This window comes from Mercenaria mercenaria, chromosome 5 (assembly GCF_021730395.1).
Source record: "Mercenaria mercenaria strain notata chromosome 5, MADL_Memer_1, whole genome shotgun sequence".
NCBI lineage: Eukaryota > Metazoa > Mollusca > Bivalvia > Venerida > Veneridae > Mercenaria > Mercenaria mercenaria.
The window spans coordinates 35,389,897-35,512,570 of record NC_069365.1 but is presented as its reverse complement, the minus strand read 5'-3'; the positions used below and the strand labels follow the sequence as shown (position 1 = coordinate 35,512,570).

At 34.7% G+C, this 122,674-nt stretch overlaps 3 protein-coding genes across 9 annotated transcripts; 2 read left to right on the top strand and 1 right to left on the bottom strand.

Annotated features, from left to right (window-relative positions):
• The first annotated feature begins 18,129 nt into the window (after window positions 1-18,129).
• On the top strand, window positions 18,130-57,050 carry LOC123556780 (trichohyalin-like). 7 transcript variants are annotated; one of them, XM_053543173.1, is made up of 27 exons: window positions 18,130-18,239; window positions 19,418-19,646; window positions 20,300-20,460; window positions 21,210-21,293; window positions 21,576-21,653; window positions 25,720-25,794; window positions 28,011-28,121; window positions 28,487-28,561; window positions 29,956-30,030; window positions 35,292-35,402; window positions 37,929-38,003; window positions 38,745-38,819; window positions 39,812-39,922; window positions 40,271-40,354; window positions 41,078-41,152; window positions 41,967-42,077; window positions 42,433-42,507; window positions 43,875-43,949; window positions 46,718-46,825; window positions 47,146-47,232; window positions 49,052-49,126; window positions 49,291-49,407; window positions 50,316-50,399; window positions 50,932-51,127; window positions 51,885-51,965; window positions 52,787-52,894; window positions 53,093-57,050. In XM_053543173.1, the coding sequence occupies exons 1-27, from the start codon at window positions 18,184-18,186 to the stop codon at window positions 53,372-53,374; spliced, it is 2,874 nt and encodes a 957-aa protein (XP_053399148.1). In that variant the 5' UTR covers window positions 18,130-18,183; the 3' UTR covers window positions 53,375-57,050. The 7 variants fall into 7 exon arrangements, with proteins under 7 accessions (XP_053399148.1, XP_053399147.1, XP_053399149.1 ...); XM_053543172.1 differs by having other exon boundaries at window positions 46,718-46,828; window positions 47,149-47,232; XM_053543174.1 differs by lacking the exon at window positions 37,929-38,003 and having other exon boundaries at window positions 46,718-46,828; window positions 47,149-47,232.
• Window positions 57,051-59,940: 2,890 nt separating this feature from the next.
• LOC123556781 (protein PF3D7_1417600-like) lies at window positions 59,941-64,946 on the top strand. The gene is made up of 2 exons (XM_045347756.2): window positions 59,941-61,073; window positions 61,307-64,946. The coding sequence occupies exons 1-2, from the start codon at window positions 60,667-60,669 to the stop codon at window positions 63,681-63,683; spliced, it is 2,784 nt and encodes a 927-aa protein (XP_045203691.2). The 5' UTR covers window positions 59,941-60,666; the 3' UTR covers window positions 63,684-64,946.
• Window positions 64,947-67,959: 3,013 nt separating this feature from the next.
• On the bottom strand, window positions 67,960-103,620 carry LOC123556782 (ran GTPase-activating protein 1-like). The gene is made up of 16 exons (XM_045347757.2): window positions 103,433-103,620; window positions 94,879-95,006; window positions 94,332-94,391; window positions 93,476-93,655; window positions 88,270-88,404; window positions 87,636-87,794; window positions 87,161-87,274; window positions 86,312-86,411; window positions 84,772-84,856; window positions 83,711-83,852; window positions 77,688-77,783; window positions 76,380-76,424; window positions 75,990-76,050; window positions 73,211-73,299; window positions 72,841-72,965; window positions 67,960-69,139 (listed from the first exon to the last, which is right to left on the bottom strand). Exons 1-16 carry the CDS (start codon window positions 103,545-103,547, stop codon window positions 69,073-69,075), a joined length of 1,701 nt encoding a protein of 566 aa, XP_045203692.2. The 5' UTR covers window positions 103,548-103,620; the 3' UTR covers window positions 67,960-69,072.
• Window positions 103,621-122,674: the final 19,054 nt, after the last annotated feature.

Below are 122,674 nucleotides of genomic sequence, written 5' to 3'. Positions count from 1 at the left end.
ACAATATGGACCAGTTAGTATAAGACTTTTAAGATGTAAGATAAGTTCTGTACACAAAAAGGCTAAATATCAAACTTTTAAGAACTATACATGCGTTCTCCTTTTCCTCAGATGTTTGTTCAAGTATGCATTTTTGACAAGTATGTCTTGAAATCTGTCACTACTCTGCGTTTAACTTATTTTTATGCCCCCGAATGGAGGCATATAGTTTTTGAACCGTCTGTCAGTCTGTCGGTCTGTCAGTCTGTCCGCAATTTTCGTGTCCGGTCCATATCTTTGTCATCCATGGATGGATTTTGAAATAACTTGGCATGAATGTGTACCACAGTAAGACGACGTGTCGCGCGCAAGACCCAGGTCCGTAGGTCAAAGGTCAAGGTCACACTTAGACGTTAAAGGTCATTTTTCATGAAAGTGCATTCGTGTCCGGTCCATATCTTTGTCATCCATGGATGGATTTTCAAATAACTTGGCATGAATGTGTACCACAGTAAGATGACGTGTCGCGCGCAAGACCCAGGTCCGTAGCTTAAGGTCAAGGTCACACTTAGACGTTAAAGGTCATTTTTTATGAAAGTGCATTCGTGTCCGGTCCATATCTTTGTCATCCATGGATGGATTTTCAAATAACTTGGCATGAATGTGTACCACAGTAAGACGACGTGTCGCGCGCAAGACCCAGGTCCGTAGCTGAAAGGTCAAGGTCACAGTTAGACGTTAAAGGTCATTTTTCATGAAAGTGCATTCGTGTCCGGTCCATATCTTTGTCATCCATGGATGGATTTTCAAATAACTTGGCATGAATGTGTACCACAGTAAGACGACGTGTCGCGCGCAAGACCCAGGTCCGTAGCTGAAAGGTCAAGGTCACAGTTAGACGTTAAAGGTCATTTTTCATGAAAGTGCATTCGTGTCCGGTCCATATCTTTGTCATCCATGGATGGATTTTCAAATAACTTGGCATGAATGTGTACCACCGTAAGACGACGTGTCGCGCGCAAGACCCAGGTCCGTAGCTCAAGGTCAAGGTCACACTTAGACGTTAAAGGTCATATTTCATGAAAGTGCATTCGTGTCCGGTCCATATCTTTGTCATCCATGGATGGATTTTCAAATAACTTGGCATGAATGTGTACCACAGTAAGAAGACGTGTCGCGCGCAAGACCCAGGTCCGTAGCTCAAAGGTCAAGGTCACACTTAGACGTTAAAGGTCATATTTCATGATAGTGCAATGATGGGCATGTCCGGTCCATATCTTTGTCATTCATGCATGAATTTTAAAATAACTACGCATGAATGTGTGGCACAGTAAGACGACGTGTCGCGCGCAAGACCCAGGTCCGTAGGTCAAAGGTCCTAAACTCTAACATCGGCCATAACTATTCATTCAAAGTGTCATCTGGGGCATGTGTCATCCTATGGAGACAGCTCTTGTTTATTCCTGTACCGTTATGATTATACATATAACTTTTTATCACCTGCTACTTATTCGGAATTATATGATATTCTATGTATTGTTTATTGGAGGGATTTATTTAAAAATAAAACTTCTTAATAACCATATATATAAGTTAGTCATTGATTTCTTCACTTTTTTTGACAATATGACAACATGTAAGTAATGTTATTGGTACTACGGCCGCATTAATTTGAAGCTCGATTTTACACAACCTACAGTAAGCGTTTCCGAAACACGTCGGCCTCAGTCTAACAAAGGTGACACACATCTCCTTTACTGTTTGCATCTTGTTGTCAAAATACATGTACCATCTTTATAGAAGTCTTACGTTGTTACTCTGCCATTTTTGCGACAATACTCCATCCATCTAAAATAAATAAAAATGATAATTGAGCCGCACCATGAGAAAACCAACCTAGTGCATTTGCGACCAGCATGGGTCCAAACCAGCCTGCGCATCCGCTAACGGTTTCTCTAATTGCAATAACCTTTGAAAGTGAACAGCATGGATCCTGACCAGACTGTTCAGGCTGGACTGGATCCATGCTGGTCGCAAATGCACTATGTTAGTTTTCTCATGGTGCAGCTCAGTTATTACAGGTGTGTCCTGATTTGTAATTTTAAAGATATGACAATACGATAACTGGATATTCTATATCGCTGCAGCACGATATTCCAGGTCAAATATCGACTGTCTAGTCCATTATAAATATAATACCTTTACGTTAGAAGGGATAAGGTATCTTTGAACAATATCGGCCTCCACATTATCATCCATCTGGACTGAGTTGCTCAAAACTATCCAATGGATTGGCTGTCCCCCACACAAGTTTGTTTTTCCTCTGTGCACCATATGCTGATGGCAGTACACTAGAACATATATTTAAAAAGTAGATATTATGTTTTATTAACATATTTGCCAAGATGCAGTTATATATTTTGGAGAACAGTTGAAGATTTACTCAGTGGACTTTACAATGTAGTGGAACTCGATCCTGATGTTCGTCATAGTCCCAAATAGAACTTCTGATTTAGTCCTTTTCTTTTATTTGATGAGAATGCGCACAGGAGTAATTTCAGCCAATCAAGTAGAGCAATATTTAAGTGAAAAACTAATTTCACGCACCATTTATGGGGAATATCTTTTCTTGTTCACTAACCTAAAATAGAAATAAGAATGTGTCATTTACCTTATTACAACAATTAAAAATCAGTGTTCACAATTTCAGAGCGGAACCGGAATTTGTCTGGCTATTTGACCACAGGGCCCGTTCGTAAAAGAACCTCGAATTACATGATTACTTAAAAAAAGACCAATAGAATTTCAAGACTGTAGTCACATGACTAAACGTAATATTAATATATTAATATAAAAAAACAATGAAATTGCTTATAATAAACTTAGAATTCATGCCTGGGGACCATGCAGCCACCGTCCGAGGCCGAAAGTAGTGCTAAAGACATTGTCATTTAATACCCGATAGGCGATTATAATATCCAATTTTAACACTGGCTTATGCGTTTGAAACCTAGTAATTAATCATAAAGCTAAGATAAGAATCTTTGATAGACATGAACCCTATTAGTTTGCTGGCTTTCAGCTAACATCCAAGGAAGATGACAGTTAGTGAAGATGCAAAAATGACAGGATAATAAAATGCCATCTAGCTACATTTTTGATCTTTATCTTTTGACATCACCAATTTGAACATAATTTCCCAACTGTAAAAACAGTAACTTTCTGTGTACGGTACTATGCAATATTTGCTGTGTATATTGTTTATGATACAGTAACTTTCTGTGTACGGTATTATGCAATATTTGCTGTGTATATTGTTGATAATATAGTAACTTTCTGTGTACGGTATTATGCAATCAAAAGGCAATCGGCGGTGACTTGACCCCTTATAATGATGGACCCCCCACCCTGTTCTCTACAACCCAGACCCACATAATAACAAAAAAACACATTTCCAAAAAAAAAAATGCTATATATAAAAAAAATAAATTGTATGGTCACCATACTGCAACATTAAGCAAAAATGGTATGGCCTCAGTAACGATCTCACTGCGTCAAAATTTTTTTCGGCCGATTTTTGAAATCTGGTCTTAATCAACGCATAAAGCATAAACTTAACGGTAAACATTGGCACTTTGGTCTCAAGGCTGCATCTTTTGATGCAGCGAGACGCTATTCTTTGACAAATATCATCTCGTACACGATGTTGACCTAACCCGTATATTTCTGGTCAATAGAAAAGTCAATGGCAGCCACCATTCCCTTCGTTTTTTTCCAAGCACAATCGTGGCCAGCCTTTAGAAACATAAATAATTAGTCGCTTACCTATAATTACTTCGCTCCGTTTCCGTCAATAACGAGGCATCGAGTCAATTTCCCAACGCGGTATTCTCTCAAAACATCGGGCTGCCATGTTTATACGGTGACCCGGAACTGGTTTACTGCGAAAACCTTTTGCGTTTGGGTCAAATTCTGGGGTGTGTTCTCCACGTGAGCTGGTACCCTACTTCTTCGTTACTACCGTACGTAACCTGTAATCAACTTCCCGCAAAAGTGTAAACATGGCTTCGTTCAACATGATCTCGTTAAACGCACACACAAAAAAGAGCGTTAGAATTCGTTTTGGGGGTCACAAACTAGTACTGTTGGGGTCCGGCAGGCACCGGTAAACCCTTTCCCTTGGTGAATAGAGTTGTAGAAAATGTTCTACCATGGGGAAACAATGTGCAGTTCTGCCACAACGGGGATTGCATGTTCTGTGTATCCTGCCCAAACTCAACCAATGACCATACATCGTTGGTCAGGGATAGGTGAGGCGTTATGCTCATCTGAAATGAAAGAATTGTGAAAAATAACGTCCTTTATAAAGACGTGATGGACAGAATTTTCAACACAGACGTTCTGATCATTGACGAATGCTCAATGTTTAGTAAAAGACTACTTGAAACTTTGCATGAAGTATGTTCTTTAAAAAATCCACAACTTTATTTTGGTGGGATCCAAGTAATACTTGTTGGTGACTTCGTGCAACTTCCACCTGTCCCTTTGTGCTAGATACAACGAGGATGGTTCATATTGCTTGAAAGTGATATTTACAGAGCAGCTTTCCCTCACCATATTATTCTTAAAGATGTTATTAGACAGAAAGACAAATTAATGGTTGAGGCTATCCGTGAAATTCTTTAGGTGAAGTTTCAAACGACACTATCTCTTTAATCAGCAATTAACACGCCCGTTAAATGAGAAAGCATAAAACTTTTTGCAACTAATGACTTGGTTGATGATTATAATCGAGACCAAATACTGTTTTTCCTGGACACTTGTTGAATTTAAATCAAGTGACACAGGAGATAAAAAGTACCTCATGACATGCTGGCTGCAAAAAATTTGTGGTTAAAATTGGAATTCCAGTTGTGTTAATTAAGAATTTATCCGATGTGTTAGTGAATGGACTTATGGGAGAAGTTTATGATATCTGTGATGGAGGGGAGATTCTGGTGGAGTTCCCAAAAATGAATGAGAAAATTTATGTTGACAGGGTCAAATTTGAAGGTAAAAAATTTGTTTTTTCAGCAATTTGATTTGAAAGTAAATAGCTAAAAACCCATCTGAAACACTGAAAAATATGTATGTAGAAAGAAAATGGTAAAAACTCATTTTTGAAGGAAGTAATGACATGGCATATATATTTATTATATATAGTCTAAAAATTATCGAACAAGTAATCACAAATCTATTTATTCTCAGCTACAATGCATTCATACTTTAAATGATGCAAATATACTTTAAGAATATCTGTCAATAATTCAAGAAGTGAGCTATATATTTTTGCTTGCAATAAAACAAAGTCAAGTAAGTTAAGATGGTGAACCAAATTAGCTGTGTTTTAAAATCATTCTTGTATTTAACAATCCTCAAACATCAAGATTTTATAATGAAATTGTTTCTTCATTTTTTTTCTAGTTTTTGATCCCGGAAGAACAAAGTTGTTGCTACCCGAGAGCAGTTGCCCCTAAAGCCAGCATATGTTTTGACATACATAAAAGTCAAGGAATGACGCTTGAAGGTAAGTTAACTTTCGGTTTTTTCTGATGTACAAGTATTATTTTTCAGATTCTCTTTTGATAACTTGATAGATGTTTTAGCTTCCATAACATAAGCCATCTAGTAAGTAAGTGTTCTCTTTGAAATTTACTTGAACAATTTTTTTGTAATGGAGGAGAAAATCACAGAAAATCATCAAGCCCGATACAGGATTCGAACCCCTGACCAGAGAGAGACAGTCCCCCACCTCGACCAAGTCGCTAAAGAGCTACCCCAACCGTGAGACTTTTGGAAGTGTCTTATACATTTTTTCACAAAATAAACACACTGTAACGTAGTTTCCAAGAGGTTTTGTCATTATAACAAAATTTACAAAATTTTATATTATTGCATGCTGAAAATATTATGTGTCATTTACAGAGTGGAAGTCGACTGCAGGGATATTTTCAAACCGGGACAGCTTGGTGTAGCCATTGGTAAGCTCGTTCCTTAGATGGACTTAGAGTTATAAAATTTCAACAAGAATGCCTTATCAAACAGCCAGAGAAAATCCAGGGGTTTCTCACTTTAGAAGATTCTATTGAGAAAAAGGATGATAGAACGTTGTAACAATTATGCCGGGTTAGACAGTCTAGTTTAAAAAATAATATATATACTTTTAAGATGTTTACACACTTGATAGAGAGATACAGATAACCTCTCTTTGAGCAAAACACCTCTTTACAAAGACATAATTATGTCAACTTTTTTTTTTTGGTTGATTATCCTCTCAAGGGCAATAATTCACATATTGAATTAGTGTCATAATTAGATTTGCACTTTACCTTTTATTAAAAACACTAAAATAAGCAAAATTGTTTTGGTCAACCTTATGTACAGCTCAGAAAAAATTTTATTTTTATCTTAAAGTTTATTACTACGGTACATTTGTACTAGTTTTTTATATCTTGACATGCATTTACCTAATAGTTACTAATTTAAGTCTCAGATCAGAAAACCCAAAGTGAAAGAAGTAATGAATGACAAAATCATTATGAGATGTATAGTTATTGCTTAGTGTTAAAATTAACTTTACCTGCCCAATTTTCTTCTTTTGTTGGGGTAATTCTTGACAGAAAAGTTGTATGGCATAGCAGCGTCACGTCCTTTACCAGCATTTGCCTTTCTTGATAAAAGGGTTTTTGCCCCAAGATGACACTATTTAGGGTTCTTTTATACTGTAACGCATTTGGATTGGTGTTTGAAACCATTGTAGGTGGACCTTTGCTGATTAAACGATTCTCTACTAACTTGAGTTTATTAAAGCTGGCGTCACAAATATTTCTTTTGAGGACTCAATCACCATTTTATTTAGTTCAATAAATCCATAAAACATGACTGTATGTCTTCATGACACTGATATGACATTAGACTGGATGCTTTTTTTTTTGTGAAAGATTACTACTGGCATTAATGTCATCTGCCAGGTCTTGAACCCAAGTACCTTTTTCCTGATAATTCCTGAATCCTTGAGTCTTCAAGTGTGAAATAGGCCTCATGTCCTTAAATATGTCTATCAGTTTTGAAGTTTGTTTCAAAAACTCAATGACTCCATTCAGAATTTCACCGTTTGATCCCAGGGATAACTGATAATTTATCATGGTTTTTTTAACATTTCTGAATTTAGAATATCTTCTGCTAAGTGGTTGCGCATTTTTGAATGACCCCGTTAAAAAAATATGTTCTTTTGTAAGTTTCCTGTGAAGTTGTAGGCATTGTTTTTGTCCCATTTTGAAGCAATCAACAAACATTTTCCACTGAATAGTAATGAAGATGGTAGAGTCAAAAGTCTTGTTTGTTTTTTAGATTTACCTTCAGTGCCACTACAAAAAATATTATTCCGTATTTTCTTTTCACATGGGAAATATCCATGATAAAGACAACATCATTAAAGTTACATGGAAAAGGTGTTTTAAATGATGTATTATTATTATCAAGGTTATATTTCATGAAGTTTCTATTACTCTGGGGCACCATCAAAAACTATGTAATATACTTTAAAGCCGAACATCTGAAGCTTATCAACTGCTTCCCAAAACAGAACGTATAGCTAAAGGCGCCTTGGACCCCATTTGTAATGAAATGTGCAAAGGAAATCTGAAGCCGGTTAAACCTAAAAATACAAATTGCAATGCATATGTTCCTAGTGTTTTTTCATTTTTACCAGTTCTTAATATAGTGCTTGCATTTTTCCCTCATCTCCAACATTAGAAAAGCCCCACAGTTTCCACAACATCTCCATTTTTTTGATATCTGAATATCTGACTGTAAAAGCCCCTTTCATCTATAACGATTCCACCTACCCATCCACTTGGTGAAATTTTTTTCCTTAACACCTCATTGTGCATCATTCAAGAACATTATCATCAAACCCGACTTCATGCTTTACTTTATTTTTATAGAGCACTAGTGTAGAGGGGCTAGGTAGTATGAGCATTTTTGTTGCACGAAAAGACTCGTAAGACTGAGGGCTTCTGCAGTACCATTGTAGGGAAACAGAAATAATTTTTTTTTGACCATCGTCTTTCCCCGTGGATCTCGGCTGATAAATTTTCTGCCTGACTTAAAATGAGTTCTGCAATAAACTTCTGTTCATCTGGGATCAAATGTTTAATGTCATCTAAAGTTTTTTTTCCCTTTTTGGCATTTTTGGGCTTGATTTTTAAAAATTTTTAAATATTAATTTGTGACTCAGGATTAACTTTTCCTTTTTTACAGTAGCTCATTTAATGTCATTTTTTGGCATTTTCTGCAAGTCATTTTGACACTATTTAAGGGAACAACTCTGTCACACACAATAGTTCTAACAATTCTATGTTGAATGCCCTTGTCATTTTTAAGATGTTCAACAGTTGAAATCTTGTAACTATAAGGGATTTATTTACTGCTACACCTTCACACAATTTCAATCTTTTGACAATTTCACACACTACTAAGATGCTTTGTTTAGTGTTTCTGATATATATTTGACACATATAAACTGTCAAGGTTGACTTGCTTTCTTTCCCCAGATGCTAGACCCATGAATTATCTTTTTGAAATATCACAATTTTGTAAATTGGTTGGTCAGTAATGAATATCCACAATTATTTGGTGATATTGACAGTTCCTTTTCTTTCAATATAATAAAGTCTGATGGCAAGTGATTCTTAATGTCTGACAGTTTTTGTAAAAGTAATGTGCTGTTCTTCGTGTGGTAGCCTAACCTTAATGCCTTTGTAAATTGTCCTTGTTTCATGTGCATTTGTTTTTCCTTTCCTTTTTCACATTAGGGTACACCTTCTGTATGTGTTCCGAGAAGGCACGTTTCTTTAATATCGAATGTAATCAGCTTCCTTGGTCTCAAATTCAAATATTTCAAATACTTATTTTTGTCAACTCAGAAAATTACCATCTTCTTCCACCCTAGTCAATAGCCTGAAAAAAAAAATGCAAGTAAATGTACGAAATAGCTTTTTTTTTAAAGAATTTTTTTTTCAGATGTATTAAATGTATAAGTTTGATAATGAAAAAAAAGTCCCTTATAGCAGAAAAGATGGGAACATTTAGCTTGTTGAAATATTTTTGCTGTCATCAACAAGTTTTCTTAACAAATTTGCATTTTTTTTTTTGCTCATTTGAAACAATTTGGGTCAGAAGCCAACATTTGTTCCATTTACTTGACACAATGGACCCAAATCTTGTCCAGTGCATTTCTGTTTCAGAGTGTTGTAAGCTCTTCTGTAAAAATTAGTGTTTGGGAATGCTGTTGTCGAATTTTAAATAAAAGGGACTGTACGCATATAAAAATGGTCAAAAATTATTTTCCAAAACATGTAGAGGTGGAGACAATTACAATTTAAGTCTTTAAGTTGTTTCTGATTTTTGTGTTAATAGTCACAGCTGGCTAGTGTCAAAAAGATGATATGGCTGTCCCAGTATTTTTCCTGTAAGTTAAACATGTTAAACAGATATAAATGGTGTCAATATTCAGTAATTTGTTGTAATTGTGAGAACCACTGTATGTGTTGTAATCCAATTATGTACTGTTTTTTTTTGTTGGAATGCTATTACCCGGATGAATTTTAAAAAAAAAATGGGAAAAAAAAAAAATTATGCCAACGCAGTAAGAAGTGGTTACTATACAACGCACTGAGATGTTTCTGTTTCTTTTCAGTTAGTGAGGCAGAAGGGTGTCAAAAGGATAAAATAACTATTCCAAATCTATAAACCTGTGAATGGGGCAATTTAATCAAGTCAAAAATGCTAAGATACATAAACCGATGAGATATACAGTAATGCGTTGTAATTGGAACCAACATCCTTATACGTTTCATTTAACTGATTTTTTTTTTTTTTTTTTTTTTTTTTTTTATGCATTCCGTGCCATTCAATCTGACCATGAAGATAATGATTTTTTTGATAGCATCATACTAAAAAGTGTTAGCAAAAACAATCCAGAAATTTTTTATTACATTCTTACATCTTTTTATAAATTTTACACATACTGCACACAGTGTGTAAATAACTGGTGCATTTTAACAGTGTTTGTTGCTAGAAAGGATCATATGCAGGCTTCTTTGTAACATGTTAAAGCAAAATCAAAAAAAAAATAACTGTTGACAGCAAAAATACCATTATCAAGCATATTTATACTGTTTAACCCTGAAACCACTTTTCTGTGAAGGTTTAAACTTTGGCCTGTATAAAATTTTTGTAACCTTTTCCATTGACATCAAAATTTCAATTTTGATTGTTTCATTAATCTTACCCCAAGCTTTTTTTCATCTGATTTTCTTGATTATACCATTAGACTAACATTTTATGTCAAAATTTTGTTGTATTTCTGCATCATCTGTGGGACAAAATTTCTTTACAAAAAAATTCAAGCTAAGTTTTCTAATATGACTGTCTTAAATATCAAATATATTTTTCCAGGGACATTGCAGTAGACAGGGGAAAAGTAACAGTTGATGATCTTCAGGAATTGAATACTTGTTTGATGCAGATGATGATCTTTCCCAAATGCAGAAGATCTTTTAAGATGACTTTATGAAGTAATTGCAAAATTTTGATAATGGGACTATCAACAAAGAAAACTTCCTGAAGAAACCCAGATTTAAATGCTATCATTGACAGATTAACAGTGAAAAAAGTATTGACTCCAATGCGTTTGAAACAAACCCAAATTTTTTTCATCAGTGGATAAATCAAAATTGGAGTATTTTGCCAGAAATGAGTTCTATAAGCTTAGTTCTATAATGGATGAGTGCAATTCAACCGAAACAGGGCAAATTGTTTCAAAAGATCTTGGTTCCTTTTTTTCAAAAATTCACCAACATGCAAACAGTTTAGAGTTAGATGAACTGCTTAAAATTGTTTCAAAATGAACAAAGTTATACTGTCAGTCACCCGCATATTTGTTTCAACATTTCTGTGGAGCTCAGAAAAAACATTTTAAGTAAACAAGCCGAAAAAGTGACACCATCATCTAAGGGAAATTTCAAAAAGGACCATAACCCAAGCTTCTCGTGCTCGAGTGAGGTATGTAGGGGATATTGCATAGCAAAAGTTCGACACAAGTTGTAAAAAAAAAATCTCATAGATATTCTGATAAACAGACCGATAAAGAAGAATATGAAGAAGGGAAAAGTGCAGTGAAAATTTTAAATGATCTTTGAATTGAAGAGCAGAATGTTTTAGCCAGCACAGCAGAGCCAGATTCTCTTTTGGGGTATATCAAGGCGGCAGAACTTCAACAGAGGACTTACAAACATCCCAGACAGCTTTTTTAAAATTTTTTTTGAAGTAACTGAAAATGCTTAACCTTGTTCATAAATGAAAATTTGAATAAGATGGGGAGTCAAAAGTTACAGGAATGTCAGAGTGAAATTTTATCTTCTGTTCCGCTGTATGAAGAGTTTGTGAGGATTTGTTCTCAGCAAAATGAAGCGTGTGAAGAATTTCTTCAATCACAAGAGTCTGTTGATGATTTACTGAAAGTATGACCTTACAAGTGTCTCAAATTGAAAAAATTTACAGATGTATTTTTAAAATACTATTGATGGTAATGCTAAACCAATTTAGAAAGGATGTTCTCGACAGTTTTAAGGTTGAAGAAAAGATGGCTCATAGAAACAGGTCAGAGTGTCAAATAAAGGGATATCTACAGTGACCAGTAAAGGAAAGAGCACTGCTCTGAAGCAATCTAAAAACAACAGGAACAACAGCCATCATTTCAAAAAGAGTTACCCCATTCATCTGAAACAGTAGCAGTTGCATCTGCTGCTAGTACTTCAGTAATTCCTCAAGATATAGTTTTCAGAGCTGACCCATTATCTGATAATGAAGATAATGTAAAGTGCAAATCTGTGATTTGCCATGAATCAGGGAATAGAATGGATTCAGTGTGATAGCTGTGATTCATGGCTACATAGAAACTGTGCTGGACTAAAACACCACATGAAGTGGGAAGAAATATCAGCGGAAAGGTGCACGCTTCTACTGTTTCAGAGTGTGCATAACTATTTGAAAAAACTGTACTAAAGTTAGAAAAATTATGAAATGTCTGATGTACATACCCAAAACATTGCAAACTAGGTAACAGTATTGTTAATAAGTTTGTTTAAATGGTTACTTCAACTTTTGATGTCACTTTTTCAAAAATAACATATATACTTACATAATACTTATAAATGAGAACATTCTAAAATTCCATAATTTGAAATACACAAAGGTGGAACTCCTAAAATCGCTCAAACCAACAAATATGAAAAAAAATCAGAAGCAGTTTGATCGAGTCTGTTCATGGACGGTAGTGGGAAATGCAAGCTACCATTAAAGCCCTGTAGCTCTGGTGGAGCAGAACACAACATTTAAACATGCAAAAAGTACAAACGGAATTTAGATTCATTTGCAGATATTATTCGTATATTAACTGTTACCTTCATTGTTCTAAGTGGGTGTTCAAGGAAAGTTCCAACAGACTGAGAATCAAACAGGCAGTTGTAGCATAACCTGTTCACCACTAGGCCTACCTGATATGAAATTCTAAAAACAGTGAAAATGTCTTTAACAGCAAAACTGAAATTTTATAATTGTGCATGTAATCATTGGCATTATTAGACAAACAAAAGTATTGTTATATGTTACGTAACTGCATATTACATCGCTGGAGAAAAAGGGAAAAGATACTTTACCATGTAAGTAATGACATTTTTGTACAAATAACTGTTTGATTGCGTCGAAAACTGTATAGTTCGGAAAAAAAACACGCTACTTTTAAAAAGTCCGCCAATGTTTACTGTTTATGGTTTACCGATGTGTACACGGTAGATAATGTAGAAGTAGGGTACCAGCTCACGTGGAGAACACACCTCCAGAATCGACCAATCGCAAAAAGGTTGCGCAGTAAACCAGTTCCGGGTCACCGTATAAACATGGCAGCTGATGTTTTGAGAGAATACCGCGTTGGGAAATTGACTCGATGCATCGTTATTGACGGAAACGGGACGAAGTAATTATAGGTAAGCGACTAATTATTTATGTTTCTAAAGGCTGGCCACGATTGTGCTTGGAAATAACGAAGGGAATAGGTGGCTGCCATTGACTTGTCTATTGACCCGAGAAATATACGGGTTAGGTCACATCGTGTACGAGATGATATTTGTCAAAGAATAGCGTCTCGCTGCATCAAAATGATGCAGCCTTGAGACCAAAGTGCATGTTTACCGTTAAGATTTATGCTTTATGCGTTGATTAAGACCAGATTTTCAAAACTCGGCCGAAAATTGTGTACGCAGTGAGATCGTTACTGAGGCCATACCATTTTTTGCTTAATGTTTGGCAGTGAAGTACCATACATTTATTTTTTTATATATAGCATTTTTTTTTTTTTTTTGGAAATGTGTTTTTTGTTATTATGTTGGGGATCTGGGTTGTAGAGAACAGGGTGGGGGGTCCATCATTCATAAGGGGTCAAAGTCACACGCCGATTGCCTGTGTTATTCAATATTTGCTGTGCATATTGCATAATACCGTACACAGAAATTTACTGTATCATAAACAATATATAAACAAATTTACTACATAATACCATACAGATGTAATGTATCATAAACAATTATACACAAAATCAACTTTAATAAGATCCAACACTCCTAAATATTATTCCCTATATATTCAATACAATATGGACAATATTCACAGAGTTGACAAACACAGCTAGACCCATTTCAAAGTACAAATCCTTTCCTGATTTCGAATAATTATCTAAAACTGACATAAAATCAAATAGTGTATATTCTAAGAGATGTTTGCTTTCTGCAAAATCATGTCACAGTCACACTGCTGTAACCTGGTATTACTATTCGCATGAAAACCGAGTTTTTCGTCATCAAATGCAACCTTCTGTTCTACCAAAATATCAAAAATACCTTCATAATGAAATTTAAACAGAAATTAGCCTTAATCAAAGAGCTATAAAAATAAATAGATTGGCAACTTGAAAGGCATATAGAGCAAATCTCGCCAACCTCCCGTGACAAAAAAACGAGATCTCGTTTACCGAAAGTGGCGCTTTCTCCACGCGCCATTTTGTATGCGAAAGCAATTATTCATCGGTAAAATAATTATCACCGTATGACCACGCTTCTTTCGATGGCAAAAATAAACGTGTACTTCGTGTCTTAAGACCATTTTACATTAAACTAATTTTGTTTTAGAAGCTAACATGTATTTTAGATGTAGTTTTAAAGGTACAAATTGTAACTCCATGCTCGCCGATGTTTGTTTTTAGTAAGATAACGCCGAATCACGCTCTGACACGAGCTCACGCGAGATTACAGCCAGTTGCCATTCTGTGTATTTTATACTTCTTTGCCTTAATTTAGACCTGCCCGCCATTATGCGACTAGACTAGATGGCTCCCGCGCTGGTTCCTGTAGTACGGTCAGACCATAATAATTATACAAAATGATTGCGATACACATGTTCTCTTATCAAAGCAGAATAGAAACAAACACTAGTCTAGGTGATATTGAAAAAACAAGGCTACAAAGAATGTGCCGGGAGAAGGTTAACGCACGGAGAGAAGAAACTACTATTATCTGATTTTTATTATAAAAAAATCACACAGCAACAAGCAGACAGTTTATTCGGTCAGCCGTTGATGTAGACCTACCTTGTACAACTGAAAGCAGAGCAAATCTGTCGTCCGGTCTCTCCTCTTAATATCTGATGCACGCGAACGAATCTAGTAAAGCGACCTGAGGTTTAAACTTTAGGCTATCAAAAGTATGTCCTCATCAGATTTTACGGATGATAAGGCACCGGGTGCGCCGTTTGCATGTGACGACGACGAAGTGTGCATGGTATTCAACATATATTTTCTTTTATGAAGCAAAGAAAAATTGTTTTATAGGTATGGAAAGCCATAACTGTCTTCCGAAGTTGATAAAGCACTTTATGTTGTACTAATAATCAGTATATGAAATGCCTCTGCTTATATCTGCAGTACTTACACGTGTATATGATGCACTTAATCTCAGAATATTGTTTAACGATAATGAAATTTGCACCGCATATACACTTGAAATCACCTCAAATACAGTTGAAAGTTCGAACCAATACACATACTGAAAATAGGATCAATGAAAAGCGGAAACAACCACATATACTAAAACTCTGCATATATACAATGTAAATCACCAGATATAAAACTGAAATCACCGCATCAGCAATTGAAAACACCTCATGAAAATGTAAACGTGTATACAGTAGCTAGCATATCATGGAAAGTTAAAAGCACATAATATGTAGTTTGAATCATCGTATAAAACATTACAAGCACAACATATAAAATTAAAAGCACCGTATATAGAGATAAGTGCATCCCGTACACAGTTAAAACCGCATAGAGTACAAAGTTAAAAGCACATCATCAACAGTTCAATGCGACGCATTTAAAATAAGGTGAAACTTCCTCATCTACATCTGAAACGGCCGCACATAAAGTTATATATACGGTATACGTTCTATCAAATAAGACCAAAAATATATGTGTGTTTCCAGTCTCCTTGAAAAATTAATTGAGGTAGGTAGGGATTTTTTTTGTTAGGTATCGGAGGACAGAACACCGAACAAAATTCTCAGTTTTTTAACTAACGCAATATGATGTAGACACCAAGGAAGACTTCCTTAAAGAAAAAGTAAACATTCTGTCTGTTTCTGCTTGCATAATCCTATAGAATCATCTGGAAATAAAGACAATTTGAAACTTGGAACATGTTGTTATCTAATTTCCGGGTCCTCTGGGACCTTTGCTGAATTCCTTTACAAATACAATATCCTGATATCAAGAGGTGTTTTATAGAGGAAATGGCATTCTTGTTGATGTGGCACTATTAAAACTGAACTTGACTCTTGACAGCCAGAAAACATTGATCACTAGGTAGCGTTTGACATTTGCAAGTACCATGGTGTCAGATGAACAGTCTGAATAAAACCTGGTCCGCAATATTTTAATGTGACTACATATGGTTCCAGACGATTGTCTTTGTGCCCTGACGATATTTAAGCAACTATTAATACCTAAGAGCCAAAATACTATAAAATAAACCAGATTTCAAAATATAATGCCAGAAAACTATAATTTCAAATGTTATACATGTGTATTAAGAATGCATGCACTATAAAGCCAATGCTTTATAAAAGAACAATTGTTGCATATTATCTAACATTTTCATTAATTTAAAAATGGTTATGTCTATATCTGTACGCTAGGTGGGTGAAAAATAAATACCAGACAGTTAAAATTAAAATCTGTTATATTCCAAATCTGTTTTATAGAAGAACTTGAATTGAAACATTTTAACCCATGCATCTATATAGTGTTTGTATAATTTCCAGCTTGATAAACCAGAATTTTGCTATATATATGGAATAAATTGACAATTGGTCTTTAATATAAAAATGGTCATTCATTTTAAAAGTTCTAAACCGTTTAAGGTTTTTACCCATCTAGAAGAAGAGATATAGGCATAGCCACTAATAAAACGAAGTAAAAATGCATACATGTATAATTTTTTTTATACAGTGACATACACTTGTATAATATTATTACAGAGCAGATAAATCATGGTGTCTTATTTAAAGTGGCATTATCCGCATCTTAGAGTTTTTGATGACTGTTTTAGTGACTTAGTGTTTTGAAAAATTTTCATAATTTTAAATAGATCTATATATTGCAAAAAATAAAAAAGCAGAACTGACAAGCCATTCCGTCCACCCCCCCCCCCCCCACCCACAATCCTATTAAAGCAGAGAACCCAAAATTACAATAAAGCTGCTGTGTTTCATTCTGTTTTTGGAAAGTGCTGATGTCTAACCAGTCCTTATACAAATATCATTTGAGTGAATCAAAGGCAAAGCAAAATCTTTCTCAGGTGGAATTTGATCCAGTGATCCCCTGATCTTAAGAGTCTGCTGCTCTGCCATTACTACATGAGACCAGGGAGTCCAACACGTGGGTGACTTCATACAAATCATGTGCGAAAAATGTTCACCCAACAATAATTTGATGGCACATTATATGGGTACATATAGTGTTAGAAAACAATGCAAATCTTTGTGACGAGACAGACTTCGGAAAGTCATTGGTCCTGATCGGAATTTTTGCACTAGGTCCGAGTTTCTGTGCAACTGCCGGACCGTATGTCCGAAACGTTGTGAAAGAAATATTTAATTTAAAGACGGAATACAAATCCAGGCATACCATGTCAATCATTCAGGATACAATGCCAACTGTATCTGACAAATGCCTCACTACTGACACATTTCTTCTCACATAATTTTAGTGTTTACATTTATTAGAAGTAGCTTTTCTTAGGAAACCAAAAAAGAGGCGACTTTCTGACTTTGGGCCGACAATTTTTTTTGCTTTGTCGGTCCGAATGACTGGTAGATTTTTTCAGCTTTTCAGAAGTCTGCAGGATCAATTTTCACATGCCTTAGGCTTTTGGGGTGCCGTGATATACAAATCCTCTGGTGTATTATTAAAGACAAAAATATTTTACATCAAGATTCACAACGAAAATCTACAGCCAAGACATGACCATGCAGGGGCGCTGCCATTTTGATCCCTGTATAATTATCGTTACAGTATCGTAACATACATGATCCGTGTATAATAACCGTTATCGTACCGTACCTTTCTGTACGACTGCTGTAGCGCCTCTCGGCGTGTGCGACCATAAAAACAAATTTTGATTTTTTTTCTCAAAACCAATAAAAAAAGTTTGAGTCGGGGGAAAATTGTTCAAGTCAGTCGGGAGACTGAAAACACACCTATTTTTTTTGGCCTAAAAGCATCATGTATACATATGAAAGCATTGCATATACATCTGAAAGAACTGCATACAACAAATACTAATGAATACATCCATAGAGCACCAGATACATGTATAAACACTGCACATATGTAGAGGATATAAGTACTGCATAAAGTGTTATATCAACATCAGAAGACAGATATGACCTTCCATATATTGGTAAATTAAACCTGTAACGATTGTCCCCCTTAGTATAATTGAATACCTTCCTGGTTTAAGATCTATGTGTTGTCTTTAGACGGAAAGAAAGGAAATGGCGACAGCATCACCTTCTCACGACATCAGTCAAGAGATTCCCGAATCAGATAGGTTTGTTTGTTTATTAATTTGATTATTTTGTTAGTTAGATAGATATATTGAAGAAAAACAATTATAATTGTTATTAATTCTGAATTGTAAGCTGAAGTTTTAAATAGAAAAAGATATTTTGAAGTTAAACATAGATGTAATCTTGAACTATTTAAACTTCATTGTATGCAAAACACATTACATTTAAAATCTTGATAGAAAACGAAAGTACAGAATTTATGAAATTTTAAAACGAAAGTAGGTGCTAACTGATAGTGAACACATACATGTCAACATACATGCATTGCGCGTGTGTTACACGCAGGTTGGCACTAGATCACACTCATACTATTCTAAGTCACAGGCATTTAAAAAATGAAACAATCAGATTTTTTTTCGTAGAAAATCACTGAATCGAACTTGCCCGCGACATTGACACGGTGTTTTCATTCTGTTTCATATCGTATATAATACAGCTTTTACATTCACCAGTGCGACGTGTAATTTCTACCCATAAAAAAGTAAACATTGAGGTAGACGATTTAAAACCAGGTCTATTTTGTATTGACCTCCCCCCCCCCCTTCCCCCACTGAATTTTCCATGTTTGGGCGTCTCCGGCTTCCAGGGGGCTTCAGCACCCAGACCCCCAACCTTCCCTTCGAACCCCAGTCACACTCATGACCTTTGTAGTGCCTTGACAGCTATGTGAACATACACATTAATGAAAGGTTACATGTCAGGTATAATTCAAAAATGTAATACAGTACAACTTCTCCAGAGCGGCCCTCTCTTAAGCAAAACCCTCTCTATAACAACATCATTAAAATTTTCAAAACTGAGCTCCAGAGCGGTATGCAGCATGTTCTGTTCGAGTACCTTAGAAATTCGTACTTGTTATGCTTTATTTTATATCCTATTATATACAGTTACCTAAATCGTAAATATACTATCGAATTTACCTCTCCAGAACAACAACCTTTACATAACAATCAATATTTGTATCTTCCGAAGGGTGTTGCTCCACGTAGGCTGCACTGTATACATACTTTCGACACTTGATAACGCATATGGAGAATATATACAGATCCGTACTTGCATGCATACACTTTAAATACTGTTCAGGCATTCATGTTCATGAGAGTCGGCGATGGACGTTTTTTTTCTCTGTATTTACAAATATATTGGGCTTAAATTTTAGGGATATAACATTATGGACAAGAAATCATATTGAATATTTCCGACACGACATTGATACCCTAAAACTGCAAACACTAGCCGCTTCGAAGGCATATAAAGATTTATCGAAAGAACAAGTAAATATAGAAAGGAAATCACACAGAGACAAAAGTAAAGAGCTTCACGGATGTATTGACAAGTATCAAAACTGTATATCGGTTTTGCAGAAAGCATGTGACAAGATTTCTGGGGTATGTAGTCAAGTACAATGGTTATTTTATATATATGCCTAATCAAATGACAGCATAATACATATATAAATAAAGTGCAAATCCTTTTCTAAGAAGAAGTAACAACATACTCATCTAATGCTAAGAAAAACTATCGATTATTACTATCAATATTATGTGAAGTGTTATCTTCTCTAACTAATAAAAAGTCATATTACACTTGATTCATGCATATGTAACTTTAATTCTTAAATAATCGAGGCATTTGCTTAGTTGACTGATTGACAACGGTTTAGAGCTCAGAAGAGGATCTAAATCTATTTTTTTTAAGATTTCAATATAGTACCGGTAATTTGTTTTAATAAAAATAATGTAACAGATATTTAGAAAGTGTTCTGCACTGAAATTAATTAGATAGTTTCATGAAGAGTAAAGAAGGTTAGCTTAAAAGTTGTGTTTATGCCATAAAACACCAGAAATTGCAGCTTTCGGTGTGCATTTTCTTATCCTTGAAAACGTATTTTAGTATTTCATTATACGATTTTTTTATCGCTAAAGCGTGAACATGTTTCGTTTAAAGTACATCATCAGCAGTCAGCCCTTTTTGTCAGGGGAACTTCTTTTACCATCGAACGAAAATATGTTTCACTTAATTGTTTGATATCTTTTTATAGGTTGTGAATAACATAAATACTAACGTACCTCTGGTTGAAAAAAGATCAACATTTGATGGCAGAGGCAAGAAAAAGAACAAATATTATTTCCATCAGCCGGAATGCGACCGCTGTAACAGAAAAGATGATGAAATCATGAAGCTTGAATCAGATTTGGCAAGGTAAACGTTACCCTTAATTATTAAATGCGTTCTCTTCTGTAAGGTACTTCCATTCATCTAATAAAGAAAGAAAACAAGAACGTTAAAACCTAAATAAAAAGTGTTATTTGTGCCAAATCTCGCGTTGGACTTTTGTCCTTGATTTTTGTCTTCATTTTTATTGTAAAACTGAACAAAACAAAAGCGAAAAATATGCTTGCTATCACCTTGGAAACAAATCATTTACCAGACTGAATAAAACTTGTGTAAAAGACTTCTAATGTTAATTGCAGAACAAAAATCCAAATAAGAGCTTTAGTTGTAATAGCAGTGTACAGTGTTTGCATATGCATTTCGTAAACCAATCGCTAAATAACTGATTACATTTCATGATTTTAGTGTATATTGTTATGTCAGAAATGGTCCATTTGGAAATAACCTCTATTCTCTTATACGATACGGGTACGACACAGGAAGTAGGAAGAGTCTATATAGGTTGAACACCACTTAACCTGTCTGTTCATTATTTCAAAAAATGATACATTTACTGAATGACAGTATTGCTACATTTCCTGAAATATTCACACATGTTTCAGAAATTTAAGACATTGCCTGAAATTGATACAAATGTTCTGAGATCATTAGCAATGGATTATTCAAGTATAACTGTCATGCATTTTGTTAATTCAATTCGAACTAATTACTTGAAACAGAAATAGGGTTTGCTACTTAATTTGTGACAATCAACATCCTATTTTCTACTTTTAAAGCCAAAGAAGAATGAATGATGAAAAAGAAGAACTTCTTGGACGATTGCAAATGGAGACTGAAGAGAAGGAGAATGTTCTAATAAGGTTTTATAGTTATTCTTAATCTCCGTTCTTATAGCAGTTTGCTTTAAATATTTTAATTCGGTGTTTTTTTTATTATTATTCTAGACCTTTGAGATCATATAGTTTATTGAATAAGTCTGCCAAAGCTTATGCTGGATGGTGTGAGATTTGTTTCATTTTTCATTTCCTCTGGATAGCCGAGATATAATCTGCTTGACTGCATTCTACCTATATATCTCCAAAGGACCATCGTATAACGGAAAGAATGCATGTAAAATTTGAAGCTTCTTTCCTTTATTGCAGAACAAACCAAGAAATGGAACGAAAAATTAAAAAGCATGAAGTAGAAACCAAACTAAAAGAAGAGGAATGTCAAGAAAAGTAAATTTTCACTATAATAGTTTTGCACGTACATGTATAAAATGAAGATGGAATGGTATAAATGTCGGTAAGCCTAGTTGTTGCAAGCTTAAGACCAAAAGTAAATTATTATAGCAGAACGAAAAGTATTGGTTAATCTAAACAATCTAATCTAATCTCCTTTTTGTTTCATACATCCAATAAATTAAGAATGAATGTTTGCGAAGGCATGAATTTCTTCCTCACCGTAACGGGGCCAAAGTATCATTATGATTTCACACAGTAGGAGATTACTGCAATACATTTATGAATTGAGTTTTTTCACTCAACTAAAATGTATACTCTGTCATTAATGAAACAGTGAAAAGTGATCTGCAAACTAACTGTAATAATAATAGAAGTGTTAATTAACATACTGACCTGTTTTCCTTTTATAGTACCTTATTGGGGCTAGATTTTGCGAAACCTAAGCATTTATTTAAATTTCCGTAATGTTTTCTTCCTGGACAAAAACCATATACATTTGGGGCTCGAACCGACGACGTCTGGGTTACGCGACCGACACCTTAAGCATTAGGCCACTATTTCCCTCTTATTTTCCTGAAGCCAGAGTCATAAATTGTTACGAGTCCTTGAAACTTAATGTTGGTTTCCTTTCTGTTTATTACGTGTCAGGTATCATCCTAGGTTATAAAGGGAGACATATTTTAAACTGCTATCCGCGTGACAAATTGCTTTCGATTATATTTTAGCTCACCTGAGCAATACTCAGGTGAGTTTTTCTGATCGCTCGATGTCCGGCGTCTGTCGTCTGTCTGTCTGTCTGTCTGTCAACATTTAGCTTGTGTATGCGATAGAGGCTGTATTTTTCAACTGATCTTCATGAAATTTGGTCAGAATGATTACCTTGTTAAAATCTAGGCCGAGTTCGAAAATGGGTCATCTGGGGTCAAAAACTAGGTCACTAGGTCAAATCAAATAAAACCCTTGTGTATGCGATAGAGGCTGTATTTTTCAGTTGATCTTGATGAATTTTGGCCAGAATGATTACCTTGATGAAATCTAGGCCGAGATTGAAAATGGTTAATCTGGGATCAAAAAATAGGTCACTAGGTCAAATCAAAGAAAAACCTTGTGTATGCAGTAGAGGCTGTAATTTTTTAATTAAACTTCATGAATTTTGGTCAGAATGATTGCCTTGATGAAATCTAGGTCAATTTTGAAAATTGGTCATCTGGGATCAAAAACTAGGTCTCTAGGTCAAATCAAAGAAAAACCTTGTGTATGCGATAGAGGCTGTATTTTTCAATTAATCTTCAAACATTTTGGTCAGAATGATTACCTTGATGAAATCTAGATCAAGTTCGAATATAGGTCATCTGGATCAAAAACTAAGTCACTAGGTCAAACCAAAGAAAAACCTTGTGTATGCGATTAAAGGCTGTATTTTTCAATTAATCTTCATGAATTATGGTCAGAATGATTGCCTTGATGAAATCTGGTTCAATTTTGAATATGGGTCATCTGGGGTCAAAAAGTAGGCCACTAGGTCAAATCAAAGAAAAAGCTTGTATATGCGGTAGAGGCTGTATTTTTCAATTAATCTTCATGAATTTTGGTCAGAATAATTGCTTTGGTAAATTCTAGGCCGATTTCGAAAATGGGTCATCTGGGGTCAAAAACTAGGTCACTAGGTCAAATCAAAGAAAACCCTTGTATATGCGATAGAGGCTGTATTTTTCAGTTGATCTTGATGAATTTTGGCCAGAATGATTACCTTGATGAAATCTAGGCCGAGATTGAAAATGGGTAATCTGGGATCAAAAAATAGATCACTAGGTTAAATTAAAGAAAAACCTTGTGTATGCAGTAGAGGCTGTATTTGTGAATTAATCTCTATGAATTTTGGTCAGAATGATAACCTTGATGAAATCTAGGCCGAGTTTGAAAATTGGTCATCTGGGGTCAAAAACTAGGTCACTAGGTCAAATCAAAGAAAAACCTTGTGTATGCAATAGAGGCTGTATTTTTCAATTAATCTTCATGAAATTTGGTCAGAATGATAGCCTTGATGAAATCTAGATCAAGTTCGAATATAGGTCATCTGGAGTCAAAAACTAGATCACTAGGTCAAACCAAAGAAAAACCTTGTGTATGCGATTAAAGGCTGTATTTTTCAATTAATCTTCATGAATTATGGTCAGAATGATTGCCTTGATGAAATCTAGGTCAATTTTGAATATGGGTCATCTGGGGTCAAAAGGTAGGCCACTAGGTTAAATAAAAGAAAAGCTTGTATATGCGATAGAGGCTGTATTTTTCAATTAATCTTCATGAATTTTGGTCAGAATTATTGCCTTGGTGAATTCTAGGCCGATTTCGAAAATGGGTCATCTGGGGTCAAAAACTAGGCCACTAGGTCAAATCAAAGAAAAATCTTGTGAATGTGATAGTGGCTGTATTTTTCAATTAATCTTCATGAATTTTGGTTAGAATGATTGCCTTGATGAAATCTAGTTAAAGTTCGAATATGGGTTATCTGGGGTCAGATAGTAGGTCACTAGGTCAAATCAAAGAAAAAGCTTGTATATGCGATATAGGCTGTATTTTTCAATTGATCTTCATGAAATATGGTCAGAATAATTGCATTGTTTAAATCTAGGTCAAGTTTGAATATGGGTCATCTGGGATCAAAATTTAGGTCACTAGGTCAAATCAAAGAAAAACTTCGTGTATGCAATAGAGGCTATATTTTTCAACTGATCTTCCTGAAATTAAGTCAGAATGATTGCCTTGATGAAATCTAGGTCAGATTTGAATATGGGTTATCTTGGGTTGAAAAGTAGGTCACTAGGTCAAATCAAAGAAAAATCTTGTGTATGCGATAGAGGTTGTATTTTTCAATTGATCTTCATGAAATTTGGTCAGAATGATAGCCTTGATGAAATCTAGGTCAAGTTCGAATATAGGTCATCTGGGATCAAAACCTAGGTCACTAGGTCAAATCACAGAAAATACTTACTTATACTCAAGATTTTTGCTTCAATTTTAATGATAATTGGTCAGAATATTTTTTTTCCATGAAATCACTAGGTCAAACATGTTTACACTGTTATGTTATGTTATGTTATGGTGTGTTTTTCAGGTGAGCGACCTAGGGCCATCTTGACCCTCTTGTTTGTTTATCTGTCGCAGTATGAATTGAAGAAAAGAAATTCCTTCTATAGTTATTATAATAATGAACACAAATTTAAAAACAATATCAAACTTATTTCGTTTGACAAAGACTTTTTATATATAACATTTTGAAAGAACATGTTGCAGCACGATGACCTAATTATATATATCCCTAAAATTTTTAAATGTACTAGAACTTACTTTACAATGGTGGAAAGTTGAAAATGCAAGGTTTTATATCCAGCTACATCCGCGTGATGGATGCCAAATGTCACAGATAACCTTTCTAACTCTATAAAGGATTCGCAAGTTATGCCGCCGTGAATGCGCTTATGGTGCATTTTGGCATTGTCCATTTTTGAACTGAGCAATCATCTACAACTAGGTAATCGGCAATGAACTGTTACGGTACGGACTTGGTCACGTAAGGGTAGAATATGTGTCAGGCAGCCGGTTAGCTCAGTCGGTAGAGCACTCGCCCTGTAAGCGAGGAGTCCCAGATTCGAGCCCCGGACTGACTGCACATTTTTCTCGCCCTGTGACATTGGGCGCCCAACGTGGGGCCTTGGCATGCTTGCTAGGTCAGTCTTACGACGCTTGCAATATTATGTTCCTCCGGAATTCGAGGACGAATTTCTAATTTGTGGGGGTGTATGTCACGGTTCGGACTTGGTCACGTAAGGGTAGAATATGTGTCATGCAGCCGGTTAGCTCAGTCGGTAGAGCACTCGCCCTGTAAGCGAGGAGTCCCGGGTTCGAGCCCCGGACTGACTGCACATTTTTCTCGCCCTGTGACAGAACAATTCTAACTATGTGCTATCACACTGGAAATAAAATTTGGTTATTCAAACTATTTCAAACGACGGAAAGAAAAAATGCATAAAATTAATATGTTCTTTTTTTATTACAGAACAAAACAAACGGAAATACAAATTGCCAAGTATGAAGTAGAACTCAAGAGGAAAGAAGCGGAATGTCAAGAAAAGTAAATTGTCACAATATGATTTTCCTGTTCAACATATGATATGAAGAACAAAAGACTTAAAGTTTACGTACTTATTTCAAGCTGAAAACCAACTTATACTATAAAAACTAATACGAAAGGAATTTATCAGTCTTAATATTTTAACATTTTGTTTTATGCATCAAATTCCGAACGTATTCATTTGCCTAATCGTATCATGATGATTATTGTACAAACACAGAACGAATTCAATATCTGTATGCATCGGGTTATTTAACGTAAATCTTAAAATTCATATGGTATCATTATGCAACAGAGAAAGGTAAAATTTGTCTTCATTTGTTGAATAGGAAGTGGTTTTTAACATACTAATTCCGTTAGTTCTGTGGTGGTGAAAGCTTAAAGCCATTTGATTCTCTGGATTGCTGGAAAAGAAGTGATCAGTGTTGTAATATAAGATGATATTTTGATCAAAGTGGGATCGAACCAACGACCTCTAAAATGAGCGATCGACACTTAACCTCTAGACCCCCACTGTTATTTTCAGAAGCCAAAGAAAAATGCACGACGAAAAGATAAGAAGTTGCCTCAGTTGATTAGGCAGATTTTTACATCAATGATTTCTTCGTTAAATGTTATTATTGTTTTTGATATCAATGAGTTGTTTTTAGCCCACCATCATCAGATGGTGGGCTATTCAAATCGCTCGTCGTCCGTCGTCCTTCCGTCCGTCCGATAACAATTTCTCGTTATCGCATCTGTTCAGAAACTACTGGGGAGTGGGGTGACCAAACTTTGTCAGAAACATGTATTGGTACCCTAGTTGTTTCCCCCTGAAAATCAGACTGGTTCAACAATTTTTGAGTTAGTTATGGCCCTTTATTTATTTTTATAATTTATATAGATTTATATAGGGAAAAACTTTGAAAATCTTCTTGTCCAAAACCACAGGACCTAGGGCTTTGATATTTGGTATGAAGCATCATCTGGTGGTCCTCTACCAAGATTGTTATTATTATTTTTTCCCTGGGGTCAAATATGGCCCCGCCCTGGGGGTCACAGGGTTTATAAAGACTTATATTGGGAAAAACTTTGAAAAACCTTTTGTCCAAAACCACAGGGCTTAAGGGCTTTGATATTTTGTATGTGACATCATCTAGTGGTTCTCTACTTATATTTTTCAAATTATTCCCCTAGGGTCAAATGTGGCCCCGCCCTGGGGGCACATGGTTTACATAGACTTATATAGGGAAAAACTTTGAAAATCTCCTTGCTCAAACCACAAAGCCTAGGGCTTTGATATTTGTAATGTAGCATTATCTAGTGGTTCTCAACCAACTTTGTTCAAATTATCCTCTAGGGTTAAATATGGCCCCGTTCATATAGACTTATATAGGGAAAAACTTTTAAAATCTTGTCCATAACCTACAACATTCGAATTTGGACCACATGTATAGTTTTGAGTGGCAAGATGAACCTTGACATGAGTTGACCTTGATTTTGACCTAGTGACCTACTTTCACATTTTGTAGCTACAGCCTTCAGAATTTGGACCACATGCATAGGTTCATGTACCGAAACAAACTTTGATCTTGTTATTGACCTACTTTCACATTTTTTAGTTTTGTTTACCCAAAGGAACTTTGAACTTGACATTGACTTACTGACCTTCTTTCACATTTATGAAGCTACATGCTTCAAATTTGGACCACATGCATAGTGTTGTGCTCTGAAATGAAACTTGACTTGATTTTTATCTATTACCTACTTTCACATTTCTCAAGCTACAGCCTTCAAATTTGAAGCACATGCATTGTTTTGTGTACCAATATGAACTTCGACCTTGAAATTGATCTTGTGACCTACTTTCACAACAGCCTTCAAATTTGGACCACATGCATTGACCACATGCACAGTGTTGTGTACCGAAATGAAATTTTACCTTGATTATGACCTTGAGCTAGTCTTGAAATTTGGAACATTTAAAAATGGCTAAATGGTGGGCGCCAAGATCACTCTGTGATCCCTTGTTCTTTTTTTTTTTTTGCTGGTTAATCTTTTGTAAGTTCATCGTCATACACGTCTGTTTTTATATCTAAATAAGATTTTAAAGAAGCGTAAGTATTGAATTATGATCAGTATCAGATTCAAACATCGATACTATCACTTCTATACAAGTTAATAGCAATATCAAGAGTAATATGTGTGCAAAAATGTACCTTTCTTTCTCGATGCAGAATAAACAATGATGTGAAAAGAAAAATAGAAGAAAATGAAGAACAGACAAAGAGAAAAATAAGGAGACACGAAGAAGAAAGTAAAAGAAAAGAAGCTGAGTACCAAGAAAGGTAAATTACTGTGTAGCAACATATACTTGTTGACAAAGTATTTACAATCATACTAATTACTTTAAGCGAAATACTCAATCATCAATCAAATATCAATACTCAAGTTCATTTTTTTCATCACCTACCCACGAAATAAGAATGAAATATGTTTTGCCACTGATTCACACGGAATGGTAAAATAACATACTTCAGAAATAAATTTGGGTAAATCCATGAGATCACAAACAGAGAATTATTTCAGTTTGTCTTTTATACATTGTTGTAGTTCACTTCAGACTTACATATTTAAGGAAATAACTGAAACAGAGCTATGTCCGTTAGTTACTTAGTTAGGGAACCAATAAACATCTTTACTTCTGTTGCAGAATGCAAGACGTAATAGAAAGACTTCGTGGTCAATTACAGATAGAGATTGAAGCGAAAGAGAATGCTCTGCAAAGGTTTTATAGTTATTTTAAATTAGTTTTCTTTGGTGTTACTCCTTTTGAAAGTTATTGTTTTTCTAGTCCTTTGGGGTCAATTAGATAAATGTTTTGAATACATGATATAGACATTTGAAATGCTGTTTAACAATTTTACAAAGGAAGACAAATTCAAGATAGCAATTTGAAAATATTAAAGTTGGATTTTCGTGGAACATTACCCATTCGGTTTATAAAAATAATGTCAAAGTGGTCTCAAATTAATTGTAATATTACTTTTGACATAATGTTTTAACATGTAATCCATTCTGTTACTGTAACTCTTTCTTTCTGCACCAAATTCTTATTGAATAGTATAGTCAATAAATATTTGAAATAGATTCTTTCTATACGACTATATATGAAATCAAAAGAGGCATGACTGTAGAAATAGGATGGTAATCAGATGGTTATCAGTAGGAAATGATAAGTCAAATTCAATAATTAAATATATATTATTTAGGCACTATATTAAAATATCCCGTTGATATTAATGATATTTTTTTATGTTCAGAAGTGTCCAGTTATATCCTAAAGAGAGACATATTTTAAAGGCGCTTTTCATATGAAAATTTACTTTCAATAAGATTTTCGAAAATTAGGTATAGATACATTTCTGGCTATCTGTCATCTTTTACAACTCAAAAATGAAATTCATTTTAAAAATATTATTTTTATAGAAGAAATGTTTTTAAAAAAAGCACAAATTGGAAAACATCGCTTATTTATTTTATCTATAAGTATATAGTTTAGCACGAGAAACTAATTATATTTTATCATAAAAGAGCTTCAGTATAATACACCCCACTTACCGGCCTATGTTGACCTTACTTTGGTTATCTCGATTTTTCGATATCTCGACTTTTTTACTTGGTTCCGACGAAGTTGAGATATCGAGATTTGGCTGTATGTTAATTGATGGCAATGGCTAAGAACTGTACGTATCCAGTTGCATCCACGTGATTGCAGGCAAATATAATATTATGGTATCGCTGCCCGCTTAGCTCAGTAGGTAGAGCGTCGGTCTACGGATCGCGGGGTCGTGAGTTCGATCCTCGGGCTGGGCGTATCTTCTCCGTGACTATTTGATAAACGACATTGTGTCTGAAATCATTAGTCCTCCACCTCTGATTCTTGTGGGAAAGTTGGCAGTTACTTGCGGAGAACAGGTTTGTACTGGTACAGAATCCAGGAACACTGGGTAGGTTAACTGTCTGCCGTTACAAGACTGAAATACTGTTGAAAAACGGCGTTAAACCCAAAACAAACAAACAAACTGTTCTACCTTTCCAACATGTATGATTTTTTTGCCAGACAATAGTCATCGGTAAAGATTTGAGCGATCATTCTTAGAAATCTTTTCCTTATTACAGAATAAAAGAAACAGAAAGACAAATTTTAACGTATGAAGTAGAGCTCAAAAAAAAGGAAGCGGAATGTCAAGAAAAGTAAGTTGGCTCTTATGATTTAAACTTTGCCTACTTATTCAAATTGAAAACAAAATTTTGCTATGAAATAAGTTACGAAAGGCATTTTATAATGCATACAGTTTCGCATTTTTTTCATACATCTACTATCTAGCCTCGAATATATTAATAATTCAGACTCAAGTGTCGGTTTAATTGACCGATATCAACTTATGGAAACATTTTCCTGTAAATTATTCGCAATGTGTGTAGTTAACCATAAATGTTTTAAAGAATAGTACAAGGTATGTTTAAATTGTAATTATACAGAGTCATTGGTTGATCCTTTTTTGAAATACCAGTAAAATGAATTTGTCGCATATTATTAGTTTTTCGGTACCTGAGTCTGTCGTAAAATATATGCACGATACAATCGGTTTATTACATTATGTATGAATGATGATAGTACGTCGTCTGTCCGTCGTCCGTCATCAACAGCTTGACTGTTACACTCTAGAGGTCACAGTTTTGGCCCAATCTTAATGAAACTTGGTCAGAATGTTACCCTCAATAAAATCTTGGACGAGTTCGATACTGGGTCATCTGGGGTCAAAAACTAGGTAACCTGGTCAAATCGATGGAAGAGCGTTTTAACACTCTAGAGGTCACAATTTTTATTAAACTTGGTCAGAATTACTCTCAATTAAATCTTGGGCGAATTTGATATTTGGTCATCTGTCAAAATGTCAGATCTAACGAAAATCTTATTGACACTCTAGAGGCCACATTTATAAATGTATCTTCATGAAACTTGGCCAGATGTTAATCTTGATTATATGTAGATCAAATTTGAATCTTGGTCATGTGGGGTCAAAAACTAGGTCACCAAGTCAAATCAAAGGAAAAGCTTGTTGACACACTAGAGGCAAAATTTGTTACCGTATCTTTATGAAACTGTTAACCTTGATAATTTTAAGATCAAATTTTAATCTTGGATATGTGGTGTCAAATACTAGGTCACCCAGTCAAATTAAAGGAAAAGCTATTTCACATTCTAGAGGCCATATTTATGACCATATCTTCATGAAACTTGGCTAGAATGTTTATCTTGATAATCTTAAGGTCAAGTTTAAATATTTGTCAGGTGGGGTCAAAAACTATGTCAACAGGTTTAATCAAATGTAAAGCTTGCTAACACATTTATGACAATATCTTAATGAAACTTGATCAGAATGTTGATCTTGATGATTTTTATGTCAAGTTTAAATCTGGGTTAGTAGAGGTCAAAAACCTAGGTCACCAGGTCAAATCAAAGGAAAAGCTACTTAACACTCTAGAGGCCACATTCATGGCCACAACGTAATGAAACTTGATCAGAATGTTAATCTTGACGATTTTTAATTCAAGTTAAAATCTAGGTCAAGTGAAGTCAGAAACTAGGCCACCAAGTCAGATCAGAGGTAAAGCTTGTTAACCCTGTGAAGGCTACATTTGTCTATATATCTTCATGACACTTGCTCAGAATGTTGACCTTGATGATTTGTAAGTTCAAATCTGGGTCAGGTGGGGTCAAAAACTAGGTCACCCGATCAAATCAAAGGAAACGCTATTCAACACTCTAGAGGCCACGTTTATGACCAAATGTTGATGAAACTTGGCCAGAATGTTCATTTTGATGTTCTGTAGGGCAATAGGTCAGGTAAGAGACACAGGGCATTCGTGGGGCCTTTTCTTGTTTAATATCGGGATTTAGATTTGGCGCTGTCATTCCGTCGTCTGTCCGTCCGGAGCCATATCTAGGAAGTTGTTTGGAATAATTAAATAAAACTTCATATATACGTTTATCACTTTAGGAAACTGCTGCACGTAAAGTTTCAGTCAGATTGCCCAAGTTGCACTAAAATTATATAGTTTTTAATCTTAATGATATAGGTTACTAAAATCTGGCAATACATGTATCTGCTTTGTAACTTATGACATATTTGACTAGACATATGGAACTTAAATAAACTTTATATCACGATGATGTGGTAGTGCACACACAGAATCTCATCAGTCACCACAGTTGTTGCCCTCTAATTGTTTAAAATTCACATATTTGTACATAACAAACTAACCAATTAGTAGAACTCATTAAACTTCTTTGATTTTTATCCATAAACATTTATTATCAACACGTGAAGTTTTGTAAACACACCCAGTTACCTCTACCGCTCTGTTCAAACCCCAATCACATCCCACATTTTTTTTTTAATTTTTAAAACTTTTAACATTTCATAAATATTTAGCAACATGCAAACTTGCACCTTTCCTTAAACATGACCCCAATTTTGTTTTTCATTTCATTCTCCATCAATGTTATCAACATGTGAAGTTTTGCAAAAAATATTTATGACGTGTTTGGCGACCTGTGGTTTATATTTTTATACTCTGAACTGGTCACCCCCGTCCACCTGTGATGGGACCACGCTATGATTATGTTTATTCATGCATCGCTGTGATAGAATAATGCTATGATATGTATTCGTTCATGCGTAGCTGTGATGGGAATGCGCTATGATTAACATTTAACAAAACAAAAAGTAGTTGATAATCAATGCATCGTTTTTGTTCCTTCCGGAGCCATATCTAGGAATTGGTTGGGAATATTTAAATAAAACTTCAGGTACATGTTCACCACTATGAGTTATGCGGTCCGTCAAGTTTCAGTAAGATTGCCCAAGATACACTAGAGTTATGGCCTTTACAAGTTTCTTGCGTTAACTATATAGGGTACCATAAATATGGCAATTTCTGCTTCATAACTTGTGATATATTTGACCTAGAACTATGAAACTTAAAATGAATTCACATCACCATAATGTGGTTAAGCACAATTTCGTCCGTATCTCTTCACTACCTTCGGAGTTATTGCCCCTAATTGTTAATCCACAAGTTTGTACATAACAAAACAACCAAATTTTAGAATGTCATTAAACTTCTTTCATTATTTATCGTGAACTTTTATTATAATCGTGTGGAATTGTTTATCCACACCTGGTCACATCGTTGCCTTGGTCACACTCCCCTTCCCCGATTTTTTTTCATTTCTTATTTTTTTTAATTGTTTTTCAAACCTTCCATGACTTTTCAACATGCAAAGGTGTACCGTTCCCCCACCTCGCTTCTCCCACCAGCCCTAATCTTGCATTGCCCCGCCCCCCCCCCCCTTTTTGTTTTTATTTTTTATCTATCAGTATTTATCATCAACATGTGAAGTTTTGTACCCTCACCCGGTCACCCTCGCACCCAGCCCCACTCCCCGAAAATATTTTTTCCATTTCTTTTTTTATTTTTCTTTTAAATGTTCAAACCACACCCACCCCGCCGTCAGCTATGTTGAAAATATCTAACTTGTTTGTGCTCTCTTAAGGACATTTGTTTTTTAAGTTCAACTATTTTGTTAAATAGCAATTATAACTTGGTGCCAAACTACTCGAAGACAATTGTTTCGTTCTAGTTACACTTCAAGCTCATATTACTCCATTTAATTCTAAAATCTAAGCTTATTACAGTAAACATAATTGCATTCAAAATAATTTCATTAATCAGGATCAATATATCATACATTTATTATGTACACTTAAAACATTCATTTTCAGTTAAATTGATTTTGACTAAATTGAATGAAATTATTTTCAACTTAGTAACATCTTTAACATTTTGTCGGATATATTTTTTGCCATTACTCACAACAAATCCTTTCGGTGGGGGATACCAGTTCATCGAATTTGCTTGTTTTAATTGATATGGTATCATGATGAAACAGAAAGGTTATTAGCATACCGATTTGTTCATTTGTGATGAAAACTTACAGTTATTTAATTTACTGACAGCAATGATGTCATATGAGCAATTAAGACCAACGTCGATATCGAGACTGTGGTAGAACAAATAGCAGACAAATTGCTTCAAAAATCTATCAACAAGTTTGTTTCAATTATAAGCAAGCTGCAGAAATGGTGATGGAGTGTAGTGATTTTTGAGGTGATAAAAAGCTAACAAGAATATTCAAAAGCACTCCCGGACTGAGTGGTCGACTCCTAAAAATAGATCACCGCTCCCCTCTTATATGTTGGAGGCCAACAAAGAATGCACGAACAAAAGACAAGTGTCTTAGTCGATAAGGCAAACTTTAAAATTCATTTTTTCCGTTCGTAATTTTATAGGCTGGATGTTTTATATTCCTGTTTATCATCACATTTCTGCTTTTATAAAAATTAGATAAGTATCTGTAAAATAGGAGAGATATTGATGTACTTGAAAATATGAGTGTACTTATTTACATGCTTTATTCATCAGAATCAATTTGATAGGTAAAATTAAAATTTATGTACTATCCCGTTTAAGGATGAGAATCAGACCTTGAGAAACAAAACTCAAACAACACTAAATCATAGAAAGAAAGAGTTGTTTGACATGAAAATTGAACAGCATGTAAAGCATGTATATTACTTAACGAAACTAGTGTCAGTAGACTGATAAAAACATTGAATTCCGGAAAAAGACCGCCTAAAGGGGCTCCACTTCCGGACAGTTAAACGCCTTTAAAAACTCACCATTTTTAAAGAACTGTTACACATGTTCGTTTTGATGCATTTGCAATAGCATGCGAGTGATGAAATTTCGCATAACAAGGTGGAACACAGTTTTCGGTAATTGTTTATCTTTATTTCTTTACAAATGGCATTCATTGTCAAAGGGAGACAAATTTTCCGGAATACTTTAGGTACAAATGGCATTCATTTTCAAAGGGAGACAACGTTTTCGGAATACTTTAGGTACAAATGGCATTCATTTTCAAAGGGAGACAACTTTTTCCGACTATTTTAAGTAATCGTCGAGTAAAAGGTGTTTCCCTTTGAAAATGAATGCCATTTGTAAAGAAATAAAGATAAACAATTGCTGAAAACTGTGTTCCATCTTGTTATGTGAAATTTCACCACTCGCACGCTATTGCAAATGCATCAAAACGAACATGTGTAACATTTCTTTGAAAATGGTGAGTTTTTAAAGTGGTTTGACTGTCCGGAAGTGGGGCCCCTATAGGCAGTCATTTTCTGGAATTCAATGTTTATATCAGTATACTGACACTTGTTTCGTAAAGTAATATACATCTTTTACATGCTGTTTAATTTTCATGTCAAACAAATCATTCTTTCTATGATTTGGTGTTGTTTGATTTTTATTTCTCAAGGCCTTCTTCGTAACCTTAAATAAAATAATAGATCAAAAGATATGCATAAGTTTCATTGTCGTTGCAGAATAAATCAATGTTTGAAAAGTAAAATAGCAGATTATGAAGCAGAAACAGAAAGAAAAATACGTAGATACGAAGAGGAACTTAAAAGGAAAGACGCTGGGTACCAAGAAAGGTAAACTATACCAATATAGGATTCAATTTTTGCCCAAATTTTGGACAACGTATTTAAATTTATCTCCAATATATCAAACAAAGTAATAAAACAATTCATTTCATAAAATCAATTTTATTTATCCACCTAATAGTTAATCAATTAGAAACTTTGACTATAAAGCTATGAATATTAAAATAAACAAATGACTTTAACTTCTAAATATATATGTGACAGAATGTAACTTGATATCGACACGATATCATTCGTAATTATATTAGCCTTCCGTCCGTAAGTTTCTGGTGGCTTCTATGCAATCGAAATCGGCTATTTCTGTGGTTTGGGCCGGGTCCGGTTTTATTACTACAACCGTAACTGCAAAAAGCCTTTTCACTCCTGCTTTCCGAGTAGATACTGACATTTTATTACTGTTTCTACTGAATTAAATGCGCCAAATGGGAAAAAAACAAACAATTCGGTTATGTCCATGACTTTTCATTCAATAACAAATCGATGAATTTCTTAAAGAAATCTTTAAGTTAAGTAGTAGTCTACATAATGACTGACATTAAAGCCATTTCCTTATATTCCTGTAAATACTGTCAGGATTTGACGAATATACGTGTTATCGCTTTGTGTGAATTAAAACCTGCGCCGAGTTAAGTGACAGGGGCCTGTTTCGTATTATGGTCTAGTACGGTTCTTTTTACTACAACAAGCATTTATATTCAGATGGTTACTAATAATAATCATAGAATGAAGGACTCCTGCATACGAGTAATTACTTTGTTAAATAAACTAATGCTTGAAGCTCCGTGTAGATGGTCGGGTCTAAACCCTTACCTGAGATACCGGAACTCAGATAAAATGGAAATGGTCATCCATCCATCCAGATTTAGCTAAAAAAGTGCATGGTTACAAATATGGTCGCACGCTTTATAAATATACATATGTTTCAGGCCAGTCATTTGCAGATAATTAGGTAAAGGTCGCACAAGGATTGTATTTTGGACCATTTTTATCTCAAAATTTATAGTCCTGGAACTGGTGTTTCACTCTTTTTATCATAGAAACAACAGAATCCGTTCGGCAGGCTAAAAATGTCACATGTTGAAGCGCAACAACAAAATTTATTTCTTTATACGGTATGATAAACAATTGTAGCGCTATAGCATTAAACGGAAGAAAGTTATATTTAGTCTCTACCTTGGAATAATTATTGGTTATAAGATTTGTATACGAATTGAGAAAATACGCTGGAAATATGCTTCGGATATTCGGCGACGTAATGGGTGGAATATTATTCCGAGAAATATGGAGCGCCCATTTCTAGATGCAATACAAATATTTTATTACATTCACAAAAGAATATTATTTCTATATGAATGGCACAAATTCCTGTTGATAAAAACTTTTAAACGCAATGGCGTACATGAAACTGGTGTGACAAATAACATTGCAGGCCCTATATGTTATTTATTTTGACGTCAACATATATAAGAAAAATATTGACGTTTCAGACTTCATTAGAACTCATAATAATTTATAGATAGGTATCAAATAACAGACCGTATTTTATGGCTCAACCGTCAGTAAATTTATATAAATGCAGTTCAAAAATGCTTAGAAAAGAAGTATTTTAGCTTTAAAATGATCACAGTTATTCAAAATTGGAAAAAGTCCCATCTTTTAAGCTGGATATGTTCTAAATTTCTAAAGCTTGAAAAAATTCCAACTCCTAAAATTGGAAAAAAATCCAATTGGATTTAGATTTTTTTAAAACCATTTTAAACTGACTAAAACATCGTTATTCAATATTTATGTTTAAGGATGTTCATTGATCCTGTTTATAAGTGTTTACGATAAATCTGAATATTTTTCTCAAAATGTCCAATCGGACTTTTTTCCAGCCTTTTAGATGGGATTTTTTATTTACCATAGCATGGATCTCAAACTCAGACAAAAAGAAGTAAAATACAAAAGTAACACAAATATGCCTTTAAATTTGTTAAAAAGTATTATTGTTTTCCGCCCGTAAAAAAATCCAGACCGTCAAAATATTGGAACAATGTCCGATTGGATTTTCATAAATTCCAATCGGACGCCATATATCCGATTGGAAATAGAAAAAAATCCAATCGGACAGTTTTTTTAAATCATCTTTTTTTTGTACATCAGAAAATTAAAAATAATGCAAAACTATATCATTTATCGCTCCTTGGCCCCTAAACTACCATCCAAGCTAAAACAGAAGTTTCTAAGTCACTTAGAAATGGTAGTGAAGTTTGCCAAAATCCTGGTTTTGCAAATATATCCTGGTGGCTGTTCTATTAAGATTAAAATATAATTTTGCGATATGTGTATAATTCACCTGGAAAGTTAAAATAAATGTTGAGAAAACACGAAGTCAGTATTTCTTTAACGCTTTGTGCCAATTCACTTCAGACCTACTTCATTTACGTTATCACTTCAGTCAAATATAGATGTGTTGATAATTTGTTAGGGCACTAATCAACATCTTAATTTTTGTTTTTAAAATCAAAAAAGAATGCAAGTGGAAAACGAAAAGCTTTGTAGTCAGCTTCGAACGGAGATTGGAGCGAAAGAGGAAGCTCAACGAAGGTTTTTTTTTTTATTATTTTATGTTTTGTTTCTTGTTGATGTTTTGAAAGTTTGCATTTAAATGTTTTAATACTGGAGATGAATAGGCGATGATGATTAACAAGTTCACCAAAGGGAATAACCAGTACGTTTAGAAAACATTAAAGTTGCATTTTTGTTGAAAATTGTCCAAGAAATGTATAAAACTTAAATGAATCGGCATGCCATACTGATACGATTTGTAAAACCATATTTGACCTATTATTTTAACATGAGATTTTTTTTCGTAACTCTTACAACTACCAAAGTCATACCGGCTAGGATAGTCAACTTTACACTTGAATTAGATTCTTTGTCACATTAGAATTTGCATAATCAAATTCTAAACTGAAATAAATATAATTCGAGAAGCATTTATAAGATCTCATTGAGTAACTAGATTAGAAAATATTAAGCCATCCTTCGTCTTTTTTATATTATTGATACTTCGATTTAGCTATTTACCTGATGGGAGACAATTATAAAAACAAAATGATAAAACACTTAACTGACATGTATTCTATAGATGCCTAGCAAATATATCGGCCATGCGGCCATGTTCCTATTTTAAGATGCCAAACAAAAAGCCATCGTCAGTTATTTGAACGCCCAGTCTCAGTAATAACCAAGTCTAATTTTAGGTGCTATCACTTTGGAAACAAAATTATGGCTATGTCAAATATTTACATAATGGAAAGAAATAACTTCTTTTCTTTATTACAGAACAAAAGAAACGGAAATGCAAATTGCAACGTTTGAACTTCAACTAAAACGGATAGAAACTGAATGTCAAGAAAGGTAAATTGTCACAATAGTTATGATTTTCCCCATAGGATATGAAGAATAAAATGAATCATTTTAAGCTGACGACCAACATATAGTATGAAAACAAATACGAAAATCATTGTTCAGCCTAAACATTCTCACATTCTTTATCATCTATACACTATACTTCGTATTGAGATCCTTATTATCATTTAACAAAACCGATATCTATTTCAATATCTTCTTGCATCAAGTAATTTTAGGTGAAAATTAAAGTTTATTTAGTATTCTAATATACGGGGGAGGGTTCTCTGTCTTAATATGTTTCAAATAGAAGGGGTTATCAGTATACTGGTTTGTATCTTATTTATTTGAAATCGATTGTGGTGACAGCCTATAGTTGTTTAAATCTCTGGATTTCTGGAAAAATAGCAATGTTATCATATGATATGTTAATATGACTGAAGTGGGGATTGAACCAACATCATCTGGATAGAGCAATTAAACCTTAACCGCCAGAGCACGGCTCTTGGGTTATTAACTCTACTGAAAATATATACTCTGTCATCAATGAAACAAAGAAAAGTGATCCGCTGACTTACTTTCATAACAGTTACTGTAGAGGTTGTAATCAACATACCTGATGAAACCTAAACGTTTATTTAAATTTACGTCATGTTCTCTTCGTGGAAAAAAAAACAGACCAATTTTGGGCTCGAACCAACGACGTCTGTATTACGCGACCGACACCTTAAGCATTAGACCACTTCCTGAGGCAAGAGTCATAAATGGTATGCAGTCTTTTAAATTTAATGTTGGTGTTCGTATTTTAAAAATGCAGAGTTCCTTGCTAGTAACTTCATCATTAGACACATCGGCTTCTATCTTTTATATATATAGAGAGAGATATTTAAAGAAATGTTAATATCGATGTACATGATCATGAGAATATTACTTTAATTATTCAAAATATAGATATTAAATGTAATGCGTTTTATAAAATATATTTTTCTTTAACGGTGCAGAATAAACACAGATGTTGAGAGAAAAATAATGGACTATGAAGAAGAAACAAAGAGAAAAATATTTGGATACGAAGAACACATTAAAAGGAATAAAACTGATTACCAAGAAAGGTTAACTATACGTTTAATTAAAGTATATATAATTAGTAAAAGTATGTAAATATCACTTAATTGATTGATTTAGATAACGCAAACAACACATCATTACATCATATCAGTTTCACTCAATGCCATCCATCTATTTAAAAAAAAAACGTGTTTATTCTCATGCAAAATTAAAAAAAAACCACTTCTTACGATAACTTTGGTAAATGCGCTGAAATTACTAATACTGTGGTAGTTTATTATTTCTTTTATGTTTTCCAAACTAGCATGTAAGACAGTATCACAAGAATTGAAAATTGGTTCGCAACTTAATTTGTTAGAGCCTCAGTCAGCATCATAATTTCTGTTTTAAAGTCTAAGAAGAATTCAAGACGAAAACGAAAGTCTTCGTAGTCAGTTGCAGATGGAGACTGAAACGAAAGAGAGTGCTCTACGAAGGTTTTAAATTTATTTTGAATTTGTTTTCTGTTGTCTGTTTTTAAAGGTTTGATGTGTTCCAGTTCTTTAGGGTCGTGTAGTTCATTAAATGTTTTAGTATACGAAAGACAGATACTAGTTACTGTAACTGTTTGATAAGTTAAAGAAAGAGACCCTAAATCGAAAATTAGTTAAAGTTAATCTAATCCGCATTAATAGGAAATTATTTAGTCACTAAATAGGAAAGAAGTTACCCGCATTTCTTTTCTGAATATATTACTGATATCATGTTATGCACACAGATGTCATGTGGCACGTTAAAGATACCATCTAATGATTTCAGAAAGACCTTTGTTTATCTGTAATTTCTAATGAAAGATAGTTGCAAGTAAGGAAATGAATTGCCCTATATAATTATTATATTTATGAACACAAATACACGCACGTGAAGAAAGCCAAATATAACAAAATAAGACCACAGTTAACCGTTCTAACATGTACTCTATAAATGTTCCGCAAGTTTTACCGCAGTGAATGCGGTTAAATTACATTTTTACATTGTCCATGTTGCCAACAAAAACATGATTATATGATCTCAGCGTTCATCTACAACATGTTTATCGGCAATGAACAGTGAACAGTTCTAACTTTAGATGCTATCACGTTGAAGTAAAATTTTGACTATGCCTACTATTAAGACGACAGAAAGAAGAAATGCATTATATTAAAATGTTTTTATTGTAGAATAGAAGAAACGGAAATACAAATTGCCAAGTATGAAGAAGAACTCAAGAGAAAAGAAGCGGAATGTCAAGAAAAGTAAATTGTAACAATATGTAGTTTTTCTTTCCTTTTCCACATATGATATTAGGAACAAAATATTTAAAGTAAGCATAATTATTACAAGTTTGAAACCAAGTTATACTATGAAAACGTATACGAATAGAAAGGTATTGTTCAGTCTAAACATAATTACATTTTTGTTTTATGCATCAAATCCAGCCTTATGTCCATGCCTCATCGTATCAGGATCGGGCTGTCATTATGATAAAGTAATATCAGGGAATGATTTCAATATCGCTATGCATCTGGTTATTTAATTTATATCTGAAGATTTATATGCTGGCATAATGCAATAGAGAAAGTTTCGAGACTTTTTGAGAGTTTTGAGAATTTGAACTTTCTCTTTTTGTTCTAATCCTTAAAATTCTATTGTGGTGTAAGCTTAAAGCTATTCTCTGGATTCAGTGCTCAATGTTATGTAATATGAGATGATATTGTGTTCGAAGTCAGATCGAACCAACGATCTCTGAAATGAACCACTAGAAAAGATTAGACGTTGTCGGAGTTGGTTTGGCAAATTTCAAATCGATGTTTTCTTCGTTAAATGTTATTATTGTTAAACAAACGTTGTATTATTATTAAGCTGTTTTCTGTCTTTTGTTATGTTTTATTTTGTAAGCTTATCGTCAGACTCTTATGCTTTTATATTCAAATAAGATTTTAAAGAAGCATAAATATTAAATTATGATCAGAATCAAATTAAACCATTGGTACTGTCACTTTTATACAAGTTAATAGCGATATCATGAGCAATGCTTGTGCAAAAGTATACTTTTCTTTCTTGATGCAGAATAAACAAAGATGTGAAAGAAAAAATAGCAGAAAATGAAGAAATAACAAAGAGAAAAATAAGGAGATACGAAGAAGAAAGTAAAAGAAAAGAAGCTGAGTACACGGAAAGGTAAATTACTGTGTAGCAACATATACTTTTTGACAAAATATTTACAATTAACCTAATTACTTTAAGCGAATTACTCAATTATCAATTTAATATCAACACACAAGTTCGTCATTTTTAACCATTTAGAATGAAATATGTATTCACTGATTCACTCGGAACTGTAAAATAACTTACAACAGAAATTTTGATAAATCCACGAGATTACGAACAGAGAATCATATCAGATTTTCTTTTATGCATTGTTTTAATTCACTTCGGTTTCACATATACATGTATTAGGAAATCACTTAAAATAGAGCTATGTCCGTTAGTTACTTTGTTGAGGCATCGATAGACATCATTATTTCTATTGAAGAATACGAGAGGTAACAGACAGACTTCATGGTCAATTACAGATAGAGATTGAAGCGAAAGAGAATGCTCTACGAAGGTTTTATAGTTTTTTAATCGTTTATTATTGTTGTTCCTTTTGAAAATTTTCAGTAAGTGTTATTGTCCTTTTGGGGTCAATTAAAACATGTTACGGGTTCATGAGATAGATATTGAAAATGTGGTTTAACAAATTAACAAAGGAAGACAAATTCAAGATAGCAATTTTGAAATATCAAAGTTGGATTTTTTTCGTTGAACATAACCTATTCAATTTATAAAAATAATGTCATAGTGGTCTCACAATAATTACAGGATGGTAATTTGATGGTTATCAGTAAAAAATGATCAGTCTAACTTGATAATTAAATAATTTAAACTGCATTGATAAGATACCATTTAGGCACTTAATTAAAATATCTCGTTGATATTATTGATATTTTGTTACGTATTCTAGCATAAAACCGCTGTTATTGTCACTTTTCGGGGGTGTTTTAACAGGAGAGAAAACGTGTGTTAACAAGGAGATTCTCGCGCTCGCGTGCTGTTATAACACCTTTTTATGTATGCGCGTTCCGTGGCAAAGCGTAAACGCCATTCGGCCCCAAAACGGATAATTCAAAACGAAATGACGTCAACGTAAAAAAAACAACACAGACATTCCCGCGCATTTCGTGGAAATTTAATGACTTTGAATGACAATGTATTCATTTATCAGTTTTTTACGCGTTTCATGCTAGAATAGCGTAAGCGCATGTTGATTTCGTGTTATAACATCTGCAGAATCCCTCGTGATACGTTGGTACACCAACCAATCCTAACGCGATTCTGCAGATGTTATAACACGAAAAAACATGCGTTATCCCTACATATATGTCAAGTTATATCCTAAAAAGACATATTTTAAACGCGCTTTTTCACATGAAAATTTACTTTCAATAAGATTTTCGAAAATGCCGTTTAGATACATCACTGGTTAATTGTCATCTTTAACAATTTTAATGACATTCATTTTAAAATTATTATTGTTATCATAAAAATAAAGTATTTAAAAAGCAAAAATTGGGAAATACCGCTAATTTATTTTACCTATAAGTAAATATTTTAGCACGAGAAACTAATTGTATTTCAACTTAAAAATGCTTCAAATATACTAGAAAATTGTCAATTGCTAACAATGACGAAGAACTCGAAAGTGCACAGTTTTGTATCCAATGTCGTGGAGTCGCAGTTCTACCTTTTTGTAACATTCATGCCATTTTTTATCGCCCAGCAAAAGTCATCGGTAACAATTTGAGCGATCATTCATAGTTAGGTCATAAAAAACTAAAGGTGCTATCACTTTGAAGACAAAATTATGCCTATGCCAACTGTTTACGCGAAGAAAAGAAATGTGTGTAAGAATTTAACTTCTTTTCCGCATTACAGAATAGAAGAAACAGAAAGACAAATTTCAACGTATGAAGTAGAGCTCAAAAGAAAAGAAGGGGAATGTCAAGAAAAGTAAGTTGTGTTTCCACGAAATGTGAAAATATATTTAAACTTTGTCTGTTTATTCAAGCTGAAAACAAAATGTTGCTATGAAATAAAATACGAAAAGGCATTGTTTAATTCATAGAGTTTCGCAATTATGTTTCATACATCCACTGTCTAACATCGAATGTATTAATGATTAAGAATAAAGTGTTGGTTGAATAGATCGATATTTTCTCATTATAATATATTTACAGTTTGGATACATTTGCCTGTAAAGTATTCGCAATGTATTTAAATAGTCATAAATGTTCTAAAGAAAGGTACAAGATATGTCTAAATTGTAATTTACAGAGTCATTGATTGATCCTTTTTTAAATATCAGTAAAATGAAGTTGTTGCATATTATCATTTATTCGATACCAGAGTCTGTCGTAAAATATATGCACGATACAATCATTTTTATTGCGCTATGTATCAATAGTGACATTACGTAAGTCGAATTATCTGTTTATGTGATCATAGATATTTCATATTTTATTGTACATGTACGTCTTTTTTAATACCGGGATATAATTTTGGCGCTGTCCTTCCGTTTGTCCGTCCGTCCGGAGCCATATCTAAGAAGTGGTTTGGAATATTTAAGTATAACTTCATATAAACGTCCACCACTAATATGGGAAAATGCTGCATGTAAAGTTTCAATCAGATTGCCTGAGTAATAGTAGAGTTATGGCCTTTGAAATTAACTATATAGGTTACTATGAACATGACAACTTCTGATTCGTAACATGTGAACTATTTGACCTAGAACTATGAAACTTAAATTAAATGTATATCATCATGATGAGGTATTGTATACACAATTTCGTCAGGATCTCTTCAGCAACCAGAGTTATTGCCCTTTAATTGTTAAAAATCTACGTATTTGTACATAACAAACTAGCCAATAGGCAGAATTTCATTAAATGTCTTTCATTTATAACTATGAACATTTATTATCACCATGTGAAATTGTGCACACACATCTACCGCCCAGTTCAAACCATCTACCCCACCCCCACAATATTGTTTTCTCATATTTAAGCCTTAAACCTTTCATGAATATTTATCAACATGCAAAGTTGTACACTTCCAAAATCATAAACCCCACCCCATTTTGTTTTTCATTTCATTATCCGTCAGTATTATCAACATGTGAAGTTTTGCTATAAACAGGTTCAAAATCAAATAGAGTCTGCAAAAATATTTAGGTCGTGTTTTGGCGACATGTGGTTTTCCACTTTTTTTATATTTTTGTGCCCTCACCTGGTCACCCCCACCCACCTTTGATGGGACCACGCTATGATTATGATTATTCATGCATCGCTGTGATGATAAGTATTCGTTCATGCGTCGCTGTAATGGGATTGCGCTATGATTACGATTTATCTATTCATCGCTGTGATAGGTTAGCGCTATTTATAGCATTCATTCATGCATCGCAGTGTTTGGATTGCCTTATAATTATAATTTAACAAAAAAGTATTTTAATAGTCTCTGTATCGGTTTTTCTTTCAGTTGATACGGTATCATGATGAAACAGAAAGGTTACTGATTTTGTTTTAATCGTTTATACAAAATATTTTTATATCGTTCTGTTGTGGTGAAAGTTTACAGTTATTTGATTTGCTGGCAGCAATAATATCATATAAGTAATTAAGACCATTGTCGATATTGAGACTGTAGTAGAAGAATTAGCAGACAGATTGCTTCAAAAATCAAACAACAAGTTTATTTCAATTACAAGCAAGCTGCAAAATGGTGATGGGGTAGAGAAAGGTGTGGGGGTGTTTTGGAAAGGGGTAAAAAACTAACATAAATATTCAGAAACCCTCCGGACTGAGTGATCGACACCTAGCAAATAGATCACCGCTCCCCTCTTATATTTTTGAGGCCAAAGAAGAATGCACGACCAAAAGATAAGATGTCATCTCAGATCGTTCAACACGACTTTTATGTCGTGTTCTTGGGACTGTTTAGTTTCTCAACCTGAAAATTTCAATAATCCCGCTTTCATAGCTTAGGGTTTTGTATAAACCTCTTGGATATGGTGCCTGCTTTTTAATTTGGTCTTTTGGCAGTTCTTTTGATATGCAGTCTCCGTAACCTCAGATCCCCTTTCTAAATTCTATTTTGTTTAGTTCTACCAATTGTTTTCTCGTTAAAGGCAAACTCATTATTTTAATTGCGGACCATACGCCGCTTATCATGGTATTACACGCTAATGCATCATTGAAAAGCAAGGACAAATATCAAACATTGAAGGTTCCGTCGTATGAACACATTTGCGGATGTCTCTAAATTGTTTTTTGTACTTGTAGCATGTGTAAATGTTGAGTTTTGCTCAACCCGGAGCTAGAGTGTGTGTGCGGTAGCATGTATTTCAACTACTGCCCATGAACAGGCTGAATCAAACCGAGCCTGTAACATTTCTTTTTTGTCGTGTTGAGCGACCTGTGGAGTTTCCATTTTTTCTATTTTGTCGATTAGGCAAACTTTCAAATTCATGTTTTCTGTTCGTAATTTTATAGGCTAAATGTTTTATATTCCTGTTTATCATCAAATTTCGGCTTTTATAAAAAATAAAGATATCTGCAAAGAAGTATAGATATTGATGTACTTGAAAATAAGGGTGTACTAATCTATATGCTTTATTCATCACACTCAATGGAGAGGTAAAATTTAAATTTATGTACTGTCCCGTTTATATAAAATAACAGACAAAAAGAAATGCATAAGTTTCATTGTCGTTGCAGAATAAACCAATGTTTGAAAAGTACAGCAGCAGATTATGAAGACGAAACAAAAAGAAAAATATTGAGATACGAGGAAGAACTTAAAAGGAAAGAAGCTGGCTACCAAGATTGGTAAACTATACCAATATATGATATATTGATTTTTCAAATGTAACCCTTATATTTTAAGTTAAATTACAAAACATCATTACATAATATCAGTTTCATTTATCCACCTATTAAGAATAAAACTTAATTGTGTGATATGTGCATAATTCACAAGGAAAATTTTAATAAATTATGACATATATAGGCCTATTATCAAATGCACTGAGATCACGAGGTTAGAATTTCTTCAATGCTATGTGTTTATTCACTTCAGAATAACTTCATTTACTTTAAACTTATCACCAGTCAAATATAGATGTGTTACTTAATTTCTGTTTTCAAAGTCAAAAACGAATGCAAGATGAAAACGAAAGGCTTTGTAGTCAGCTGCAAATGGAGATTGGAGCAAAAGAGGATGCTCAACGAAGGTGTTATAATTTTTTAGATTTGGCTTTTTTAATGTTGATTCCTTGACAGTTTTTAGTTCATTTCTTATTCATGTTTGTTTTGAAGTGGTAATTAAATGTGCAACACCGCTCACGCCCCCTAGCATCGGCTTTTAAAGCGGAATCTTGCTGCTATAGAAAAATTAATTGTTCCCAATGGTCCCGTGGTACCAGAAGATATAACAACACTGAGCCCAAGTATATATGAGGAGACTTTCTAGAGCCACCAACCGGCACTAAAGATTGCTGTGAAAATTAATATCTTTGAGAAGGTCTTTTGTAAGCATGGAACGCAACAAAGCAAAATAATAAGACACTTGGTCTGACTGTGTCTGTTTATTAGAGGTAATGAAATGTACTATGCCTCATCGATAACATGATATTTACAAACATTACTATAAATGAGCCGCGCCATGAGAAAACCAACATAGTGGCTTTATGATCAGCATGGATCCAGACCAGCTTGCGCATCCGCGTAGTCTGGTCAGGATCCATGCTGTTCGCTTTCAAAGCCTTTTGCAATTAGAGAAACCGTTAGCAAACAGCATGGATCCTGCCCAGACTGCGCGAATGCGAAGGCTTGTCTGGATCCATGCTGGTCGCAAAGCCACTATGTTGGTTTTCTCATGGCGCGGCTCAAATACATTTAAACGAAGCATAGGGAATTCAACATTTTTGTAAATTCTCAATAGTTCTAGTTTTCATACCAATTACAAATTAGCTCGGAGGTAAAGCATGCTTATGTTCAGGACATCTTTTGCCATTTGGCTTCAAAACTCAGATTGTCGTTTCTGTTTTGCTTCAAAAGTTTAGATCTATGGCACAACGACAAAGAAATATCTGAAGCCGAGATGGCAGATGAGAAAGTTTTAGTATCATATCAAAGATTATATTAGTTGAAAGCATATACTAAAGCGAATGATGAATATAATATCATGTTGATAAAGACATATATACAAATACAAACAAATCCTCACGAGGATTCGAACTGGTACAAAACGATTTGCTGATTTCCAGTTGTTTTCTGCATTTTACCTGACTGAGCTATTTTGCCGTATACATATTGCACAGTTGAAATGAAACCAATACTGATATCTGCATGTCAAGTAATGTAAAGGGCAATATGAATTGTTATTTTATCAGTTATCATGAAACGGACGCATCCTCTCGTTTGCGCGGGAAATACGATATCATTGGGGATTAGTAATAAGTCAAATTCTATATTAAAATCAAGATAACTTGGGTTGCATTTATAAAATTGTAGGTTCTCGCAAGTGATGCTCTTAAGTACTTCAGTTATTGTATATTTTAACTTTTCATGATTGTGGTGACAGCATAAAGTTGTTTGAATATCTGGATTCCTGGAAAAGCAATGTTGTCGTATAAGATGTTATTATTACCGAAGTGTGACCGAACCAACAACTGTTTACATCTGGATTGACCAGTTTAACCTTAACCGCTATAGCACGGCTCCCCTCTTGCTTTTTTAGCAAAGAAGAATACTCAACGAAATGATAAGAAAGTCTCAAAATTGGTTAGGCAAACGTGTAATTCCATTAGTGGTCCTAGAACATTAGGTTTTCTTCGCAAAATTTTATTATTTTTCATTTAATTTTTATTAGTTCCAATTTTGTACTGCAACAACAAAAAATGGGTAATGAATTGAGTGTTCGTCTTAATTCAGCTCGGTTATTAACTACTCTAGGTGATGTTACTTTTGAAATGAAATTATGGATATGCCTACTATTTACAAGATGGAAAGAAATATGTGTAAAGTTTGAAACTTTTTCCTTTATTACAGAACAGAAGAAGCGGAAAGAACACTTGAAGAGTATGAAGTAGAACTCAAAAGAAAAGAAGTGGGATATCGTGAAATGTAAATTATCACAATATGATTTTCCAGATATTACCTGAAGCCTTAAGCTGACGATAAACATATACTATTAAAACGAATAGACTGATAAAGTTAAGGTTTCGGTACTTTCCTTTAATAGGAAGGTTGAAAGAAATGAGTGTGCATTAAATATAACTTTCTTTTAGGTGCAGAATAAACGAAGATATGGAAAGAAAATTACAAAAATATGAAGAAGAAACAAACAGAAAAATATGGGGATACGAAGAAGAAATGAAACGAAAAGAGATGGACTACCAAGAAAGGTTAATCATTAAAAATATAATTTTGACAAAGTATTTAAATTTAGCCTAAATATTTTATGCGAAATCCCGACATTCATCAACTTTTTTTTTCATGAAGGAAGAATAAGATATGTTTTAACCATTTACTGATCTACATGAAAGGCAATTTACTTTAATTGAAGTAACTAAGAAAACCACCTGCGGAAGCATCCTTTATTCTGTAATTGCCTGAAATAAGACGGCAGTATGCAAGAAAAGAGTTATAGATATTAGTATTGTTACTCCCCTGTGATGCTAAACACATGTTTAAAGTTTCAAAGCTATAGCTTTTACGTAGACAATAAAATGCATCTAAAATACATATCTTTATTACCAAAAGGTTTATATTTACATGAAAATGCACTATATGCTTGATCTGCAATTTTTTTAAGTTAAAAGGACCACAATTCTTGCAAAATGTAGTTTAGTGTTATGGTCATTGACCAACTTACTCGCCTAAAAATGATAATCAAATTGACAAAGGTTCAAAGTTTCCACTCTTCTTGTGCAGCAGAAAATTTGACCTATACGTACAAAAAGGGCCATAATTATGACAAAATGCAAGTGAGGGTTACTTACTCACCTTATGATGATGAACAAGTGTATAAAGTTTCAAATGTTATATAGTTTTTAAGAAACTCAGGGCGATAAAGTGACGAGAATATTTTGTAGGTCTAAAACATATATGTACTGAGATCACAAACAGTAGCAAGAATCTACGTACTTTTCGAATGACCATCCTAGTTCACTAAACGAAATGAAATATCTTGCCAATATCAAATTGTGAACAAGGTTTATAGCTTGGAGTGATCCAGCAGTTTTATGATCATCCGTGAAATAGTTATAAATTGTCTGAATGGCCATAAACATCTTAATTTCTATTTTCAAAGCCAAAGAAGAATGTACGACGAAATGGAAAGGCTTCGTGGTAAACTCCAGACGGAGACTAAAGCGAAAGAGGATGCTCTACGAAGGTTTTATAGATATTTAAATTCCGATTATCGTTGTTGTTTGTTTTAATATTTTTGATGTGCATGACTTAAACGGAAAACTAAATACTCAAACCAGACGGAATTAGTGCTTTATTGCATTAAATGAATCAGGACTAAGATAAAACCAGCATAAACTCTTATTGACCTAGAGCAGCTACGTTATAACATTGTGACATCATAGAACGAGGCGTCGTACACAGTCAATGATTATAATACCAGAAAATATATATAATACAAATATTGCCTTTAAGGTTCGGTCAATATTAGGATTTATTAACATGGGAAAAGAGATATCGACCTCACTAAAACGCAATAATTGAATAATATATCAATTAAAAAGTATAAACAAATTGAATAAGATGTCTGTCCTGCATCGATTTAAATAATACTTGAGTTTTATAATCATATAAGCACAAGTTGTCTATGCCATTTGTACCATTCAAATATTTTGTGTGCACTAATAATTTATACCGAAGATCTTTACTCAGTACTTCTGTGATATTTCTTTAAAAAGGTTCAGTTCAATAGCTTCAAGCACATTGCGGGACAACAACCCTAACATCACTGACCTTAGTGACCAGAACAGACCCACTAAAATAGCGGAGCGTTTGTCAGAGTTGTACGACAATCAGTGGACGGATGCATTTGATGCGCTAGAGGGTTCTATGTCGGAAAGACAGATAATTCAAACTCTGCTGGACACTTTAATGGTAAACACGAGACAAAAGAGAAATACTAAAAAAAATACAAAATTATTATTCACATAATAGAAATTTGGTAAGGTAAAGTTGCGTAGGAAGCATTTGACAAAACAGTGTCGCTAATGAAAAGGTAAATCACAATTGGAATATAATTAGAAACTTAAAGCAGACGCAGTCCTTGATACGTCAATCATCAAAATGCTTATCTAAAAAAAGTACACAAACAACAAATGTATAACTTGCCAGTGTATAAAGCACTACCACATAATTGCAGTATTTAACAAATGTATGTTCAAACAAAGTTTAACTATCTAATGATATGATAAAGCATTCCATTAAAAGATGAATATAAAATACTAGTATCATTAAATGCATTATAAAAGGGCAATATATATGGAGGTATCACAATCATGTACAAAACAAATGAGCATAAAGCAATTTGAAAATAGGTCATTGCCATTGATCGCTAGTTACCTGAAATATATGAGAACTTGGGGATTTGTTTCAGTTCACATTTTTCTGATAACAAATAGAAGGAAAAGTATATATATATTCTCTCCTTTTGTTTCACAAAACACGATTAAAATGAACGCAATATTAAATACCAAGTACAAAAATGACAGTTACAATTCAGTGCGCATGATATATAATAGTGTGCATGATATATAATTAAACATTTTACAATTGTATTTTCAGGGGTTTTCGTAAACTTTTGACATTGGTGCACACGCAAACCCAACTTCTCATTTTTATATTTTATCTGCAGAATGCGTATGAAGAATGTTGCAAACTTTCGAGTGAAAATTTCTACGAGAGGATCCAAAACTCCATTGAGTCTCCACTTGGGGTATGTTATGATTATATTCAAGTAACTTTCAGCTTTGGCAAAGCTATAATGACCGATGAAGTAAGATCGTCGCATGAATAAATATTTTAATGGATTTGACGGATAAATGAAAATAAACGCAAAATAACATTTAACTTGAAGACACCAGTTTTTTTTTTTGTTTTTTTTTTAAATTTCACCACATACAGAACAATTGCGTGCAAGAATGGTTCAAAAAGGTACCTTAGAGTAGTTACTTTACATTTCCCAATGAAAAATTTACAAGTTCTTCTGTTAGATACCAAATCAAAGACGCATAAAGAGGTTATACGTTTGAACATCCGAAAATGCAGTCTCCGGTTTCTATGTCTCCGGTCATTGATGCACGATTTAAAAAGCATATTTGTGGCCTGTTTGTTTGTCGTTGTTTTGTTGTTGTTGTTGTTGTTTCTCTTCTTCAGCATAATCTTACAAAATATAAATTGGAAGTTCCAAAAAGTAGAATTTGTATCGTTAAACGAGAAAGCAAACAATCAATGCAGTGCATTTAAAACTAATACAAAAACATAATCAAATAAATGACATACACTCAAAGACTTAAAAAAATTCTCATCTGAATATTTGATCCAAGAAGACTTTTCGTTCAAATACAAACAACCGTTCCTACAGACCTTTTCTTTCATACTCAGTCTGTCAGATTCTTTCTGAACGGACTGTTACGCCCAGGAAGCTTGCACATGTTTTCTCTTTTTATCCCCTCACTTTATTTTAACCTGCATGCTATAATAGGGTTATCACTTAACCCGGGTATAACATTGTCTTTGTGTACCTTTTATGTTTAGCCGAATAGCAGACCATCGACGGCAGTTGTCTTACCTGAACAGCTAAAACAGCAAATTAAAGAATTTCGCAAATCCCGAGCAGCATTTGTTATCAAAGACCTGGAAAGGGTAACTTAAAAATTATTTCCATGTTCAATGTTATTTGAATTGTAATGAAATTTTGATATTTTATGTTTATGTTATCCTATTTCTATTAATTCTGTCTCCACTCGGGCATACGTTTTGATATGATTGTCTGAGACTGAGCTGTAAACGCATTAAGTTATTAATGAATACCATACATTTATGATTTTTTTTCTCATACAGGTTATTACACCAAAACTTCAAATACCTAGCATTCATTTAGATGCAATGCAAACGTACTTATCGCAATGTGTCTGGATTGGATGGTTCTGTGCCGTCCAGGATCCTCCACTGGTGTTGAGTATATCTTCGTCAAGTAAGTTTGACACCAGCTGTTACAAGGAATACACAAAACGCGGCCCATACGTTCAATTCATAGTCTGGCCTGCTTTATTGCTACAAGCACAAGGCGCTATGTTATGCAAAGGTATTGCACAAGGTTGTGATAGTCCGCCTGAGAAATAAACTGTGCCAGCCTAACAGCAGGCTTACAGACAACAAGTCGACAAGACACTACGCACTGATAAAGCTGACATCTTTAGAACACAGCCTAAATTATTATACGAATGCGAGGCATGTCTAAACATCAAGTTCAAAGTTTAGAATCGCTATATGCTTATACTGGTGGATGAAGAAGATGTACCCACGATTCATTTGTCATCAGCTGCATTTCTTCTTCAAGAACAGACTTTAGGCTGCGTTTTAAATGTATGCCGGCTTACAACAATATACTTTTATTGCGGCTAGGAGAATATTTTACGAAACATAACGATTTAGATATTATCGTTTTACTGTAGTCAATAGTAATATGTTGTTTTGTTTCTGTACGTGTAGAAGTGAGTAGTACTAATAAATAATGCCGTCAACAATACTATAATTGTATAAAATCTATTATATATCGTATTTTTGTCAAGGGAAGCCAATTTTGTCAATACACATGTAAACATACATTTGTATCATTTCCGGATTATTTTGTGTCATTTTGTTTTTAAAGGTTCGTTTTAGCAATTCAAAACTTTAAAAGGCTTTGCCAAGCTATAATTACTATTGAAAGAAAGTACGTATTAATTCTTCTTTCTATGTACTTTAGCTTGTAATTAATCACGTTGTGAATACCATATCTTACAGTTTGATTTCTGTGTTACTATAACTAGTACTAGCATTTAACTGAGTGAGTGAGTTGGGTTTTACGGCGAATCGACACAAAATGGGCATATATCGCCGCATATAACTGAGAGCCCAAATGAACCAAATCTAACTTTCATCAGCTTTGTCTTCTTCGGACTGCATGTATGTACATGCTAATGTTTCAGAAGCTGTATACATATATTTGTAGTTGTGATGTATTTCATTTAAGAAATTTAGCGCGTTGTGAGTTATATATTTGCCTTGTATTTAAATAATACTGCCAATACATTTTTCAAACCGTGATTCATTTCTAACATTTACAGATTTGTTTCATTTATTTTTATTTTTATTTATTTTATTTGATTTATTCAGTGCTAAGCTTTTTAGAAGGTACAGACCTCTTTAAGGATGAAATTGTCTAGTCATAGCGGTTGTTCTTATGTCATATTCAATAGAGAGAATTAGGTAAAAAGCAAGTACATGTATTTTAAGTGACGACTTTTAACAAGAGCGTGAAATCTAAAGTTGGTTGTGACTTCGGAATTCACTTTGGTTTAAAGATACAGTTCTTTCGAGAAAAAAATACGCATTTTGCTAACGTCAGACATAAATGCAAGGACGTTCATTCTACAAGAAAGGGTGCTAAAGGCAGCTAACTAGCAAATATTTACCGTCTTATGTGTAAATGTGTCCCGCATATACAGCCCAGAGCTCCAGATAAGATTTTAGGTTAAAGGGTATTTTACCCCCTAGTTTTTTTTTCAAAGGGTATTTTACTCCTAGATATTTTTTCAAAAGGGTATTTTAGAATTCTAAACGGTTTTTCAGAATTCGAAATCATTTAAAAGGGTAATAATAATAACTGTTTTTTTGTGTTTGTTTGTATAATTTTCTGATATTCATGTGCTCCGCTGAAGTGCCTTTGCCGACCAATGCTGTTTTCCTGTATATTTTTTGAGCCTTCATTCAAATAGTTTTTACATTTTGTTTACGGCATACATTACATCTTAATTTCAGTTACTGACCACTGCGATATATCAACAGCCAGTGATTCTTTGACTGTCAATGTTTTTTTTTCAGTAATATCCACATGTATGGTGCTTCGGCTTTTTCAACAGTTACCCATAATATATCACAGATCGCGTGCTTAGCGATAGGCATTGTCCGAGTCATCTCTTGTCACACACTTTTAATATATTTGAAGAAGAAAATGGCATTATTTTACGATATCGTTTGCGTTAAGGTGGCAGGGGAGTGCAGATTCGCGAATTCCACATTGACGTGTGGGTACCAGTGTTGAAATATCCATAAAAATCTCGTTTTTGCTTATTTTTCTTTGAAACTACTATGGACTATTGCAGATACTATAGACTACATAAAGACGACTCTCCGGTCCTATGCACCTGTCGCTTTTCATGCCAGATATAGTGAAAATTGGCCAAATCACCCAAATTTTATAGACCAAAATTAGCCTAACCGGGCCTCACTTTGAACTCTGCCATTCATCCATTTTGTATTTTTAAATCCAATTTCGTAGCATATATGTATAGTGCGAACATAGATGCATACCCAGGTGGTGTGGAATGTGTCTCCCAACCACCACTTTATTTCCCTAATTTTCACTTGAAAAAAAGTGGATGGATGACAGCCGAGCGTCTGGCCGACTTTTTGTTCTGATGTTTATGTTTTAGCCTCAACCAGAAGTACGGAGCTAGGAATTTTAAAACACCCGCCATGTAGAATCATTAACCGTTCCTCATTCCCTAGATATATTAAAGAATTAATAATGATAAATAACCAGTAAGATAGATATGCCTTTATATCTACCCTGTCCTGTTTATACAGAAAATCGACCGGGGCCAAACTACGAAACCGCTCCCCTGCCACCTTAAGTTTTTAAGATGTTTAAATAAAATAAAATATAACCTGTCCTGAATCCTAAGACACTTATAGTGATATCAACTGAACAAAAAGTGTTGCCGTACCTTGCAAGATAGCCGGTGAATAAGCCAACAAAAGTGCCCACCCCTCCACGCAAAAATCAGCCAAAATTTGCATTCTGAATCAAAGTAACCCCGAAAAACTATTTACTGCCTTTAAAGTTAATTTCACACGATATTAACATTTTAAAGCCTTTCAAATGTTAAAACCATGTACTTTTAACATAATTTTGGTATACAAATGCAGATTACCGTACTTATCCTATCGGGACACCCCTTAAAGGCCACCCATCCATCATTTGGGGCCACCCCATCCATTATATAGCTTAATGGCATTGCTAGATATAGACACAGGTGTTGCTTTTAAACAAAATGGCATGAATAGTCATTATCTAGGCACTAATTTCTTCTTTTGGCCGTTTTATGATACGAATCCTACAGGCTGGGGGTCCTTAGCTTCATTATTATATGGCCACCTACTGCCATTTTGGGACTCGCTAGGCCGAATTTAGTACTTAGAAATGAATAAAAACCACTATAGGTTGCAGTTCATTCCGTAATGGGTTTAAATACATGCAAAATGTCAATATTTGAGTGGTTTGAAAATTTGCCTATTTTCCTTAAGGTGGCAGGGAAGTGCAGATTCGCGAATTCCACATTGACGTGTGGGTACCAGTGTTGAAATATCCATAAAAATCTCGTTTTTGCTTATTTTTCTTTGAAACTACTATGGACTATTGCAGATACTATAGACTACATAAAGACGACTCTCCGGTCCTATGCACCTGTCGCTTTTCATGCCAGATATAGTGAAAATTGGCCAAATCACCCAAATTTTATAGACCAAAATTAGCCTAACCGGGCCTCACTTTGAACTCTGCCATTCATCCATTTTGTATTTTTAAATCCAATTTCGTAGCATATATGTATAGTGCGAACATAGATGCATACCCAGGTGGTGTGGAATGTGTCTCCCAACCACCACTTTATTTCCCTAATTTTCACTTGAAAAAAAGTGGATGGATGACAGCCGAGCGTCTGGCCGACTTTTTGTTCTGATGTTTATGTTTTAGCCTCAACCAGAAGTACGGAGCTAGGAATTTTAAAACACCCGCCATGTAGAATCATTAACCGTTCCTCATTCCCTAGATATATTAAAGAATTAATAATGATAAATAACCAGTAAGATAGATATGCCTTTATATCTACCCTGTCCTGTTTATACAGAAAATCGACCGGGGCCAAACTACGAAACCGCTCCCCTGCCACCTTTGCTTTATGAGACGCCATTTTTGTTTGTTGTACTCGATTACAAAAAGGATTTGCTTGATTTACGATAAAATTGGATAACGTACTTTAATCGAGTAAACTGCGTATCCCGTTTTTTCAATGCGTATCAGTACGCGTAGGTTTGATTTTAAATGCGTTTTCTGTAAATTTCAAAACGTATTTACGCAAATATGCATCATATCTGGAGCTCTGCTATAACAGCTATGGTTTACATATTGAAAATATGCATGTTTTAGGCTTTAAATTGTATGTATGATAATTCCTGTATATTCAAGAAACATTGATGTAAATATTTACTATAGACAAGAAAATATACAGACAGTTAGTGTTAGACTTTTAAAAAATTACAGAAATCAAAATTATATATATACATATAGATATTTCAAGAACTTACACCTGCATTCATCTTTTCCTGAGATGTTGTTTATAATGAAATTTGGAAGGTGAGTTCACAAATCATATAACTCTCCAGTTTTAGGTATACAGAATAATTTACATTTGTTACTTATTTGGAATAATGTGAGATATTATATGATGTATATTAATGTTTATTTAGAAATAAAAGCGGTATGTACACTTTTACAAAATCGGATTTGATTTCTTTCCATTGTTTTTTTTTTTTTTTTTTTTTTTTTTTTTTTTTTTGACAATCTGATGACATGAAATTAAGTCATACAACAGCCTCATCGTGATTTATATAGCCTTGGTGTTGGTGTAATGATATCTGGATTTCTGGTCTCAGTCTAACAAAGGTGACATTTCTTTTACTGCCATAACGCTGTCAAGTACCATATGTATAGCTATCTTAGCTTATTTACTAATTCTGCGTCCATACTCCAACCATTTAAGAGATATATTAGTGACGATTCATTCTGACTTGTCACCTTTAAGGATATGATGTAATGATAACTGGATGTTGTTTATAGCTATGTAGGCGGGAATGAATGGGTGACGTTGGAAAACATGACATACAAGATCGAATATTGTATGTCCAGTTCATCATAATGCATGTACCGTTTCATTAAAAATATACTTTTATCTTTAAACAGGACCAGTCTTTACCTTTCCCATCCATCCATCAGGGCCGTGTGCGCAAAACTTTATCCAGTGGTTTTTATCCAATAGACAGAGTCTTTTTCCAACGTGCAGCATTTATAAATGACAATTTACCAGAACACAGATTTAATGACGGATATTTGGAGAAAAGATTTCAAAGTTTAGTTAGTGGACTTAAGCAGTGGATTAAGTATTGTGTAACTCGACCCAGATGTTCGTCATAGTCTCGAGAAGAACCTCTGAATTATACCTTTGGTTTATTTGGGCATGCGCAATCGTGCTTATCGGGAATGGTTTCAGCCAAACATGTCAAGCAACATCTAAGTAAAATACATGGCCACGCTTTTCATTAACGATTTTGATTAGTCGTGAATTGTAAACGAGCTACATTTTGTAATTTAATAGGGAACCATCATGCAAGATATCATACGTAATTTCATAAAGTGTGCATTAATGTAGGAATAGCGCATGTTTTTTCATGTTATAACATCTGCAGAATCCCGAGGGATTGGTTGGTACCCGAGTCCCCTAACGGGCTCGGGTACCAACCAATCCCTCGGGATTCTGCAGATGTTATAACAAGAAATGAACATGCGTTTACGCTATTCTAGCATAAAAACTGATAAATGGATACAATGCCTCTCAATGTCATTAATGTTTGGCGAAATGCTCGGGAATGTCTGACGTCATTTCGTTTTTATTATCCATTTTGGGGCCGAATGACGTTTACGTTTTGCCACGGAACGCGCATATATAAAAAGGTGTTATAACAGCACGCGAGCGCGAGAATCTCTCTGTTAACACACGTTTTCTCTCCTGTCAAAACACCCCTGAAAAGTGACAAGAACAGAAGTTTTATGCTAGAATTAGTGTTGATGATGATGCAAGTGAAAGGAGGTATTCGATTCACAAAAGACGCGGGACTGTCAGTCTAAATTAACGGCTTACTCTGAGCCAAGTTTTAAATGAGTTTAAGTGCAATAATGAAAGAATAGAATAAGGAAATACTATTCTATTCTAAGTATGTTGGCTTTAGGCTAGAAGAAGTGTTAATGGAAGGCGTTGATCTTACGTATCTACTGCAAGATACCAAAAACACTTGGAAAATTGTACAGTGCAGGATTATTGACACTTGTTAAATGATGCCTTATTTCGGTCATCCCCAACTATTGTTAGTCTGATTTACCATTGGTACTAACAAACTCATTTTCTTTTCAGTATTTTAGTATTTCGCAAAGCCACTATGTTGTTTTTTTCATAGCACGGCTCATATGTATTCCATTTTTCCTAACAATTTAAACCACTTGTTTTCGAAGCCCGAAAGTTGGCTATGTCTTGGCACTCCGCCATCTATATAAAAGTAAAGTAATGATTTCTGAGAGCTGTCGGAAACGAAAAAAAATCAAAGCAACGTTTCATTGTTTATTAATCTGGAAATAAAAAACAAAAAGACCATGACCAAAATGCAATAATAAACAGATAAACCTACAAACGTTAATTGCAGACGTTATATAGTGCGGGAAACCTATAAATAGCCAACTGATTTTTATATGATCGATTTTCATATATTTGGATGTATATATTCAGAATAAAGCGTAAGGATATAATTGTTTGCATTTTAAACTTAAGTAAACTGATATACCTTACGATTCTTTCCGATCTGTACAAACTGAATATTTATAACACTATGGAATATTCAATTACCCTGCGTTTAATATCTTTACATTTTATATGGCAACGAAGCGGAAGTATGTCAAAACTTTGGTAATTATACTTGACTAAACGTTGTCAAAATGAATTGTTTAATGTTGACAATATGGATAATACAGTTATATCATTTTTTATCTTACTATCTAAACATCGGTAGTCAAGTAATGTAATAGATCTGACATATATTTGGTACTGATAAATCTTATCTATGTATGTTAGTTTGTATCAGAGTGTGTGTGTATGAATAATGGAATAAAATAACGTTGCAAAAATGGATACTATCCACTTTTGGGCAAATTCAAGGAAAGAATCTGGCGACAGGACTTGCGTGAAAATGAAAAAATAAAAGCCTTATTTAAACAAGTTGTCAACGAAGCGGCTGGAAAACATATTCCTCTGACATCTATTACGGGACACGAGGATATCATATCTGCCATTGCACATTTCGGGAATATTAACCAAAGGTTTGGAAAAGGTGAAACACTTCTCCACTGGGCTGCAAGCTATGAACCGGCGTATGCGTTAGCTACATCAAAAGTCCTAGTTCTACTTCTGCTTGGAGCTGATCCAAATATTCAAGATAATCTGGGACGTACACCACTACACTGGGTGGTAAATCATGATTGTTCAGATATGGCAGAGGACAGCGAAATTCAATACGAAAGGAGAAGTAAATCAGATGCTATAAAAGTAGTTAATCACTTGCTGTCCTTTAATGCTTCCCCAAATATAGTTGACATTTATGGTGCGTCACCACTTTGTCATGCAGTATGGTCGAAAAACAACGACATTGCTAGTATTCTACACCCTTTTACATGTGAACATTTTATCAGAACTCCGGAGTTTTTCCTTCTCGAAAATGAGAACACCAAAAGCATCAGATGTTCGAATGTTGACCAGTGGATACAAGAGCATACCTCGAGCGTAAATGAGAACAAGGACAGGTTGCAACATCTCTTATCTTCCCCTGGTATTGGTTTATTGCATCATGGAGAGGAAATTGAAATGCAAAAAGTTCAGGTCATCGCACTATTCAAAAGGTATTTAAAGTGTGAAGTGTTTTCTTTTTCCTTCTTTAAATTCCATTTTAAGAAACACTAATAGTTGTTTATAATAACGTTAGCAACATTAAAGTATACATTATGGTAATTATTTCTGTCATTCCTTTCATTTAACAACTTGCTGTTAAGAGGTGACTGGATTTTATGAAAACACTGAATTTTGTTCTGTAATGACTTTTTTGATGTATAATCATATTTCTTTCTTATTTAAGGTTATCTCTCAATATCAAGAAAGAAGATCCATTGCTTGAATTCGTTCCAACTTTGGCAGGAAGTATGGCAGAAGGAACAAAATGCCAAAAACCGGACGAACAAGATATCATGCTTCGTCTTATTAAGTTTGAAGATTTGTGTATTCCTGAAGAATCGGAGCATGAGCCACATGGAGTGATAACTCTAAAATTCAATGGCAACGACATGGAAACCAAGGAATATCAAAAGTATATTATCGATGGGTATTTGAATAGAGAGGAGATCCTGTACTCTTTGATAACCAAGATAGAAAAAGAGCTTTCTTCAGTATCTTTTTGGTCTGAAAATGACATCATAAATATCTACCCAACACATGATACGACAGTCGAACTGAAACAGGCTATTGAAGTTGGTGACATTGGCAACCTTACATTCATTTGGCATGGAAAGCATTACAAGCAGATAAAATTATCTGTAGATGTTGTACCTGCTATTATCATCAAGGAATGGCAACCGGGCAATGCGCTTACAGAAGATCCCACAGGTAGAGCTGTACCGAATGAAACTTTTCTAATACTTCGAGCATCTATTGAGGATTTTGACTATGACTTAGAATTACACGGAGATCTTAATTCTAACATAGAAACAGCTGGTGTAGACCTTTCTACTCTAGAAACTTTAAATGGTAAAGATTGGGATTCAGGAAGCGACTGTATATCTGAAAAGAGTGACGAGGACTGCGATAAAGATCCAGTAAACGTAACCTCTGGTATTTATAGTGCTAGTATGGTAAGATCGTTAAGAAAAGACTTCGGATTTTCGATTCCAAAAACTAAGAATATTGCAAGAAATATTGATGCAATCTTGGGTGAAATTAATGAAGTCCAAACAACGAATAAACGAACGAAAACAGCAGAAGATAACGACACCAAAATACAATCAGTTCAAAAACATCACAAATCCGACTCCTATAAAGATAGTTTTGCACTTGTCACAACTGAAAAAAACGTAGAGATCGGACAGCATAACGAAATGGGCTCTATAAACCATGAAACCGGTTCAGACAACTTAGACAAAAACAATACTAAAGTCATTAAATCAGCATTAGGTAAGTGTCAGAACTATGAAAATGATAGAGGAAGGCAGCAAAATACCGTGAGTCATGACAGTACCAAATCATCAGTGATGAGTGACAGTAACAAGAGACTGAATGAAACTATTGGTAAAACGTCAAATCTGAAAGGTATGTCAGATGGAACATATAATATGGACATATTGCCCGATTCTAAAGACAACAAATGTGCTTTGGAATTGATAATACAGTCTGGAGGGATTGCAGGTATGGACGATTTTACAGAAGATAAGAGTGAACAACAAACAGGCAGCTGTGAAACAGAAAATCAAGATGAATTCTCCTTAATATTTCGGCGAGTAAAAGAGAATCGAGATGCAACTGAGACAGACATTTTTCGAACAAACGTTGATCAAAACCAAAGTAACTGCAATAATAAGGAATACGATAAAAATGACGAAAAATTACATGAGGAAATTGTAAGCAACGTGATAGCGAGTTTTGATGGATTCGGCAATGTGAACGTTAAACCAATCGAAGGAAACGATATCGGAGCCGAGAGTGCTGATTACTCTTTTACGGTGCATTTTGAAGATGAAAATAACAAAGATGACGATAATGATGAAGATTCCGATGATTATGAAACTGGTGTTTCAGAAGAAGATATCGAAGATCCGCGTGAAGACATGGGCTTTAGAATATCATACAGCAAGTGGGAAAATGAAACTATGGCGGCTTTCCCTAAATGTATTAAAACTGCATATATACTTAGCAAGATTCTGGTGTCTTACGTGCCTAAAGTAAGGACGCCGCTCAACAGGGGAATCCATAAGAACATGAAAGGGTACAGTTCTATTAAAGACATATTTAGTTACTTGTTAAAAATGGCACTTTTTACTGTAGTAAGAAATAATCGAGGTCACCGGTGTCTGACAAGTGATTCCGATGTCCAAGATAGAATTGAGGAGCCACAAGAATTAGAAAATACTACTGATGTCGTTGAACAGGTCATTTACTCTAGAACAGGCGGCCAGGACAGTTCCAAAGTCAATGAAGAACGCAAAACAACCTTGCATCCACTAAGCTCAAATGAACTGCTGCAAGTTGCTTTCTGGGTTAACGAATTGTTTTCCGAGATAGAAGCCTCTGCTGAAGCAGGTCGTCTTGCGACATACTTTGATCCGAAAATTAACATTTTGGATCGAATTGCTAACTCGGGCAAACAAAAAGGAAAACCATATCCGGCTATGCTTTATCTACGAAAGCACTGTAAAATGATCAGATCTTTGGTGCGTATAGAAGACGAAAAACCTATGCTTTGCTGAATATTATATAAATATCATATGGCAGCGTGTTTGACATTGATATTGTCAACCCAAGGGCAGAATGTCACCTGAGGCGAAAGCCGAGTGGTGACATTCTGTTTCGAGGGTTGACAATATCAATGTCAAACACGCTGTCATATGATATTTATTTTGTTATACCGAACAAAATTTAGTACATAAAAATGTTTAAAAATGTTTTTAATTCATTAAAATTTAACAGTTTCGTCTTTAGCGCGGTAATTGCCTGTGTACACATTGAATAGTGCATTACTACTATATGTGTACAATAGAGACAATCATTTGACTAAAATATTGAAGCAGTTAATTGCCCTTATATGACATTCAAAATATCAGCGCGGTCACATGACCTGACAGTCACTTTCGCTTGGTCACGTGTCAAAAGGGTTGAAAATGTTTTTGATAGTCAAAATATCTCTTTCTCGGGTAATGGGATTTTATTATTCAATTTGTAGACAAAAAAGAGATATAATAATAGACTATGTGACGTTACTATGCACAATTGTAGACAAACAACGGAAAGAAAATGTCTTGGTGTTTGCCAGTATTATTTCAGTGGACAAATACTATTCCTTATTTACATGTTAAATTCGCAAGCCTGCGACGCAACGACTGCTTTCATAACTTGCGAATCTAAAGAAATCACTTTTGTTGTAGCATACTGGAGGTTGCTTAAAAATGAAACGATACTAGTAAATAACATTTTTGTCATTAAAATCATCTCTAGAACTGGTAGGAGAAATGTTGCAAGTCTTATACAGTGAGCATGGTCATTTGGCTAACATAAACATGCATAATTCGATTTTGATTTTTGTCGATTAGGGAAATCAGCATACCACTATATACGTTTCACAACTTAGGATGGTGTTGAGGTTGTGTCGGTGATTTGTCATATAGGAAGCTGGAGTTAAATACTACGACGGCCGTCTTTTTTTTTTTTTTTTTTCAAAGAAAACTTTGAGACATTATTATACATCTTTCGAGTTCTTATCATCACTTTTGTAATTTTTTTCATTAGTATTGCCATTTACAACTAAAGTTTATTTATCATTATTCATCAGCAGTCTGTTTCGCCGGCTGTGTTAGTGGATTTTTGGAGTAGGAATCCACAGCAATATTTTTTTTAAGCTCAGCATTAGATACAATAATAACGTATCTAATCTGTCCCTGTATATAACATATTGATGGTATGTTCTGTAAAATATGTCATACTTGTTTGAAAAATAGGTATTACAATATGCAACAGACTTTCATTTCATTTCATCTTATCCCTCGTGTTGCTATATGGATTCACATAACGTTATGTTAAAGATGAAAAATACAGGGAATTTGAGCGACTCTGTCGTATACCGAACCCAAAAATACAAAACTTTACCTGTACTGTCAATGTTATCAAGATGGTAGTACATTTTTGTGTCAATATCAAAGATAAATTTATTTAATCATACTGATTTGTAAACATTATCCTGATAAGAGACTGTACAAAACATCGTTGACCTCTAGACCGTACAGTATGTATAAATTGAGTGCATTCTTTAATTTCTTTATATAAAGCATCTTTATATGTGGGCGATAAGGTGGAACATCTGTTTTATTTTTTAATCAAATCCATTTTGTAATAACTGAGATATAGTGAAAATGCATCAAAATTAACTTTAAATTCTAAGTAAAAGGGGGCATCATTCATGAAAAATTGGTGTCAGAGTTATGCACCTTGTGTCAAATGACTGGGTGATATAAAGGTGGAACATCTATTTTAAGTTTGAATCAAATCCATTTAGTAATAACTGAGATATAGATTTCTGCACGGAACGGAACGCGACTTGACGCGACAATACTGACTCCTATATATCCCCCAAATGTTTGGTGGGGGTATAGTCAATTGGTATCAGTAGTTCATACTTAAGATGGATTACAGATGTCTTTACTCGAGGTAATTGTTAATGCTCATAATTTTTACCTGCTCTCATACTGTATAAACGAATTCCGAATGTCCGGAAATCAGAAACTTAGTTTTCACAGACCGCTTGCTCGAGCATCAGGGCTTGCTCGAGTAATTCATGTGATCCATGGTTCTGTTCCTTATAGTTTGTTTGTGTGTTTTTTTTGATTGCTCAAGACCCTTGACAACTCCTTGTGACCTTAAATTATCGGTATTTTTCTTTGCACTAACTTACATACCGTTTCATTTAAAATTGGTGAGAAAATAGACTGAATATATTACGCAATACATTTTGTATTTTGTCATAAAAAGGGAATCTCTCTGATAAAATTACATATTTCAGACCCTGACCCTTCACCATTACCAAAGTTAGGAGGGCTCGACCTCTTTTTATAATGGTTCATACCAGATCTTCTCCTAAATAAAGCTGTCAGATCCTTTGGAAAGTATATAACACAACTAAACACAATAATGGCAGGTTCGGTTTATATTTGAGCCGTGCCATGAGAAAACCAACATAGTGACATCCGCGCAGTCTGGTCAGGATCAAGCTGTTCGCTTTCAAAGCCTATTGGAATTAGAGAAACTGTGAGCGAACAACATGCTGGCTGCAAAGCCACTATGTTGGTTTCCCCATGGCGCGGCTCATTTATTCTGTTTGGATTCAGTGTTGCTACAGTTTCTGGTCCTTTGCAATCATGGAGTCCATTCAGCATATGTGTAATAGAGTTCCGCTTAAGCCGGTGCTAGGGGACGCATTTTCATTACCTCTCATGAACAGACTCAGTCATTCCGAGTCTACTATTATTCTTCTTGGTTGCATTCTTTGCTTCCAAAGTATGTATTCATAGATTTTATTATAAAAGTTTGTTCACGGAGGTGATGAATTGTACAGCATCCTTGAATTTACCTTAAGAAGAAGTCTATAATACAGAAATATTAAATGGTCTCCATGATCCAAAACACTTATACAATTTTGGTTAAGTCATGTGATACAACCCCAAGGACATTAGTCGAAACGTGCTTCTAAACTTTACCAAGATGTGATCTGGATTCAGTAAAAAGTTTGACTTTCTAATAAAAACTGCTGAAGTTATCGAAACTCGTCTTGGTTATTTAGATAAATATCAACAAGAGACACTGTCAATTTTCACAATTTCAATAAAGATCCATAGCTCACAGAAAATGGTTATCAAACCTAAACTAGATTTTATAGTAAATTACTTAAAAGACACAGATTACATTTGCTGGAGTACCTGTTCGACGATCCAAAGAGAATGAAAACGTATGCCTCTCTTGGTAGTACGAGTATGATAATCCTTAAACTAAGTTTTCCCTGGATGTAATAAAGATTTTAAACCTATCAACAGAAAAGTCATCTGTAACACTAACAAGTGTATGTCCTACCAACGTTACATGGCAACTAAACAGATTTTGCAAGTCTCCTCTAATGGAACAATCTACTAGGTAACAATTTCACATTACTCTGTAACAGTTTCACTCTACTCGACAATAATTTCAATCTGCTCAATAATAATTCACTCTACTCTATAATTATTCACTATTTATAACTTGCTCTACACAATTATAGTTCTCTCAACAATAATTAGTCTACACAATAATTCACCCTACTCAATAATAATTCACTCTACTCAAATAATAATTCCCTACTCAGTATCAGGTAACAATTTCACTCTGATCAGTAACAATTTTTCTATGTTCAGTAAAAAATAAAATCTGTAAAAAGATCCTTTGGAAGCAAAGAATGCAACCAAGAAGAATAATGGCAGACTTGGTTTGATTGAGTCTGTTCATGAGAGGTAATGAAATGTGCAACACCTCTCACGCCCCCTAGCACCCGCTTAAGCGGAACTCTGTTACACATAAGTTGAATGAACTCCATGATCCCAAAGGACCAGAAAATGTAACAACACTGAATCCAAGTATGGGGAGACGTTTTACAGCCGCCACACGGCACTTAAAGATTGCTGTTGTGATAGTTAATGAAATCTGTAAAAAGATCCTTTGGAAGCAAAGAATGCAACCAAGAAGAAAAATAGCAGACTCGGTTTGACTGATTCTGTTCATGAGAGGTAATGAAATGAGCAACATCTCTCACGAGCCCTAGCACCAGCTTAAGTGGAACTCTATTACACATATGTTGAATGGACTCCATGATCCCAACGGACGAGAAAATATATAACAACACTGAATCCAAAATTTTCACTCATGCGATGGTGTTAATAATTACTTGCAAGTAAGCAATCTTTACTCAGAATGACTTTTTTTCTGGCACATAATAAATACAAAAGACAATTTACATTTATCTTATTTATTTATGTCTTGATTTTTTTCAGTAACAGTAACAGTGGTGATATCTGGCAAACATAAGGTACAAAATCTTGTGTTGAGGCTGTCTTTTATTTTCTTCAAACTTTATACATATAGCGTACAAACTAGACTTTTAACCAATAGGCAATATGGCTATTATTTTTTTTTGTATAATACTGGTTTGGAACCACTTTCCATATATGTAGAATAAATGTTTTATTCCTGCATCATTAAAGCAATAATTTGATCCAGATCATTTGAATGTTTGATTTTCATGTCTTTTGGGAAACGCTTTTTCATAATTATTTATGTAAAGGTTATATTGCTATCACTCCTGCATTTACAAAACTTTCAGTCACATTGGGGCATGGCGGCAGCGTTGCTCATGTGAAACATTTTAAACTTGTTATCAATTGCCTGGGCACTGGTTTACCACACTGAGAAAATAACTACTTAATGTGACCCGAAGAGACGCTCATAGGAAACCCACATTTAGGAATAAGAGATTTTTTCTGTTAGTTTATTTTTTCAAGTGATTTCTAATAAAATATTGAAATGAAGGAAAATGGGTGGCTCTACCCTGTACATCTTATCTTGATATCAAACAAAAAATCCATGAAAAAAACTGAGTCTCCAGATTATCTCTTTCTACAGCTGTGTTGTATACAAATACAAAACTTTTAAGTGATATCATTATGCAGTGTTTTATAACTTAAATAGTTAATACTGAGCAAACAGATAAGTCTCTTCCAACAATATTCTGTAAAAAAGTAGTTGCATAAAATTAAATGATAAATGACAGCCCATGATCTGAAAGTTTAGTCATGAAACGAGATGCTTTATTTTCTCACATATCTATCATTTGATTTGTGTATCACAGTATCACACTATGTTCTGGATTTTGTTACAGTGCAGCATACATTTGTAGAATGTAAATTCTTTCTGGACCCTCTTTCAAGCACTATTTCATCATTTGCTGTGCAAAAGAATAAAGTGTGTTCCTGCATATTTCCATCTGTCACAATTCATGTTATAGGACATTAAGTTAGAAGGTTGTTAATTTTCCAAACAATTTGTGGTGTAAAATCTGTTGAAGCACTATGAATACAGAGCCTGCAGCAGTTTACCTCTGATAGCAACTGACTTGTCTAACAATGGGTGAGGTCTGTAAAGGAAAAAACAAAGTTTTTTTTTACAAATGTATGTTCAAATATACAATATCTTACAATAAAGAAAGGAATATTTACATCTACAATAAGAACAGAAGCAGTTCCAAGCAAAATGCATAGGACAATACAAAGATAAACAAGAGCACCGCCTTGCGGGTGCTGATGCTCATCTGATTTTTTTTGTATTAAAGAAAAATTGTCCTACCCATGATTTTCTAAGTCCAAAAGGGCCATTATTCTTGCAAAAAGCAGGATGGAGTTATGTTTCTTGATGTACATAGTCAGCTTATGATGGTGAACAACTGTTGCAAGTTTCAAAGCAATAGCTTGAACAGTTTAGGAGAAAAGCTGACCTAGAAACATAAAACTAAACCAATAAATCTGATATTTTTTAAGTCCAAAAGGGGCCATAAGTCTTGCAAAAAGCAGGACAGAGTTATGTTTCTTGCTGTCCATGGTCAGCTTATGATGGTGAACAGTGTTGCAAGTTTTAAAGCAATAGCTTTGATAGTTTATGAGAAAAGCTGACTGTCACTTAAACATATTACTCAACCAAGAAAACTGATTTTCTAAGTCCAAAAGGGGCAATAATTCTTGAAAAAAAGCAGGATGGAGTTATGTTTCTTGATGTACAGGGTCAGCTTATGATGGTGAACAAGTGTTGCTAGTTTCAAAGCAAGAGCTTTGATAGTTTAAGAGAAAAAGTTGACCTAAACATAAAACTTAACCATGAAATCTGATATTTTCTAAGTCCAAAAGGGGCCATAAATCTTGCAAAAAGCAGGATGGAGTTATGTTTCTTGCTGTACAGGCTCAGCTTATGATGGTGAACAAGTGTTGCAAGTTTCAAAGCAATAGCTTTGATAGTTTAGGAGAAAAGTTGACCTAAACATAAAACTTAACCAGGCAACGCTGTGCCGTCGCCGACGCAGACGCCGACACCAACGCCAACACCGATCAAGTGATGACAATAACTCATCATTTTTTTTCAAAAAATCAGATGAGCTAAAAAGAAAATAATTTATTTTATATTTTCAGTGACTCATTTAACTTCTAGAGAGAAATATATCTGGTAATTTCACTGAGAGAAAAGTATCATATAATAACAAGAAACATGTCATAATTGTATGCCACATACCCCCAAAAAATACTTAGTAGAATTATGTTTTAAAATCTAACAGGAGCTTTGCAAAGCAGGACAGTTTACATCCCCAGTTTCAGATCATGCTTCAGCATCATGAGAATGTATCCATATATCGAAGTAACATTATATCAGAAAGCTAAGAATTTATTTGACCAATCACATGGTCAGTATAACACATATATAATATATAATTGAGCCATGCCATGAGAAAACCAACATCAGATCAGCCTGCGCATCTGTGCAGTCTGGTCAGGATCCATGCTGTTCCCTTTCAAAACCCATTGCAACTTGAGAAACCATTAGCCAACAGCATGGATCCTGACCAGACTGCACAGATGTGCATGCTGGTATGGATCAATGCTGGTCGCAATCAAAATATGTTTGTTTTCTCATGGCGTGGCTCATATATAGGAAATAAGTATTCACAGTGAATTTTACTGCACCTTATTATCAGTAAGTCTTGCATGCTGTGCATGATCACATCAATATCTACCAATAATCAAAGTCTGAAGTTCTCAGGTGATCTAACAAATTACATTTTAACTGCTTGAGCATGTAATATTCAGAAACAAGAGCTGTCACTAATGGTGACAAATGCCCCCACAGCACCTTTCCCTTGACCTAGTGACCTTGACCTTTGACCTGGTGACCCCAAAGTCGGTAGGAGTCGTGTACTCAATAAGTACTATCAGCATGTGAAGTTTGAATGTCCTGGGTGCAGTGGTTCGCAAGTAAAATGCCTTCATGCAAAAAGTATACGTTTTAACGAATGAAGGAACTAACAGACGGACAGTTGAAAACTAATATGCCTCCCTTCAGGGGCATAAAAAATGAAGTTTTTGTCAAGATTTTTTTTTTCCATCTCATGGTACAACAAGAGTGCAAGAATGTCACAATATACGCCCGTCACAGCAAATTTCTTTACTCTAGCACCTGTATTTGCAAATGGAATTTTAATTTTGTGGTTGTTTAGTAATAACTAAGTGTTTTGTTTTTCTAAGTCCACAAAAAAACTCCTTACCAGGTACAGATACCTTAAAATACACCTAAAATTGGAAAGTAACATCTATGTTGTACCACAGAAAAGTGGTCTTGGTTTTTCCCTACGGTCAATTATAAAAAAGTTACAATATAAGTTATTTATAGTAACAAACTAAGGGAAGTTAATCTTAAAAAAAAAAAAAAAAAAAAAAAAAAAAAAAAATCAAAAAAAATTGTAAGTCCACACAAAAATCTTTACCAGGTAGAGACTGGTCAAAATACACCTCAAAATTGGATGTAGCATGCATGTTGTACTACAGAAAAGTGGTCTCGATTTTTCCCTACGACTAGTAATGAAAAAGTTACAATATAAGCTATTTATAGTAACAACAAAGGGAAGTAATTCTAAAGAAGGGAACTGCGCATGACACTTCATCTCATGATGGTGTATAATTGTGTCAAGTTACATCAAAATCCCTCCATGCATGAAGAAGAAATGCTTCGGACAAAGTCATTCTTGTATCTGACCTTTGGCCTCTAAGTGTGACCTTGACCTTAGACCAAGGGACCTGGTTCTTGCGCATGACACTACGTCTTGTGGTGGTGAACATTTGTGCCAAGTTATATCAAAATCCCTCTATGCATGAAGAAGAAATGCTCCGGACAAGGTTTTCATTCTTGTATCCTTTGACCTCTAAGTGTGACCTTGACCTTAGACCTAGAGACCTGGTTCTTGCGCATGACACTCCGCCTCATGGTGGTGAACATTTGTGCCAAGTTATATCAAAATCCCTCTATGCATGAAGAAGAAATGCTCCGGACAAAGTTTTCATTCTTGTATCCTTTGACCTCTAAGTGTGACCTTGACCTTAGACCTAGGGACCTGGTTCTTGCGCATGACACTCCTTCTCATGATGATGAACAATTGTGCCAACTTTCATCAAAATCCCTCTATGCATGAAGAAGATATGCTCCGGACAAAGTCATTCTTGAATTTGACCTTTGACCTCCAAGTGTGACCTTGACCTTAGACCTAGGGACCTGGTTCTTGCGCATGACACTCCGTCTCATGATGGTGAACAACTGTGCCAAGTTTCATCAAAATCCCTTCATACATGTAGAAGATATGCTCCGGACAAGGTCTGTGGACGCCGCCCGCCCGCCCGCCCGCCCGCCAACCCGCCCGCCCGCCCGCCCGCCAGGGGCGTTCCCATAATACGTCCCGTTTTTCAAACGGGCGTATAAAAAACATCATAAGCCACATGTGAAAAATATTTCATTTTCAAGCATACTGATGAAAATAAAACCCATATTCATGGAAAAAGAACCTGAATATTCTGAATGTATTTCCTTCAGTTCCATACTACAAAATGAGTAAGGTGAACTATTGAAAAAAAACAACAACATAAAATGCAAAGAAAATTTGTTTGATTTATATGCAAGATCAACAAATCTTGCATTCATGGCCACAAGATCTCACATGTTCAGTCTAAAATATTGCATATGGTGTTTACTTGGTGAAAGATATTCAGATCTTACACTAAAAAAAATCTATACATAAATTTTACTTACTTATCCATAAAAGCTGAGATGATTTTCTTTGCAGGATAAGGAAAGTAGTTCTGTTTTACAATATGTTCTAGCACTATCAGTGGGCCTGTTATATCACTGGGAGGGCGATATTTCTTGTCTTCACCCTTCATAAATAAAAAATATTAACCTGTATTGAATATGTCACAAAAAATAACTTTTTTTTTCATTGGGATTAACTTATCATTCTTGTTTTCATGCTCCTTTGACAAAAATCTCACAACTTCAAAACACACAGATTTTTCTTCTTAACCTTTTCAACATATTAATCAAGTATTTAATAAAGGAATGGATTGAAACTGAAAGTGAATCAAAACAATTGAGCCAGCAGAAGTACAGAAATAGAACTTACCTTTAATATACCTATATAAACAAGGTAAGCATTAGCAACAAGCGATCCTGCATTGTCGTTTTCTGTAAAAACCTCTTCTAAAATGTTATCTGAAAAAATAAAATTGCATACATATTTCATCCAAATATACAATAAACTGGAACCAGCAGAAGACAATGGAATTACACAGGAGGATACAGTTCTGGCCAATGCACAAGAAGATATAAAGTGTGAAGGCAGCACAAGAAAATAAAGTATGGAGGCTGCATAGGAAGGCACAGTGTGGAGGTTGCACAAGAAGATACAGTGTGGAGGCTCCATAGGAAGGCAGTGTAGAGGTTGCACAAGAAGATACAGTGTGGAGGCTGCATAGGAAGACAGTGTAGAAGTTGCACAAGAAGATACAGTGTGGAGGCTGCACAGGAAGACAGTGTAGAGGTTGCACAAGAAGATACAGTGTGGAGGCTGCACAAGAAGATACAGTGTGGAGGTTGCACAAGAAGATACAGTGTAGAGACTGCACAAGAAGATACAGTGTGGAGGCTGCACAAGAAGATACAGTGTGGAGGCTGCATAGGAAGACACAGTGTAGTGGTTGCAAAAGAAGATACAGTGTGGAGGCTGTATAGACAGACAGTGTAGAGGTTGCACAAGAAGATACAGTGTGGACGCTACATAGGAAGACAGTGTAGAGGTTGCACAAGAAGATACAGTGTGGAGGCTGCATAGGAAGACAGTGTAGAGGTTGCACAAGAAGATACAGTGTGGAGGCTGCATAGGAAGACAGTGTAGAGGTTGCACAAGAAGATACAAAGTGTGGAGGCTGCACACGAAGATACAGTGCGGAGGCTGCATAGGAAGACAGTGTAGAGGTTGCACAAGAAGAATATACAGTGTGGAGGCTGCAGCAGAAGATACAGTGTGGAGGTTGCACAAGAAGATACAGTCTGGAGGCTGCACAAGAAGATACAGTGTGGAGGCTGCATAGGAAGACAGTGTAGAGGTTGCAAAAGAAGATACAGTAAGGAGGCTGTATAGACAGACAGTGTAGAGGTTGCACAAGAAGATACAGTGTGGAGGCTGCATAGGAAGACAGTGTAGAGGTTGCACAAGAAGATACAGTGTGGAGGCTGCACAAGAAGATATAATGTGGAGGCTGCATAGGAAGACAGTGTAGAGGTTGCACAAGAAGATACAAAGTGTGGAGGTTGCACAAGAAGATACAGTGCGGAGGCTGCATAGGAAGACAGTGTAGAGGTTGCACAAGAAGATACAAAGTGTGGAGGCTGCACAAGAAGATACAGTGTGGTGCTGCATAGAAAGACAGTGTAGAGGTTGCACAAGAAGATACAGTGTGGTGCTGCATAGAAAGACAGTGTAGAGGTTGCACAAGAAGATACAGTGTGGAGGCTGCATAAAAAAGACAGTGTAGAGGTTGCACAAGAAGATACAGTGTGGAGGCTGCACAAGAAGATAAAGTGTGGAGGCTGCATAGGAAGGCACAGTGTGGAGGTTGCGCAAGAAGATACAGTGTGGAGGCTGCATAGGAAGACAGTGTAGAGGTTGCACAAGAAAATACAGTGTGGAGGCTGCATTGGAAGACAGTGTAAAGGTTGCACAAGCAGATACAGTGCGGCAGCTGCATAAGAAGATATAGTGTGGAGGCTGCATAGGAAGACAGTATAGAGGTTGCACAAGACGATACAGTGTGGAGGCTGCATAGGAAGACAGTGTAGAGGTCGCACAAGATGATACAGTGCTGGAAGCTGGACAAGTTGATACCGTAGTGGCAGCAAAGGTGAGGCTGTAGCTTCAATCCTACAGATGGCCTTATTTTACCAATCCTAAACTTTGGTTCATATACTGGTTAGAAGTAAAAAAAGAAAACTTTGAGCACAGTAAATGTAAGTTGCAACAGTTTTCTCAACAGTATAATGTGAAATTAGTGTTAAAACACATGGGAATAACTTTGAATATCCAACACACACCTTTCACTAAAATAGTTAATTTTTAAATACTATTTTTTAATGTAGAAAATCTATGAATCAAATTAACTGAACTCATAGTAGCTGTTTTTCATGAAAAGCATGTATCTCCTACCACTCAGCAAGAAGTGTAAACACTGTAAAATTCAACAATTCAAGAGCAAAAACTTCACTGAAAATCATTGAAGTTGAACTTGCTTATAATATGCACAATAAAGCTTGGCACTGTCACTCGTGTAAGGTTTGTTGGAAATCCACCCAACAACAGAAGAAAAACATCATAAAATTTGACACAATGAGGGAGATAAATACATTCACATACTGTGTTCACTATGAAATATCATGTATAACAATCATTTGCTAAAATACTTCCAGCTTTCTTTGTGGTAGTACATGCTTATACACTGCTTAGCAATACATGTACATGTTTTAGGTGTGTTCTATTTTAAACCTAACACACAGTACTGTTTAGTCTGTTAATTATATGTTTAAACACATACTATGAAGAAATTTTTCATAATTTCAAATATGAATTTGGGTCTAATATACATGATATATCTTTATGAAAAATACTGTGTATGCATGTTCTTGATATTTTTCAATGTTCTTGATATTTTTCACTTTTTATTCAAAACCTTTTAGCCATGAATGTAAAAAAGTCCTATTCATTGTATTGTTTCAGGACTGTTCCATTTAATAGCCTCTGAATTCTGTATTATCTCTGAATTACATTATAAAACACACCCAGACTAGCAAGAGATTGAATGCACTAAAGGTCAATGTCATCGACTACTTGATAATAACTGTTCACCTACCTGCACACTCACATACAGTCTGTTTAGATCTCCTGTCATCCTCTGTAACTACAGTAGATATCTACAATACATGAATTCAGTTTCAGTACAATTTCTTCAATAAACAAATACAAGTACATGCACTATGATAGACTAATATGATTTTTAGAATATTTTCATTTGCAATTAAATAGGAAAATAATGAATAAAGAGTAGAATTGTAGTATTTTTCAGTATACTTTTGATTTTTCTGGTTTATATATTTGTAACTTTAACATATATCTGGAGGCAAGTTCTAAAGTGGGAGCATTGGGAGTGTAAGTTTATCTTCACCTGTCTGTTCAGAATGAAATATATTTATAAAGGAGTTTAAATATTGATATTCTGTAGATACAGTAACAAACAACTTACTCGTATTAAAGTGCTGACCGTCTTATCTATATCTTTTAAATCATCCTGAAAAAAAAAGTCAAGAAAATAAATGATAAGAGCACCTCTTGTGAGGGCCATTCTTTGTCTCTTAGTGTCTGACATTAGACAACAACCAAGAAAAACTTTACAGTTCTTGGCCTTCTAACAGATGAGGGATTTGTAGTTGGAGCTGCTGCAGAGCAGGTCCCGTGGGCCCAAGTGGGGTTAATTCTAGTATGATTTGGCTGGATGTGAGCCATGAAGGACGTGCTCTTATGTTGGTTAGACATCTTCCCTGACCAGTTTCGTTCAGCAGTAGTAAACTTCTTCAGAGGACTTGACCGTAAAACTAGGCAAGTTTTGTTTGTCCTCCATGTATCACACCCAGCCAAATCTTAAATGAATCATCGATTTGTTTTTTCGCCATTGATGACGCCAAATCCTTATTACATGTACGCCATTTTAGATGCATTTCATTCAGCATCACATATTGGTGTTGGATAGCAGTTTAAATACTGGAAAAGCATACCTTAGGCAAATTCCAGGTGTATTGATGCAACTGATTTGTGTTTTTATATGAAAGTACTATATGAATACATAAAACATTTTTGCTGAGAGAACTAGTATTTTCATTTGCCTGTTTTTTTATGAACACCCTGGATCAATTTTCACAGACAAAATGAGCATGACTTTACATTGTTCTAAATGCCATATATTCATGCATATATTTAATAGTTGTTTTTTTCTACAGCTTGTACACGTAATAGCCTACAACACTTTTCGATCTGCAAAATAAATGTATTGCCTACAGCAAATTAAAACATTTAGTCATTTCTTAATATTCTTGAGCCTACAATTTATTTTCTGCTGGAAATCACTAGTGACTATGTCAGTTTTCAAATGTGCACGAGTTGGACATAATTATATCAGAATGAAATGAAAATGAAAGTGATAATTGAGCCGTGCCATAAGAAAAACAACATAGTGGCTTTGCGACCAGCATCGATCCAGACCAGCCTGCGCATCCGCGCAGTCTGGTCAGGATCCATGCTGTTCACTAACAGTGTCTCTAATTGCAATAGGCTTTGAAAGCGAACAGCATGGATCCTGACCAGACTGCTGTATCTATTCACTATGTTATACAGAACATGTTTACCTGCTTGAAAAACATTGCTGTGCAGGCTGACCTTGATCTTCACTGGTCGCAAAGGCAGAATCACCTGCCACCAGCAGGTTCAAGGTTAATGACTTAAGCACTTAAATTAAAAGTCTTATTTTGGAGTAAAACAGTGGTAATGTGATACTTACCCCTAATTCTTGCCTCACTGATGTAGGAAAGTCACGGCCTATACTGTGTAGTTTTGTTGGGGAGGGAAACGAAAGGAAGTCTTTCACATTTACATTCTACAATACAAATGTACAAAATCAGGTTGCAATGTACATTCAATATTGGTTAGGCGTAAAGAAAAAATTCTTTGTTTCCAGTAACATGCTAAAAAAAATTAGGGTAGGTAGGTCGGAAATTTATTTTTTTTTGAAATTTTTTTTTAATAAGTGAGACTTTTCGGAAATTATTTTTATGTCAAAAAATGAATGCAAATAAGGGGGTTATGCCTTTAGAGCATCAGTAAGTTGATTTCTAACATCACTGACCATGTTTAAAGCATAAAAAGTGAAGTTTTGCAACTTTTTGTGAAAAAGTTGAAAAAAAATTTCTCCAAGGACATAAAAACATTTAGGGTTGGACCAAAAATTTAGGGTAGGTCAGGATACCGGAAACAAACTATTTTTTTTTACGCCTTATGTTGGAGTACCATACACCTAGAATCACACTGTTGAGGACATTTGAAGAAACTACATGTTTAAGATGTACAGAAAATATCTAAGGATAAAGCCTAAAATTTCGAAGTACTTACTTGCCAAGGCTAACTTAAAATTATCATCCAAGTTCAAAGTAAATTATAGTACAGCATTATTTTTTTAAATTCTATGATTTTAGGTCTCACTTAACACAATTTATATCCTAAGTCATCATTAAACACACTGATAGGCATCTGTGTAACACCACTGTCCTTCCATAAAAATATATAAGTGAAACATGTATTCCCCTATGGTGTACTGTAGGAAGTAATTGGGTACATATGTATCAGTGTCAATTACCTTGCTATCTTGACCTCTGACCCAAAAAGCCATACAAAGGCCATCTATTAACCACTGGGTATTGTCCTATGAGGTTTGACTGCTGTTGGTCAAATGATTCTAAAGTTATTTATAGGAAGCCATTTTCAGTTAATGGTGCCTTGACATTTGACCTTATGCTCCACAAAATTCCATGGGTCATCTATTGACACTAACTTCTTGAAATACAGCTAATGTAGTATCAGCTTCCTCCAGTTTTTCATCAGAAACTGTTTCCATTCTCCAGATGGCTGTGACCTTGAACTTTTTAAACTACTATTAAAACAAGGGTCATCAGCTGTAAGCGCAACATTTCTCCAGTTGATAAGAAACAGTTTTTCAGCCTACAGATCACTGTGACCTTGAACTGACCACCAAAACAATTGGGGCTATCCACTGACCACATGCAATCCTCAAATAAAATTTGCAAGCCTAGCTCCTCATGATCAGACAGCTTAGTTCATTAACATGTCAGGCGTTAATCACCGATACACGGCAAGGCTTCTTTCATGAGAAGTACCTATCAGACTTTCAGTTGTATTGGATTCAGAAGCTTCTCAAAAATTTCACGTTGCTGGATTGGGATAAAAATTTGAACCAAAGACTTTCTCAACTGTTATATCACTAAACCAATGGACCACCAAAACGACCGTCGTTTTAAAGGTCAATATCACTGACTTTTCGAATGTACTGACCACCAAACACGTGCAACCATCCTATCAAGTCTACTGACTACTAGTATCTATGCAGTTTGACAGCTGTTGGCTTCTTTATTTATGATTTTGGAAGCCAATGATTTATAGTTGGACACACATTCAATCAGCCCAACAGGAGCGAAACAATACATCATTCTCCAAAGCTTCTTCCTGATCGGCGTAATAGTTTTACTTCTTAATCTGGGTTTTAAGATGGCATGGCTTTTTATTTGTTTTATCGTAGAGACCATTAGCATACCCGTTTCCATCAGAAAATATCTTTCATATCACACACTTTTCCCCTAAAAGAGACTTTTCATCAATATTTTGTCCCCCATTAGCACAAATATCAAACTAATTGTTCCTAAAATAAAAGACTAGGGCAACTTCCCCTCTTAGTTAAAAAAGTGGGCTAAAAAAATGCCCTGTATCGATCATCTCAACTTGTCCCCCCAGCCACCCCACCCCCTCTACCACACCTAGTCACCTAGTTTTTACCATAGATTGCTCAGTTTTGAACCTGACACATTTTATAAAGTTTTTTGATGAAACAGAAGAATTTGAACAATCTTCTTAAAGTGTCATCAAAGAAACATTTGTGTAATGTTATCTTAAAACTGGGCCTGTATTCATATAGGGGAAAGTGACCACGCCCTCTGGTGGCCATGTTTTTTGACAAATCAGAATAATTTAAACTAGAATGTGTCTGAAGGACACAGGGTGTGCCCCCCACTGGTACATTTGTCACAAATAAGGGGCAATAATTCAAATGTTTGCAGTCTTAATGGGGTATAGCCTCAACAAACATTTTATGAAAAGGATTCATTATTCTAGGCCCTATACTTTTTGAGCTATGAGCATCACAAACAAAAAATCCACTATTTTGGCTATTTCAAGGGCCATAACTCTGTAATAAGAGCTAAGATTCTCAAGAAGAATGAGAAGTGTGCAAGGTCACATCACCTTAAAGACTCCAGCAAGGCTTCCTGAATTTACATCTAATACTTTTTGAGCTAGGCACATAATTAAGTGAAAAAGTGCATTTTTTTACTATTTCAGGGGCCATAACTTTAAAAATAGGGGGTGGAGCCAGCTAAAAAATTAGAGGTGTGCAAGTTTTTATCATGATAAAGACTTATGCAAGTTTTCAACCATTTAAATTATATACTTTTTGAGCTAGGTGCGTCACAAGGTGAAAATGTACATTTTTGACTATTTCAGGGGCCATAACTCTAAAAATAGGGGGCGGACCCATTGAAAAATAGGAGATGCACAAGTTCATATCATGATTAAGACTCATGCAAGGTTTCATCAATCTATATCAAATACGTTTTGAGCTAGGCATGTCACAAGGTGAAAATGTGCATTTTTGACTATTTCAGGGGCTATAACTCTGAAAATAGGGGGCGGACCCAAATGAAAAGTAAGAAGTGCGCAAGTTCGAATCGTATCATGATGAAGACTCGTGCAAGGTTTCATGAATCTATATCAAATACTTTTTGAGCTAGGCTTCTCACAAGGTGAAAAGGTGCAATTTTGGCTATTTCAGGGGCCATAACGCTGAAAATAGGGGACGGAGCCAGATGAAAAATAGGAGGTGCGCAAGTTCATATCATGATTAAGACTGTTGCAAGGTTTCATGAATCTATATCAAATACTTTCTGAGCTAGGCATGTCCCAAGGTGAAAATACGCACTTTTGCATATTTTAGGGGCCATAACTCTAAAAATAGAGGGTGGAGCCAGATGAAAAATAGGAGGTGCGCAAGTTCATATCATGATTAAGACTCATGCAAGGTTTCATGAATCTATATCAAATACTTTTTGAGCTAGGCATGTCACAAGGTAAAAATGTGCATTTTTGACTATTTTAGGGGCCATAGCTCTGAAAATAGGGGGCGGAGCCAGACGAAAAATAGGTGCGCAAGTTCATATCATGATAAAGACTCATGCAAGGTTTCATCAATTTATATCAAATACTTTTCGAGCTAGGCGCGTCACGAACTTCGGACGGATGGACGGACGGACGCACAGACAAGACCAAATCTATATGCCCCCACCACTCATGGGGGGGCACAACAACTTTGGTACAGGATCACTTAAGAACCATTCTGTGTGAAATTATTTCAACACTGGACCTGCAGTTTCATACAAGAAGATTTTAAAGTTTCCAATATATATACCTAGCTATAGGGAAAAGTGACTATGCCACCTGGCGGCAATGATTTTTTAAGAATCTTAATAATTTGAACTTTCTTGGTAGAGGGTTATATGAGGACCACTTGTGTGAAATTATTTCAAAATCAGACAAAGCTGTTTCGGACGAGATGTTGTTTGAAGATTTTTCGATTTCTAGCTCTGGTGGCCTCTGTGTGTGCAACCAAGCAGAACTGTTTGAATAACTTTGGAAGGGAACCATCCAAGGAACATCCATACCAAGTTTCATAAACTTTCATCTAATTTTTTCAGAAACGATGTTGTTTGATGGACAGACGCCAGATAACAGACAGATGGAAGACAGATGGAGAGCGATCACAATAGCTCATCCCAAGTGCTTTTTGGTTCTGGTGTGCTTAAAAAAAAAATGCTGGACGGGCTATTGATTTGATGGCAATAATATTAAACGTAACGTCAAGGAGGCTAAATGTCCTGTTCGTCGCTATCATATTTCGAAATTCAAAATAGCACAAAAAATATATTATGTGTAAAATTTTATTTTTGTTCAAAAAATCAACTTGATAGAAATATAAAAACAGTGTAAAAAAATAAGTGAAGTTATAACATCATTTTCACAAGGCAAATGCATGGTGGAACATGAGTAAAGGATGATAAATACAGCAAATAAGACAAAATGGTAAAGCTAAAAGTGAGCATTTTTCAGATTTAAAATCCCATAAGGTTGGATAAAGCCCATTTCTTACCCTTAAAATTATTATACTCTCAAGTTCTACTATAAAAGAATGCAATACATGGACATTTGTTTTTAGGTTTCTTATTTTGAACTTTTCTTTGCAACTATGCTTAGAACTAAGGATAAGCTGTTGTAGTCAGTTATCTGTCACTGAACATTAGTATTACAAATTCACAGCAGTATGCAAATACCAGACATCATGTCCCGAGCTGCAAAGAATATATTTCATCTTACTTTTCATTTCTGATTAAATTAGTAAATTTAACTTCAAATTGTAACAATTCTTCTTTCACTTAAGAGCAAGAATTCTTAGCATGTCATTAGTTTTAGTTGCAAAATCTACCTTTTAAATTTTTAAACTTGATTTATCTAAGGCTGCAACATGGACGAGATCAATGGTCAAAACATGAATGTTCATGAAAAAATATAATAATCTAGTAAAAGATCTGTTAGATATTATGCAACAGTTTCTGGCTTTGTCTTTTTTAAAGAAAAACTTAAGAGAACTGCCTTTAGTTAATACAGGGGCAAAATAATTAACTAAAACAGTAGTCAATATAAAATAAAAATGCATGTATGTTAAAACTTGAAGTTAGACATCTTTAAAATATCATTAAATATCATTAAAACACTACATTTGGTTTAAAAATAAACTATATTACTGCAAATACATCATAATTTGTAAAACTATTTTGTGATCTTTCTCTTCAATGAAATCAAGCCTAGTACCACCTATACAGATAATATTCCTTTTCATCATTAATACTTAACTCGATTTTTCTTGGGCAAAGTTGTATTCACTTGTGTCTACATATTTCTAGAATTACGTCCAATAGTCCTGACTGTTTAACCTTATTTTCAAAAATGTCAAATGAGAATTTGAGAAGACACGAGGATAATGTCTAATATCAATTACAGCTCTGCACAGACTTTGACACTGACTTATCGCAAAACTTTTTGGTGACTTCAAACATTCAGAAGTGATAACAACACAGTGAAGCTATTTAAGAAGGTTGAGGTCAAGTTAACTTCATTCTGTCCATTTCTGCAGCTAGGTCAGCATCTGTGACCTGCAAATAGAACCAATCAAGTCTAGCTTTACTCAGACTGTTTTATTCAAAATGAACCAATCAAATTCAGTTTTACTGCAACTGCTTTGCTAAAACAAACTTATCAATTCCATTTTTACTTCGGACCATTGTATTCAAAATCAAATTCAGCTTGTTGAAATGACTGAGCTTCTCAATAATAATTGTTTCAGAACAAACTTTAATTTTTCACAATGTAATCACAGAAATGGACAGAATGTAATGTTAACAAGCAAATGCCTTGTTTCTACATAACAAGAACTAGTAAAAGAAGTAAATACTTTGTCAGTACTTTCATCACCAAGGAACTGCTAGTGTTCTGCCAAGCAACCACTTGGAAGATTTGAATATGGTTAAAAAAATGTTTCATCACCTCTCAGTTGTTTTAAACGCTGCTTACATACTACCCTTTTCAACTATCCTACCATCTTAAAATTACAACAGAAACATCAGGGCTAACCTGTTTGGGACTAAGTGCTGTTCCTCGTACTTGAAGTTCTGGATCGTCGACGTGTTGTCCCTCAGTCTCTTCCTGCACACCTTCCTCATAACTCTCATCATAGTCATCCTCCACCTCCTCATCATCACTCCCTTCATCACCGCTGTAAATTTATCATTCAAATTTAAAATACTTATCTGATACAAGTTTAATGCATTTTTTCGCAGTATTTTAACAATATATCAGTGGTCTTTGATGAGTGGACCCCATTGAAAAATGTCTAGTTTCTCTCGATGGCTTTGATGAGTGGACCCAATCAGTAATTCAAAGGCCATTATTCAAAAATGCCTGGGCGGATTTGGCTAGTTATCGAACTTGGCCGAGGTCTTATGATCAAACACATTTTGTTCACGTTTGGTGATCGGATGAGAAATGTTCGACTTAAGAGTGCGGACAAGCTTTGTGACAGACAGGCACACACACACAGACTGGAGTAAATCAATATGTCTCCCACACCACTGTGTGGTGAGAGACATAATTATTCACGCTTATGTTGTTCATTTAACAATCACCAGTAAATAAACATATCCGAGACGCCTCACGAACAATGTTACTGGTAGTCATTTTAGGTATTTGGGGAGAGTGTAGGAAACAGATCCTGTTTTCCTGAATTTCCGTATCAGGCATAAAACTCCAAACCACAGAACCTTGGTTTGGTTCAGTCACAACAAAGACTGTACAGGCATAAAACTCCCAAGACCATGCTTACGTAACTAGGGTACCTTACCAATTAGCCATATGATGAAACCCTCTTGATCATTTTCCTTTTCACAGCTGACAATGCCTCTGTTAAAAATACACTAAATAACTCGAGTTATGCAAGAGGGCCATGAATATAGACTGCTCAAACATCCTCAACATTAATTGTTTCCTTTATGCTTGTATAAGCTTATTTTCTAATACAGAAATTATTTGAATAACTGACAGACTGACATGACACCTGTCTAAGTTTTTGTACTTCTAGTTACCTCTGGCTTTGTAGTCATTCAAAACTGGATGAGAGAATGTGTAACAGAACTAACCTAAGTGAACCTAAGATATCTGTTTTTCCAATGGCTTCCAGTGTTGCTTGCACTAGTTCAACACCTTCCTCACCAAGCTGATTTGCTGTAAAAAAATACAGACAAATAAAGAAATATACACACAAATAAAGAAATATACACACAAATATACACACAAATAAAGAAATATACACACGAAGAGAAATACACAAACAACAAGAGCTGTCTCCATAGGAAGACATATGCCCCCGATGGCACTTTGAATGAATAGTTATGGCAGATGTTAGAGTTTAGGACCTTTGACCTACAGAGCTGGGTCTTGCGCATGACACGTCGTCTTACTGTGTCACATATTCATGCGTAGTTATTTTAAAATCCATGCATGAATGACAATGATATGGACCGGACACGTCCATCAATGCACTATCATGAAAAATGACCTTTAATGTCTAAGTGTGACTTTGACCTTTGAGCTACGGACCTGGGTCTTGCGTGCGACACGTCATCCTACTGTGGTACACATTCATGCCAAGTTATTTGAAAATCCATCCATCGATGACAAAGATATGGACCGGACACGTCCATCAATGCACTATCCTTTATTGTCTAAGTGTGACCTTGACCTTTGAGCTACGGACCTGGGTCTTGCGCGCGACACGTCGTCTTACTGTGGTACACATTCATGCCAAGTTATTTGAAAATCCATATACGATGACAAAGATATGGTCCGGACACGCCCATCAATGCACTAATCTTTAACGTCTAAGTGTGACCTTGACCTTTGAGCTACGGACCTGGGTCTTGCGCGCGACAAGTCGTCTTACTGTGGTACACATTCATGCCAAGTTATTTGAAAATCCATCCATCCATGACAAAGATATGGACCGGACACGCCCATCAATGCACTATCCTTTAATGTCTAAGTGTGACCTTGACCTTTGAGCTACGGACCTGGGTCTTGCGCGCGACACGTCGTCTTACTGTGGTTCACATTCATGCCAAGTTATTTGAAAATCCATCCATCGATGACAAAGATATGGACCGGACACGAAAATTGCGGACAGACTGACAGACCGACAGACCGACGGACCGACAGACGGTTCAAAAACTATATGCCTCCCTTCGGGGGCATAAAAAGAAATATGCATATAAAGAAATACACACAAAAAGAGAAATACACACATAAAAAGAAATATGCATGTAAAGAAATACACACACAAAGAGAAATATGCATACAAAGAAATACACACACACACATCAAAAATACATTTTAAGACAAGCTGATAACCATTAAAACCAATGGTAAAATTATTTAGAAAGCATTTTATGACAAAATGACTGTATATATACAGCTCATTTCTGTTTGACAAGAGCCATCTCTATGCTGTCATCAACATGACTGCAATAAGAAAGTATAAAGACTTACTGAAATCCTTTTATATTAGCATACTTCTACAAAGCCTTAGTGTATAGTACTGTATATCCAAATCCTAAAACTCTCAATAATGTATACGATCTACAAACATCCATTTATAGTTTACTACAACCAAAGTTAACTTACAATCAAGATCCAGTAGTGTAAGATTGTCTTTATTTTCAACTGCTTCTGCTACAGTATTGGCCCCTTGTTTATTGATTTCATTTCCACTCAATATCAGTTCCTATAATACACATAACACAATACATATGAATTGGGCATATGATGCGAAGTTCAAGACTCATCGCCAACACAGAATTGTATATGTCATTAGAATGAAATAAAGTGGGTGTGTCTCATGTATGTGGTTCATTCAAAATGATGCTTTAAATTACCTTAACTTCCAAACATTATAGTTTTGAAGTAAAACTTTCCATAACAAATTAACATCCGGAAATGCTTTTGCAGAATATACTGTGACGTCTGAGAGATCTACTAATTACCAAGCATTATGTGCAGTAAGTATACCTTCTGTGATTTATGACCGATGTGAAATAAATTAAAACTGCAACTGTATTCCTATGCATGCATCTAAGCTATAGGAAATTGTCATTCACAGTAATCAGAACAATTGAAGTTATTCACGTATCAGTTGTTTCATTTATCTTGTTTTAATTGAATGAGACAATCATTTATGGCCGAAAAGGAACCATAACAAATGTAACAAGCATTTCTTACTCAATTCATGAACCTTTACCCTGCTAAACTATTATGAACTTGTCCATCTTCCAATTCGAACAGTACCATTAACTGTTAAAAGGGGTGCTTACCAAAAAGATACTGACTGAATGGCAACCAGTGCAGATCATGATCAGACTGCACAGATGTGCAGGCTGATCATGATCTAAACTGGTCGCAAAGGCAGAATCAATCGTGTCCAGCATAACAGGGGATAAAACAGACAAAAGTATCTCACTGCTGTGCTATTGTTACCTTTAACTTTTTATGTCCATCACTGATAGATCTTGCTATAACCTTGGCACCCTCTGACCTTATCAAACAGTCACCAAAATTGATGACCTCTAGATTCTGCAACTTCGGTAAAACCTGAAACAGTCGTTTCAAAATTTACAGTAACAAGACAAATCAATCAAGAAAAGCAACTCATACAGATATACTTCAGTAACAGTATTCTAAGTTATTTCCCTTTAAATCTTACAATAACCGTTTTTTTTTCCAACAAAGTGTGTAGACAAAGCAGTGATCTAATTACCTTTACCACAGTATTTTATTTCAGCAATGCAAGTGTGGTGGTAAGTTGGTCTAACCAATCTTCTTGGATTCCATACCAATAGGTACTGTCTTGTTCTCTATTACTATGGGACAACTTAAAACACAAGTACAATGCAAAATGATATGCGTCCAATAAGAAGAGGTCTAAACATGGCACACATTTAATGATACATACTTTTGCCATAGATTTTGCTCCTGTTACGGTAAAGGTATTGTCGTTTAGATTCAGTATTCTAAGGTTTGGATTGTGTTCGAAGGCTTGAGACAGAGCTGTGATTCCCTGATGATTGATACCATTCTGTGGCATCTGAACTTCTTCCAGGGACCCCATCAGCTGTAAGGAACATAAAAACATATTTTTATAATATAGCCCTTCATATTGTAAAATTAGATAAAGTTATCACTGGGATATTACTTGGTATCTTCAGATTTGCATATTCCACATGGGAGGCACACTGGTGAAGGTGTCAAGTGCTGGAATCCTGATCCAGAGGTTGCGGATTCAAAACCTGCGGTCTCTACTATTTCTTTTCAAGGTGCAAAGTTGAATATAAAAATTTATGTACGATAAATTGAAGTCTTTGATACTGCAGAAGTTTCCATCTCTGCTAGAGCAGGACGATCCAGGTTACATTTTGGCATTGACACGCACAGCTGTAAAACCACCATGTAGTGGTTGAACACCATGTGGCGGCTGATTCTAATGGAAGAGAGCTCCCCCAATAACTTATTAAGAGAAAACTATTCATTCGTTCATCAAGACAACATTTCTTACTGATAACAGCAAAATTCTACAATTTTATGATTACCTTGAAAACTTCTGACAAGGCTGTAGAACCCTCATTTTCTAGTCTGCCCCTCCCTGAGATAAACACTCTGAGGGCCAGGGGACACCCAGCAGCATTACTTGAGTTGTAGCAATCCATCAAACAACCAGCTAACATCTGAAAATACATGAAGACGTAAGTAACGACTGGAGTAGCACAAGAAGGTGTCTGTAATATTTCAACATTTCTGCGCTTGAATAAATGAATATTTTGTTTTATTATATACATGTACCTATATAAATTCAGTATGAAAAACGACTTGTATTTCACAATTAAATATGAACAGGCAGAACATAAATCTGTGTTGTACATTTTAAATTCTGTATTGTACCTTTTGTATTGTATGCTGCCGGAATACTTTCATTTATATGCATGACCTGACACAGTTCTAGAAATAGCGCACATAAAAACTTCACTTAGTTCCATTTTAATATCCATAAACATTGAAGAGTTCGTTCAATAACAAAACAACAAACAAAAAGGTAGAGGTATATAAATTATAATAAAACGGTCATTATAACAGCAGTTAGATCTGGGATTTTGTATTCGGCTCTCAAGGGTTTTGCAAGGTCGGATCACACTCAGCACTTTGTGATATCCGATCAAAAATCCACTCAAGCCAAATACAGCATCCCAGACTGAGCTACTGTTTTGATAACCCTATTATATGGCTGATGTGTCCCTTCAGAAAATACTTCAAAATTTCAAAGAAGAATTACAACAATAAGAGCAGTCGAAGGTAACAATGCAAGACTATTCAAAGGCCTTGTCACAGAAAAAAGTTAAAATGATAAAAACATAAGATATAAACAAGTACAGAACAGGCAACAGTTTTGATTCATAGAAGCAGTCAACTCAATTAAGCAGCTGACCTGTCATTAGCAGCAAGTGTCTCATTTCCCAATATGGTCAATCATTCTATAAACTAGAGATGCTTTTGAGAAAAGCGCATGTCTCCCACAACTGCCCCTATGTAAAATGTCTAGTTTCTAGATGGTTTGGATGAGCGGATCCAATTATATGGTCTGGATGAGTGGATCCAATCAGTAATTCAAGGGCCATAAATCAAAAGTGCTTCGGTGGATTTTGCTAGTTATCGAACTTGGCTAAGGTCTTATGTCCAAACGCATTTTGTTCAAGTTTAGTGAAGATCGGATGAAAAATGTTGGATTTAGAGAGCGGACTAGAGTAAAAAGGCGGATTTTTCGGTAATTCAAGGGCCGTAACTCCCTCCAAAATGCCTGGACCGATTTGGCTAGTTATTGAACTTGGCCGAGGTCTCATGGTCAAACACATTTTGTTCAAGTTTGGTGAAGATCGGATGAGAAACGTTCGACTTAGAGTGCGGACAAGAGTAAAACTGCCAATTTTTCAATAATTCAAGGGCGGTAACTCCAAAATGCCTGGACCGATTTGGCTAGTTATCGAACTTGGCCAAGGTCTCATGGTCAAACACATTTTGTTCAAGTTTGGTGAAGATCAGATGAGAAATGTTTGAATTAGAGTGCGGACAAGAGTAAAAAGGCCGATTTTTGGTAATTCAAGGGCCATAACTCCAAGACGCCTGGACTGATTTGGCTAGTTATCGAACTTGGCCGAGCTCTTATGGTCAAACACATTTTGTTCAAGTTTGGTGAAAATTGGATGAGAAATGTTCGACTTAGAGTGCGCACAAGCTTTGTGACACACACACACAGACTGGAGTAAATCAATATGTCTCCCACACCACTGTGTGGTGGGAGACATAATTACCTGCTGTAAGCAGCCACTTTTTCCCACTCCCTTGGCTGGCTGCTTAAGACCGGTTTTACTGTACCACAAAAATAATAAATAAGATTACAACAAAAATATTGCTAAGCTGAAAAAGGGGCAAAACTTAGTAATATAGAAAACAGTGTTATCGGACCTGTGCGCTGCATGTCATATCAACACAGTGATCAAATGTGTAAAGTTTCAATCCATTCCCAATAAGTCAACTGTTGATACTGAGATACAGGCTTACATACAAAACTTAACCAAAAATTGTTAATATCACAGTAACCAAGTGTGCGAAGTTTCAGTCTATTACCACAGGTGGTTACTGTAATACCAACTTAGATAGAAAACTAAATCTGGATGCAGATGTAACAGCCAATCCTTCACTTAGTCAGGCTAAAAATGGTCTAATTTAATACTTTGCCAAAAGTTTCAGTCTGTGTCAGAAAAATCTGAACATGCTATCCAACTCTGGTGAGCAACAAACACTTCCTAATATATGTTTGAAGTACTACAGTATTTAAAGAGACAGAATGGCCTGAAAAATCAATAGATCTTTAGGTTAATACACTTTTCCAGACACAAGGAACACTTAATCCAGTATGTTAGGTGAAAACAATTATACTGATATAGCCCCCAAAGCCACTATATGTCAAATTGTCAATACCCATTCTGTACAAATCTCCATTAATATATTATCTTTCAAGCAGAGGTGTACTTTATCATTAAATATTCATGTCCTATTCATTACGGAGGCAAATACGACATTACCATTCACTTTCAATTACCATATCCTGAGGCAAGACAAAATAATTGCCATGTAGGATACTTATACTACTGTCCTTAGTATATAGCAACAGGCTTAAGATTTTAGTAGAAATTAAATTTGTTTGTTTTGGGTTTAACGCCATTTTTCAACAGTATTTCAGTCATGTAACAGCGGGCAGTTAACCTAACCAGTGTTCCTGGATTCTGTACCAGTACAAACCACATGAATTATCAGAGGTGGAGGACGAATGATTTCAGACACAATGTCTTTCATCAAATTGTAAAGTCTTTTAAGTGGTTTTGAAACAAATACTAAAAAGTTTGCACTGAAGTATAGATGCTTGTTACAATAGGCTAAAAAGCACTGCAATTCTTCGGTAACATCAACAAAATCAATATTCTGTATGAAGATTCACAGTTTTCTGTTAAATCCAACTATTAAACAATGAATCATTCAGCATGTTCAGTATCAAAACAACTCAGGACAGAAAATATAAACAAAAAGCACAACTCTAATTAATATCTTCTTAAACAGAGGTCAGAGCACCATCAGTAACTTAAATCATAAAACACAAGATTCTAGGCTTTCTTTTCATTTAAATCCCATAAACAAAAGTGTTGTGCAGCATACTTCTGAAGCAAAATGGCAATGTCCATATAGTTCTGTCATTTCAGCCGCAAAATTAATATGTTATCACTGATACAACAAACAAGAGGGTCATGATGACCCTGGATCGCTCACCTGAGTAATATGAGCTACATGTTTCAAATGTCAAACTGATGATAAAATATTAAGAAAGTCAGTTACTGTAGGGCACATTCATGGTCAATGAAATTCAGTTTTACGATTTGTGTGCAAAACTGTATATGTCATCAATATTTCAAGGCTGTATCTTAAAAAACAAGAAAGTAGGTCAGTAGGTCACGGTTATAGTCAAGTGTAATCATATTACTTGGGGTCATCAGGTAATTATAATTAAACAGTCTTGGAAATAGAATCAGATTATGTTTTAAGTATTTTTCCTATATAACTCACATAATAACTAAGTGACCCCAGGGTGGGGCCTTTTTAACGCCAGGGGCATAATTTGAACAATTTTGGTAAAGGACTACTAGATAATGCATCATACCAAATATCAAAAGCCTATTTATTTTGTTGGGTTTATTGTCGCACCGACACAATTTTAGGTCATATGGCGACTTTCCAGCTTTAATGGTGGAGGAAGACCCCAGGTGCCCCTCCGTGCATATTTCATCACGAGCGGGCACCTGGGTAGAACCACCGACCTTCCGTAAGCCAGCTGGATGGCTTCCTCACGTGAAGAATTCTACGCCCCAAATGAGGTTTCGAACCCACATCGATGAGGGGCAAATGGTTTGAAGTCAACGACTCTAACCACTCGGCCACGGAGGCCCCATCAAAAGCCTAGGTCGTATGGTTTCAGACAAGAAGATTTTTAAAGCTTTTTCCTTTATAAGTCTATATAAAACTTAGGACCCCCAGGCAGGGCCTCTTTTCACCCAAGGGGTACAATTTGAACAATTTTGGTTGAGGACCATAAGACAATGCTACAAACCAGATATCAAAGGTCTAAGTGTTGTGGTTTCAGAGAAGAAGATTTTTAAACTTTTTTTCCTATGTAAGTCTATATAAAACTTGGGACCCCCGGGGCGGGGCCATATTTGACCCTAGGGGGATGATTTGAACAATCTTGGTAGAGGACCACTAGATGATGCTACATAACAAATATCAAAGCCCTAGGCCATGTGGTTTTGTACAAGAAGATTTTCAAAGTTTTCCCAATATAAGTCTATATAAACCATGTGACCCCCGGGGTGGGGCCATATTTGATCCTAGGGGAATAATTTGAACAATTTTGGTAGAGGACCACTAGATGATGCTACACACCAGATATCAAAGCCCTAGGCCCTGTGGTTTTGGACAAGAAGATTTTTAAAGTTTTTCCTTTCGGTTGCCATGGCAACCAGAGTTCTGCATGGAATTCGATTCTTTGAACAATTTTGAAAGGGGGCCACCCAAGGATCATTCCCTTGAAGTTTGGTGCAATTCTGCCAAGTGGTTTTCAAGAAGATTTTTTTAGAAAATGTTGACGGACACAAGACACACGACGGACATTGAGCGGTCACAAAAGCTCACCATGAGCCTTTGGCTCAGGTCAGCTAAAATGCTACATTAAAATATAATATTATAGTGGTATTTGCAATGAAAGATTTTTAGCACAGGCATTTGAAGTTTAGATGATGTACAGTTTCAGTTTTTAAGAAGCTTGTTTCAGGTTTCCTCAGAAGTGAAATGAATGTACCTTCACAATCTAGTCACTTACTTTTGATAATAGAATGAATATTGCATGGAAATATCAAAACAAAACGATGTCATGCACATTCTGTAGCTTAGGATTCAACCCTACATGGGCTGAGTAACTTCTGCTAAAAAATCATGATATTTGCCCTTTAATGGGAAAATGTAAGGAACCTGATCTTTCAAATTCATGGATTTTTCCTCTTTTTCTTACAGTGTGGGGACCCTGGACAGCACCTGCCTTGAACTATCCACTTTCAGTTGGTATAAAGAATGCATGACAAGTATATATCAGGGAAATTCTCAATATATCGACAGATACAAAGTAACAGCGGCAGTTCTTACCTTTCCTCCAGTAGTACCAAGACCATTGTTGTTGAGCCGTAGTTCCTTCAGCGTGTAACATGTTTTACTCTTGAGGAGGTCAACTATACCAGTCACACCGTTAGGTCCAAATGCATTATCACTGAGGTCAAGTTCTACCAACTGTGCATTGGCTTCTATCATAGCTGCTCCTAGATGTTTCTGCAGGTGGAAGTATATACCATGTGTAAAATAGTTATTTCTATAATGGATTGGATCATGGCATACTTTAAATACTAAACAGCACACTAATACCCCTGTGGAGAAAGACTTCTAAGAAGACAAAAGGTTATTCCATATAAAGGAAATTGTTGCCCTTGAAAGATTTAACAGGAAACTGATCTTGATGGAAAGAAAGCATCCGCTCCATTTATAAGGAAGCACTGAGTGCTAGTAAGTTATACTTTGAAACTGTATGTTGCCTATAATTATGACAATATAAATTTTAGACCAGTTACAGAGGAACATCTGAAATTTCAATCTTTATAGTAAGGACTGTTAAAATTGTGACAGCAAGAGTACTATATATATTACAGAGCCAAGATTTTAAACTGAAAATTTTCGCTAAATATTATTCAAGTTCAGCATTTCAGTCAAAGGACCAGAGCCAGGAAGTTATTCAAAACTGGCACATTTTTTATTTCCTGTCTATCTCCAATACAACTACATGTGATTGAACTGAGTAAGTCCTCACAATGCATGTTTATAGGAATGAACATTACCTATGATAGTAACTTGCATTTATAACACAATCCCTTACACAAGATTTGAAATTGTCAAGACACTGATATCTATTGCCTAATACATTTTGAATATATATATACAAGAAGATACGTACCAGGGCCTGTGGAATCTCTGTTTTCAACCTGCCTGTGAACATATCACTCCATAGAGCTCTCTGAAATATACAACAGAAAGTGTTAGAGTTAACATGTACAGCATCCATGGTAACTACAGCTGCAGTGTGAGAAGTTACTCTTGGGTTTGAATCCGGCAAGGCAAAGAACAGTTCAACTTGTCTGATTATCCCAAATACCATTTTACTGTAACTGGCATACATTTTAATTTGTACAGAGCCCAGACATTTTACACTCTGACTAAGCATAGGTATTTTACACTCGGACAAGAAGCTAAAAGCAAAGAACTAGAATACCTTCAATTATAAAATGTACCAAAAACAATTAGTCACATTCTCAAAGATTCTTTTTTTAAGAGAAAACTTTAGAGTACTTTTAACTTTATTTTTAAGTACAATTTTCATAAAAGGCTCAAAGGCTCAAAAGTCAAAATTGTCAGTTTTCAAATTCTATGATTATTCCAGGAAAAAATGTTTAGCATGCGTTTTCCAGGTCTATGTGAACCCTACTTTCAGGTTTCTCTACTACCTCAAATTCCGGATGTTTTTTCAGAGCTTGAGCAATGACTTCAGCTGCCTCCACACCTAGTGTGTTGCCTTCCATACTCAGAGCTGTCATTGTAGAACATTGTTCTATTGCATCTACAACTTCTTTCGCTGAAATGAGATAAACACGAGATTCAAATTTCAATGAAATAAGGTCACAAAACTATTAAACTAAGATTACTAAACTTGAATAAGTACACTCATTCCACAGAAAAAGGATACTGTTGACCCATGTATTTCCCTATAAAGATGTCAACTAAATATTCTCAAAAAATGTCGCAACACATAAACTGCAGGGGTTACACTCGCTTTTAGAGCCACTTTCAGTGGCAATCAGTGCAAAGCTGGATAAGTAGAAATTTACACAAGTAAACAATCTATTATTTAGAATCACATGAAAAACATGAAAAAGGTTTGTGTAACTTCCACAAAATTATAATAAATGGCTAAGATGACGAAATGGCAGTGACCCCTGTTCTGTGTAATCTTTCTGTGCATGTGTATGGGAAGGAGAAGACACACAAGGATGACATGCTGATCTGTTTTGTCTTCCTGGCTTAAAAACAACAAGTAGGCAGTTTGTCACATCTCCATTGACATGACAAAAAAAGATTAATGACAAATTGTACTAAAACTACTATGCCCATCCACAGGAAATATGCCAAAATAATATTTTGTGTGTTTGCCCAATGTTTTGTGTCTTTCTGTCCTCACCCCTACAGACTGGAGCAAGACAATTTTACACAAATCAAAAGATTTTCATGCTTTCATGCACCCCCCGCCCCCCAAACAAGGTAGAAATCAGCCACATAATATGGAGTGCCACAGCTGTTTTATGTCAGAACATTTCATATCATAATGTCAGAGTGTGATGTGGTCTTCTGAAAACATTGTTGTTATGGAGAAAGCTATGTAATCATCAGGTCTAAGGAAGGCAATATCAACAGAAAACTTATAATCACAGCTGGAAATTTATGTTTATTTTATATACTTTCCTGCCTATATTAAGTTAATTTATACATCTATAATGTCAAAGAAAACCTAAATGTTGCTCGACATGGAATACTTTCTGCTAAAGCACTACTTTGCTATTGTTTTCTATCCACAATTCCAATTTTCAAGAATTGCTGGTTTGCAGTAAATAATTTTCAGGGCATTCAATAAAATAAAACTGCTTAGGCCGATTTTTCAAAAATCGTACAAGACTGGTTGCCAGTTAACTAAAGTGCTTGTGTTCTCTTTAATAGATACAGTTTTAACAGAACATTAATGTATAATACCCGTGGAATAGCCTAACTAATTGTGCGCAAAGGGCTCTTTGATATATAAAGACTATAATGCCCTTGTGCACAACCAACTTACCATTCAAAATCAAAGGCCTGAAGGGCCTGAGTCGGCTAATGATTGATGTACTGACAGTATAGTCTACCAGTTTCAATTTGTTTTTAGTTTTTTTCTTAAAATTTCATAACACAGCTCGATATTTACCCAAAATATTATATCCGGATACAATTACACTTTTCTCCAGTTTCAACAATATATTTTACAAATTGTGATGATACGAAGACATTTAGCAGCAATTGGCAGTATCTGACATTGAAGTTTACGGTTAAATTACCTCTTATTTAAATCTTTTCATAAAAAAGTTGTTTCGTTTGGTGAAAGCAGCCAAACATAGACGATCTACTTTTGATTTCAAAAACTACAAGAAAATACAATTTAATGTTTCGCCGATTTGTTTATTTCTCGAAAAATAAGATTAAAATCATTTTTAATATCAGTAGTAACTAAACGAACCAGTAAGAGCTTCTTCTTCCGATAATTTATCCGTTTACTGACTGCAAAATTCAACCCACACAAAGTTTACAGAAATCATACGATGCGTGTTTACGTTCAATGTGGGAGAATTAAGGCTGATCGGCTATGTTACCTAACGCATCCAGACGATTCAGATTTGTTTTTAAAACAGCATTGTGTGCGTTTCTGTTTTTATACGCTTAGAAATTATTAAACATGCGTATTTGCATTATTTCTATACGTAATTTACGCTAATACGCATCTTATCTGGTGCCCTGTGGAACTATTTTTTGTCTTTCGCTGGATGTTACCCAAGCTTTGTAAGCCTGCGCAATTCTAAAAAATGCACATTTATGCTTAATGAGTTACATTCGAGTATTGCACAATTACAAGTCATAAATATGACAGATTACATCGTATATTGGTCATAGCAAAGGGAATTGACACAACTTAACTTCATTCATGCAGTGAACTGTTTGAAGTTTGAGAAATCTAATGCAACTACATCCCTTCACGTGTTATTCGGTCCATTTAGAGAATCGCTGAACAGCAAGGACTCATCAAAAGGCTTTCAGCCTTTAGCCGACTCAACAATTGATGTGGGAAGTTTTCCTTCTATGTGTATATAACCAGCGATGCAAATCACATCGCTAACTTTGGAGGCTTCGGATTAAACCCAATTTTTCACACTAAATATGACATGTCTGGAAAGCTCATTCCAAATACAATCATTATATGTCCTAACTAATGAGAAAACCTCTTTTTTGTAGGCAAAACACTTTTAACTCCATGAAGTTAGCGTGTTTTCCACTGACACCATTAAATTTCTACCTCAGTCATGTAAATCTGTGTGCATGTTTATCATGTATATATCAGTTTATTTTCAAACTTCACTCGCTTGATGTGTATAAATATAATTTATAATATACCTATGTAAAACGATAAATCATGATTGAATTTTAAATCACGTTGATTTCCACCAGTTTTGATCTTAACTATTTGAGACGTAGAAGCAGATATACGGTAAATGTCAGTCTTTGAAATTGGTCTGCCTTGCAGTCGAAAAATTGAGACTATCCGTGGAATAGCCTAAGCATTAACAAATTGCATCAGGGCCACCTCTGCCATTCGCCAATGTAGCCAAATGCTACAAATTCAAAGAACTGGCTACAGATTTTTGAAATTGGCAACAAGAATTTTATCAAAATGTGGCCAAATTTCAACAATTCAGCTTCAATTTGGCAGTTTCTCCCAAAAAGTGGCTACAATTTTCTGAGGCCAAGTGGAGGCCCTGTACATTATTAGACGGAAATGCAGGGTTTCCTCTGGGTCAGTTTCACTTTGCGCCAACAAATTTGCCAATCAGAAACATTTGCGCCAGTGACTCCGAAGTTGGAGCCAATAGTCTGTAAGGGGCGACATACCATAGTTAGATATAATAATTACAGGCATTCAGCAACAAACACGTATATAGTTCAGGGCCTCCCCTGGCTCTTTCACACTTGCAGCCATGACTTTAGCCAATTGCAAAAACTTGGAGCCATTTTATAGCCAAAAGGGCCAGAATTAGTAGCCATTTTTTTAATCTCTATTTTATTTGATACTTTAACCATGCAATATTTACTCTTAAACAAGTACATCTTAATACCACACTGAATCAAAAATAGTTTTTAATTTTCTCGTTAAAATGTTTTAACAATTTTTCAAAAACATTTTCAAAACAAAAGTAAATGCTCAATCTATAAAATTACCCCTTTATATAGTTTGCCATTTTTTAACTATCTCCCTTTAATTAGCATTTTTTTCACTTCTTAGTACTTAGATGTTTTTAAAACATTAATATTTAATTGGATGTACCATTCATGTTGTACCACAGAAAAGTGGTCTTGGTTTTTCCCTACTGAAAATAATAAAACAGTTTTAAAATAAGCTATTTATAGTAACAAAAAGGGAAGAAATTCAAAAAAAATTATTGTAAGAGAACAAAAAGGGATCTGCCAAATAAAAACAAGAACACTGCAATGCATAGCAATATACACAAAGCAAAGTCAAATATGACCTTTGACCCCTAAGTGTGACCTTGACCTTGAAGCTAGTCATCCGAAACAAGCGCTCTGCACGTTGCCTCAGTGTGGTGAACATCTGTGCCAAGTTTCTTTGAAATCCTTTCAGCAGTTCATGAGTTACAGAGCGGACACGAAACACACTCATATGACCTTTGACCCCTAAGTGTGACCTTGACCTTGAAATGAGACATCCAAAACATGCGCTCTGCACGTCATCTCGGTGTGGTGGACATCTGTGTCAAGTTTCTTTGAAATCCTTCAAGGGGTTCAAGAGTTACAGAGCGGACACGAAATTGCTAACGGACGGACGGACGGACGGACGGACACTGGGACCATAACATAATACCTCCCTTCGGGCGTATAAAATACTATAATAAAATTTATGTGATATAAGTTAATGTACTAAACATATAATGAACATATGTTATCTAAAGACATATGTGCAAATAAAAACTACAAAATGAAACAAAATTAATACTGACATTTACCAATGTTTACTTGCAAAGTATTGCACAAGCAATATGAATTGTTATTCTATCTAATCTATTATCATGAAATGGACACGTCTTAGTGTTTGCATGGGAATCACATTTTCATTAGTATCAATGCTATACATTTGGGCAGTGAAAGAAATGCTTTAGTTCATTTGTATCTCAAAGATTCTTCTCGACTGAAATTTTACAAATGCGTAGATTTATTAAACATGGATATTTTACAATTGCGCATATATATCTAATACAGATAGTTTTATGATTGCATATAATTTTTTCTATATTTTTTAATTCTTTGCGGGCGCTTTGACTTATCATTATTTCCAGCATTTTTTCGGTTCTCGTGATCGACCATTACCTTGGCGAATTGGCTGGATATTAAAAATAACTTGTAAATTTATCACGCGTTTTTAGCATAAACAAAATGGGTGGAGCTTAAGAAAACCGCGCAGCATATATTTCGTTTTATTTGCTTTTGTAGAAGTAGGCAGGGTGAAATTTGGCAAATCAGATCGACTACTAATAAATCTTGTTTGAATGAATACTCTCGTGTCTTGGCCAAGTTTTAAATTATGCCCCAAGGTGTAATTCGATATCAACACATTGGTAATAAGGCAGAGGCTATCCGCATGACGGTCGTGCCGATTATTTTTCTTATCCGCGCGACCGTTGTGCCGATTATTTTCATTATTCGCACGACAGTCGTGCCGATTATTTTCGTTATTCGCACGATGATCCTGACTGAAAGTTATGTCGATTATTTTCGTTACTGATACAACTGAAAATACTGTATACATATGTGAAACTTAGTTTATCTTTTCTGAAGTTTTCCGTTTATTCCATGGAGATTTTTTTTTAACAACTCTTTAACAAAAAGTTGCAAAACTGCACTTTTTATGCTTTACAGCATTCCCATTTACGCAAAAATCCGCGTAATTCACGCATAAAAAGTCACTTGCACGCAAGTTTTAAAATTCCACGGGTACAATGCACGTGTAAAAAATCTGACAGAAAATACATTGTTCGTCGATAAAGAGCCGAAATTCAAGTAACCAGACATTATTTTTGATCCGTACACGCAAATTACAGCAATACACACTGTTGACAATTTGCTACATGTCAAGACGAGTTGAATTTACATGCCGATGGCATAATTTAAGCTCCGCCTACTCAAGGTACTTGGTGAGATTTTCGCGAGAACTGTGACAGCGAATCAAATAATTTGTAAAACTAGACGTGATAGTATTCAGCCAATCAACGACGTAGTTACATCTTCGACACTTTCCGATAATTGTCAACATGTGTGAGTGCAAAAACAACAATTTGGACGTTTTTTTCAACAAGTTGTTGAATAATTAAGCGGTCAGCTGGCATCCACTACACAATTATTTGGTCTCCATTGTAAAAGAAAGACTCGTAAGCTGCTTGTTTATTAATATTTACAAACTGACCGGTTGCGGACTGACTTTCATCGGGCAATTTTTCATTTTTATTCGAGTCCGATACTGTTCATGCTAAATAAATATTACCCACCGAGTTTTTATTTTATAACATTATTTTTGGTTGCTATAATGTTGCAGCAAGATATAGCAGCAAAAAAATTATATAAAAACTCGGCGGGTTATACTTATCAGCGTCTGCTTGAATTTTTGAAGACGGGTTTTTTTTCTCAGAATTATGGAATAAAGAAAAACTCTTTGCATGGAAAATGATGTATCTAAGAAGGGTCACATCAATAGTTTTTATCCATATTGAAACAAGAAAATTATAGCCATCTTTTCAAATTGCTTCACAAGCTTGCTTGGTGTGTGTGGAGTGGGGGGGGGGTGTATACTGAGTTAAAAATGATGTTCATAAATTTCTATTTTTCAACTAGAAGTCTCTCCACTTTTCTATAAGGAGAAGTGACTTTTAGATGTATCCCTGTGGTGCATGTTTAAAACAAACCACTGTCATTAATACAGGCTGAATAAAAGTGTCACTTCCCATATACTTCTTTATAATTTTGTTTCAGTTGGAACTTTTTTTTCAATTTGCATGGTTTGTACCCAACGTTTTATCATGTACCCACATTTTCTAAAGTATGTTGGTACATGTACCCACTTTTCAAAAAGTCAGTGGGAATGCTGTTTTAACAAACAGCTATAATATACTTCTTTGCTTTAAACATGGTCAGTGATGTTAGACAGGGCTTTTTCACCCTATCTCACGGGGCCGATATTCGGCCCCATTCCCAATGCCAAATATGCTCTATTTTTCCCAATCTGGAGCAAAAAATTCCCAATCCAATGAAGAATTTCCCAACTGAAATCAGTTACTTTCTGTTTTTCAGTAATAATTCTTGCACAATTAGTTTTGTTTGCCAAGTAAATCAAACAAAATGTTGGAAAAACCAACTCGTTTCTATTTTTAGTAACATGACCGTCTACAACCTCGGCAAAAAATAATTACAAGATTTTTCTGAAGAAATGTATGATTTGTATGCAAAAACCTCTCAAAATGCATAAAAACACAAAATTTATATTAATTGAATAAAGTACCGAAAACATGTTGACAGGTAGTTCTTATACCATTAAAATCAATTGTCACATATTTTCGCGACCCAGTTTTTACACTCGAAAATACACACACTTTGCCATTTTACTTTTTGAATAATTTCAGTTATAACTTTGGTGAAAACAAACTGTAAACAAAAATTTTAGCATGACAAATAAAGAGTTACTGTATTTTTAGGCAATATTGGAACACAATCCTGAAAAAAAAATCTCAAAATTTCACAAGGGGATACACTACCAGTAAAATTTGAAACTGAAGATTTAAACTAATATATATTAATTAAAAACTCATTTAATTTGTCAGTATATTTTCCCAAATTTGACAATTTACCGCGTTAAAAATTCCCAATATGACCAGGGGCCTTTTTCCCAAAACCCCCTGAAAAAGCCCTGTTAGAAATCAACTTGCTAATGTCTCTTAAAAAAATAATTTTAAAACATCGGACCTACCTACCCTATTTTTTTTAGCATGCTACCGGGAACAATTTTTTAAAGACTTATCAGATCTCCATAAGGTAAAATTTTTGCATGCACCTACCATCATTATGTTGAATCACTTGCACACGATTTATTTGATTAAAAACATAATATGAAAAGTAAAATAATGGCATAAAGGTATGCTAACTAACTGTTATTAATTATGCAAGAATATATGTGTTCTTTGCATTCTTTTGACTTATTTGCAATCAAAGAAGTATAAAATACACAGAATGGCAACTGGCTGTAATCTCGCGTGAGCTCGTGTCAGAGCGTGATTCGGCGTTATCTTACTAAAAACAAACATCGGCGAGCATGCAGTTACAATTTGTACCTTTAAAACTACATTTAAAATACATGTTAGCTTCTAAAACAAAATTCGTTTAATGAGAAATGGTCTTAAGACACGAAGTACCGGGGTTTTTTTGCCATCGAAAGAAGCGTGGTCATACGGTGATAATTATTTTACCTATGAATAATTGCTTTCGCATACAAAATGGCGCGTGGAGAAAGCGCCACTTCCGGTAACGAGATCTCGCTTTTTTGTCACGGAAGGTTGGCGAGATTTGCTCTATATGCCTTTCAAGTTGCCAATCTATTTATTTTATAGCTCTTTGTTGCAATTGATGAATTATTCAATTAATCATGATGCTATAACAGCTATTATTTTTAACTTAAGATATACCTTATGCAAAAAATAGAAAACGCTACCAAAACACCCGGATAAGAATACTAATTGGCACGACCGTCGTGCGAATAAGAAAAATAATCGGCACGATGGACGTGCCGATAGACACTTCCATTTTCTTTGTGTATTGCTAAATACTGAATTATCCATTATTACATCAGTGAGAAAGATCAGATCGCTGATTGTTTTGTTTGCGCCAATGAAATTCGCCAGTTGAAGATTTTTAGCACCAGATTTTATATTTTGTCGCGCATGGCGTCACTGGCGAGACCAAAACAGCTGGAACCCTGGAAATGTATAGAATAAACCAATTTCTTTGACCTAATCAAATCAAAGTGGGGCACAATAACTTGTCAAAACTATGTTCTTATGTTGTTACATTAAAAAGCTATATTATCATGCAAGTAACTATGATGTTTAACTTGCTACAAAAACTTTGAAAAAGCGGTTTTATTTTGTATACCATCCTCCGGTTTATTCAGCTTCAGTCCCTTTCCCTTGAAGCTCAGAAGATTTTTCTCGTCAACTTTCGTGCTTTCAAGTCTCTTTGTAACATCAGCAATGTCATCTGAAGCCATGGTTCATTTATTTTAAAAGAAAAAATAGGAAAAAAAATATTTGAGTTTCACCGGATATGGCGGCAGATATGGACCGGTGACGAAGAAGAACATATTATTTGTGAAAATTGTACTTAGGTTATATACCACCAAATTCAAGCCATATCGTAGAAAATATATTCTGACCCAGGGTTTGCTGAAAAAAGTATTGTGTCTTCATGAGGTCACCCAACACGACAATATATAAATATAGGTGTCTTTACTACAGAGCACTCCGATATGTGGCAAATTTTCTGAGAAATATGGTAGGTTTAGCAGAGACGTTCACAAATACCTTTTATTTATTGTCGGTATGGCACAACAAATCAACATTAGCTATGAATAGCTATTGACCGACTTATTACATAAATACTGTACATTCTTGAAACCGAATGCAGTAACATTCGAAAGATGGCAATAACTTTCTTATTTCTAAATGAAACGTATAAGTATGAGCGCTCAGTTTCTTAGATCATTTCCTATCCGATGATTATAATTTCGATTCAAAATTTGATAAAAGGTTGTTTTCGAAATTTTTGACTATTAAACTCGTTGAATAAAATGATAAAATGCGAGGTTCTGTCGAGCATTTTATCAACTTTATTCAACGAGTTTAATAAATTCAATGTGAGAAGTCACAAATGTAGCCTAATATTCTTTTTATCACATGTTAGCTTTTCCTGTCAAAACATAAACAAAATTCTTCTTTCTATTACTATATAAACAGGTCAATTGTACCAACGTTTCCTATACTATAAATGACGTCGACGTCACAACTTTATTCTAACACGATCCGCAGCAATTGCTATATAAACATATATAGCGAAGTCGCCTATACATGAATCTACGATAAAATATGGTTGACTGTTACAATCCCCCCCCCCCCCCCCCCACCCCCACCACATTGATTGTGGAATAAGATATTCTTCTTCAGTTCCATTACATACGATTTATTTCAGGGCCAAACGGTTGAAAACATCATATCAAAAACATAAATATGATAAAAAGTCATACTGACCTATATGTAGGACTGTAAAATACGTTTTGATCTCTACGAGCGAATTCAATTAGCTTAATTATGATTCAGCGGTGACGTCATAAACATATGACATAAGGTCTGACGTCATCATGATGTGACGTCATATAAAGTTAAGCTCCTAACTCGTAACACAGGGTCAACACGCCTAATTTGATGATTCTCTTCATAATTAGCTTGCGAGCTGTTAGATTACTAATTCATAAATACCTCTCAAAATTCTGATAGAAATGAAACAAATATCTATACGTTCCATTGGCTATACAGCACTTTCTGACCATAGGGGGTAAATTGTAACAGCATATGACCCGAATGACGTATTACGCTGAAAATGTAGTACTGTAAAATGCGAATTATTTGCGTTGTTAGAATCGAAATAATAATTCTGTTCCAATAATTTTATCAATTAATAAAACATGGGCAGTCTTTTGGATGCGAATAATTAAATCACTCGTGCTACACACTCGTGATTTAATTATTACGCATCCAAACTCCTGCCCATATTTTATTAACTGATAAAATATAGGAACAGATTTATTATTTCTTAATTAAACTACTGTATATTAGTGTAATATGAAATTAGGTGCTACCGAAAAGACAGAGCTCCCTTGAAAAATCACCAGTGCCCATTAAAAATTAAAGGAGTGGTGCTGGAATTACCTGGAATTATGGATTCGTTTAGGAAGTTTATGTTCTATTAGATCTATTAAAATTATAAGTATTAATGATAATTCATGATATCTGAATGCGTGTTTTAGACTGCATCAAGATTAATTCTTGACATGTGAAAACTCAAAAGATATTCTGTATATAATCAAAAGAAAGTTCGATATAGATTAACATCTGCACCAAGATAAAGAAAAAAAACGTATCTGAATAATTTCTGTTATTCTTATTAATTAAAACATACTGCATCAACAATTTTACATAAATTATTATCATACTGGAAACCAGTCACAAATGATAACTCCTTCAAATTGAAAAGCTTGAACCTTGAAAATTTCAAACCTAACTGAATCTCATTAGGCCAATAGCCAAAGGAATTCTGTGTCTTTGCGTGTGAATGTTTGGCAATGAGGACATAATGTAAAAAGTTAATGTTCCAATTCCAAAGTTAATAGAAATTAGAATTTATGTAATCCTGGAAATGACTATTGTAATTCTTTTAAATGTCATTATTGTCAAATTTTGGCTCTTTTTGGAAGGAAGAATGTGTCCAACTTTCAGTCAAAAATACTGCTATAACAGACGCCTGGTATGGGAAAATTACAATCATTTACATGACTGTACAAAGCTTGTTTAAACCCAAAAGACTACCAATTTTTGAAAGTTAATGATTAGAATTTTACCTAGAGAAAAACAGTGTTTTGCCGAAATTCTCGAAAACCCCTGTTTATTTACTGAACTTCTAAGTTAACAATCTATGGCTTTTTAATGGTTAATCTTTTAGCACTATAGAATAGGGATGGTAGTAAGAACCTTTTTGATGTTTATTGATAATTCATCGCCAATAGTTTTTTTTTTTTTTTTTTTTTTTTTTTTTTTTTTTTTTTGATAAACTCTGGTCAGTGATTTTAAAGCTAACGGATGAAATGTATGTGAACGGGGAGAAGAGCAGTATTTGCTTTTCACAGTTCGATGCCTGTATATTTTGATCCTAAAGCTTTTCTTTTTTAAAAAGTTATGTCTACTGACTACTGCACAGGCACTACATTGGAACCTGACATCAAAACTAATCACTTGTTAAATTTCGCATGAATGACTTTAGTTATACAATATTTTCAAAACTCATAATAATACAAAAAAAAAAAAAAAAATAAAAAAAAGGAATTTAAAAAAGAAATCCGGTCCAGGTGTGGTTCGAACTCACGACCTCTGGATTCCAACGCGAACTCCCTAACCACTACATCATTGTGGAGTTATGACGTCAACAGGACAAATATAAGTATATATAATAAAGTTCAGTAATGGCAGCGTGACGAAGGTCGTTTCAAAATGAAAATATTGTATTTTCTTTCTTTTTTCTTCGTAGAAAATGTATTTAGCACTTATTCCTTATTATCAAACGCTCATTTGCATTTTTATTCAATATTCAAATCAGTAAACGAGACGCTTTTGTCAACCGTAAACAGTAAGCGTCTACTGACGTCTTTACTGATTAATTACTATGTGCATAGTGTACTTGAAAAAATCCGAACAACACCGATTCCAAAAAGTACCACGAATTTTCAACTCGATAGTATACACAGTTAGATCTCTCTATTCATTTTCTTTTTCATACGTCTAACCGTAATGCGACGCTGTCGGCGCCGCTTCGCGGCGCCGGTAGCTCTGCTATTATCCTTTTGATTTAATGGCTTTATTACACGCCCGCGACGTCAAACATGTGATAAATACTAGTAACCGCCTCGTCAAAATTGATCGTTGCAGTCTAATCAACCAACGGGAGATATGATAATATAATATCACACGCGCAGAAAACCAAAATAGCGCTGTTACGCATGTGATATTAAATTACGGATCATATCACATGCACAGAAAAAAGAAAATAACGATTTTGCGCATGAGATATTAAATCACTTGAGAATACGATATATCATTCAAGTTAAACTAAAAGGAAATTTGCATTGGACATTTTATAAATGTGAGGTATGATAAAAATGAACATGTATTTAGCCTGTTCACGGACGGTAGTGGAAATGCTACCGTTCACGCCCTCTGTCACCGGGTTGAGCAAAACTCAACATGTACACATGCGTGTACGTTACAAGTACCAAAATACAATTTAGAGATATCCGTAAATGTTCGTATGGTGGTGTACAAGATACAAGATACAAATTTTTATTTAAAGTCGGGGTTTCAAACATAATAACATTAGCTATGAATAGCTATTGGCCGAACCTCCTATGATAGATACACTGACATGCAATTCCATGAAAAGCGGCATATGCCTTTTTAAATATTATAAGTACGTAATAGTGTTAATATAACAGTCTTTGTTCGTTACTAAGGAAGAACATCGAGTCCTAGGATTTCCGTTCTAGTTTCAGTATTACATGAGGGCACATACACGCGTTATGTTACAAACGATACTAACGGTGCATTATGCATATGCTAGAGGATTACTTAGTTCATTAAGTTGTCGTATCATACTGTACCTTGTAACTTAATTGAAACATCATTGGGAAGATTATTAGCTCGCTTCGTTCGCAGAACGATTCTTTTATAAATGTAGGGATAACGCATGTTTGTGTGTGTGTGTGTGTGTGTGTGTGTATGTGCGTGTGTGTGTGTGTTATAATATCTGCAGAATCCATATTGTTAGACCAACATGCGCTACAATCATCTGGCAGTTCAGATACCATCTAGAACATTTGTTAAGCGGAACACATTACCTTCTCATATACTAGTAGTAAGCATTGGCTACCAATGCTTACACCATAATTCCAATACAAATCTTTTTGCTTTTATTTTGTATTCACCCTATTAACATCTTCCCTTCTGCATAACAGTTTATGTATATATATTTTGCAGCTATGGGATTTAAGGTGTTAGTTGTTTGCACCTTTTTGTATCACATCTGTTAGGAATCACTAGGTGGAAGGAGTAGCGTAGGAAACCTGACAGTCCTTTCCCTTTTCTACCCTTCCCCACCTCACTCCACGCATGGCCGCAATATATCTGTGTCAAACGTGTGCCATTATTGTAAATGATGGTGACTATCAATGTAGCCATAACGCGTAATTTTACCTCGGGCATTTTTTCTGCTGTTACTGAATTTGGCTTCGGTCCCATCTATTTCACATTTTAAGTCGCCTTAAAGAAATGCATGCTGCACCGAGTCGTCGTGTAGTCATATTCATATCAGACGTTCATGAAGAGAGCTATATACGTACGTATGCTCCGAATACTGCTCCAGAGGGCGCCACGATACCATAACCATAACGTGCAATAATACAGGGAAATCATCTGAAAGATATTAGTTTTATTGAAATCTGCTATGTAACGTTGGAATATAGTGGGTATTTATAGTGAGTTTGTGGCCAATTATTCGGTTTAAACCCCCTGGTGATGCTTGCTGCTTGGACCGTTCCACTGTTTGTCCCAGTTGTCTGTATCATGATGTTACTTTATTTTTTTACGAGTTTAAGCATTCATATAACTATAATATAATAATAGTACTAAATCAACAATAATGAAAATATGTCTAGGCCAACAACAGTAGAATATTTTAGAATAAAATCTGTAAAAAGATTTTAGAAATATGTAGAATATTTTAGAAACCAAATATATTATTACATGTACACTGGTTGAAGGCAAAATACGTAATGATTTGACAAAGAGTGTAATGACTGACTGTTGTATACTTGACGAAGCAGATGGTCGCATACATACATAAGTAAGATAACCGCTCTCTATAGATTGCCACTTGAAATTAATACAGTTCTCTTATTGTCTTTTTTAATATGCCATACATGTAGACCCCTCTATATCCTTTGATTTCAAAACTGTTCTGCAATGAAAATATTTCTGACCTGAAAAAGACGTTTTAGTTGATGCTAGTACCAAACACGTGTGGTTATTTTCAGCATTGTTGAGCAAGGAGCATAAGTAAATCACCTTTAATTAAAAAATACAGGTACATGAGTTTCAATCAATTTATGTGCTTAAATACAATTGGGCTACCATTTATTTCATCAATATCTTTAAATGATTGGAATAGATGATTTGTAATTATATTCTATCTTTTGGTCATTTTTTTCTGCTTCCTTTTACATGAACTCTGTATTCTAACATACATATAAATTTAGTTTACCTCTCGACGAAATTGTGCAAAATTAGTAGAGGCACATCGAGTTACACATATATACAATGAAAAGTAAAAGTAGTTTACAGTAGCATTTAGCACACTAACACATAACTTAATTAAAATAGAAAATTTAATCAAAATTGAGCCGTACCATGGGAAAACCAACATAGTGGCTTTGCATCCGCGCAGTCTAGTCAGGATCCATGCTGTTCGCTTTCAAGCCCTATTGGAAGTAGATAAACTGTTATCGACCAGCATGGATGCGCAGGCTGGTCTGGATCCATGCTGGTCGCAAAGCCACTATGTTGGTTTTCTCATGGCGTGGCTCAAATTATGTTTTCTTACATTGAAAATCTGCGCAGTTATGAACCAACATACTTCTAGCGGAAGCAGATTTGGACGAGTATTTTCAGGATTTTCATTTAAGACTTGAAAAGTCAGGAAACTTTTTTTTGCAAGGTCAGTGAATTGTCAGGGACTTTGGAAAAAATGGCCAGTGAAAAATGAAATTCTGGAAAGTGAATAAAAAAATGAGGGAAAATCAGATTCCAGAAAAAATACAAGAAGAGAAAACAGCACAGGCAGTATTTATGTATTTACAATGCATGTCTGTACTAAATCTGTTTTGAGCATTATATGAACATAATAATAAAAGAAGTGTTATCTTTCAAACATACAATTTTTACTTTTACAATGTTCTAACATTCTCTGTATAAATAAAAACAAAGCATTGAAGACTGAAAGGATCGGAGACCCTTGCAGAGATGGTCATATAAGTAAACTAACCTTATGTATGTCAGCATGCAATTAGTTCTGTCTTAAGTGTAACCGTCTGCATGAATTATTATAATTATTACTATGTTCTGATACCATTTTGTTTTACAGGCGTACGCTAGAGTCTATAATTATGGGATGGGCGAAATTTTTCCCAATAATAGAATTTCTTCAAACTTTGAATATTGAAGGACAATCATCTAAGAAACAAAGATATACAATAAAAGTCATAGATCACCAGTATTAAAAAAAGTTATCTGCCCTTGAATACAGAGACTCTAGAGTACGCCTTTAAGAAAATGTGTACCTATATGGACTATAATCTTCTCAATACTGTTTGTTTACAGTCTGATATTTACTCTTGCAAGTGTTTTAAAATGTGCAGTTGCATTAACGTACAAATAGGTGTGATTCCATATACTTTTAATGTTGAATAAGCATAACGATTGAATATTTGATGTTTTTGTGATGATGATCATTTGGTCTTTGTAGAGATTGTTAAGGCTTACATTGGACATGGTATTATGGGCATAGTGTGTTCCGGAACTAATACACTCAACAAAATTCCTAATCGGTCAGTTTATATTGTATTACTATTTTGTTAATAATGCATGTATTTACACGAAATTTCACATACCGACATCTGAATAGGTACTGCAACTAACTGTTGATTTATTTTTGACCGACTCACTGCCAAAGTAACCGCATTAGGCGTTTTGACCAATATAGCATATTTTGCACGTGCAGGGCATGTGCACCAATATGCAGGTGTTAATGAACACTTTTGGCATTATTGACGAAAGTCCTACTATAGAAAAACACATATCATCGTGAAATTGTCAAAAGAGCAACGCGCCCGTGCTGTTTGAATTACACAACAAAATTCAAAATCGGTCATTTCAATGAATTGTACTTTGGTTAAATTTTACCAATAGAGCGCGGTAGGTAGATAACCAACGACTGAAGGATCTTGTAAAAGGAAATAAGGTTAAAAATTGAAATAACCATCAAAGTAACAGCAACACACAAATTATATCAAAATTCTTTTGAAATTGCAAAAATAATTACACACGAGTCGTAAATGTGTCCCGGCTAGCAACATTCCGACAGCTCGATCGCGTTGCTGTTGTGTCAATTTCACCATGATATGTGTTTTTCTAGTAGGACTTTCGTCAGTAATGCCAAAAGTGTAAACGAACACGTGAATGTTGGTGCACATGCCCTGCACGTGCAAAATATGCAATATTAGTCAGAACGCCTAATGCGGTTACTTTGGCCGTGTGTCGCCAAAAATAAATTAATAATTAGCTGCAGTACCGATTCAAATGTCGGCATGTGAAATTTTGTGCAGATATATGCAAATACAAATATAAATATAAACTGACCGATTAGAAATTCTGTTGAGTGTAGTTAGCTCTATATTTGACTAGTTTGTCTAAACGTCGTTGGTTCGCAAAAGTTGACATAAAAATTAGCGTTACATTACAGGCATGTCTACATGTTCATTGAATTAAGTATTTTTTCATACCAGCTTTGTCTTTAGTGACATATACCATGATTTTGTAATACATCATTAGATTGTTTCTCTTTGACTGATTGGATATTTCAAATAAGTTTCAACAAAAAGGTTTCAAGTTTATTCAAGTTTATTTACAAATAAGCATGAGTCCCACTTTATGTGGGCAGCATCAGCATATACATTTCTATAATACATACATTCAGTAATATATCACATGACAAAAAGGAAAACGGCTACAAATTGTTCATATATAGGGCTATATACAATGACTGATTTCTTATATGTATACACAATAATATACTTTACAGTAAAATATCTTCTTTGCTCTATGAAAAATAATTGTTTCTCTAAGAAAGAATCCGTATGTGTTTCTTCTTATTATTATTGTTGTTGTGCGTATCATTATTATTATTATTTAAATGTTTACTGTATTATAAATATGCTTTATTATAAATATGTATTGAACTCCTAGCTGCCTAAAAATGAAGAGACGAAAGCTTTAGACGAGCAAGAAAGTTAAATACAAGAGAATAGTCTGAAATAACTTGACCAACTGTGAAAGCAGTCTAACTGTACAATCGAAAGTCAGGCTAGACTGCTGATGTAGTCAGTTATTTTCTACATGTATATTTTTAAAAAGCGCTAAATAATATATACTTAACTGATGAGATATATATATGTGTGAAGTCAATTGGTCACAGGTATGTTTGAAAATTAATTAGATATTTCATTATCTTGTCACACATTATACTAAGTTTTTTCAGTTTGATATGGTTATCTGTCGTAAACAAGTCAATAAACTTTATCATATTAGGTCTTGTTCTTATATGTCTATCAATATATTTATCTCGATCAATATTAAACAATGGACAAATTAAAAGATAATGGTACTCATCTCCTATTTCGTGACAATTTCTACATTTTCTTTCGTTTTGTGGTATATTTCTCCACCGACCAGTTTCTATTGGTAAGCGATGATTTCTAGTTATAAATCTGACCAAAGTTTTACTGAAGTAAGGTGATAGTTTACTAATATATGGGCTACGAGAGAAACTTGTTTTATAATATTTGTAAATGTTGGTTGCTGAAGTATTATTTATTTGTGAAAACCAGTTTTGAATAAACGTATCTTTCAGTTTTTGAAAAGTCGCCCTAATAAGCCATTTACTATTGATAAAGCTCTGACTGTACCATATTCCCGAAAACCCAAGACTACATAAGTTGTGTTTAACATTGTCTAGCCATTGTGACTTAATACTATTTTGTGAGTGTAGTTCGTATATAAGATTGTAAATTTTGCTGCTAATTTAGTAGTTCTGTCGCTCTCAATATTTTCAATGAGTCTTGCCCAGTATGCAATAATTCTGTTTTTAATGTTAATTGAAAGTGGGGTAATCTCTAGTTCTCCGTATATCATGTACGATGGGGTCGATTTCTTTAAATTAAATATATACTTATAAAACTTAAGTTGTACTTTTTCTAATATATCTATATTTCCATACCCCCATATTTCACTTCCATATAGAAGTACTGGTTTTACTGTTTTTTCAAATAGCTCTATTTGCATATCATAAGGGAGAGAAAGGGATTTTATTTTTCTTAGCAAAGAAAACATTGCTTTTGTAGCTTGATCTGCTATATATTGTTTTGTTTTATTGAAACTGCCATTTTTTGTGAAGAATAATCCAAGATACTTATATTCAGTTACTGTTTCTAATTCTGTGTCACCGATTTTAAAATTAGCATTGTGATACTGTCTCCCTTTATTAAATATCAGAACTTTTGTTTTACTGGTGTTAATTTGGAGTTTCCAATGGTCACAGTATTCCTTAAAATTATTTAAAGCATGTTGCAAGTCGTTATGGTTATCACTAAATAATACAGTGTCGTCAGCATAAAGTAGAATAAAAAGTTTCAGGAATTTACGTGTACCCTCTTTTATATAATCCTTAGAGACACCAGATACATTTCTATCATTCAAAAATTGTTCCAGATCGTTTAAAAATATAGAGAATAAAAAGGGGGAAAGGTTCTCGCCCTGGCGTACACCAACTAAACAATCAAAATATGGTGTTGATCCTTCTGAAGTTGAAACTTTTGACTTTATATTATTGTATAAACTGTAGATTACTTGAAAACATTTACCATTGATACTTTCGTTTCTAAGTTTTTGCCAGAGACCGACACGCCAGACTGAATCAAAAGCTTGTTTGAAGTCAATAAAACAACAATATAATTTTTTCTTTTCAGAATGTACAATATCTATAAGGCTTTTAAGGATAAAAATATTATCAACAGTAGAAAAATGTTTTCGAAAACCCGCTTGTGTTTCATTTATCAGATTTGTTTTTTCAGCATATTTGTTTAGACGATTGTTCAAAATACATGTAAATAGTTTACCAAAACAGCTTAACAAAGAAATGGGTCGATAATTCTCTGGTTGTTTTGGGTCACCTTTATTTTTATAGATTGGCTTAATTATTCCGACAGTCCAATTTTCTGGGATTATCCCTGTATCAAAGACAATATTGAAAAGTTTCATATAAATAGGCAATATATATTGCAGTGAATATTTTATCTGTTCGTTAATGATATCATCATTTCCTGGAGATTTATTATTCTTCAAACTTTTCACTGCTTGCGTAATTTCGTATTCTGTTATGGGACAATTAATTTCATCAGTATGATTATTGTTATTATTATTATCATTGTTATTATTGTTATTATTGATATTATTATTATTATAATTATTATTATTATTATTATTATTATCACCATCATTATTATTATCATTATTATTATTATTATTATTATTATCATTGTTGTAATTGTTGGTGGTGGTGGTGCTACTTCCTGGGACATGTTCATTACTTAAATTTTCATTAATATTTCTGAAAAAATCATAAAAGTCAGCTAAAGAAGCACTTTGTTCTACCTGTTTTGTTTGCGTGTTTATTATGTTCCAGTACTGTTTGGGATCTTTAGTTTTTAATTTCTTCAGTTTCTCAATTCTTGAAGCATTAAACGTATTATTTGCTTTCCTTAAAGTAGTTTTATATTGCTTACTCACGTCTTTTAAAAGATGTTTATAATATAGCGTTTTATGCTTATTATATAAAATTCTTGTTTTGTGATAGGTGTTTCTCGCAATTCTGCAATTTCTATTAAACCATGGTTTTTTATTTGTTGTGGTGTGTGTATGAATATGCATTTTTTTAGTTCCAAATGATTTCCTAGAAGATTCCTTAAACAGTTTGGATATATCTAATACTGTTTCGTCAATTTCATTTTGTGATATATTATGTTCATTTGACATTTTATCGAGTCGAGTTTCTATTTCGGATATTTTAATTATATCTAAATTTTCTATAAACATTTCTGCCTTTTTTGTGTCCCAAAGTTTTGTTTGTTCAACATGTTCTGTGTCAAATGTAGTTTCATTACACATAGAATTTTTGTTTTTAAAGAGATATGAACAGGACAGTGTACATCAGAATATAAGCTACAAAAATCACCAATATTAAATTCGACGATATTTTCAAATACATCAGAGGATGATATAAAGTAATCAACAGTGCTGGATTCTTTACATGTTAATTTCGGACTTTTATGGTCCGTTCCCACTCTGCCATTTAAAATGAACATATTATTATTTTTGCACAAATCTATCAATTGCTTACCATACTGATTAACAGTTTTATCAATACAGTTTCTGTCTATAGGAATATTATATAGCTCAAAATTCATAAAAACATTCGATTCTTCATTCTGTATAGATTGAAGATCGTGCATATCAGAAAAAATATCATCAATATATGTATAATCGGTTAAATTTCCACATCTTGCGTTATAATCTCCAAATAACAATACATGATTACTACCAGCACAGTATCTAAATACCTCTTGTTGAATTTCGAAATAAGGATCAGTGTGCGAAAATTTTGAACCCGCAGGCGGTATATAAATAATACCACATTTCAGATCTTCGTTACTTTTACTAACATTTCGTCCGTATATTTCATTTGAAATTGTAAAAAATTTTATGAGGTTACTTTCCGAATAGTTTTCGACTTTAACATATGGAACAAGGTTATTTTTTATCAATAACGCTATTCCACCTGAACGGTATCTAGAAAGCTTTTCTCTACTAAATACATATGCTTTAAAACCTGGAATATCAATATAGTCTGTATCATCAGTTTTTACTTCCTGAAGACCAATTATATCAAAATTACTAATATACGTTACAAATTCTGGACATCTCAATTTAGATATTAAGCCACATACATTTAATGAAAGTATTTTCAAATAATCTTCTAAATTATTTACAGATGTATACTCATCACTGCAATTCATACTGCAATTTTCTTGCACAGAATTATTTACAGTATAGTTACTATTCGCAGTATTCGATATAGTTTGCACAGAAGTATTTACAGAATTACAACTATTGTTGATGTTCGGTCTATTATATACAAAGTCGTTAACATTCCCTCTCTTATAACAGTTACTTGTTATCAGTTCACAAGATATGTCACTATTGTTATGGGCACTTAAGCCGCTTTCCACTACCCGTTATAATTTGGTCACGTGTGACCTTTCACCCGGGTTATCTTGTACTGGTGTAATAGATTGCTGGTGCGTAGCCAGAGTGATACATGGCGAAGCGGGAATAGTAGTTGTTACTGCATATGTAGGAGGCTGTGTGCTGTACACCGGAGGTGGGGTCTGTGAGTTATTTAAGCTTCCATGCGTGAAGTTTACTGCACTATTGTAGTCCATTTCATTTTCAGATTGGAAGCTTTCCTGTTCATAATGTTGTTTTTTAAATGTTTGATCATAGTCTATAGGAGATCTGGCTTTTGTTTTACCAGCGTACACACCTCGTTTGTTTTGTGGTGTGTCTTGTCTTAGCGTGTCATATCTATTTTGTGTTTCTATTCCGTTATTTTGTGACAAGAAGGAAATATAATTCGTTGGACGTTGGTTGTAACTTCCAGCCCAGCGCCGGTTGTTTTCGTAACCGGGGTAATTGTGTTGTACTGTAACTTGTTCCTGTCTTCCCCGACTATGATTATCAGGTGCAGAATGTGTTCTGTTTTGTTCAGTTACTCGTTGTTGATGTATGTTTCTGTTGAAATGCTGCCGTCCGTTGTCGCCCTGTCTTGTGTTTGTACTGTCTACAAATCGTTTGTTTCTTTGTTTTGCCTCAATGTTCTGTATTTCGTTTTCTGTTGGTACGTACTGTTCGCTATTTATGTATAGCCTGTCTCTTATTAATTTAACTGTGTTGTTTTTGTCCTTTCTTTTCTCTTTTGCAATCACATACAGCGGTTTGCGTTTCTCTTCTATTGCTTGCGGGAACTGTTCATTTATCCAGTAACCTGTACCTTTTAGTGACTTAGGGGCAGCGTTTCGGACAAATTCCCTGTCTTTGTAAAAAGTAAATTTTGCGACAATCGGCCGTGGATATGTTTGTCGCGGATTGAATCGACCGAGGCGGTGTACCCTATCGAACAAAATATCATCATGAATGTTCATTTCGTTCTTTAAAAAGTTTTGTATTATGATTTCACAATCTTCTCCAGAAGTTCTAAAGTCAGTTGCCTCGGGGATACCTCCAAACACTAGATTTTCCCGCATGGTACGCCACTGAACGTCTGTGATTTTGCTTTCATTGTTTTGAATATTTGTATTCATAATGTCGTGTTTTTGTTCTAATGTTTGTAACCTATGTTCCATGTGCTTCATTTTCATATCTACGGCATTATTATTATACGTGAGGTCATCACACATATCACTGTAGTTTTGTATCGTTTGATCGTAATCAGTCACTTTTGTTTGTATTGATTTGAGTTCATTTTTTATGTCGTATAGTTGACTTTCTGTACGAGCGATTTCCTGTTTCATACCCGACATTTCATTTAATTGAGACTCCATTTTAAGAAGTTTACTGTTTTGAGCTGCGATATGATTTTCAACTGATTGCCATCTCTGTGTTTGGCCATCAAGCAAAATTTGTAAATTTGCCATTTGTTGACATAATCCTACCGCCCAAGGGGGCATACCGTATTTGTATTTGACACAGATATACTACATTGTAGATTTGTATAAGAACTGTTAGAATTTCCCGAGGGCTCGTTCGCATGATTATTGATTGATAATCCATTTTGATTTTGCACATTCGTTTGCCCTTGATTCTGAACTTGGCTATGGTGTTGATATTGTATATTTTGGTTTGAAGTATTCAAAGGGATTCTTGGGGCACCTTGTTCTCTTTGACTAAAAGTATTATTTGTATACATATTTTGTCCATACAATAGCTCTGTTGATTGTCCAATTAAATCGGAAGTATTTACATTCGAGGCCGCCATTTTTGTACCACATGTATTTGTTTTCTGTGTATTATTTTTGTCTTTGCCTCTTTTATTTCTTGCCATAACACGTATTCAACAAAAATAAATTAATGATTAGCTGCAGTACCGATTCAAATGTCGGCATGTGAAATTTTGTGCAGTATTCAACGTTTTCTGAAAAATATAACTAAACAAACCTCCTACCAGGCTACCCTGGCCTCGTTGCACAGGCTAGCGTAGCCTGGTGGGCGTTTGTATTTTACTCCATTGTTCCATTGTTCTATTCATAATCCAAAAAATACATCAAAACGCACAGAAAGGAATTTCTATTGTCACATCCACACAAAACTCTGTATATGATCACTCCATTTTGCATGCCCATGGACACATTTATTAAATATTACACTGCTAAAATTAATTAAATCCAATTTTTTATCAGAGCACAAAATATTTTGGACTAGCCGCCATTAAGTCACGTGATTCAAAGGGAGGATTGGACAGCTATAGGGGAGGAGGTCGACAAAATACTGTGTGCCAGTGAAAATCAAAATAAGTCAGGGAAAAGTCAAAGCATAGCCAGGCAATTTCATTCCTTACTTCTTGTGGCAACCTTGATTTTCTCTAATCTAAAACAGCAATAAAACGATGATAACAAATTCATTCATACACAAACATATACAAAAGTTTTATTTGCTACTTGCAAACTGGTGGAAAGCAGTCAATAACACTTGTCTTTCGATCTAGCATGTTATCAACTCCAGTTGACAGAAGTATTTGTATAATGAGTTAAACAAAAATATATCTATAATGTAGGTGGGGATCGGGCGCCAGCTCTGAAAAATTCTTTTACAAACTATTCAGCGGACGAAACGGCCACTTATCCGGCAGTTTACAGATACAGTAAAATGCATTTCATTTTGAACATGTTAAAATAACCTGGCTTTGGTTCTTACACTGTTTTAAGTGTAAAAATGGGTCTTAAATTTTCTAGATGAAGGAAGGTACAATCTTATATTTAGCCTTGTCATTCAGCAACGTGCAATTATTATACCAGAATAATTTACTTGATACTTTTACAGGCTTCTTTATCATGGAACAAAATGATTAATAAGGCAATCTTGGTCGAGAGTCTGAGCTAAATCAATAAAACTAGCCTATAAATAGACTTAATAGATAATTATCCCCTTTCTATCACATAGAGTAAAGAAATTCAGAGTTTCCTTTCGCTTAACACCGATCTGGGGGAGACAAATATTAGAAATTATACCAATATATGTAGTCATTAACAGTCATTATGTTATGGTGCAATTTACCGGAGGAAGAAAGCGCACAACCATGTATAGATAATAGGAGATCGTGTTAAAACAGACACACATATATCGCAATTATAATTTTGTTGTTCAGGTTTGGCATTTTTTCATTAAAACAGTATTTTTTCCAAGCATCAGATTCAATGTTAGATCAAACATGTTCAAGCATCGGATATTAATGTTAAGTCAATAGCCAATGACTAGTAATGTGCATGAAGTTAGCAGCCTAGCAGCTCCACGGCCTAGCAGCCCCGCGGCCTAGCAGCGTGAAGCCTAGCAAAATTTCACCGTCTCTACATGTCTTGGAGTAGCGGATATGGCATGCTCTGTTTTCCTATTTCAAGCTCCTACACTGAGCCCTATCATCTTCATTTATGCTTTACGAATGAAATAACCGATTTTTAAGCAGCATGTTGCTTAAAAAGATGTGTTTCAAAATCTACAATGATTAAATCAATCTATGCTCAATTTTGGGCTGGAGATTAAAGGGAATATGCAAAACAGACATTCAGAGTACATTTTTTCTTTTATTCGCAAATGTAGTAATTATAGATATAAACACAAAAACAAACATAAGTTGAGTTCATTGTGATACAGAGTAACTGGTGATTTCAATGAGTGGTCTGTAGTTTAAGATATTTTCTGTATTGAAAATTGATAAAAAAAATCTAAATATGGGAAATATAAAACAGAAGCAAACTCATTTTTCATTTTCATGTACATTCTATAACAGATGAAATACCGCCTGTACAAGAATGTTGAATCATTGTAGAATAGGAACCAGTACTGTATTCCGAAGTTCTACCGTCTGTAACGGTCTTCACAAATCCATTTTCACAAACTGAGGTGTTTGATATAAAAGTTAGAGTTTTATTGTTTACTCCAAGACCAAGCGATTTTTAAGTTATTAATAAACGAAATAGACCGTGGGCAGTCGAAATGGAGCAAGAGCAGTAACTCTACTTTTATTAGGAACAACATCAGACAGGTAATTCTTATACAATGTAATATGTGTGAATACTTTGTAGAAATACGGTGTATGTTTATCTCTTCAGTCTGATGAAAGTTTAAAATTTATAACACTTCTCAGGGAAATTAGCTGGACCTACCGCTCGATATTCTATAAAATATATTATGAACATGATTACAAAAGAGTCCTGCTGAAAACCGAAACTTGTCTCTATTATAAATATAGAGCCTGTAGGAGCAACTAAGGCCTCCTTGGTCATTAATAATCAGGTCGAACCATCCGAGTACATTATACCACTCAATATTATCAAAGATAGGCGTGTTCGTCTTTGTATGAGTTTAATGTTAATTTCATGTATTCTTAAGGTAGTTCTGCACGTTTTGAACGAAATTTTTTCTACAATGTAGAATTTGATTAAACTCTGATTTTTTAAAACTTCAGAATATAATTAGACAATTCAGCAAATAAAAAGGATAGGGTCGTGTGCTTGATTTTTTCTTAGACTGATAACATTTTCGCGAATAGAAATTTTTCTACAATGTAGATTTTTATGAAACTTCTCACAGTTGTAAATGAACACATGACCTATAATTTTGTGAAATGAAATGTTAGGTCCGTATGCTTATTTTTATGATATTTGACCATGATTAAAGTGAACCGGACATTTCACGCTAATTTCAAGACATTATTTTGATTATTTTAAAGTGTCATATGTTTTAATTTCATATTTTGACTTTAGAAATATAGCAACGGCGCCATTGTAATAAATTTACTCACAGATTTCAATTAATTCATAAAATCATTTTCAATTCCGTACGCCGATTCCAGACTTTATTCTACGTTTTCAGGATAAATGACGTTACGCAGAACTACCTTAAATTTGTTTTACATGTTGTTTTTTCTTTATTTTTAGTTGTATCGTGTATTATGACCTGGAAAGTTAAAGCTATTCGCCCACAGTTTGAGTGAATTTTTTTTTTAACATTGGCACAGAACGTATATAATATATTATGACACTGAAAAATGATCAGGTGGGTTCAAGAAACCTTGCTGTTAGGACTTATTAATAGCATCGTATCATTTTGATGAATACTTATACCACAGACCATCATGGTTTCCGTACGCTTTCGCTGTTGCAAGCAAGTAAACCGACAACTCCCGAGCATGCAGTTACTATTTCTTACATATTATTTACTGCCTCTTATATCAACAAGCTGAATTTATGCTATCAGTAAATTGAAGGTGTAGGGTACATATCTTCATATAACCTTTGAAATCGTAGGTACTGAGATCTTGTGTTAAATACTGCAATGTCTTCGGCAAAATCTTTCTTATTGCTGCGGACCTTGATACCGAGTCCAACCCGAACATAAGAACACTTAAATGTTCTGGAGATTCGCCTTTAACGTCCAGTGTTCTGGACTGATGCTGCGATGACAGTAATTTGTCAAATACTTTATCGATAAGTTGTGTGAAAAAAAAGTCTGATTAAAAGTTAATCAATTACTCCTTTCAACTATTAAAACATTTACGTTGTTGTATCGTTACCTTGGAAATTAAGTTCTCAACTTTATTTATTTCGGGAAAAAATTCTTGGAATCTGTGTGGTTTGTCCATCAGGAAGTTTTGAAATCATTATTAACTCATGTTATTATGGAATCATTTGGTCTAGACAGTTTCTGTTTCTTATTCATATGTGCATTATATATAATCAATACCCTAGACAATTATTACAAAGGACAATGATATCATCTAGAAATAAACAGTCTGGTCTAGTTTGATTGTTTTGTAAACTGACATCCCAAACCAATTTGTCTAAATAAGTCAACAATCAGAAACAAAGCTGCACTTTCCTACACGAACTTTCATTTCAGTAAGAAAAACCGATCCCACTATTAGAAATACAATAAGAGATGTAAATCTATTTTTACAGCGTTTTTTTTTTCTTTTTCTTTTTTGCTACTGTATTACTATTTGAGAATAATAAAGTGCAGGCACTTATGCCTACTGATATTAGCTTAAAACACGGTTGGCTCTTTATAAAGAGATATCTTCATATGAGCCGTGCCATGAGAAAACCAACATAGTGGCTTTGCGACCAGCATGGATCCAGACCAGCCTGCACATCCGCGCAGTCTGGTCAGGATCCATGCTGTTCGCTTTCAAAGCCTATTGCAGTTAGAAAACCGTTAGCGAACGGCATGGATCCTGACCAGACTGCGCGGATGCGCAGGCTGGTCTGGATCGATGCTGGTCGCAAACGCACTATGTTGGTTTTCTCATGGCGCGGCTCATATTATGTTATAATTTTAGTTCTATCTCTTTAATATATAT

Excerpts from the sequence above, each read along its gene's own strand:
- LOC123556780 (XM_053543173.1), top strand. The coding sequence starts at position 18,184 with ATGGCGACAGCATCACCTTCTCACGACATCAGTCAAGAGATTCCCGAA. Across the intron at positions 30,031-35,291 it reads GAAGCGGAATGTCAAGAAAA|AATAAATCAATGTTTGAAAA; the intron begins GTAAGTTGGCTC and ends TTGTCGTTGCAG. Across the intron at positions 49,127-49,290 it reads GAAGTGGGATATCGTGAAAT|GTGCAGAATAAACGAAGATA; the intron begins GTAAATTATCAC and ends ACTTTCTTTTAG.
- LOC123556781 (XM_045347756.2), top strand. The coding sequence starts at position 60,667 with ATGGCAGAGGACAGCGAAATTCAATACGAAAGGAGAAGTAAATCAGAT. Across the intron at positions 61,074-61,306 it reads GTCATCGCACTATTCAAAAG|GTTATCTCTCAATATCAAGA; the intron begins GTATTTAAAGTG and ends TTCTTATTTAAG.
- LOC123556782 (XM_045347757.2), bottom strand. The coding sequence starts at position 103,547 with ATGGCTTCAGATGACATTGCTGATGTTACAAAGAGACTTGAAAGCACG. Across the intron at positions 73,300-75,989 it reads GACTGTATGTGAGTGTGCAG|ATAACATTTTAGAAGAGGTT; the intron begins GTAGGTGAACAG and ends TTATTTTTTCAG. Across the intron at positions 69,140-72,840 it reads ATCTCAGCTTTTATGGATAA|ACCTCACCCATTGTTAGACA; the intron begins GTAAGTAAAATT and ends TTTCCTTTACAG.